The sequence below is a fragment of the Aotus nancymaae genome, unplaced genomic scaffold (assembly GCF_030222135.1).
Source record: "Aotus nancymaae isolate 86718 unplaced genomic scaffold, 86718_ANA_hifiasm-v0.15.2.pri h1tg000041l, whole genome shotgun sequence".
Lineage (NCBI taxonomy): Eukaryota > Metazoa > Chordata > Mammalia > Primates > Aotidae > Aotus > Aotus nancymaae.
The window spans coordinates 87,246-209,141 of record NW_026988455.1 but is presented as its reverse complement, the minus strand read 5'-3'; the positions used below and the strand labels follow the sequence as shown (position 1 = coordinate 209,141).

The 121,896-nt window shown below is 37.6% G+C and overlaps 2 protein-coding genes and 1 non-coding gene across 5 annotated transcripts; 1 reads left to right on the top strand and 2 right to left on the bottom strand.

The window, feature by feature from the left end:
• Positions 1–3,137: 3,137 nt before the first annotated feature.
• On the top strand, positions 3,138–37,466 carry MNS1 (meiosis specific nuclear structural 1). Its single transcript, XM_012443145.2, has 10 exons — positions 3,138–3,301; positions 4,006–4,227; positions 13,575–13,702; positions 20,971–21,073; positions 23,422–23,651; positions 24,231–24,447; positions 24,548–24,655; positions 30,717–30,974; positions 33,580–33,705; positions 35,788–37,466. Exons 1-10 carry the CDS (start codon positions 3,299–3,301, stop codon positions 35,878–35,880), a joined length of 1,488 nt encoding a protein of 495 aa, XP_012298568.2. The 5' UTR covers positions 3,138–3,298; the 3' UTR covers positions 35,881–37,466.
• On the bottom strand, positions 13,775–13,914 carry LOC135268748 (U4 spliceosomal RNA). Its single transcript, XR_010337103.1, has one exon. It is a non-coding gene; the product is annotated as a U4 spliceosomal RNA (small nuclear RNA).
• Positions 20,212–96,516, bottom strand: TEX9 (testis expressed 9). Of its 3 annotated transcripts, none has more exons than XM_012443146.2 (13): positions 96,457–96,516; positions 96,264–96,355; positions 88,307–88,370; positions 79,157–79,236; positions 74,776–74,824; positions 73,899–73,981; positions 71,853–72,028; positions 68,999–69,081; positions 68,431–68,604; positions 55,434–55,568; positions 37,359–37,493; positions 36,606–36,717; positions 20,212–22,273 (listed from the first exon to the last, which is right to left on the bottom strand). In XM_012443146.2, the coding sequence occupies exons 1-12, from the start codon at positions 96,481–96,483 to the stop codon at positions 36,631–36,633; spliced, it is 1,185 nt and encodes a 394-aa protein (XP_012298569.1). In that variant the 5' UTR covers positions 96,484–96,516; the 3' UTR covers positions 20,212–22,273; positions 36,606–36,630. The 3 variants fall into 3 exon arrangements, with proteins under 3 accessions (XP_012298569.1, XP_012298570.1, XP_012298571.1); XM_012443147.2 differs by having other exon boundaries at positions 36,622–36,717; XM_012443148.2 differs by lacking the exons at positions 20,212–22,273; positions 36,606–36,717 and adding an exon at positions 43,047–43,126 and having other exon boundaries at positions 37,405–37,493.
• Positions 96,517–121,896: the final 25,380 nt, after the last annotated feature.

Here is a 121,896-nt window from a genome sequence, read left to right as displayed (position 1 = left end):
CCATTTTTTAAATAATTTTTACTGTATGGTTACACGTTACAGTGCACATCTATTAACATGCTTTATTTCAGATCAGTAACTGTTATGTTCACCCTGTTATGTAGTAACTATTGGGGAACATTAATCAGTATAATTCATTTATTATAAGGAAAAGCTCCTTCCCCTCAGTACTCTAGACCTTTTAGCCTAGACCTGTAGATAAAAAGCTATTTTCAACAGGGAAATCGACCAGAAGACTTGCTTTTAATGTTGGGAAGGCATAAATCCTCCCTTAACAATGAAGTATCATCAATGATAGTAATAATTTACCACCGGAAATCATACTTAAATGTAATAATTGTTTTTTTAATAATGGCATGCAATGGGATGTTATTTAGTGATAAAAATAAATGAGCTATCAGTCACAAAAGGATTTTCAGGAACCTTTAAATGAGCATTGCTAAGGGAAAGATGCAGTTCTGAAAAGGCTACATACTGTATGACTCCAATGATATGACATTCTGGAAAAGGCTAATCTTTAGAAACAGTAGAAAGATTAGTGGTTTCCAGGGGTTTGGGAGGAGGGAGTTAGGGAGAAATAAATAGGTAGAACACAGGGAATTCTTAGGCAATGAAACTTTTTTGTATGATACTGTAATGATAGACACATGTCATTATGTCTCAAACTCCTGGCCTCAAGCAATCTTCTTGCCTCAGTCCCCTAAATAACTAGAATTACAGGTACAAGCCACCACTCCTGGCCAGATACATGACATGATGTATTTCTCAAAACCCAGCCAGGCGTGGTGGCTTATGCCTGTAATCTCAGCACTTTGGGATGCCAAGGTGGGAGGATCACTTGAGGTCAGGAGTTCAAGACCAGCCTAGCCAACATGGTGAAACTCTGTCTCTACTAAAAATGCAAAAATCAGCCTGTAGTCTCAGCTACTTGGGAGGCTGAGGCAGGAGAATAGCTTGAACCTCAGAGGTGGAGGTTGCAGTGAGCCAAGATTTTGCCACTGCACTCTAGCCTGGGTGACAGAACCAGACTCCATCTCAGAAAACAAAACAAAACAAATCCTTAGACCTATACAAAACAAAGAGTGAACCCTAATGTAGACTACAAATTTTAATTAATAATATTAATATTGGTTCATCAGCTGTAACAAATGTACTACACTAATGTGCAAGCTAAAAATGGGGGAAATTGTATGGATGTGGTGGGGAAGAGAGGGAAAACAGAGAGAATTCTCTGTATTCTGTCAATTTTTCTGTAATCCTAACGCTTTGCTTCGAAAAAAGTATAAAGTCTATTAAAAATGTGATAATTGTTAGGCTAATTTTTTAAAAGGTTAAAATCAGCTCATTGTTATAGTTGATTACATTTATCTTGGATTTAGGTCAATATTCTGGCCAAAATCCTTTTTTCAGACAGATCAACTATTAAATTACATGAACCCTTCTACAATACCCAAGGGTATACTGGAAATGACGAATTACAACTGAAGTTCCTTTCAGAACCAAAAGTTCTCAATTAGAGAAGCAAACAAGGAAAAACATACATGTTTGCTGAAATACTTTGCTATGTCACTATTTCACTATTAGGAATTAACAAATTCAAACCCACACTCTGTTCAATGTGTTATACCCTGTTTAACCCTGAACCCATACCTGTCTCCTATCCCTTCTATAGAGGGCCCAACCCTTTGGAGAGATGAATATGCCAAGAAGAGAAATCTATAGCAGGCTGCCTGCTTTGCTCTATCCCCAATCAGTTAACACAGAACACCAAGAGAGCGGGTTTATGCCGTCTCTCTTTTCCTCTCAGACAGTGATGGCCATGAGTAGAATAGTGGAGACAACATAGATATGCAACCATGTGATAAATGACTGAAGGACAGAGAGAAGCAACTTTAATTATATGATGGAGTCAGGATAAGTCACTGATTTTTAGTTTGCTCTGTTTTTTTTTTTTTTTTTTTTTCTGGTTGCAAGGATGGGGTGACGACTTCCAAGCTTTTATGTATCAGCACTGAAACTGGAAGTCCTATTTGTTATTAATCTTTAAGCTGACATATTGCTACAGAAGACGGAATTCAAATCAGAATAACACAACTTTATGCCACTAATTACCTTTCAAAAAAATTTTAGTGTTGGCCGGGCGTGGTGGCTCATGTCTGTAATCCCAGCACTTTGGGAGATTGAGGCGGGCGGATCACCTGAGGTCAGGAGTTCGAGAGCAGGCTGACCAACATGGCGAACCCTGTCTCTAGTAAAAATACAAAAATTAGCCAGGCATGGTGGCGTGTGCCTGTCATCCTAGCTACTGGGAAGACTGAGGCAGAGAATTGCTTGAAATGGGGAGGCAGATGTTGCAGTGAGCCGAGATCCACCACTGCTCTGGGTGACAGAGTGAGACTGTCTCAAAAAAAAATACTCATAATAATATTTTCGACAAGATTTCTCTGAATGTATCATTTCTAAAATTAGTACATCGGACTAATTTCTCTGATACATTCTCATTCTTAAACTCTTCCATTTAAAATGGACATTCCTGTCTAACCTGCCTATGAAATGAACCAGCCCACCATCCCGCCATCATGTAACGTGCTCTCTGTTGGTACCTAGACCACATAGCAGAGTAAGATTCATGTAGCTCTCACACATTTTAGTCCCCCAAATTTACCACCAGGTTCTGGAAGGGCTGGGAGGGGCAGAAGTGAAGGCTCCTGGAAAGTCATGCTACCCTCAGTGTCTCACAACCCAGCAAAGGGGACTGCGATCTGGACTCCCACTGCTGAGGTTGAAACCAGTCATCGTCCCTAGCACAGACCTGGCTGAACAGGCACTTAGCGTGCAGGATGCTCCATGCGTGGAAACTAACTTCGGCTCCATGTATTAGACAGTAGTTTATTTCTCTGTGCATAGTTTCCACAGACCTCAACTTGGCTCCCAAACCCACTCAAACCAGAGTTTAGCCGCTGGAGGGAAATCTAGCCTGTAGCCGAATATAAAGGGCTTGGGTCAAGCCACCATCTGAACTTTCTGCCTTTCTAATTTAGACCTATAGAAGTAGCCATCCTGTCGGGTCCCAAGAAGCTCAATGCCGATTGGATCTTACCGCATCCAATGCGAGGCCGCGCTCTCCCGGGGTTAGCTTTGGTCGCGCGGAAGGCGCGCTGCTCCGCCGTTGCCAGGACGCCGCGTAAACACCAGGCGCCCGCAGCGCGTTGCGTTCCTTGGCGCGGCTAGTTGCTGCCTTTGCGGCGGGAGGTGGTGGCCGCGGGAGCCCGAGAGGGGATATTTTTCGTCAGCCAAGATGGTGAGCCAGTTGGGGGACTTGAAACTACTTGTTTATTTGTTGATTTAATTACAGTTAGAGCTCGTCTGCTTCTGAAAAAAGGATTTGAACCTAATCTGATCATTAAGTGGGGAACTTGTCTTTGTTTTCGGAGGCCTCAGGTGCTATTAGATAAGGGATGCTCGCGGTGGGGTTTCCAGCCTTTTTGGCATTTTCCCCATAGCGTATTAAATACAGCTTTACATCTACCCAGTAGAACCTCTGAAGAAATAAGTAGAAATAAAAGCGTAGGAGAAAGCGAATGGATAAATAGCAGCGAGTTGACCTATTACATTTATATTAGGAAAACCTGACCAGCTTCTGAACAGCACTTTATGGCCCTGTGGTGGTAGTGATGGTGGTGGGTGGAATGAAGACAGGAGAAATTTCCTGGTGGTAGTAAAGGTCTGGGTCTGTAGGATGCGATTAATCCTAGTACAGCTATTTATTAGCTGCAGAACTAAGGTGAAGTTACTTTTCATGTTTCATCTATAAAATAGATAATAATAACACTACCTATTTGATATATCAGCATATTCGCCTACCACGTTTTTTATTCGATATACTCCTTTGAATTTAGGAAGGAAGCCAGACTCTTTGTATCCTTTAAGATTTATATCAATACATTTTTATAAATTATATTTTGGAATATCAAAATCTGCATCTTATTTTTTCTTCTCTCTCAGGCTTCCAAAAGGAGAAATTTGAGCTGTAGTGAAAGGCATCAGAAATTAGTAGATGAAAACTACTGCAAAAACTTGCATGTCCAAGCGCTGAAAAACATGAACAGTCAAATTAGGAATCAAATAGTACAGAATGAAAATGATAACCGTGTTGAGCGCAAGCAGTTTCTCAGATTATTACAAAATGAACAGTTTGAGTTGGATATGGAAGAAGCCATTCAAAAGGTAAGTTTTACTATTTTTTTTTCTTCATTTTGCACCTTGGAAATAATGAAAGTGAGCTGCTAATGCTGGAAATGAGCAGATAAACAGCAGCAGCAGGTAGGGGACGCCTGATTGTGCCTCAGCTCAGTGTAATGGTTAAGAGCTGGGTTTCTGGAGCCGGCCTGACTTTGAATTCTACGTACCTTAGCTACGGACTCTTGAGTAAGTTGCTTTTACTTTTTATTTTTTATGCTTTTTCTATAAAATTGGGAAAAATTATAGTATCTCCTACTTAGAATTGTTTTAATAATGAATTAATACATGCAAGGCCCTTGGAATAGTGCCTGGTACAGAATAAGCACTCAGATTTTTTTTAACATAAATAAGAAATCCGTAATTACTAACTTCCAGTTTTGTTCATGTAAGTACAATTGTGTTGCCTTTCATAAATTTCTAAAGACAAAATTTAAGAATGCCTTAAAAAATTTATCAAAACTAACATGCACATTATTAAGTGGTAGAAAATCAACACTTATGTATTAGGTATTTCTCAATATTTTAAGGGATTGACGTGGTAGAAAAGGGAACTAATAAGAATTGAGATGTATGATAGAAATGAATTCTCATAAATACAAAAAAGGTAGTCTGATATGTCAGTAGTTTTTGAGTAACTGCTGTACGTTAAACATTTTGGAGGATTTCGTGGAGAATGACAAAAGCAAATTTAAAAAATGGTATCCATCCCTCTGTGTTCCAAATTCAGAAGCTTAGATATATATATTTTTTTTAACCATGAGAAGGCAGATCTTAGGGATTGTATATTTTTCCTATACTTCTTATTATTTTTTAAGTTGAAAGAAAATCCTAGGTACCATACCAACTGTCTCCCACATACTTAAGTGTACATCTAACAAAATATGGATGGTTTCTTACATGGAGCACCGTAATACTATTATCTCACCCATTCCATAAACACATTTCTGTGATTGTGTCAAAAATCTGCTTTTACAGTTGGTTTATTTTAACCAAGATCCAAGCAAGGTTCATACAGTATATTTGGTGGTTATGTCTAAGTCCCTCTTAATTGAAAACAGTCCCTCCTTCACCATTTTTTTTGACTTCATGTTTTTAGCTTGTTAAACTAAGCCAGTAGTTTTATCAGGCAGCCCACATTCTGAATATATGTGTTTGCTTGGTCATGTTCCTTTAATTTATTTCCCTGTCTTTTATATTTCCTCTAAATAGAACCTGGCCATAAAGACACAATTAGATTGAGGTCCAACTTTTTTTAGCAAGACTAGTCCATAGATGATGCTGTCCTTGTCATTGTGTCACATCAGGGAACACATGAGGTCTGGTTGTTTCACTTTTAGTGATGCCAGTATTGATCAATGGGTTTAGGGAGACAGTCTGGTTTCTCCATTGTAAAGGTTCCCATCAAACTGTCATCTGTGGTTTCACAAGAAAATTTTTTCTTTTATTAGTAGTTAACGAAAACTGATTTTCTAATTCTTTTATTCCTTTCAGATTTAATTACCTAAAATTCCTCTGTAAAGAACTTTACCTCAGGCCTGTGTAATGTGTCACCCCTATAATTCTAGCACTTTGGGAGGCCAAGATGGAAGGATCGCTTGAGCCCAGGAGTTCAAGGCTGCAGTGAAGCTATGATCTTGCCACTGCACTCCAGCCTGGAGAACAGAGACCCTGTTCCCCTGCCCTCACCCCCACCCCCCCCCCAAAAAAAGAGAAAATAAAAGAACTTATATTATTGACTAGGGTTATTTATTCTTACTGAAAAAGGAGACAGTTAATTTTCAGGGTAAAGAGTTGCTGCCCTATTTTCTTCCATTGGTGTCTACATATGTTGTGGTTTTTACAATTTTGTTTTCTTTAGTTTTTGACTTTTTCTCTTTAAAAATACCTTAATGGACTCATAGATGTTACATACTTCGATTAATTGCATTTATTATTTTTGATGCTCAAATGATCTCATCCTTGGCCAATGGATGCCCTTTTATATTGCCTCTGTGTCTTTTTTTTTTTTTTTTTTTTTCTTTTTGGAGACAGTCTTCATCTGTCTTCCAGGCTGGAGTGCCACGGCACCATCTTGGCTCATTGCAGCCTCCGCCTCCCAGGTTCAAGAGATTCTCCTCCCTCAGCCTCCCAAGTAGCTGGGATTACAAGCCTGCATCAGCACGCCAGGCTAATTTTTGTATTTTTAGTAGAAATGGGTTTCACCATGTTGGCCAGGCTGGTCTGGAACTCCTGACTTCAAGTGATCTGTCTGCCTCGGCCTCCCAAAGTGCTGGGATTACATGCGTGAGCCACTGCGCCTAGCCCTCTGTTCCATTCTGATAAGATTTCCTTGATCTTTGATACCTCCCTTGCTTTCTGTCAAACAGAATCTTTTAGGCTTGTGATAATTTTTTTTTTTTTGAAAGAAAGAAAAAGAGGGAGAGAGAACAGGAGTCTTGCTCTATTGCCCAGGCTGGAATGCAATCTAAAAATAGGTGTTAAAAACCTCTTTTTTGCTGATAATTGTGCTTAACAGCGGAGACAGGAAGGAATAAGAGAAGAAAATAACAAACAAACAGCCAACCAATATTTCATTTTAGTCTGTGAAATGCTATGCAAATGCTTTACTTCAATTATGTGGTGACTTTCAAAATAGGTGTAATGTGATACTAAGAAAAATGTATGTTCTGTGGACCTGGGGTGAAGAATTCTATAAATATTCACTGAGTTTGCTTGTTCCAGGTCTGAGTTCAAATCATAGATGTCCCTGTTAATTTTCTATCTTGTTGTTCCGTCGAATATTAACAATGTGGTGTCAAAGTCTCCTGCTATTATTGTGTGGGAGTCTAAGTCTCTTTATCAGTCATTAAAAACTTGTCTTATGTATCTGGGTGCTCCTTTATTGGGTGCATATATATTTATGATCACTGACTCCTGTTGTTGCATTGATCCTTTTACCATTATGTAATGTCCTTCGTTTCTTTTAGTCTTTGTTACTGTTAAAAGTCTATTTTGTCAGAGATGAAAGTTACAACTCCTGTTTTTTTTTCTTTTTTCCTCTCCATTTGATTGGTAAGTCTTCCACCAACCCTTTGTTTTGAGTCTTTGTGTGTCCTTGCTTATGAGATGCATCTAGATACAGCATACTGATGGGTTTTGACTTTTTATTCATTTTGCCTGTCTGTGTCTTTGATTGGGGCATTTAATACATTTAAATTTAGGATTAATCTTGATATTTGTGAGTTTAATATTGTCGTTTAATGCTAGCTGGCTATTTTGCCCATTAGTTGATGTAGATTCTTCATTATGGAGATACTCTTTACCTTTTGGTAAGTTTTTGGGATGACTGATACTGGTTGTTCCTTTCTGTTTGTAGAGCTTCTTTCAGAAGCTCTTGTAAAGCAAGCCTGGTGGTGATGAAATCTCTGAGTGCTTGCTTGTTTGTGAAAAATTTTATTTTTCCTTCATTTATGAAGCTTAGTTTGGCTGGATATGAGATTCTGGATTGAAAATTCTTTTCTTTGAGGATATTGAATATTGACCCCCACTCTCTTCTAGTTTGTAGGGTTTCTGCTGAGAGATCTGCTGTGAGTCTGATAGGCTTCCCCTTATGGGTAACCTGACCTTTCTCTCTAGCTGTCCTTGGAATTTTCTCCTTTATTTCAACCCTGGTGAATCTAACGATTATGTGTCTTGGGGTTGCTCTACTTAAGGAGTATCTTTGTGGTGTTCTCTGTATTACCTGGAGTTGAGTATTGTCCTGCCCTACTAGGTTAGGAAAGTTTTCCTGAATAATATCCTGAAGAATATTTTCCAGCTTGGATTCATTCTCTTCATGACATTCAGGTATACCTATCAAACGTAAATTAGGTCTTTTCACATAGTCCCATATTTCTTGGAGACTTTGCTCCTTCCTTTTACTCTTTCTTCTCTAATTTTGTCTTCTCGTTTCATTTCATTTCATTAAGTTGGTCTTCGACCTCTGATATCCTTTCTTCTGCTTGATCAATTCGACTGTTAAAACCTGTGCATATTTCATGGAGTTCTCATATTGTATTCTTCAGTTCCATTAATTCACTTATATTCCTCTCTAAATTGTTATTCTCCTTAGGATTTCGTCAAACCTTTTTTCAAAGTTCTTAGTTTCTTTACATTGGGCTAGGACATGTTCCTTTAACTCGCAGAAGTTTCTTATTATCCACTTTCTGAAGCCTAATTCCGTTATTGGAATGCACTCACTCTCCATCAGGCCTTGATCCCTTGTTGATGAGGAACTGTGATCCCCAGTAGAGGGAGAGGCATTCTGATTTTGGGTATTCTCAGCCTTTTTACACTGGCTTCTTCCCATCGTGAATTTATCCACCTGTCATCTTTGTAATTACCGACTTTCTAATTAGGTCTCTGAGTGGACGTCCAACTTGTTGATTCCCAGCGCCAGAATCTGAGCAACCCACTGCGCCGGCTACAACAGCGGCGTTAAGATTGATGGTGCTTTTCTACCCAGGAATCTCTGGTCTGGCTTCCTTCTTGAGTCCCTTTTTCAGTCATCTGAATAGGCTACTCTGCCTTCCCGGAGCTCCAAATGTCGACCAAAAGGGGACCCAGTCCCGTTTACTCTGCACCAAGAACCGCTGTGTCAGGGCGCCGGCTAAACCACCACGCCAGCCACAAGAGTCGCTCTGGCGACCCGTGGGGCTCCGCTGGGAATCTCCTGGTCCGTGAGCAACAAATATTCGTCTGAAAGTGTGGCATCCTCTCGTTCTCTGCACTTTCACTGGGAGCTACAATCCTGAGCTGCTAGTAATTGGCCATCTTGGATCTCTCTCTCCGGCTTGTGATAATTTTATGTGTCAACTTGATTGGACCTTGGGGTGCCTAGGTACTTGATAAAACGTCATCCTGGTTGTTTCTGTGAGTTGTTTTGGATGAGATTAGCATTTAAATTGGTATGCTGAGTATAAAGCACATTGGATGAGGTAGGTGAGCCTCATCCAATCAGTTAAAGTCCTGAATAGAACAAAAAGATTGACCTTCCTTTGAATTAGGGAGAATTCTTCATGCCTGATTGCCTTTAAACTGGGACATCTGCCTTTTTTTTTTTTCTTGTCATTGAATTCAAACTGAAACATTGGCTCTGGATCTTAAGCCTGCTCGTTCTCAGCCCTTAGGACTCAAACTAGAACAAAACCATTAGTTCTTCAGCTTGCGAGCTCACCTTGCAGATCTTAGAACTCACCTGCCTCCATAATCACTTACTCCAGAGAACCCTGAGAAGTACAAAGCTCATCTCGTATATTTCTTGTCCTACACCTGGAATCAGCCATTGCTCCAGGAAGCCCTGTTATCATTTAGTGGAAAAAATATTTCAAGGTAACTTGGGTGTTACCTTGTATACTCATAAGTGTACTCATAATTCTTGGGTTATCATTTTTTCTGGGGCTTTTCAGTGAAGAAATCTTGGAAATCTGCATATTTTTAATTTTTATTTTGATATAAGTTTAGATTGACAGAGTTGCAAAAATAGTGTTAGATTGATAGGAGAGTTGCAAAAATAGTGTAGAAAATTCTCATATACCTTTTACCTGACTGCTTCTTAACATCTTAAATAGATGAAAATCATAGAAAAGTTATCAAAATGGAGAAGTTAAGTACTGTTAACTGTGAGATTTATTCAGATTTCATTGTTTTTTTCCGCTAATATCTTTTGTTGCTACTTGAGGATCATAAATTGCATTTAGTTGTCATGTCTCATTAGTCTTGTGATATTAAATAATTCAAACTTAGAGCTGTTGGAACTTTATTTTTAGCCTTGAGAGGAGTGTGGTTATGTGTCCTGAGTCACATAGCATACTGCTACAGCTTCTGCTTTTCCAATTACTGATTAAATCTTCCTTATTCTTGTTCTGTAAATGATTAGGAAAGACACCAGAGATAAACCCCTCAAGATCATTACTCCTTCTTATGGAATGTTCCTTGGAATGCAGCAGGCTATAACCAATTAAATTGCTATAATAGATACACTGACCTTATATGGAAAATGTTGCAATCCTGTTAAGCTTCTCTGTCTCTGCCTATATAAGTGAAACCTTAACTTTCCCACGTTGGAACAATGACCCATTATTTTGGAGTTTGTGTTTCCTGAGTGGCTATCCTCAAGCTTTGCACTTGAATAAACTATAACCATTTTTTTAATCTAGTTGTTTCTCCTCCAGTCTTTGTCTCCTCTAGTTTGTAAGAGTTCTTCACTTTTTCATGTGTTTTATGGCCTTGACAATTTTGAAGAGTACACTTTAGTTGCTGTAGTAGTTTTCTGTTGCTAAGTAACAAATTACCACCAACTTAGTGGCTTAAAACTACACCTATTTATTATCTCAGTTTCTGCAAGTCAGAAATCTAGGTGTGGTGTAGCTGGGTTCTAAATATATTCCCAAGAGATAATTGAAGGCATATATCTATAAACTTATACATGAGTATAGCAGCATTATTCATGACCCCCCAAAAATAGAAACAACCCAGATGCCAATCAATCAGTTGATAAATGGATAAACAAAATGTATTACATCATTACAGTGGAATATTACATGGCCATAAAAAGGAATAAATTGCTGATAACATGCTACAACATGGATAAACCTTGAAAACATTATGCTAAGTGAAAGAAACCACAACCAAGGCCACATGTTGTGTGATTTCATTTATATGAAATATGCAGAATAAACAAATCCATAGAGACAAAAAATAGATTTGTGGGTGCCAGGGGTTGGGGGAAAAGGTGAGAGGAGCAGTGAGTGACTGCTGACAGGTTATAGGTTTATTTTGGGGTGATGTAAACATTCTGGAGCATTGACATTTTATGCCACACATAATTGTACACACAGATGTGCTCTATATAGTGTGTACACGCAATCACCTATATATATATCTATGGCATATAAAAAACATAGTATTTATAACATGGTAGCTTTATAGCTGCCATAGCACAACTGTTTATAATATATAGCAGCATTATGCATAAATGCCAAAATTTAGAAGCAACCAAGATGTCCTTCAATAGGTAATGGATAAACTGATACATCCAGACAATGCAATATTATTCAGTGCCAAAATGAAATGAGGTATCAAGCCATGAAAAGATGTGGAGGAACTTTAAATGCATCTTATTAAGTGAAAGAAGCCAGTCCAAAAAGGCTCCATTATGTATAATTCCAACTATATGACATTCTGGGAAAGGCAAAACTATGGGAACAGTAAAAAGATCAGTTGTTTTGGGAATTTTAAAGGAGGAAGGGTTTAACAGAGTGCAGAGGATTTTTAGGGTAGTGAGACGATTGTGTACAATACTATTGTAGTTACACATGATTATGCATTGCCAAAACCCATAGAATGTACACCACCAAGAATGAACCTTAATGTAAACTATGGACTTAGGGTGATAATGATGCACAGGTTTAAGTAATGTAAATACAGGTTGAGTGTAACAAATGTACCAGTCTAATGGAGGAGGTTGATAATAGGGAAGGCTGAGCATGTGTGGGGACAGGGAGTATATGAGAACTCTGTGTACTTTCAGCTCGATTTTGTTGTGAACCCAAAACTTCAAAGTCTGTTTTTATTAGGGTTCTGGAGCTAAATAGTGGTGACAGTAACACAAGATTGTGAATATACAAAATCACTGAATCGTGAAAGGTGAATTTTATGCTATATAAATTACATATTAATTATTAAAAAAAAATGTTCCAAGAATGTTACATAAATGGCATCAAACTGTGTGTAATCTTTTGGAATTAGCTATTTTCACTTAGCATAATTCCTGGAGATTCATTCAAGTTTTGCTTGCCTTCTTTTTTATTGCTTCTTTTTATTGCTGAATGGTATTCCATAGTATGGATGTACCACAGTTTATTTGACCATTCACATGATGATGTCTGGAGCATTTTCAGTATTGGCTATTATGAATAAATACGCTGTAAACATCTGTATACAGGTTTTAAAATAAACAGTTTTCATTTCACTGGGATAAATGCTTAAAACGTAAAATTGTTGAGTTGCGTGATAATTACATGGAGGCTTTTTTTAAGAGACAGGGTCTTGCTCTGTTGCCCAGCCTGAGTGCAGTGGCATGATCATGGCTCACTGTAGCCTCTAACTCCTGGTTTCAGGTGGTTCTCCCACCTCAACTTCCTGAGTATCTGGGACTACAAATTTGTGCCACCACACCTAGCTAATTTTCTGTAAAGACAGTGTCCGTGTTGCCTAGGCTGGTCTCAAACTCCTGGCCCTAAGAATCCTCCCACCTCAGCCTCCCAAAGTGTTGGGATTACAGGTGTAAGCCACCATGCTCAGTTGCATGTTAGTTTTCTATCAAACTGATTTTCAGAATGCCTGTACCATTTTACATTCTCACACAGCAATATATGAGTAGTAGTTTCTTGCCAGCATCTGTGTTGCCACTGTTTTTAATTTTAGCGATTTCAATAGGTACATAGTAATATCTCATTGTAATTTTAATTTGCATTTCCTGATGGCTGGTTATGTTGAACATCTTTTCATGTGTCTTTATTAGATACTGAATTTAATCAAGGCTCTAGATCTTTCTGCTATTTTACAGGAAATATAAAAGAGAAATAAGTGATATATCCTGGGGAAGCAATCAGTCAAATGGAAAATGTGGAACATTCTACAGGATGTATATCCTAATTTCTATAACAAATCAGTGGCTTCGGGGAAAAATGTGTGTAGTGAGGTGATTGTTACAGAATACAAAAGAGACTTAAGAAAAATAATAATTAGATGAGACATGTGGATCTTGTTTGGATTTTGATTTGAGCAAACTAGAAAAAAAGTATCTTGAGACAACTGGGGAGGCTTGAATATGGATATGGTAGTAGGCATTAAGACAGGAATTATTGTTAATTAGACATGTTAATGACATGATTGTTATATTAATAAGAATTTAGAAGTTCTGATCAGGTAGATATTCATACTGAATTATTTACGTGGTGAGTGACATGATGTCTAAGATTGTTTTAAAACAACCTAGCAGAAAAAGAATAAGGGAAAAAGAGTGAAATGGAAGGTAGAGAAAAATAATTAGCAGCATCTTGACATTTTTTGAAAACGTGGGTGATGAGTTCCTAAGAGTGTATTTTAATATTCTTACCAGTGGCAATATTTGAAATTTTCCATGATAAAATGTTTTGAAAAAGTATTTATTGAAACAATAGTTTGCATTTTAAAAGAAAACATAGTCAATTGTTGCCCTTAGGCCATTCAGTTTTCTGTTATAAAATCAACATTGATGAAAAAAAATCTGATTCTAGAGGACAAATAATGAAGTTCTATTTTTTGTTCAGGCAGAAGAAAACAAGAGTTTGAAAGAACTCCAGCTTAAACAAGAAGAAAAATTGGCTGTGGAACTGGCAAAGCTAAAACATGAAAGTCTAAAGGATGAAAAGATGAGGCAACAAGTAAGAGAAAACAGGTATCTTGGTTTTTCTAAATTTCATTTATTTCGTCTTTAAATTTAAACTCTTTATTTATTTTTTAAATTCAGTCTCCGTAGAGATTGTCAAAAGTTGCCAATGCCGACTATATTGCAAGTCTTCATGGCAGGGTATTGGGAAAAGTTTTCAATTAGCAATAATTGCGCCTTGGATAAACCTCATTGGCTATGATACTGCCACGCGCAAAGCTATCTTTAAACTCTTATGTAATTCTTAGCACCTGAAAGTGAATTTTCTTTGTTTGCATCATTTCACTTAGTTAATATTTTGCCTGGAAATACTTACTGCTTTAAGGCCTATTTATTTGAGAAAAGAATTTTTATTTATGGAAGTGTTAATATTTACAGTGAAAAATAAGTATCAGTCCCCTTGTTCTTTCCTTTACACATAAATTTTAAAGTGACCTCTTATAAAAAATGAATTTCTAGTCTTAAGAGAAAACTTAGGTAATGATTAGTTTAATTTTATACCTCTACATAAATTTTCTATAGTATTTCTGGAATGACTGTTGAGCCTGTGTTTCAGTACCTCTAGTTACTGCAGTAGGAACTTTTTAAAAATTGTACTTTAGGTTCTGGGGTACATGTGCAGATCATGCAGGATTGTTGCATAGGTACATACATGGCAAAGTGGTTTGCTGCCTCCGCCCCCATCACCTATATCTGGAATTTCTCCCCATGTTATCCCTCCCCACCTCCCTACCCCCCACTGTCCCTCCCTTAGCCCCCCCACACAACAGACCCCAGTGTGTGATGCTCCCCTCCCTGTGTCTATGTGTTCTCATTGTTCAGCACCCACCTATGAGTGAGAACATGCAGTGTTTGATTTTCTGTTCCTGTGTCAGTTTGCTGAGAATGATGGTTTCCAGATTCATCCATGTCCCTACAAAGGACACAAACGTCATTTTTTTAATGGCTGCAATAGTATACCATGGTGTATATGTGCCACATTTTCCTTGTCTGGTCTATCATTGATGGGCATTTGGGTTGGTTCCAGGTCTTTGCTGTTGTAAACAGTGCCACAATAAACATACGTGTCCATGTGTCTTTGTAATAGAATGATTTGTAATCCTTTGGGTATATACCCAGTAATGGGATTGCTGGGTCAAATGGAATTTCTATTTCTAGATCCTTGAGGAATTGCCACACTATCTTCCACAATGGTTGAACGATTTTACACTCCCACTGACAGTGTGAAAGTGTTCCTGTTTCTCCACATCCTTTCCAGCATCTGTTGTCTCCAGATTTTTTGATGATTGCCATTCTAACTGGTGTGAGATGGTATATCTCAGTGTGGTTTTGATTTGCGTTTCTTTAATGACCAGTGATGATGAGCATTTTTTCGTATGTTTGTTGCCCTCATATATGTCTTCTTTTGAAAAGTGTCCGTTCATATCCTTCACTTTTGAATGGGTTTGTTTGTTTTTTTCTTGTAAATCTGTTTTGGTTTTTTGTAGATTCTGGATATTAGCCCTTTGTCAGATGGGTAGATTGCAAAAATTTTTTCCCATTCTGTTGATTGCCATTTTACTCTTATGATTGTTTCTTTTGCTGTAAGCTCTGGAGTTTAATTAGATCCCATTTGTCTATTTTGGCTTTTGTTGCCAGTGCTTTTGGTATTTTAGTCATGAAGTCTTTGCCTATGCCTATGTCCTGAATGTTTTTGCCCAGGTTTTCTTCAGGGTTTTTATGATGTTAGGTCTTATGTTTAAGTCTTTAATCCATCTGGAGTCAATTTTAGTGTAAGGTGTCAGGAAGGGGTCCAGTTTCTGCTTTCTGCATATGGCTAGCCAGTTTTCCTAGCACCATTTATTAAACAGGGAATCCTTTCCCCATTGCTTGTTTTTGTCAAGTTTGTCAAAGATCAGATGGTTGTAGATGTGTGGTGTTGCCTCCGAGATCTCTGTTCTGTTCCATTGGTCTATATCTCTGTTTTGGTACCAGTACCATGCTGTTTTGATTACTGTAGTCTTATAGTGTAGTTTGAAGTCAGGTAGCACGATGCCTCCCGCTTTGTTCTTTTTGCTTAGGATTGTCTTGGCTATGTGGGCTGTTTTTTGGTTCCATATGAAGTTTAAGGTGGATTTTTCCACTTCTGTAAAGAGGGTCATTGGTAGCTTGATTAATGTTAAATAATCTTTTGCCCAATATTGTTTTAAAATTAATTTCTCTGTAACTTCATGGATCTATCTTGTTTAGGATGTCCTTCCATACATATGAACCCACTAAATGTTTTCTTCTGCAAGTAAACTATCCCTTGTTCCTTCAGTTGTTTCTTATATAACGTGGCTTAAAGTTTATTCACTATCCTTGTTTTTTTTCTGATGACAGTTTAAATTATTAATGTTCCTTAATTTCCCCCATACTTCTGTATAATACTCCAGCAAAGACTGTCAGGTTATCCAGATGATAGGACAGTTTCTTGATCCTGCCTAAGGTTGAATTTTGGGGAACAGCCTTGTCACAGTGTTAATCAAAACTCAGGGACAAGTAAATGTCCATCATATACTTATGTAGTAGAATATATTGGAAATTTACTTTGGTAGTTGTTGCATTTTATCTTAATTGAGCATGACATCTATAGAATACTATAGTAACCATGGATGAGGGATTTTGAACCTTGTTAAATTATATTAATATGTTTGGCAAATGTTTTCCATGTTTATTTTTCTGGCTCCACAACTCTAATCGGACTCTCTAAGATTACTGATTCTTAGAAAAGAAATTTAGAATTACTGCTAAAATCTGCATATTTTTCTAGTCTCAAACTCTCTTTTTGGATCCTAATTCTTCAGTAATTTTTAGCTGTCACTCATAGCTTTTAGCATCTGAAGATGAAATATTTCTTATCTCTAATTCACTGAAAACAAGAATTAAATAGAAGAGTTTTCACTTTTAGCAATTGCAGTTTAGATTTTTCAGATAAGTGTTCCTCCTGAGAAAAGAAAGTCTGGGAAAAGCAAAAAATTAAGATCTGTGAAAGGCAGAAATCCAGAACGTGAGCCTGGTATTTGTATCGGCATTTCCTCTAGAGGTTTCTACTGATTCCCAAAAATGGCTGAGAGTTGAGTGAAGCAGAGCTTGGCCAATAAGCACATGGCATTATGTTCAACAGCGTTCTACAAGCTGTACACTTAAGATCTGTACACTTTAGTGCATGTTTTACTTCAGTAATAAACAATTAGATTTTATTGGACACAGATGAAGGGATAATCTGAACAGGTTCTAGAAAATATTCAGAATAAAACATAGAGAGACAGAAGGATAGAAAAATACAGATGAGAATTTAAAAGAGATATGGGCAGTGGTAGAAAATTCTAGCAAATGTAGTAATATAATTTTAGTCCTGGTAGTAGAGGTGAAAGAGGGTAATATAGAAGCATTATTTGAGGAGATGCTGCTCAGGAATGTTTAGAAAATTGTAAGTAATGAAAACTGTATCTTCACTCATCCTAGTAAGACTTTTAAATCCAAAAGTAATAGAAAATCATAAAAAAATAAAAACATCCAGAACCAAGAAGACTATTACCTCCAAAGAGGCAGCAGTAACAAGTATGACTGAATCTTGAATAGAAACAGTAGAAATTAGAAGATAGCAGATTTACATAGGTACAAAATAAAAAGTAGAATAAGACCTAGTATTTGACAGTACAACAGGGTGACTATAGTTGATAATAATTTCATTGGACATTTAAAAATAACTAAAATAGTATAATTGGATTATTTGTAATACAAAGGATAAATGCTTGAGGGGACGGATACTCCATTTTCCCTGATGTGATTATTATGCATTGCATGCCTATATAAAAACATCTCATGCACCCCATAATTATATACAGATATATACTGTGTACCCACAAAAATTAAAAGGAAAAAAGTGCTTGAGTATATACAACAAATTTACAACTCACCCAGAATTTTGTACTTCGTAGAATTTTTTTTCAAACTAAAAGTCATTCAGTTGAGTACTATTTCACATAGAGTATGCTTCATCTCAGCAGTGTCAGAATTGCTAAGAATTTTTTTGTTTTGTGCACAAGCCATACTAAATTTTGACTGCCATGCAGAAATGGACCATATTTCAAATTGGTATATTCATGTGCAAATTGGCAGGTCTAAATTCAGGGAACTGTTTGCTCTGGTGCTTAAAATGTATCCTGATTAATTAAAAATCACCTATATTAAGATTAAGCTTTTTTTACTGTAAAAGAAATTATTTTTTTAAAACGCATAGTGTATTTTAAAAATCTTTGAAGTTTATTTTGAAAATATTTGTTTGATTTCAGAAATCATAAGACTCTTGTTAATTGATTTTTAAGCACATGGTTTTGTAATAATCCAAGAAAGTACTTAAAAGATACTTTACCTTTGCTGCTGTTTTTAACTGGAGTTGGGAAACTTACTGTTTATTTTTAGGAATCCTATTTTAAAGTATGGCACTCAACAATTAATTAGTTATATAATTAATTGCCCAACTAATTAAATGCATTTATTACATAGTTAATACATACTTTTATGAATGTAAAAACAAGTACCTCATATATCATTTATATATAAGTTCAGCTAAACCATTTCAAAGAAAAGGCAGAGACAGTTTTTCCTTATTAATACTGTTACCATTACCTTACTAATACCACCACAGTTATGTTCTGAACTGATAAGCTGTTAATTCACAAAATAAAATAGATGAATTAAAAGTGCACAAAATAACATTTTCTGAGAAGCAAAAACAGAAGATTGATCACTAGTAATATTGCATTAAAGGGAATTCTAGCAGTTCTTCATTAGGTATTAACAGAAGAAAAAAATGAATCCAAGTTTAATTTCAGAATTGCAAGAGGTAGATGTGTAGTAAATTTAGGTGAAATTTGAATGCATAAAACATTTATTACGTCTTTTGGGATTTAAAATATGTAGAGAGTTGAAAGTATGACAAAAATGAGACAGGAAGTAAGTGAAGTTAAAGTCCAGAATCTTTCCTTGTCAAATAATAATGATAAATTTATTGAACTGGAAACAAACATGCTATAATAGCTATAATAAAAATTTTGAATAGAAAATATAACTAATAGAGAATAAAGCATGATAATAGGATTAATGACTCTAAAAAAGTCATGCAAAAAAGAGTTAACATAGTAGGCATGAGGCTGCTATCTTAGAAAGTCCTTCTTGTAAGTTTGGTCCTTGGCTGGTGTCTGGAAACTAAGTTTTTGAGAAGGCCAAGGCGGGTGGATAACCAGAGGTCAGGAGTTTGAGACCATCCTAGCCAACAGGGTGTAACTCTGTCTGTATTCAAAATACAAAAAATTAACTGGACGTGGTGGCACACACCTGTAGTCCCAGCTGCTTGGGAGGCTGAGGCAGTAGAAACACGTGCACCTGGGTGGTAGAGGTTGCAGTGAGCCAAGATCATGCTACTGCACTCCAGCCTGAGTGACAGAGCGAGACTCCGTCTCCAAAAAATAAAATAATCTCTAAGTAAGTAATAATTAATAAAGCATTCTACCAAAAAGGCATATGCATTCATATGTTCATTGCTGTGCTATTCTTAATAGCAAAGACATGGAATCAACTCAGGTGCCCATCAGTGGGAGATTGGATAAAGAAAATATGGTACATATATACCATGGAATACTCTACAGCCATAAAAAGAATGAAATTATATCTTTTGCAGAAACATGGATGGAGCAGGAGGGTGTTATCCTAAACAAATTAACGCAGTAAACAGAAAACTAAATACTGCATATTCTCACTTATAGGTAGGAGCTAAACATTGAGCACACATAGACATACATGGGAACAACAGACACTGTGGACTATGAGAGGGTAGAGAAGTGGGTTAAAAAACAACCTATTTGGTTCTGTGCTCACTACCTGGTGACTCCAAACATCAGTATTACACAATATTCCCATGTAACAAGTCTGCACAGTTACCTCCAGTATCTCTAATAGTTGAAATAAATAATGAAATTAAAATAAAAACCACTTTAGAAGAAGCTGAACATGGTTCTACTGTATGATCTGATCATTCCACTCCAAGTATTTATCCAAAAGCATATGACCACAAACAGCTGGTACTCAAATTTCTATAGCAGATTTATTTGCAGTGTCCACATTTGAAACAACTCAAATGTCCGTCAACATGTGAATAGATAAGCAATCTGAGTGGCTATCTATAATCTAAAATAATATCCTGCAATAAAAAGGAGTAAGCAATTAATATATGCAATAAATGGATGTATTTCAAAATATTCTGAGTGGAAGAAGCCGGAGAAAAACAGTACCTGCTATATGTTTCCATTTATATGAATTCTAGGAAATTCATACTGCCTAAAGTGACAAAAAATTAGTTTGCCTCAGGATAAGTGCATACATAAAGGGGTGGAAGAGAGGTACCACAGGTTTATAAGGAAATGATTGGGATGTGTTCATGATCTGGGGTGATAGTTTCATAGGTGCATACATATGTCAAAACTTACCAAACTGTATCCTTTAAACATGTTAAGTTTATTGAATATTGTACATCAGTAAAACTGAAAACTAAAAAATAGTAAATTCAGTGATATTGGATATAAAGTTAGTATGTAAACATTACTTGTATTTCTGTAAATGATCAACAATTAGAAAATGAGATTTTAAACATAGTCTTTACAAGAACATAAAACATACCTAATGAAAAGCATAAAACTACTTTACCAAAATAAAACACAGATATAAACATTATTGATAGACTTTTTAAAAACCTAAATAATTAGAAGGATATACTATGTTTATTGAAGACTCAGGTAAAGTTATTAATATACTCCAAATTGATTTATGAATTCAGTACAACATAGCCAGTTTTGTTTATCTTGAAGTCTGACAAGCTGATTCTAAAATATATATGGAAATGAGAGTACCAAGAATGGCTAAGACAGTGTTTAAAAGATGACCAAAATTGGAGACTTATCCAGAATATGAAGGTATTATAATTTACAGTAGTTGAGATAGTATGGTATTGACACAGGATGAGCAAATAGATGAATGTAATAGAACAGAGCAGCAGTCCTTTTCAACCAGAAAATGTAAGCCCTCATGCCCTAAAGGCATTCATTAAATGTGATGAATTATCTTTCCTATGAATATCAAATAATACCCCCTGTATACTCTGTGTGAAAACTAAAAATACAGTCACTCAGTTTTCTGTGAGGTTTTAATTCTCTTGCAGTCCTAAAATTTAAATTTTTTTTTTTTTTTTTTTTAAACAGCATTGAGCTCAGAGAATTGGAGAAGAAATTAAAAGCAGCTTATATGAATAAAGAAAGGGCATCTCAGCTTGCTGAAAAGGATGCCATTAAATATGAACAAATGGTAATAATGTTTCTGGCCATTATGTTTTTAGCTTCATTAAAAAATACAAATCAGACTTGTTTCTTTAAAAATTGTCATATTCTACAAATAATTTACACTGCTAGATTTCTTAAATGTTTGTAAATTTTCGGCTCCTTAAGATACAGGAAATCCTGGGTGATTTCATTTTTATTATTAGAGGCTTTAAGAAGCACAGGTTGCTGCTTAGAATGACCAGCTATATTCAGTAACTCCCAGCATTCTTTATGGTCTCTAACTGATTATTCATTGACAAACTAGTACAGTACAAATTGTTAAATGTTACTGAATTTTTAATTTTTTAAATGTTTTTAAGAGTAAATGACTTGTTAATTTTATGTAGGAAGCCTTCTTGTTTTCTGATAATTTTATGTAGGAAACTCTCCTGTTTTATAAAAGCCATTTCTTTTTCTCATGTTTCTCTCTGCTTTTATCCCCCTTGGTAACTCCTGATATGCTACCAAGTTGAGGATTAGAGTTACTCTTGGGCCAGGGAGTCTCGGGCATAGTTACTAGGAGTATTATGCTGTATAAATATAAAATAGGGTTTATCGAATTAACAGTTAATTAAAAGCCAGGTGCATATCATCCCTTGAGCTCTCATTATCACATAGAAGGGTCAGACAATTATATATGAATGTATATATACACACATCTATTGTTTATGTCAACATAAACATATGTACACATACTTACACACACACACTTAGAGGGGTGATACCAAAATGCTTAACCAGGGCAGTGCAATATGGGTATCAATTAAGAATAGTTGCCATAAATGACATATATATATGTGTGTGTTGTGTGTGTACATTTGTGTTAATATAGAAAATGTCTAGCGGGTACACAGCATGTTGTTAACAGGAATACCTTTAGGTGTGGCAGGTGATGAGAGAAGGTGCAGAGACTTCATTTTCTAAGCCATATAGTTCTGTTCTTTGAAAAATAAAGTGGAAAAATCAATGTCCTATTTGTCCAGTGGTTTGCAGTTTTAATGATCCTCGCAGTTCAGATTATTCAAGGTAGTTGTAGACGTTTTAATCTGACTCCTAAGAGAATTGCTGCTACTTTCTAAAAAAAATTGATCCACAAAATGAAAGCCGAATACTCCTAGGACTGGACTAGGTGTCAGGATATGTAAGTACTGGTTTTGGCTTTTTCTCTGAGCCTTAGTTTTCTTATCTGTAAAATGAGAACATTGTTTTTTATTGGTGTGTGGTAATCTACACATAAATGTTATTGTCATCTCATCTCATTTTTTAATAAAGAATTTAGTACAGCATTTACAAAGAAGATAATCAGAAAAATTTTTTGTCAAGTCATATTATCATAGTATATGTTAAAGGCTTCAGTGACGTCAGGAATGACATTTAGTATTCATATTTTAATCTGTTTACTCCTTATGTTTGATACTGTTGACCATTCCATCATTTGGGATGTGATCATAAAGGTAAAGGATAGTTTAAAAAAGTGCCTCAATATATTTCATTTAAAACTTATTTTATTAAATCTTTTGAAAAATACTCAAAAGAATTAAGGGGTTTAACCCATCCAAGAAGGAAGATTGTCTCCTGACAACGGGAATGGTCTTGAGTGAATTAAAAGCTGCAGAAAATAGGCACACTAGCATCTGTGATTCTTTTACGTTAAATGGCCTTTAATAAATCAGAAAGGGGAAACTTCAAGGCCAATGGCAGGAGAGAAAGTTTAAGGTAGGAGAAACTTGAGTTGCTCAAAGCCACTTAGTAGCAGACCTGTAAGAAAAAGTTAGTACCATCTTTAAATAGCAGCTGATAAACAGTGAAGCTAAAAATGGTGAAAATTGTCTAGATGAATTTATAAATAAAATGATGAGTAATGACTGCTTTAGCAGTTTTTAATAAAGTACTTATAATTTTACTCACTGTTTTTTGAATGTGGCGTTATTTATTTATTTATTTTTTTTAAAGATGGGGTTTCACCATGTTGGTCAGGCTGGTCTTGAACTCCCGACCTCAGGTGATCCGCCCACCTTGGCCTCCAAAGTGTTTGGATTACAGGCGTGAGCCACCACGCCCGGCCTGTGGTGTTATTAATAATCCTTATCAGGTATTGTCCTGAGAGAGCTACTTGAAAGGATAGGAAAGCCTCCTTAGGGTTTGACTCATTATTCACACTCTTCAGGTAATAATAACTTACTTTTGCTTTTTAACCTAGACAGATGAAAACATTTATGTATCTGACTTTATAATATTCAATAACATTGGTGTAAAATATACCAATTTTTACACCAAATCTGACTACTGTGTTCAGATTTGAAAATGGAAAGATGAATTTTGTTTTAATAACAGAAACGTGATGCCAAAATAGCCAGAACCATGATGGAAGAACATGAGAGAATAATAAAGGAAGAGAATGCTGCAGAAGACAAACGAAACAAAGTGAAAGCACAATACTATCTTGACTTAGAGAAACAACTTGAAGAACAAGAAGAAAAAAAGCAGGAAGCTTACGAGCAGTTGCTGAAAGAGAAACTCATGATCGATGAAATTGTTAGGAAGATCTATGAAGAAGATCAATTGTAAGTTTATCGTAACTTTCTCACATACCTAAATGTTGACTTTAGATTTAGCATCGGTTTGTTGCGAGGAGCTAAAGCACCTAGAACAGTGCCTAATACATAGGAAGTTCTCAATAAATATTAGCTATGATCACATAAATTGGAACCAACTCCTTGTCATCTGTTAGCATAATTAATAAATGAATTATCTGATGATTAATAAATGCTTAAGTCACTGAATGACCTAAACCTCTGTTTTTCTTACATATGCTTATATCATTTGTCAGAGGACATGTATTCTGATGAATTTTTTTGCGGACAACTTAAGTGTAGAGTGCTGCAAGGCTAATGTTAACAGATTGTAGCCTTTATGAAATAAGATGCATAAAAGTTCATTAATAGGTTAGAGGAGATGCATCATAGTATTTTACCCAAAGAAAAATTCATGTATTTAGCACATAGTAGGCGTTCAAAATGTTTGTTGCATGCACGAATGAAAAAACTGTAGCATTTTTCTGTACGTTATTAACAAAATGAAATTACTTTTTTATAGTTTATTGTTTATGTTACTACAAATCTGTGCTTGTTACTGCTTTTTAGGGAAAAACAACGTAAGTTAGAAAAAACAAATGCACTGCGAAGGTATATGGAAGAGTTTCAGAAAGAGCAGGCTCTCTGGAGAAAAAAGAAACGTGAGGAGATGGAAGAAGAAAACAGAAAAATCATAGAATTTGCTAACATGCAGCAGCAAAGAGAAGAAGATCGAATGGCAAAAGTTCAAGAAAATGAGGAGAAAAGGCTACAGCTTCAGAATGCGGTATTAAAATAACCACTTCTTTAACACTAGTAAAATTCTGAAATATTAGTTATAGAATTTGGGTCCTATGAACATCTATGTTTTTTTAAAAATTTAATAGTTGACACAGAAATTGGAAGAAATGCTGCGGCAACGTGAAGATCTGCAACAAGTGCAACAAGAATTATACCAGGAAGAACAAGCTGAAATATGTAAGAGGAAGCTAAAAGTAAGTTTCAGAAATGGAAAGAATGATTAACATAAAGAAGAATATAATTTTGAGATGAAACAGAAGAGAGACAGTACATTTAAATCCAACAATACTGGTAATTACACTATATGTAAATGGTATACTACAGTTAAAAGAGAAATTTTCAAGCTGGCTGAAAAGATAAACTCAGGCATCAATTTGTAAACTGTATCATAAAAAGCATGATGCACCTATGTTGTCTGTAATCACAATTTAAGTATGAAGACATATAGTTTAAAAGCAAAAGGATGGTGAAAGGATACATAACATGCAGACACTATCCAAAAGCAAGTGGGAGTATGCTATGTTAATATGGGACAAAGTCAACTTCAGGACAAGCAATTCATGATGATAATACAGTAAATTCATCTAGAAGATGTAATAGTACTCGGGTGTGTGAACCTAAATAATAAAGCTTCACAATACATGAAGCAAAACTGACAAAAACTGAAAGGAGATAGGCAAATCCACAATCAGAGTTCAAGGTTTTTTTTTTTTTTTCTTTCCAACTTTTACTTTAGGTTCAGGTGGTACATGTGCTGGTTTGTTACAGGGGTAAATTAGTGTGTCATGGGGGTTCAGTGTACACATTATTTTGTCACCCAGGTAATCAGCATAGTACTCGATAGGTAGTTTATTGATCCTCCCCTTTCCCCCATCTCCACCCTCACGTAGGCCCCAGTGTCTGTTTTCCTTCTTTGTGTCTATGTGTACTCAATATTTAGCTCTTATAGGTGAAGACATGTGGTATTTGGTTTTCCATCCCTGCATTAATTAGCATAGGCTAATGGCCTCCAGCTCCATTCATGTCAATGCAAAGGGTGTGATTTTGTTTTTTTTTATGACTGTGTGGTGTTCCGTGGTGTATATGTACCACATTTTCTTTATCCAGTCCACCATGGGTGGGCATCTAGGTGGATTCCGTATCTTTGCTATTGTGAATAGTGCTGCTATAAACATACACATGCATGTGTCTTTATGGTAGAATAGTTTATATTCCTTTGGGTATATACCCAGCAATGGGATTGCTGGGTCAAATGGTAATGCTGTTTTCATTCTTTGAGGAATCACCACACTGTGTTCTACAATGGTTGAACTGGTTTATACTCCCACCAACAGTATATAAGCATTCCTTTTTCTCCACAACCTTGCCAGCATCCATTATTTTTTGACGTTTTAATAGTAGCCATTCTGACTGATGTGAGACAGTATTATCTCATTGTGGTTTTGATTTGCATTTCTCTAATGAATAGTGCTTTTGAGCATTTTTTCATATGCTTGTTGACTACATATATGTTGTCTTTGAGAGCTGTCAATGTATGTCCTTAGCCTATTTTTAATAGGGTTATTTTTTGCTTGTTAATTTGTTTACATTCCTTAGAGATTCTGGATATTAGACCTTTGTCAGATGCATGGTTTGCAAATACTTTTTCCCATTCTGTAGGCTATCTGTTTAGTCTGTTGATAATTGTGTTTGCTGTGAAGAAACTCATTAATTAGGTCTCACTTAGTCTGTTGATAATTGAGTTTGCTATGAAAAACTCTTTAGTTTAATTAGGTCCCACTTGTCAATTTTTGTTTTTGTTACAATTGCTTTTGGAGTCTTCATCATGAAATCTTTGCCAGATCCTATGTCCAGAATGGTATTTCAGTGCACAGTTCTTATTAATCTATAGATCAAGTAGTCAGCACCACAAGATATAGTGTTGAAAGCAGTATCCTGACCTGGCATTTAGAGAATACTCCACCCAACAACAGCAGAATACAAATTCCATTCAAACATGGAACATTCACCAAAATAGATAATCTTATAGTACATAAATGAAGTCTCAGTAAGTTTTCAACGTTTTAATTAATACCAGATATGTTTTCTGACTACAGTAGAATTAAATTAAAAATCAGTAATGAAAATTTACTTGCAGAATCCTTAAATATATTATAATTAAACAATATATTTCTAAATAAGCAATGAGAAAAGGGGAACGAATTATAATAGGAACTAGAAAAATACTTCAAACTAAATGATTTAAAAAATAGCATACCAAAATGTGATGTGCAGTTAATGCAGTGCTTAGAGGAAATTTTGTATCTTTAAATGCATATATTAGAAAAAAGAATGCTTAAAAATTAATGACCCTATGTCTGCCCAAATACTTACAGAAATGTTTATGCAGCATTATTCATAATAGTCAAGAAGTGGAACTAACCCAAAAGTAGAAATAACCCAAATGTCTGATGAGTGGATTAAAAAAATATCCATGTAATAGAATGTTATTCAGCTATGAAAAGAATGATAGACTGATCATGCTAAAACATGGATGAACCTATAATTATATATTAATTAAAAAGTAAGTGCCTCAAGAATGTTATATAAATGATATCAAACAATATGTAACTTTTTGGAGTTGGCTTTTTTTATTCAGCATAATTTCCTGGAAATTCATCCAAGTTGTTGCTTGTATTGATAATTTGTTCCTTTTTATTGCCGAGTAACATTCCATCGGTATGTATGTACCAATTTATTTTACCATTCGCCCAGTAAAGGTCACTTGGAATGTTTCCAATATTTGGCTCTGATGAGTAAATCTGCTGTAAGCATTCAGGTATAGGTTTTTGTGTAAACATCAATTTTCATTTCTCTGCAATAAATGCTCAAGAGCACATTAGCTTAGTTTTGTGTAAATTACATGTTAGCTGTGTAACAGACTGCCAAAGAGATTTCTAGAACAGCTGTAGCATTTAATATTCCCATCAGAAATATACATATGAGTTATGCATTCTTTCTGCATTCTCACCAGCATTTGGTGTTGCCACCATTTTTAAATTTTTTTCTCCTCTGTCCTCAGAAACTCAAGTTTTTTTTAAAAAATATATCCATGTAGTGATATCTTGTAGTTTTATTTTGCATTTTCCATTTTTATTTTGCATTTTCCTGATGACTAATGATTCTGAACATCTTTTCATATGTTTATTTGCCATCCTCTTCAGTGTAAGATCCTTTTTGATGAAATAGTTCTTCATTCTTTTGCTTTGATTCTCTAATTGGGTTGTTTGTTCATTCATTGTTGGGTTTTGAGAGTTCTTCATATATTCTAGATAACTAGTCCTTTGTCAGGTGGGTGATTTGCAAATATTTTCTCCTAGTCTGTAACTTTGTCTCATACCTTTAACATGATTTTAGAGCATGGTTTTTCTTAGAGTAAGTGATTTCCATTTCTATGAAGTTCAGTTTATCAATTTTTCCTTTTATAGATAATGCTTTGGTGTCAACTCTAGAAACTCTTTGCCTAGTTCCTTAAGAATTTCTCCTTTTTTTCTGTAAGTTTTTTTTCTTGCTTTTCCATTTTACATTTCAGTTTGTGATCTGTTTTGAGTTAATTTTTGGTACAAACGATGAGACTGAAGTCAAATACAGATTTTGCCATTGGATGTCCAGTTGTTCCACACCATCAGTTGAAATGGTTGTTTCTCCAACATTGAATTGCTTTTGTACCCTTCTTAAAATACAGTTGGGGCTATTTGTGTGAGTCTATTCCTGGGGCCTCTGTTTTTTTTCTGTTGGTGTATGTATCCATCCTTCCACCAATACTACACAGTTTTGAATACTTCAGCTACAGAGTAAGTCTTAAATTTTTTTTTTTTTTTTAGCTATTCTAGTTCTTTTGCCTTTCTGTATGAATTTTAGAATACTTGTGCCTCTATAAATAATTTTGCTGGGAATTTTATAGGAACTGCATTAAATTTGAGTATCAGTTTATGGAGAATTGATAAATGCATTAGATTAAGTTCATGAATACAATTTGGCTGTCCCTTTATTTAGATCTTTGAGTTTTTTCATCAGGATTCTATAGTTTTCAGCATATGGATCCTGTATGTGTTTTGTTACATCTAAGTATTTCATTTCTTGAGCGATTGTAAATTGTAAATGGAATATTGTTTAATTTTGGTGTCCACATACTCATTGCTAATGAATTGATATTTTTATGTTTACCTTGAATCTCAAAACCTTGCTGAAATCACTTGTTAGCTGTAGAAATTTTTTTCTTTACATAGGTATGTCTTCTGCCCATAGGTAGAGGCTGTTTCTTACTTTCTGATCTGTATACACTTTTTATTTCCTTTTCTTGCTTTAAGTGCTAGCTAAAATTTCCAGCACCACTGGCTAGCGCTATGTTGAATAAGAGTGATGAGAGTAGTCATCACCTTTCCTTCTTGATGATCTTAGGGGGAAGCATTCAGGTTTTCATCATTATCTATAATGTTAATTATAGATTTTTTTTTTGTAGGTGTTCTTCATTAAGTCAAGGAAGTCTTCTTCTTTACCTGTTTCTCTGAGGGCTTCTTACCATGAAGGAGTGTTAAATTTTGTTAAATGCTTTTTTCTATTGATATGATTATGTCCTTTTTCTTTTTAACCTAGTATATTACATTGATTTTCTTTTAGTATTGAACCAGCCTTGCATCCCTATAATAAACTCTACTTGGTCATGGTTTATAATTCTTTTAATGTGTGATCTATTTTCTAATACTGTGTTAAGGATTTGTGCATCCATGTATGTGAGGAATATTGGTCTATAATTTTTTTTATATTGGTAGTGGGGTAATTCTGTCTTCATGAAATGAATGGGGAAATGTTTCCTCCTCTTCAGTTTTCTGGAAGAGATTATGTAGAATTGGTGTTAATTCTTTAAACGTTTGATGGAATTTTCCAGGGAAATCATCCTAACTTGGAGTTTTATTTTCAGGGAATTTTAAGTTATTAATTCACTCTCCTTAATAGTGATAGGATTATTCAAATTACCTTATTTCATATTTGGTGAGTTTTGGTAGCTTTTGTTTCTCAAGGGAGTGCTCCATTTCATCTAACTTGCCAAATTTATATATGTATAAATATTTGTAGTACTCCTCTGTTAATCTTTTTGATGTCTCTAGGGTCTGTAGTGATGTCCTGTGTTTTAGTCCCGATATTGGTAGTTTGTTTATTCATTCATTTTGTTTCTTGGTCAGCCTTGTTAAAGGTCTGTCCATTTCACTGATTTTTTTTTTTTTTTAAAGAGCTAGACTTTTGTTTCACTGATAATTGTCTATTTTCTATTTTTAATTCCAGTGATTTCTACATTTTTTTGGATTTTCTTCCTTCTGTTTATTTTGGGTTTACTTTGCAGTTCTTTTTATAGGTTTTGAAGTGGAAGCTTAGATTATTGATTTCAGACTTTCCCCACATACATGCACTTAGTGCTATATATGCATTTTCCTAAATGTATGCATTTAGTGCTTTAAATGTCTCTCAGTACTGCTTTAGCAGCATCTTACAAATTTTGCTCTCTCATTTTTATTAACTACAATGTATTCATTTTCCTTGGCATTCCCTCTTTGGCACATGAATATTTAGAGGTGAGTGACCATTGTAAAATTACCTTTTTTGGTATGTATGAAATTTTTCATTATAAAATGTTCAGAAAATAAAGCTTACATAAAGGAAAGGACTTAACTGGTCCAAGTAAATTTGAATTTCCCTAAAGAAGTACTGATTGTCATTGGTAGATAATTGTTTTTTAAATTTTAGAGAATTTTGGAGAATGAAGGGACTATTAGAAGACTAGAGACAGGTAAAATGCAGGTTTGATTTTGAGGAGGAAGTTGGAAACTGAAAAATATTTCTCTGTGGTTTGGACAGCTGTTTTAAGCAAGACTCTAGAATGACTGATATTTACTATAGACCGCAGATTAATAAACCTAGGTGTCCAAAAAATTTTTTTAATCAGCTCTTTTCAAAGCAGTTTTGGGTTAATTCAGAGAAACAAGATGGTGAACATGAATTAAAATTTGTTCATGAGTAACAGAAAATCCAAAGGTAAAAATGTTCTTTATCCAGCTACTTTTAAAGGGATGGGGGAAGTGTGTTATCGTGAAAAACCTTTACAGTTTGCATTATTTCATATTATAATACTAAATTTAACCAAACTCTATCACTCTTTCTTTATAAATCTGGTGTAAGGAAGTGGTTCCTAAATTAACTTTTAGCTGTATTGTTGTTTAGGAAGAAGCAGAAGAGAAACTGAGAAAGCAAAAAGAGATGAAGCAAGATTTTGAAGAACAAATAGCCTTGAAGGAATTAGTGCTACAGGCTGCAAAAGAGGAAGAAGAGAACTTTAGAAAAACCATGCTAGCTAAATTTGCTGAAGATGATCGAATAGAATTAATGAATGCTCAGAAACAAAGAATGAAGCAGCTGGAACACAGGAGGGCTGTGGAAAAACTTATTGAAGAGCGTCGCAAACAATTCCTCGCAGACAAAGTAAGAAAAAGTTGTGGGGTTTTTTGGGTCATTATCATTAAACAGCAGTTAGCTCATCTATCATCCACTCAACATTTACTGAGAAGCTTTATATGCCAGACAATGTTAGATACATGTTTACTAGTATACTATATAAATTTTCTGAGCATTTATGCTTCTAGAAAATATTTATTGATGTTTTTTATGTGCCAAACACTGGTTAGTACTGAGAACATAAAAGGTAAATAAAACTTAAGTCCATGCCATCTATGAATTTATGGTCTTGGTTAAGAAAAATATATAAAAAGTAATTATAAATATGTCATATACATGTGATAATAATAGCTGTGGTCGCTTTGGTACGGCAGAGAGAGAAAAACAGATCGTGAACAACCTGCATGCTATTTTAAGAAGGTGGGCATTTCCAAGGGAAGCCATCCAAGATTGGAAAGCTATATATTAAGATCTGCACTTTGAAAGACAATTCAAGTGACAGCAATTGAAGGTAGATATGAGAGGAGTAAGCTTGGAGATAGGGAGACCAGTAAGTAAGTTATTATAATAATCCCAGTGATAAGTAGTGAAATCCATGCAAATGGAGAAGGAATCCACCTGAGAGATGTTAAGGATATGGAATTGATGGGGCTTGGTGACCAGTGAGATCTAGAAAGGTGAGAGAGGACTTAAGGATACCACTAATATAATTTATTTTTTATTATTTTAAGTTCTGGGATACATGTACAGAACATGAACGTTTATTACACACGTGCCATGATGGTTTGCTGCACCTATCATCTAGGTTTTAAGCACTCCATGCATTAGGTATTTGTCCTAATGCTCTCCCTCCCCTTACCGCCCACCTGCCTTCCGACAGGCCCCAGTGTGTGATGTTCCCTCCCTATGTCCATGCCTCACTTCCATCTTTAATGAGTGACTGGGTGATGTCCTAAGGAAAGAGTATCTAGGAAGATGAATAGAATCTGAGGAGGAAAATAATTCCATTTTGTCCACCCAAAATGATTTGAGTGGCCCAGGGGAAGATTTCTAGTTGGAAATGTAGATTTAAGCATTGGAGAAGGAACTAAGTTTGTGGCTTTGGACACAGTGATTTATTTATGTCTTATCTGTGAAACTAAATGCTTACATTTTCTCACTAGATTTTTGTGGTTTAAGAACCAAATGGATAATATGTAGGTGTTCTGAAAATCAGAAATAGGAGGGGAAGAATTTAAATACTTTTAAAGGAAGAATAGTGAGACTTATATGACTTATTTTAAAACTATACAAAGTAGGAATCAAAATAATGCAAATGTTTCAAATATATTTCAAATTGGAGCTCATCTTTTCTCAGAGGCTAAGTAGGGTCAGGCCTGGTTAGTACTTGGATGGGAGAAAGCTCCTGGAAAAGTTAGCAAAACAACTAACTAGAAATCAGACTAACAACTAAATGGAAATCAGATAAAGCCACCTAATGCATAGATACTTATACAAATAATTCATGTCTTAATTTTTAAAGACTTAATAAATGTTCCTAATATAATACTGTGGGCTTAGTTTTGTCAGTAAGATTGTGCAACACTTTTGTTCTTTATGATGAAAGTCATTAATTAACACCATTATACAATCCTATAAGATCTAACCACGTTTTTTTTGCATTTCAGAGATATTCCTAAATAGGTATCTATAATTCTGTGTACCTCTACAAAAATTATGTGGTTAGTCACAAATCTGAAACGTCCCAGGAGATAGTTTCCTACCACCAAAGCTATTCAGAATTTGTCCTAAATGGATAAGTTGATGTCATAACTACCCAAACAATTTACTATAAATTGCTCTTTTTAGGATAGACATTGAATGTGGCCTACCAGATCCTAAGAAGGGAAATCCTGTATTATGCCCAAATTAGACTCTACCATTGAACAAAAATCTATCAAGTTTGCTTTCCCCTGTAACATTACAGAACCTTCCTGTATCTCCCCTTTATAAGGAATGGATGAATTAAGATAGAATGAGGTTTGAATGCAAGTACAGTTTCAAATTAACAGTGGCTTAGTAGATAGTTCACTGTTCTGTCACATAGCTCAAGTCATTTCTTCCATATGGCCCAGAATTTTGATGTAATTATTTAAGAGTAGTCAAGAGCTCTTTCCTAAGAAATACTAATGGAACTCTCATGCTTCATATCATCTGTTAAAAAGATATATACCTATATATGAAAATATTTATCCTTCAGATAACTCTGATCTTCTTTATTCACTATTTTTTATGTGTTTGTTTTACACTGTAAACTCTTCAGCATCTGGCATATGGTAAGTATTCAGCACATATTTACTGTATTAGGCAGTCACTCCATTGAATATTTTTTCCCTTGGTAATGAAGATACTTGCCTGAAAGTGTTTGTTTGCCTCCTTGTAATTTTAAAGGAATAATGATAGTAAAAGATATATAGATAGGTATACAGACATAAAATATATATTTTAAAATATATATTATGTAGAATCTTTTTAACTTAGTGTCATAATTACTTCATCAGTTTTATCAAATTCATTGCATGAGTAGTTTATTTGAAAACTTCATAAGAGATTAATGTAGTTTGTGATAACAAAATTTGATTTGCATTTCCAGCAACGTGAACTGGAAGAGTGGCAGTTGCAGCAAAGGCGGCAAGGATTTATTAATGCAATTATTGAAGAAGAAAGACTAAAACTTCTCAAAGAGCATGCTACAAACTTACTAGGCTATCTCCCTAAAGTAAGTGAGATTTATCTCAAGTTGTAACCTTCATGACCTCTAATAGTGAAAAAAAACATGGTATTTGGATTTCAGAGGGCCTAGGTTTTGCTCACTTCTTGCTCTGTTATGAAGCAGCAGTGGTATCCTGGCCAGGAACTGACCCTCTCTGGGCCCATTTCACTCTCTAAAATGAGCGAGTTGGTCTTGGCACATTATTAGAGGTATGAGCTTTTTAAATTGAATTTGTACTTTATTAGTTATTTTATCACCCAGGCTGGCATACAGTGGCATGATCTCAGCTCACTGCAACCTCTGCCTCCTGGGTTCAGGTGATTCTCCTGCTTAAGCCTCCCGAGTAGCTGGGATCACAGGCGTTTGCCACCAAACACATCTAATTTTTGTATTTTTAGTAGAGACAGGGTTTCACCATGTTGGCCAGGTTGGTCTCGAGCTCCTGACCTCAGGTGATCTGCCTTCCGTGGTCTCCCGAAGTGCTGGGATTACAGGTGTGAGCCACCATGCTTGGCCTGAATTTTTATTTTAGAGGTTCTTTTCTTTTCTTTTAGTGTAGGAAATCTAAAGCCTAGAACAACTGTAATATTTATATGCCAAAGATTAGAATATATTTGAAAACATTGTAATTGGTAACACCAGTAACAGGCATGTGCTTGAACCGAGTTTGAGACAGATCTGCTTTATAGTAGGAAGTTATTACTAGTTAAACTTGATTTTTAAATTCTAGAAGATAGTGAATTTTAATGTACACCTGAGACACTTCGTGACTGCAAATAAAATAACTGGCTGGGCACAGTGACTCATGCCTATAATCCCAGCACTTTGGGAGGCTGAGGCAGGAGGATCACTTGAGCCCAGGAGTTGAAGACCATCACAGGCAACATAGGGAGATTGCATTGCTACAAAAAAAATAGAAAGTTAGCTGGATGTGGTAATGCACGCCTGTATTCCCAGCTACGCTGGAGGCTGAGGTGGGAGGATTGCTTTATCTGGAGAGCTAAAGCTGCAGTGACCCATGATCTTGCCACTGCACTCCAGCCTGGACAACAGAGTGAGACCCTGTCTCAAAAAAATAAGTTTGATAGGCTACATAAACATCTAGACTCATATAGGATCACCATCTTTCAGCTATAGAAATGCCATTTCATATTTTACTCAGTAATATCAAGTGCATATTTTATATTCAGTCTGGTGCTAAGGAAGGAAAAAGATAAATATATAGGTAATTATTGCCTGGCCACAGGACTTGATAGTCTAATTGGTTAGACAGGATTAAGGAATACAAAATGATGTGTTAATGATAAAATCCATATGTAATTACTAAATTTCATAAATTATAAATTCTAGGAATGTCTTTGGGATTTGATATTTCTGTAGGTGAAATAATTGTGGAGGCAGGAGGAGGGATTAATAAACCTGATATCCAAAAATGGCCATTGTCCTTTAGGTCCTAATGGCCCCAAATGACCTCAGTTATCCTTAAAATTCTTTAGATTGCAAGATAAGTAAATATTTAATTTTGTTTTAAAGAGGCTTTTGTTGTATACTGTAGGAGAAAAGAAAAATAAATATAAGTGAAGAATTCCAAAGGGTTTGCTTAAATGGCTTAACTCTAAACCTTGCTTCTTTTCTGCAAGATTGATTGTTTAGCCATAGAACTGAGGCATAAAGAACTGATCTCATGTATAAGTCTATCGAAGCTCACTCTTATATTATAGAGCTGTTTTAGGCCAAGAATAGGTTACAGTATAGATTAAGTTCCTTCCTATCTAGGTAATCCAAGCAGAAGTACTTAGGCAAGCCAAGCGCAGTAGAGCTTGTAGAAGAGCTCAGATTCCTATGACAGTCTCCTACAGGAGAGCTGATAAATCAGAAAATTGGGCCAGTCTAAGAATATTCAATATATATGTCAAGTCAATTTTTGGAAAGGATTGATTTTTTATTTAAAAGTTTCATTAATCTGTTGAATAGATTTCATTACCTTGGAGATAACTAACTTTACTAACATCATGTCTTTGTCAGTCTTAAAAGCATTTAGTGAAATATTCTGGTACAAAAGTAACGCACAAAATATTTTTCTTGTAGGGAGTATTTAAAAAAGAGGATGATATTGATATGCTTGGTGAAGAGTTTAGGAAAGCGTATCAGCAAAGAAGTGAAATTTGTGAAGAGAAATGATATTCATCAAAATTGGGTAAATTCTGTATGTTACTTAGTTTTTTTCTATGTTATCATCACTAGATGTCAGCATAACTTTTGTTTTATAGTTCGGTGGCAGTAGGAATCCATTGTCTATTTGGATTTTGTAAATCATCACTGAATTTCATAACTTGTAAATAATTATCAGATAAAAATCAAAGTGTTGTTATTTTTGTATTGATAATTTGAAATTACAGCACTCCACAGAGGATTGTTTGCATCCCCATCCTTATTTACCTTTTTACTAATATAGAATTCTACTGCACAGTGAACTGCCTTCTGTGTTTTGGAACTGTACTTGATTGATTTGGCCAGGGAAATAAATGTTTGGAATTTTGTTATAAAGCATCTTTTTCTTTCTACTGTAAGGGAAGAGAATTGTAAATGAAAAGAATGAAGAATTTTATTATCTAACTGTCACATCATTAAGTAAGAACTTACTTAGAAAACAAACTCAAAAAGAACATAAAAGGTCATAAGATAGTGAATCAGAAGTTAAATTTTTGTTGCTTTGTTTTAAAAAAATTTTCTAATAACTGCATATCAGAATAATGCATCAGTTTTGTATCTCTCAAATCTAAACAGGGAATTCTTTCTTTGAAATTATTTCAATTTCATAATCCCAGAACTTCATTTCTTATGAAGAATAAAAATAATTCAAACCATTACAGTAAGTAAGTATAAAACGGTTATCCATCACATACTGTCATAGAGACTCACTGAAGTAGATCACTTATTTATTTCCCCATTCCATTCAAGTGCTTTCATAAATTCCTCCTCAGTGAAAGACAGCATCTTGGCAGCTTCAAAATGCATCTGTTAAAAAAAAAAAAATCAGTATTGTCTGATTTAGTATTAAAAGAGTAGGCCACCAAACAACAGGAAATTTGTAAAAATGTGTGGGTAATATATTGTCAGCATGTAATTTCTGTTGTAGGAACATACATACACTCTTAATTCCAATAAGCATTATACCTGAAATGGTAATTACATTAAGAACCAACCTATAAAAGACTTTGCTCCCAACAGTAGTATTGAACCAACTTACCTGTAGGGTAATTCAGTGATATTGTAATACCTGACCTTTGCAAAGAAGGAAAGTGTCAGAACTATGAACTTTTAGAGAAAGCAGCAATAGTGGTTTGGAAGCAGTTAGCCCCCTAAGATAATAGTCATTCTTTAGTTTGGTACCTTCTGTAGTAGAGAAGTACCTATACTGTATTTTCCAGTCCCATTTTCTACAATAATTTACTTACGTGAAAATATCCACTAGCTTAGATGACACATTATACATATAAAAGCTAACATACATAGTGAGATTTATATATATAATGCATTTTTGTATGAAGTTTGGTGCCTAAAGATGTCAAAAATTAAACATACCTAAAGTGAAAAATGCTAAATTTTTTAGTAAGAAAGGTACAAATAGTATGATTTAACTTTAATGACAGACTCACCTTCTGCCTTTTTAAAACATCAATTAATTTTAACTGTTTCTTGAACCCTATGATTAATTCTCCTTTTTGTTTTTCTAGCTTCTTGTTTTCTGATTTTAAAACTTCAATTTTTTTGTGGTCTTCATTTGTTATGTCCTACAAAAAGAAAAAAAAGTGCCATATATTCTTTTTTAATATATAGCCTTTCAATGGAAAGAATTATAGACTATCATCACAACAGTAATAAAAAGTACTTTTTAAAATTGAAATATAAATTTTTTTGTAGATAAAATTGCTTTCCATTACCAACCTACTGGAATTTAATAGCTTTTAGTCATGCTCAGGTCTTTCACATTTTAAAAGAATGTTTTAAAAATAATTCTAATTCCAGTAACGGCAAAGTGGCTTGTATTGAACCAACATTAACTCTGGAATTATGAATTTTAAAAAATATATTTAAAAGCATAGATGAGTAATCATTAATGAGTAGAAACTGGAAGTGATATATGATTCTCGAAAGAACAGAAATACTGGTTGAGATCCACAGTCAAGTAGCTTCTCCTGAAAGCACTTTCTAGTTCGTGGGTTCACAGAGCTAGAACACAGGCAAAAAGTAGTAGTCTCACTGGAGTGAGGAGTCGGAGAGCAGGGCTGGCAGGGTGGTGCAAGTTTTTAAGTAGGAAATTCTAGAACAAGAAAGCCCTCAAAATATGTATACGTATTTCCCTCAAATGCTTGGCAGAAATCTAAATATCATTTACAGAGTGAGACTCGTAGGCACCTGTGAAAGGAAATGGTTGTAGTCTTTAGCTAAGCAGAGAATTTACCCTCTTTCTATGACAAGAGGGGAGACCCAGTTTGTAATCTTGGTAAAAATGGATTGGATAAGCTCTGTGGCAATTTGGACAATGCAGAAAAAGGATCAGTGAATATTATTTAGGTCAGCAGAAATCATTAAGTATAGGAAGATCTACACTTGAAATGTTAAAGGAAGTCTTTCATACAAAAGGAAATCTGAATCTCTGTTCACACATAAAAAGATGGAAAAGGAGAAAAACCAGCAAGAGTAATGTGATATCTATTTATCAGTGTGTGTGTATTTTTTTCTAAAAAAAATAAAAAATAAAAAAATCTTTAAAAGATAACTGAGAGTGATGTCGGCAAGATCGTGGATTAGGAAGCTCCAGGCCTTTGCTCCCCCATTAAAAGAAGACTGAATATACGCTACATAGACCAAAGTAGCTTTGGGAGAGCTCTAGAAAACCAATCAATCAGCAGCAGCAACCAAGAGAATGCCTAAGAAAAAGCCATACTCAAAATCGTAGGAAATGTCATGGTGTTTTGGCTCACCCCTTCCCCACATCCTCCTTGGCACAGCACAGTCAGGAAGCCACCCAGCCACCCAATTCCCAGTTCCTCCCTTGGAATGGAAGGAAAAGAGTAGACGTGCTTGCACCATTCAGACTTTTCTGGAGCCTCCCTGAGGGACTGGTATCTGTCTTGCTTAACTCAGCACTGATGGGAACAGCTGCATCATTTGGATATCCAGTTGGAAGCAGCGGAAACAGGTGCTGGGTACCACTGCATGTGAGAGGTGCAGTGAGTCCAGAGAACTGCAGGAACCTGGTGGCAAGAACTTATGGGCAACGGAATACAATATAGCATCTAAAACTGTGATAAGAAGGAGTGACACTTTTAGGATATTTAAAAGAAGCCATGTGTATGGAAAACTGGAATTAAAACACAAAGGCCCATGAAAGACACAGCGGCGGAAAAGGTTTGAGAGGACCTCAAGACTTTATGCCATGCTGATGAGTGAAGGTCTTTTCTTGCATGCAGCCAGTCTGCAACACTGGGAGAAGTGGCTGTTTGTTCAAACACCCATTTTTCTACATAAGATCACAAGGCATTCAAAGAAACAGGGAAACATGGACCATATTAAAGGAACAAAATTAATACCCAGAGATGTATCCAAAAGAAACAAAGGCTTCTCATTTATTTGACAAGGACTTTAAAACAACTGCTATAAATTTGCTCCATGAGCTGAAGGAGAATATTGACAACTAACTGAAGTCAGGAAACCTATATATGAATAAAATGATACTATCAACAAAAATTACAAAAAAGAACCAAACAAATTCTAAAATTACAAAAAAGAACCAAACAAATTCTAAAGGTGAAAAATACAGTAACTGAATTGAAAAATACACTTGAAGGGTTCAACAGCAGAGTTGAACAGGTATAAGAAAGAATGAGTGAACTTTGAGACAGGTCATTTGAAATGAGCAGGTAAGAGGAGCCAAAAGTAAAAGAATGAAGAAAAATGAACAGCAGCTAAGGGACACCATCAAGTGGGTCAATATGTATAACAGTGTAATCTTAGAAGAGAGAAAAAACAGGTACAAAGAACTTATAGCTGAAAAATTTCCAAATTTAAGGAAAGAAATACATACACAAATACAAACAGCTCCATGAACTCCAAGTAGGATAAACCCAAAAAGACCCACAGCAAGACACATTTTAATTAGTCAAGCATCAAAGAAAAAAGCTTGATAATCAACAAGACAAAATGACTCATCCCATGCAAGGGAGCATCTGTAAGATTATAAGCATATTTTTCAGCAGAAACTTTGCAGGCTAGAAGTCAGTAGGATGATATATTTAAAGTGCTGAAAGAAAAAAATCGTATCAGGAAGAATACTCTATCCAGCAAAGTGTCCTTCAAAAATGAAGAAGAAATTAAGACATCTTTAGATAAAAGCTGAGGAAATTCATTACCACCATATCTTCCTTACAAAATCCTAAAGAGAATCCTGCAAAAGTTGAAACAAAAGGATACCAGACAGTAACTCAAGCTATATGCAAATATGAAATTCTCCAGTAAACATAAATATTTGGAAAAATAATTGGACAAATATAAAGGCCTGTATTTTAGTTTTCATTGACAACTCACTTTTCATTCTTTTATAGAATTAACAGACAAAAGCATAAACAGTGTTGTTAAATCTTTGTTAATGGGTATATAACAAAGATATAATTTGTGACATCAGTACCACAAGGTAGGGAGGGGCCAAAAAAAAGGAGTGGTCTTTATATATGACTGAAGTTACATCATTACATAAAATCAACTAAACACTAAGAAAGGCAATAAGGGAGGAAATGAGAGGCTAAAAACCCTCCAGACATCCAGAAAACAATGAATACATAGCAATAGGCCTTCCAATAACTTTAAATGGACAAAGCTCCCCAACCAAAATACACTGAATGGAAGAATGGATTTTAAAAAACCGGAATCCAACTATGTGCACTCTGCAAGCAACTAACTTTAGATCTAGAGATATGCACAGGTTACAGGTAAAAGGATGGAAAAAGATAATCTGAAATTTTGCAACCAAAAGAAAACAGGAATGACTATAGTAATATCTGACAAAATAGACTTTAAGTCAAAACTCTTAAAACATACCAAGAAGGACATTATATATGAACATATGGGCCAAACAAAAGGGCCAGTTTAGTAAGAAGATTGATACAATTATATATGTACCAAACATTAAAGTGCCTAAATATATGAAGCAAGCATTGACAGACTTGGAGAAATAGACCACTCTACAATAAAAGTAGACTTCAATGCCTCACTTTCAATAATCGGTAAAACCACCAGATAGAAGACCAGTAAAGACATAAGAGACTTGATCAACATTACAGACCAGTTAGATTTAACAGACATAAAGAATACTCCTCTAATGCAAAGGTATCACAAGGATATAATGGACTCTGGGGACTTGTGAAGGAAGGGTGGGAGGGAGGTGAGCAATAAAAGACTACATACTGGGTTCACCAAAATCTCAGAAATCACCACTAAAGAACTTATTCATGAAACCACCACCACCTGTTTCCCAAAAACAATTGAAATAATAATAAAGGAAAAATAGAATCATATACCAAAATTTACATATATGTAAAGACAGGAAGTAGATTAGTGGTTGCCTAGGGTTAGGGGTAGAATGTGGTGCAGGGTGCTGAGGGAGAATAGAGTGGCTGTGAATGGGTACAGAGGTTCTTTTGGGGGTGATAAAATTGCAAAATTGTGTGTGACGGTTGTACAACTTTGTGACTACTAAAAATAACTGATTTGTGTATTTTAGGTGAGTTGTATGGTATATGAATTATAGTTCAATAAAGATGTTATTTTTAGAATAAAAAAGAATACAGTTTTCTCAAGTGCACATAGAACATTCCCCACATTTTAAAAGACTGAAAGCATACAAAGTATATTTTCCAATCACAGTTGATTCAAACTGGAAATCAACAGCAGAAGGAAAACTGCAAAACCCACAAATTTGTGGGGATTGAACAGCACATTCAAACTACCAAGGGGTCAAAGAAGAAATCACAAAGGAAACTGGAAAATATATCATAAGACAAATGAAAACAAAGCTACAATATACCAAAAACTTACAGAACAAGAGTATAAGCAGTGCTAAGAGGGAAATCTGTAGTTGTCAATGCTTACATTAGAAAAGAAGATCTCAAATCAACCTGACTTTACACATCAAGGAACTACCAAAAAACCCCACAAAACGAAAAACAAAAACTGAAAATGGATTACCTACGGTCCTTTATTTCTCTCTAGGAGATACTAATATCTGTATACCTTTGTTCAGAGCAGTACAACTCATACTAGCCAAAAGGTGGAAGCAACTCAAGTGTCCACTGATGGATGAATAAACAAAATGTGGTAAATAAACACAAAGGATTATTATTCAGCATTAGAAAGGAATGAAATTCTGACACATGCTACAACTTTGATCAACCTTGAGAACATTAAGTGAAATAAGCCAGTTAAAGAAAGACAAATATGGTATAATTCTACTCTTACGTCTTACCTAGAGCAGTCAAATTTATAGAGACAGAAAGTACAATGGTGGTTGCCAGGGTCTACAGGTAGGGGGAAATGGGGAGTGACTTAATTGATAGAGTTACAGTTTTTGCACGATGAAAAGAGTTCATGGATAGGTTGTATAACAATGTGAATGTTTGTTACACTACTGAACTATATGCTTAAAATGTTTAAGAAGGTAAATTTTATGTGTAGTTTACCACAATAAAAAAATTTTAAATTAACAATGTACTGTAGAGTTTGTAGATAAAACATATGACAATAGTAGAAAGGGTGGGAGAGGGTAATGCAAGTATACTGCTAAAATGTTCTTACATTATTCATAAAATACTATATTACTTGAAGGGACAGAGTGATAAACATATATATAAAACATGCTGAAATGCACACAAAGAATTACAGATAATGAGCTAATAAAGGAGATAAAATGGAATCTTTAAAAAGGCAATTCAAAATGAACAGGAAAGAAAGAAACATATGGGCCAAATAAAAACAACAGCTAATAATAGACTTAATTCCAACCATATTAATAATTATTTAAAATGTAATGGTGTAAATACCTCAATTAAAAAGTTAAGAGACCATCAGATTGGATTTTTTTAAAAAGCAAAACTCAACTAGATGCTGCTTACTAGAAGATGCTGAGGAGTTACAAGTAAAGAATGGAAAAAGGTAAAACAATGCTAACACTAACTAAAATAAAGCTTGAGCCACATGAATATCAAACGAAGTAATACAATTTGAGTATCCCTAATCCAAAAGTCTGAAATCCAAAATGCTCTAAAGTCTAAAACTTTTTGAGTGCTGACCTGATGCTCAAAGATGAAATGTTCATTGGCGCATTTCTAAAGCACTTCTGGTCCCAAGCATTTCTGATAAGAGCATCAACCTGTATCAGAATGCAAGAACCAAAATAAATATAAATAAATAAACATAGCTTTAATAATAATAGGTCAATTCATTCAAGAGGATATAACAATCTTCTTAGGCATGGGGCATTAATATAACTAATAACTGAGTTTCAAAGTATATACTACAAAAATTGGCAAGACTGAAAGCGAAAAATGACAAACTCACAGTTCTATTCAGAGTTTAGTACCCCTATCTTAACACTGATAGAACAAGGACACAGGAAACACATAAAGATACAGAAGTCCTGAGCAACACTATTAAGCAATTTGACGTAACTGACATTTATAGAATACTCCACCTAACAAATACAGAATGCACATTCCTATCAAAGGCACATGAAATATTTACCAATTTAAACCATATTCTAAGCCAAAAAAGAGCATCCATAAATTTAGAATGATTTAAATAAAACCAAATGCATTCTCTGTCCATGATGGAATTAAAAATCAGTAAGAGTGGTATCTGGGAAAATCCCAAAATATTTGAAAAATGAAATGACAAACTTCTAAAGTTTGTCACTGCTTAAAGAAGAAATAAAGAAAATTAGAAAGCATTCTGAAGAGAATGAAAATAGAGAAACATTTAGTGTTTAAATTCTTATATTAGAAAAGAAGAAAGGGTACAAATCAACCATCTCCACTTCCATTTTAAGAAATTAACAAATAGAAAACAAATAGAACCCCAAAGTAAGGAGAGGGTAAAAATTAAGAGAAGACCAGAAATCAATAAAAGAAAAATAAAAAAAATTAGTAGAGGAAAATTAATAAAACCAGAATTAGTAAGCCAGCCTCTAGTAAGACCGATCAGAAAAAGTAAAAAAGACATAAATTACCAATACAAGAATGAGAGGGAGGAATGACCCAAAGGAATGTGGGAGGAATATTCAAAGGACAATAAGGAAATAGTGTAAAAAACTGTATGCCAGTAAATTTTACAACATAAATGGACAGATTCTTTGACAGATGCAACCCAAAACACAATGGAATTTAGCTTCTATAAAGAATACTTCTGTATTTATTAAAGAAATTGAATTTGAAGTATAAAATCTTTCCACAAGGAAACCTCAGGCCCAGATGGCTTTACCTATGGAATCTACTAGACATTCAAAGAAAAAATAATGCCAACCCTACAAAAAGTTCTCTGATAGTGGAGCTTCTCCAATAGAATGATTTGGAAACTCATTTAATAAAGGTACTATTACACTGAAACCAAAACAAACTCAAACCAAAAAACGTAAATATTAAAATAATTTATAAGAAAACTAAAACAAGAAGCCTACAGACTAAACAGACTAAAATTATGTTTCCATGTGTACATATATTCACAAAAAAGGAACCAATACTATATCAAAGAGATAATGAAACACCATCACCAAGTAGGGTATATCCCAGGAATATAAGGTTGTTTTAACATTTGAAAAACAAACCAATGTAATTTGTCATATTTACAGACTTAAAAATATATATATGTAATTTCAATAGATACAGAAAAAAGCATTTGACAAAATTCTACATTCATTCCTGATAAGATCTCTCAGGAAACTGCAGTCAGTTTTTCTAAAACTTGTGAACTAAAAATGATTTATTTTGAAGGGGTTGAATTAATTTTTTAAAAAACCAGTGACTACACAAGGGACCATAGGTAGCCCACAAAGCCAAAGCATTTTCTGGTTGGTCCTTTACAGAAAAAGTCTGTAGAAAATCCTAAGTCTTCTAAAATAAGTGAGTTTGGCAAAGTTCATGATACAGACTCAATATGCAAAAATAAATAATATTTCTCCATTATAGCAATGAACAATGGGAAACTGGAATTTAAAGAAAATTTATAATATCAAAGAAAAAGTAAATACTAAGAGATGTTAGGAAAAAATATGCAAGACCAGTATTCTGAAAACTATAAAAAAAAAAAACTGCTTAGAGAAGCTGAAGAAGGCTTAAATAAACACATATTCTCTATTCAAGATTTAAAAGACACTATTAAGATGTCAATTTTCCCAAAATCAATCTATAGATTCACTGCAATGCCAGTCATACCTCCAGGAGGATTTTTTTTTTTAAATAGAAACAGCTAATGTGATTCTTAAACTTACATGGAAATGCAAAAGAATAGAACAGCCAGTTGTATTATAATAAATGCTCACTGGATCTTAAAAAAAAGGGCATTTATTGGCTTGGTTACTTGTTCAAAGCACCATGTACTTTCCAGAGCATTTATTGCAGTTGCACCTTAGCTTTGATAGATTATCTAAATTAGATATTTACCTAGGTTTTGCTTCATGGATTATCTAAACATTCAACTTCATTATAAGCTGCACAGCTACAAGGACCACATCTATTTTTAAAATTATTTTTATATCTTTAGCCTTTACCAGAGATCTGGGAGGTACTTAGCAGGCCCTCATAAATATTTCTAAATGAATTATTAAAGAATTAGAAATTACCTATTCCTAAATGAAGTAACATGAACGCTGGTGTCATATTTTAAATGGATTTCAAGCAACCATCTAACCAAACGCCATGTTTTTAGGTAGAATTTCAGTCAAACTATACTTTCATCATTCCTTCCTTCAGTGTGTTTCAGAGGCAATTACTATGTGCCAGGCACTTAGGACATGATGGTGAATGAGACAGAGTCCCTGCACTCCTACAGCATCTGGTTTAAGTTGACTGATGTTTAATTTCAAAAGCTACTCTTATTTTAAAGTGTAATTACTTATTTTCTAACCTCTGTGGAGAATAATTTTATCATTTTTTAAGGTAGATCTTTAACTTTCTGATGATTATGAGGTAATCTTGTTCTATATTTGGAAACCTTGCTATTTCCCTGTCTTATTTTCTTAAATTTATAGACTTGAATAATTTTACTTGCCTATTAACTATTATATGTCGATTCAGAATGAGAAATACAAAGACTTAAAATGGAAAAAATACAACTGCTTACAAAATAAAATTTATCTACAATTAGACACTCCCAGGAAAAAGTTACTGCATATCCCAAAAATGTTTCTCAAAGATAAAGCTTAGAAACAGGCAAAATAGGCCAGGTGCAGTGGCTCATGCCTGTAATCCCAGCACTTTGGGAGGTGGGCAAATCACAAGGTCAGGAGTTCGAGACCAGCCTGGCCAACATGGTGAAATCCCATCTCTACTAAAAATACAAAAAATTTGCTGGCTGTACTGGCGGGCTCCTGTAATCCCAGTAACTTGGAAGGCTGAGGCAGGAGCATCACTTGAACCCAGGAGGCGGAGGTTGTAGTGAGCTTAGATGGTACCACTGCACTCCAGCCCAGGCGACAAAGTGTGACTCTGTCTCAAAAAAAAAAAACAAAAAACAAAAAATGAAACAGAAAAGAAATAGGCAAAATAATTGAAAAATCAAAAGTTTGAGACACATAGTTTTTCAAATATGTAAAATAAGTTACATTTAAGAATTCTGACATCAGGAGGGTTGCAGTGGCTCATGCCTGTAATCCCAGCACTTTGGGAGGCCAGCCTGGCCAACATGGTGGAACCCCACCTCTACTAAAAATACAAAAATTAGCTGGACTTGGTGGCAGACGCCCGTAGTCCCAAGTACTTGGGAGGCTGAGGCAAGAGAATTGCTTGAACCTAGGAGATGGAGGTTGCAGTGAGCAGAGATCACACCACTGCACTCCGCCTTGGGGAAAAGAGCAAGACTGACACACACACACACACACACACACACACACACACTTATGACATCAAAAGTCTACTTTATACTAAATAGTGGTCTGGGCATAGTTGCTCACACCTGTAATCCCGGCACTTTGTAAGGCCAAGGCAGAAGCTTACTTGAGCTCAGGTGTTCAAAACCAGCCTGAACAACAAAGTGAGACCCACCCCTATTCTGTAAAAAATAAATTTAAAAATAAAATTTTAAATATGATGAACAGTAATGCAATATATACACAAAATGTTATCCCACTGTGTTTAAATCAGTCACCCATAGTGAAGAGATGGAGTCAGAAGTGTGTATCTTGAACACCTCTAGGTTGTTTTATAGTATTGATGGTTCTATTCTGAATTGTTCACATACCAAGTCCTCATTACTTGAATTGTCAAAATGGGGGACTAATCAAGGAAACAACTTGACCCATGGAGAAGGAAGAAAAGACAGGACAACAGCCCACTCAGGAGCAACACAGAGCCAGGGGATCCTCCCCTGCCCAGGGAAGCAGTGAGTGATTATGTGACCCCGGGGAAACCATGCTTCTCCCAGGGATCTTTGTAAACTCGAGTCAGGAGATTTCTTTGTGAACCTACCCCACCAGATCCTTCAGTCTGACAGACAGAGCTGAAGTCTTGGCAGAGTAGCCACTCAGGCATGTGTGGAGACGCACCGGTAGTGGCATCACACCTCCCTAAGAAGGAGCTCCAGGGGTGGAGAGGGAGCTCCTTCTTAAAGGAGGGATGTGCTGGGCTGCCATCTTTGCTGTTGGACAACTTAGCTGTTCCAGCCATCTGGCTTTGGAGAGTCTGAGCCAACCAGGGGCGGAAGGGATCTCCTAGTACAGCAGAGCCCCTCTACCAAAACGTGGCCAGACTGCTTTAAGCAGGTCCGTGATCCCACTCCTCCTCACCAGGCAGGACTTACCAACTGGAACCTCTAACCACCCCGACCAAGTTCTCCGGCCAACAGATCTGAATTCCTGCTGGGGCAGTACTCTCGGAGAGAGGCAGGCCACCATCTTTGCTATTTGGGCAACTTAGCCGATCCAACTTTTGGGCTTCAGAGTGGCTGAGGTGACCAGGGACTGAGGTATAGTACAGCACAGCACAGCACAGCACAGCACAGCTACTGTACCAAAATATAGCCAGACTGCTTTTTTCAGCAGGTCCCCAATCCCATTACTCTTTACCTCCCAACCAGGGTCTCCAGCTACCTCCTATAGGTGCTTTAGGGCTGGCAACAGGCCCATACCTCCCTGGGATGAAGCTCCCAGAAGGAGTGACAGGCCATAATCTTTGCTGTTTTGCAGTCTTCACTGGTGATACCTCCAAGTTCTGGAAAATCCTAGGTCACTAGGAACTGGAGCAGGCCCCCAGCATACCACAGCAGCCCTACAGAAAAGTGGCTAGACTGTTATGTGTGTGCCTGTTCCCATACGGCCTCACCAGGAAGGTCCTCCAGGCCTAGGCATCTAGCCAGCCGCCACAAGAGCTATCAAGCCAGTGGCAACTTGGCAACTCCCTGGACAGAACCTCCAGGGGCAAATGAATGCCTCTCTGCCACTGCCTCTCCAGTGGAACTGCCCTGCCACCCTCAGACTGCTGAAGGAACAAAGATCCCAAGTGACTTATCCACACCTCCAACAAGCCACAGTATACTCAAGGAGAGGAGACCAGTCTCTCTCCCATGGGTCTGACAACCGCCTAACCCCCACTGCTCATCACCAGACAGGGACCTCCTGGCTTGGGACTACAGCACAGACCCTCCATCCTGGGCTGATGGCATTGAGCAATTGCGAACCTGCATCTCTCTGGGGTGGAGCTGCCAGGAGACAAGCAAACAATCTTTGTTTATAACCACTACTAAGATTCTTTCCTCTGCTCCCTTCAAGTTGGGGAAGGAAGATAAACACTGAGCTCCAGAGCTGCAGTGGGCAGCCCAGAAATGCCACATTGATCTACAGCCAGCACTCAAGGGGAGAGGAACCCACACTTTCAGAGCATTGACAAGGAACATGGCTGTAACTGTGAGGAAACATATGGGAGCCACACAACCAAGCAAGAGTCTATCAACTGACCAGTGAACCTAAGTGCCACCTATAGGATCATATTCCCCAAAGCTTCAACACCAAAAATACCTGAAACACCCTCTTGTGAAACCAGAGACAAGAAGTCAGCTTCAAATAAACACCCTGGATAAAACATTGGCCCAGTGAAAGCATCCAGAAAAGAAATGTATTGACTGTACTCAATCTACATTGCAGTTAAAGGAACACCCACACATAGACATGAGAAAGAACCAATGCAGGAACTGCAGGAACTCAAATGGCCAGAGTGTCATATGCCCTCCAAACAACCACAGCAGTTCTCCAGCAAGAGTTCTTAACCAGGCTGAACTGGCTGGAATGACAGAAATAAAATTCAGAATATGTAAAGGAAAAAAGATCATTGAGATTCAGGAGGATGCAAAACTCAATCCAAGGAAAGTAACAATCACAAAGTGATACAGGAGCTTAAGGATGAAATAGTCAGTATAAAAATGAACCTAACAGGTCTGACAGAGCTGAATAATACAATTCAAGAATTTCCCAATGCAATCACAAGTATTAACATCAGAATAAACCAAGCTGAGGAAAGAATTTCAGAACTTAAAGACTGTTTCTCTGAAGTCAGACAAAAAGAAAAAAGAATACAAATGAATGAACAAAGCCTCCAAGAAGTATGGGATTATGTGAAGAGGCCAAATCTATGAATCACTGGCATCACTGAAAGGGAGTAGAGAAAGCAAACAACTTGAAAAACATATTTCAGGATATTGTCCATGAAAACGTACCCAACCTTGCTAGAGAGGCCAACAGTCAAATTCAAGAAATACAGAGAATTGCTGCAAGATTCTATACAAGAAGATCATCCCCAAGACACATAATTGTCAGATTTTCCAAAGTTGAAAGAAAAAATGTTAAAAATAGCTAGGGAGAAAGGGCCTGTCCGTCCTCCTACAAAGGGAATCCCATCAGGCTAACAGCAGACTTCTCAGTGGAAACCTAACAAGTCAGAAGAGAATCAGGGCCTATATTCAGTATTCCTAAAGAAAAAAAAAAAAAGTCCTCAAGAATTTCATATCGAGCCAAACCAAATGTCCTAAGTGAAGGAGAAATAAGATCCTCTTCAGATAAGCGAATATTGAGGGAACTCATTCCCACCAGACCTGCCTTACAGAAGCTCTTGAAGGAAGTACTAAATATAGAAAGGAAAGACTGCTATGGCTAATACAAAAACACACTTAACCACACAGGCCAATGTCACTGTAAAGCAATCACACAAACAAGCCAACATAATAACCAGCTAACAGCACAACAGCAGGATCAAATCCACACATAGCAACACTAACCTTGAATGTAAGTAAACAGGCTAAATGCCCCACTTAAAAGGCATGGAGTGACAAGCTGGATAAAAAAAGCAACACCCAAATGGTATGCTGTCTTCAAGAGACCTAACTGTTATGTAATGACTCTCATAGGCTCAAAATAAAGGGATGGAGGAAAAAGAATCTACCATTCAAATGGAAAACAGAAAAAAGCAGGGGTTGGAATTCTAATTTCAGACAAAAAGTTTCAAACCAACAAAGATCATAAAAGACAAAGAATGGCATTACATAATGGTAAAGTGTTCAATTCAGTAAGAATACCTAATTAGTCTAAATATACATGCGCATGACACAGGAGCACTCAGATTCATGAAGCAAGTTCTTAGAGACCTACAAAGAGACACAGACTCCCACACAATAATAGTGGGAGACTTCAACACTCCATAGTATTAGATCTTCAAGGCAGAAAATTAACAAAGATATTTGGAACCTAAACTCAATGCTGAAATAAATGGATATGATAGACCATTACAGGACTCTCCACCCAAAACAACAGAATATAAATTCTTCTTAGTGCCTTATGGCACATACTCTAAAATTGAACACATAATTGGACATAAAACAATCCTCAAAAATGTAAAAGAACTGAAATCATAACAAACACAGTCTTGGACCACAGCACAATAAATGAGAGTCAAGACTATGAAAATCACTTAAAATCATGCAATTACATGGAAATTAAACAACATGCTCTTGAATGGCCTTGGGGTAAATAATGAAATTAAGGCAGACATCAAAAAGTTATTTGAAAATAATAAAGATACAGCATAACAGAATCTCTGGAACACAGCAAAGGCAGAGTTAAGAGGGAATTTCATAGCACTAAATGCCCACATCAAAAAGTTAGAAAGATCTCAAATCAAACCTAACTTCACAATTGTGAGACTGGGAAGCAAGAAGAAATCAACCCCAAAGCTAGCAGATGAGAAGTAACAAAAATCAGATCTGAACTGAAGAAATCAGGACATGAAAAACTATTCAAAAGATCAGTGAATCCAGGAGTTGGTTTTTTGAAAACAATTAATAGGCCACTAGCTAGACTAGTGAAGAAGAGTGAAGATCCAAATAAACAAAATTAGAAATGACAAAGGGAATATTACTACTGACCCGACAGAAATAAAAACAACTGTCAGAAACTACTGTGAACACCTCTCTGCACACAAACTAGAAAACCTAGAAGAGATAGATAAATTTCTAGACACATACATCCTCCCAGGACTGAACCAGAAAGAAGTTGAATCCCTGCACAGACCAATAATAATAAGCTCCAAAACTGCATCAGTAATAAATAGCCTACCAACCAAAAAAAAGCCTTGAACCCAATGGATTCACAGCCAAATTCTACCAGATGTACAAAGAGGAGCTGGTACCATTTTTACAGCGACTACTCCAAAAAACTGAATAGGTGGGACCCCTCTGCAACTCATTCTATGAGGCCAGCATCATCTTGATACCAAAACTTGGCAGAGAGACAACCAAAAAAGAAAACTTCAGGTCAATATCTGTGATGAACATTGATGCAAAAATCCTCAACAAAATAGCTGTAAACCAAATCCAGGAGCACATCAAAAAGCTTATCTACCGTGATCAAATAGACTTCATTGTCCAGATGCAGGATTGGTTCAACAGACACATATCAATAAATGCAATTTATCACATAAACGGAACTAAAGACAAAAACCAAATGATTATCTCAGTAGATGCAGAACAGGCATTCAGTAAAATTCAATACCCATCATATTAAAAACTCTAAATAACGTAGATATTGAAGGAACAGACCTCAAAATAATAAGAGCCATCTATGACAAACCCACAACCAACATTATACTGAATGGGCAAAAGCTGGAAGCATTCCCTTTGAAAACTGTCACATGACAAGGATGCCCCCTCTCAACACTTCTATTTAACATAGTGTTGAAAGTCCTAGCCAGAGCAATCAAATGAGAAAGAAATAAAGGGCATCCAAATAGGAAGTCAAACTATCTCTGTTTGCAGACATAATTCTACATCTAGAAGACACCACAGTCTCATCCCAAAAGCTCCTTTGGCAGATAAACAACTTCAGCAAGGTTGCAGGATAAAAAATCAATGTATGAAAATTACTAGCATTCCTATACACCAACAACAGCCAAATCGAGAGCCAAAGCAGAAAAGCAATCCCATTCCCACTTGCCACACAAGAATACCTGGGAATACAGCTAACCAGGGAGGTGCAAGATCTCTACAAGGAGAATTACAAAACACTGCTCAAAGAAATCAGAGAAAACACAAATTGGAAAAACATGCCATGCTCATGGATAGGAAGATTTATTAAAATGGCTATACTGCCCAAAACGATTTACAGATTCAGTGCTATTCGTATCAAACTACCAATGACATTCTTCACTGAACTGGAAAAAAACTATTTAAAAATTTACATGGAACCACAAAAGAGCCTGAATAGCCAAGGCAGTCCTAAGCAAAAAGAACAAAGCTGGAGGCACATTGCCTGACTTCAAACTATACTACAAGTCTGCAATAACAAAAACAGCGTGGTACTGGTACAAAAACAGGCACACAGACCAATGGAACAGAATAGAGAGCCCATAAATAAGGCCCTACAACCATCTGATCTTCAACAAACCTGACAAAAACAAGCAATGGGGAAAAGGCTCCCTATTCAATAAATGGTGCTGGGATAACTGGCTAGACCTATGCAGAAGATTCAAGCTGGACTCCTTCCTTCTACCATATAAAAAAACCAACTCAAGATGAATTAAAGACTTAAGTGTAAACCCCAAAACTATAAAACCCCTGGAAGACAACCTAGACAATACCATTCTGGACATAGGAATGGGCAGAGATTTCATGACAAAGACACAAAAAGCAACTGCAACAAAAACGAAAACTGTCAAGTGGAATCTACGTAAGCTCAAGAGCTTCTGCCCAGAAAAATAAACGACTGGCAGAGTAAACAGACAACCTACAGAATGGGAGAAAATTTTTGCAAACTGCATCTCATAATCTAATATCCAGCTTCTATATGGAACATACACAAATTTACAAGAGAAAAACAACCCCATTAACAGGTGGGCAAAGGACATGAACAGACACTTCTCAAAACAGGTGATACATGTGGCCAACAAGTATGAAAAAAAAGCTCAGTATCAATGATGATTAGAAAAATACAATTCAAAACCACAATGAAATGCCACCTCACAGCAGTCAGAATGGCTATTACTAAGAAGTTAAAAAAATAACAGATGCTTGTGAGGTTGTAGAGAAAAGGGAACGCTTATAGACTGTAGGTGGGAGTGTAAATTGTTCAACCATTGTGCAAAGCAGTGTGGCAATTCCTCAAAGAAGTAAAAGCAGAACTACCATTCGACCCAGCAATCTCATTCCTGGGAATATACCCAGAGGAATGTAAATCATTCTACTATAAAGACATGTGCACACGAATGTTCACTCCAGCACTAGTCACAACAGCAAAGACATGGATGGAATCATCTAAATGCCCCATCAATGACAGATTGGATAAAGAAAATTTGGTACACATACATCATGAAATACTATGTAGCCATAAAAAAGAACAAGATCATGTCTTTTGTGGGAACATGGATGGAGCTGGAGGCTGTTATCCTTAGCAAATGAATATAGGAACAGAAAACCGAATACCGCTTCTTTACACACGTAAGTGGGAGCTAAATGATAAGAACTTATGGAACACAAAGGAGAAGACAACAGACAATGGGGTCTACTTGAAGTGGACAAGGCAGAAAGAGGGAGAGGAGCAGAAGAGATAACTACTGGGTACTGGGCCTAATACCCAGGTGATGAAATGTATGTACAACCAACCCACATGACATGTGTTTACCTATGTAACCTTCACATGTACCCCAAAACCCCCCAAAACACAACAAAACAAAATGGCTGGCTAGAATATGGAGAGTCATCTGTTTCATGGAAACCATTTTTCTTTCTACTTTCTTAATGTGTGAACTAATACAATATAGAGATCAAATCTACAACAGTTAGGAAATCCTGATACCTAGGTGGCTATTCTTTGGTTTTCTTCAAAATCCCTTTAAAATGCACCAAATTGGGAGTAATACTCTAATAACATGCTAATTACTAGTAAGTCTTTAAAGATAACTTCCTAACTTATTCATTTAATAACTTCTATTAATAAATCCCAGTTATGCCATCATTGATGGCCCTTGAGTATGAAAATGACCTGACCATGTAACAAACTATCTCACAGATGACATCTTAAAACTATGTAGTCACTATGCCACATATTTGCCTCTCAAACATGTTAGAGGACTTACCAAAGTCAGTTTCAGTCTATTCCTATTGTTACTAACTTAATCCAAAATGTATTATCTGTGTATATAATGAAGGTGGTTCCTAATTTCATTATGCAAGTCATTGTTAAATTATTAAATATTGTCCTAATTACTAAACAGAGTCCAATGGAATATTACTTATTATCCTTTCAACTCAAGATAGAACCAAAAAGTAACAAGTATTTATAGAATGTACAAAGGGCTCTCATGCACATAGGCATTTGAGCCTTCATTTATTCAACAGTATTTAAGGCACAGAATGCTAATCTATGCCAAGCATTGGCTAGACACTGGAGTTACAGTGACCCTTACAATAATTTATGGAACTTGTTAAAACTGCAAATTCTCAAACCTCATTCCAGATCTACTGAATCAGATTTCTGGGGATGGGACCCAGCAATCTGTTTTAACAAGCCCTCCCAGAGATTCTGACACATGCTCAAGTTTGAGAACCACTGCCCTGTAAAATACAGCCTTACTTTATATATTAGAAAACTGAGATTCAGAGAAGAATAAAACACTTGAGATACAAAAGATACTTTTTTTAACCACTTTTTCTAAGAGCTTAGAAAAGTATCTGACATATAATATGGGCACCTGATAAAACTGGTTGAAGAAATGAATCTTCAAGGGTTGTGCCATCACCCATTTATGGCAATAGACAAGCATATCATGCTAACATGTTAGAAATCTGCATACTACAAATGAATGTATTTCTTCTGAAAAGAGCAATGTTCAGCATTACATCAAGAATTATAATTTAACTATTATTTTGACAGGTTCCTAAAAGAACTAGTTACCAAAAGGGATCACTACAAAAGCTATTCAATTTTTTCATACCTTGTTATTTTGCCTTAATTTATTTAACTCCAGTTTATACTTTTCTGCTTCTTCTAGAGCTCTATTCAAGCGAACCTCTGTGGCACTTTGACTACTTGCAGCCTGTTTTTGCAATCTTCTTTTATCTTCTAATTCCTGTATAGTAAAAAGATATAGAACATTTATAAATACATCATAGGTTCCCCCTTTATCATTATGCAGTATTTTCCACATCCATATTCCTTGCTTTCTCTCATATTTTACACACACACACACACACACACACACACACACACACAGCTAGAGGCTGAACACTAAGTGTTAGACGTCTCAAGGAATTCTCGCCCCAAACTGGTATTAGAGAAATATATCCTAAAAAATGTAGTTGTGACCTGGGTTTTCAAATTACATTTTGTTTGGAATTTTGTCTGTTTATTGACTCAAGACACAGTATACCTGTCCTCTATTTTATAAACAACTCTTTATAACTGTATTTCTTCTTTTGGGAACCTCCCAAAAAGACCACTGTTAAGACAAGCCCTCCACTGTTTTTCTGTATACCTGACAAGGTCTATCATTTAAGAATATATTCATCAAAGACACAACATTCTATATAGCCCTACAGGAAAATCCCAATTCTGAGCAGAAACAACAGATCTTATAGATTATTTTCCACATCCTGGGATGAGTTTAGTCTTATATTTCTGCAAACATTCTAGGATATTCTGTTGCAAAGAGTCAAGAGGCCAACACCTGAAGAAACATGAACGTAGAGGATAAACTCCGAACTCCACCATAATGTTTACCCTGTTAACTAGCCTCATCTCCTGCCAAAGATGTTACTTTCGGTAATATCAGCAGTACTTGGATCTCTCCTAGACAGCCATGGTGCTTCCTGTCTCAGTCTCTGCTCATGCTTTTCCTCCTAGCTCTGGTCTCTGCCCACTCATTTTTACCTGGCTAGCACCTACTTACTCAGCTGGGTTTGTACTCTAGGGCATTAGCTCCCCAGGTCATATTTCCATTCTAATCCTCACTATCCACCCAGATTCTATTAAGTACCCTCTTCAGAACTTCTATAGCACCTTCAGACACATTTATCATCATATCTGCTATGTGGTATTCAAACTATTTCTTAACTTTATTTCCCCCATTGTAGTGTAAGCTCCTTGAAGAAAAGACCTGTCTTAATTTCTGCGTATCAAAAGCACTTCAGTGGCATATGAAAGACATTAACAACATGTTAAGTAAACTGAACTTATTTTGTAATACTAAACCCACTCTTCTTTGTATCTCCTACAATGTAAGGCCTAGTCTAGAGCCTTACTCAATAAATTGAGCAGACACTCAAAAAACATGGTAGAATAAAAATGATGCAGTTAAAATATAGTTGTCTATATACTTTCGTAATTTTTTTCCTGGCTATCTCACTACATTTTATTTAAAAACTGATCTCCCTGGCTCTGAGTAATTAAAGGGAAAAACAAAACAAAACACATGCTGCTCTTTATGTAGGTTTCTAAACAAATCAAACTGTGTATGGATACCATCTGCTATCACAGCCTTCTTCACAGTTCTGTGGGTGGTAGCTACAGGTAGAGCTAGCTTGATTTATCTTACTGTTCACACAGAAAACGCAAAGATTCTCATTTGCTACAAAGTCCACATTTCTTGCTGCCTCATTCCAGCCTTCCCTCTTAAGAATAAAGAAATGAATTTTTGCCCTTCTCTTGCCTGCTGGTGACTTTGTAACCTACTAGAAAAATGAAAAACGTAACCTACTAGAAAAGTGAAAAATATCCTGTACCACATGATGTCCCCTATCCCTGAATCAATACTGCCCCCTTCTTGGGAGGAGTGGGGGAATAAATGACAGCCAGAATAGAAAGGAGGAAATAAAGTTTTTCTATATGAGTAAATCTACTAAAAAAAATTCTACTGTTACAGAAATGTAAGCAGTTACATGTTGCTAGACAAAAATTTCATGAAAAAATCTGAAGTCTTGAGTTGTACATTCGTTTTTTAAAAACTAAAAAAATAAAATTTAACATTAAAATTTAAATACTGTGAGCTACAAGAAAAAATAATTTATCACTCTCTCATGATTATTAAAACATTCATAAAAGGCACTGTGAGAGAGCAAGAAAAGAGGGGCATTTGTCAGCCACAGCAGAAGACAAAATATAGTAAATGCTCCGAGAATAACATAAAGCACCACAGGTAAGAAATAAAAAGATGAGGATAAATAATCAAGGTTTCATAAACAAGTAGCTAAGACATAAAATAATGGACTTGGAGTCAGAAAACCTGCCAGCTGTGGCAGACACATCTCCATGTCTGAAATTGGGAGTGATGTTATCTATACCTAACAGGTTTCATTTATTTGACACATTTATCAAGCACTTACTACATGCCAGATACTATTCTACATCATGGGCACACAAATTAACCAAAGTTCCTCCTCTCATGACGTTTGTATTCTAGAAGAAGAGACAGAAGAAGAACACATATATATACATACACATATGTAATATCTAGTAATGATAAGGGCTGTCAAGAAAAAGCAGGGAAAAGGGACAGAACAATGAGGGAAGGGTATTAACTATTTAACAGAAAGTGGTCAGGGAAGTCTTCCAAATGAAGTGAGGTAATGATTCAAGTAAAAATCCTGGGGAGGCCAGGCACAGTGGCTCACGCCTGTAGTCCTAGCACTTTGGAAAGCCAATGCTGAAGGATGAACCCAGGAGTTCAAGACCAGCCTAAGCAACATAGGGAGACCTTGTCTCTACAAAAAAAATTAAAAATTAGCTGGGCATGGTGACATATGTATGTGGTCCTAGCTACTTGGAAGGTTGAAGCAGAAGGATTGCTTTAGCCTGGGAGGTCAAGACTGTAGTAAGCCATGATTGCACCACTGTACTCCAGCCTGGGCAACAGAGTGAGACCCTCTCTCTAAAAAAATAAAATAATCAAAGCTCTTGGGGAAAGAATTCCCAGACAATAGGAACGATGAAGACAAAGATCCTGTAGTAAGAATCCACTTAACATATTGAAATATCACCTAAAAGGTCAGTGTGGTTTCAGTTGAGTGACATAGGCATGGTGTTAAGTCTTGAGATAAGAGAAGTGGGCAAGACAAGCCTAGGTGAACCTTGTAAGCTTTACTTATAAATTTGGATTTTATTGTGAGTGACACAGGACCCTTTGGAGAATTTCAGTGTGTATGCATATGTGTGTGTGATGATCTGACTTAAATTATATAAGGATTACTCTGGCTACTGTGGTATTACCAGTCTAGGAGATTATTAGAATAAATAGAAGATAGTGGCTAGGACTTGGGTAGAAGTAATGAGTGTTTTGAGAAGTGGTTTATCCTATGTATTTTGAAGACAGAATTGATGGGACTTGTTGATGAGCTGGATCTGGATACTGGAAAAGAGGTAGATCAAGATGACTCCTCAATATTAGACTGAACAAATGCCTTTTACTAAGAGAGAGAAAAAGGGAAGCAGGTTTGCTGAGGGCAGGGAAGCAAGAGTTTCCTTTAGGATATGTGAAGTTTAACAAACAGTTGAGATATCAAGTGGGCAGAAATGAAGAGGAAAGAGCAAGACACAGAAATGTGAGGTTGATCAACATACAGATGGTCTATAAAGCCATGGAACTGAATAAGAATATCTAAGGTTTAGATATAAACAGAGAAGAGACTTGGGCATTCCATCATGTAAGGCCAGGAAAGTCATGATTGTGGTGCTCCAGAAGCCGAATGAATAGTGTTTCAAAGGAGTAATCAACTATGTCAAATATTGCTGTCTTGGGTATTATTAACATTTGCAAATTTCTGTAGCCAGCTTGAATTTCTCCTCAGAAAACAGGATTTTCTTTTCCACTGCATTGTCAGGCTACAAATTTTCCAAACTTTTGTGCTCAATTTCCCTTTTAAAACTGAATGCCTTTAACAGCACCAAGTCACCTCTTGAGTGCTTTGATGCTTAGAAATTTCTTCTACCAGATACCGTAAATCATCTCTCTCAAGTTCAAAGTTCCATCTCTAGAGCAGGGGCAAAATGTCACCAGTCTCTTTGCTAAAACATAACAAGAGTCACCTTTGCTCTAGTTTCCCACAAGTTCCTCATCTCCATCTGAGAGCACCTTAGCCTGGATGTCACTGTCCATATCATTATCAGCATATTGGTCAAAGACATTCAACAAGTCCCTAGAGAGTTCCAAACTTTCCCTCATTTTCCTGTATTCTTCAGAGCTCTCCAAACTTTGCCAGCCTCTGCCTCTTACCCAGTTCCAAGGTCACTTCAACATTTTTGGGTATCTTTTCAGCAGCACCCCACTCTACTGGTACCAATTCCCTGTATTAGTTCATTTTCACACTGCTGATAAACACATACCCAAGACTGGGCAATTTACAAAAGAAAAAGGTTTAATGGACTCACAGCTCCACATGGCTGGGGAGGCCTCACAAACATGTTGGAAGGTGAAAGGCACGTCTCACGTGGCAGCAGAAAAGCGAAGAGAGAGCTTGGCAGAGAAACGCCCTTTTTTAAAACCATCATATCTCCTGAGACTTACTACACAAGAACAGCACAGGAAAGACCTGCCCCCATGATTCAATTACCTCCCACCAGCTTCCTCCCCCAGCAAGTGGGACTTGAAGATGAAATCTGGGTGGGACATAGCCAAACCACATCAAATGTTTTATGTTCACTGAAAAAAACAGATTCAAAAGGCTATATCCTATGTGATTCTACTTCTGAGACATTTGAGAAAAGGCCAAAATGTCAGAACCAAAAACGGATCAGTGGTTGCCTGGGGCTGGGATTAGGGAAGGCCTTGACTAAATTCACAGAGAATTTTGGGGGGCTGATGGAACTGTTTTATGTCTTAATTATAGTGATATTTATACTACTGCATGCACGTGTCAAAACTCATAGAATTGTACACTAAGAAGTGTGAATTTACTGCATATAAATTATATCTAAGTCAATCTGATACTAAAATTTATTACAAGATAATGCTAATTATACAAGACCAAAATGTTTAAAAAGCAGGGTTTTAAAATACGACCATACGATGATCTCTGCAAGACAGCTGGTTAGGAGCAGCTCAGGATTGCAGCTCCCAGTGAAAGCGCAGAGGGTGAGTGGACGCCGCATTTCCAGACGGATTTCGATTGCCCACAGACTAGGAGATTCCCAGGCGGAGGAGCCCCACGGGTCGCCAGGGCGGCTGTTTTGGCCAGTGTGGCTGTTTTGCCTGCGCCCCGGCGCAGCGGTTCCCAGTGCAGAGTAAACGGGATTGTGTCCCCACTTAGCCAGCAAGGGGAGCTGAAAAAGGGAGCCAGGCCAGGAGATTCCCGAGCAAAAAAGCACCACGAATCTCAGAGCTGCGGTTTCAGCCAGTGCAGTGGGTCGCCGCACGGGAAATCACATAGATCCCGGCGCCTATTCAACAGGCGACCAGGACACCTGGGAAAGAGCCAACCATTCAACTAAAAAACAAAAGGCTCTGAGGCAGAGAGCCAGGTGATCAGGCCCGGCTGGTCCCACCCCACAAAAACAAAAACAAAAACAAAAAAACAGCAATTGGAAACACTCTGGGTTGAGAGTTTCACAGGAAGCACAGCTAAACCCGGGATGATCCAGCTCTGTGCGGGAGGGGCGTCCACCATTCCTGAGGCAGCCTGCCGTTGCTGAGGCAACCTGCCATTACAGAGAGAGTCCGTCATTACAGAGGAGGGCCAACATCGCAGAAGCAGTTCTAACTACACCCATATAAACAGGACTGCAGGGAAGTTCACACGGCAGCTGGGCGGAGCACACAGCAGTTCAGCAAAGCCTCTGCAGGCTGAGAGTGACTAAGCTACCTCCTTGCTGGGCAGGGCAGCCCTGAAGAAAAAAAAAAAAAAAAAGGCTGCAGCACAGCGGAAACTCATAAAGCCCTAACTCCCTGGGACAGAACACCTGGGGAAAAAAAGGGGGTTTATGAGTTCTGCTGCTGCAGACTTAAACTTACCTGCCCAGCAGCTCTGAATGAACAACGGGGCTCACAGCTCAGCACTTGAGCTACTATAAAGGACAGACTTTTTCCTCAAGCAACTGCCTGACCCCCGTATATCCAAAGAGTCACCTCATAAAGGAGAGTTCAGACTGACATTTGGCAGGTATCCTTCCGGGACAAAGCAGAAGAAGAAACTGGTAGCAACCTTTACTGTTTGGCAGCTGCTGCAAGTGATCCCCAGGCAAGCAGGGCCTGGAGTGGACCTCAGCAGTCCTACAGCAGAGAGGCCAGACAGTTTAAAGGAAAACTAAGAAACAGAAATAACTTCATCATCAACAAACAGGATGTCCACTCAGAGACCCAATCAGAAAGTCAACAACTACGAAACTGACAGGTGGATAAATCCACAAAGATGGGAAGAAACCAGCACAGAAAGGATGAAAAGACCCGAAACCAGAACACCTCTCCTCCTCCAAGGGATCACAACTCCTCACCAGCAAGGGAACAAGACTGGATGGAGAATGAGTGTGATGAAACGACAGAATCAGCCTTCAGAAAGTGGGTAATAAGAAACTTCCATGAGCTAAGAACATGTTCTAACCCAATGCAAAGAAACTAAGAACCTTGAAAAAAGATTTGACGAAATGCTAATAAGAATGGACAACTTAGAGAGGAATATGAGTGAATTGATGGAGCTGAAAAACACAACACGAGAACTTCGCGAAGCATGCACAAGTTTCAACAGCCGAATTGACCAAGCAGAAGAAAGGATATCAGAGGTCGAAGATCAACTCAATGAAATAAAATGAGAAGGTAAGATTAGAGAAAACAGGGTAAAAAGGAATGAACAAAGTCTCCAAGAAATATGGGACTATGTGAAAAGACCTAATCTACGTTTGATAAGTGTACCTGAATGTGACGAAGAGAATGCATCCAAGCTGGAAAATACTCTTCAGGATATTATCCAGGAAAACTTCCCCAACCTAGCAAGGCAGGCCAATATTCAAGTCCAGGAAATACAGAGAACACCACAAAGATATTCCTCAAGAAGAGCAACCCCAAGATACATAATCGTCAGATTCACCAGGGTTGAAATGAAGGAGAAAATGATAAGGGCAGCCAGAGAGAAAGGTCGGGTTACCCACAAAGGGAAGCCCATCAGACTCACAGCAGATCTCTCAGCAGAAACCCTATAAGCCAGAAGAGAGTGGGGGCTGATATTTAACATCCTTAAAGAAAAGAACTTTCAACCCAGAATTTCATATCCAGCCAAACTAAGCTTCATAAGTGAAGGAAAAATAAAATCCTTTGTGAACAAGCAAGTACTCAGAGATTTAATCACCACCAGACCTGCTTTACAAGAGCTCCTGAAACAGGCACTACACATAGAAAAGAACAACCAGTACCAGCCACTCCAAAAACATACCAAATGGTAAAGAGCATCAACACAATAAAGAATCTGCATCAACCAATGGGCAAAACAGCCAGCTAGCATCAAAATGGCAGGATCCAATTCACACATAACAATATTAACCCTAAACGTAAATGGACTAAATGCCCCAATCAAAAGGCACAGACTGGCAAATTGGATAAAAAGCCAAAACCCATCAGTGTGCTGTATCCAGGAAACCCATCTCATGTGCAAGGATACACAAAGGCTCAAAATAAAGGGATGGAGGAAGATTTACCAAGCAAATGGAGAGCAAAAAAAAAAGCAGGAGTGGCAATTCTCATCTCTGATAAAATAGACTTTAAAGCAACAAAGATCAAAAGAGACAAAAAAGGACATTACATAATGGTAAAAGGATCAATGCAACAAGAAGAGCTAACGGTCCTAAATATATATGCACCTAATACAGGAGCACCCAGATACATAAGGCAAGTTCTTAATGACTTACAAAGAGACTTAGACTCCCACACAATAATAGTCGGAGACTTTAACACCCCATTGACAATATTAGACAGATCAACGAGACAGAAAATTAACAAGGATATCCAGGACTTGAACCCAGACCTGGACCAAGCAAACCTAATAGACATTTACAGAACTCTCCACCCCAAATCCACAGAATATACATTCTTCTCAGCACCACATCACACCTACTCTAAGATTGATCACATAATTGGAAGTAAATCACTCCTCAGCAAATGCAAAAGAACGGAAACCAAAACAAACAGTCTCTCAGACCACAGTGCAATCAAGTTAGAACTCAGAATTCAGAAACCAACCCAGAACTGCACAGCTTCATGGAAACCGAACAACTTTCTCTTGAATGTTGACTGGATAAACAATGAAATGAAGGCATAAATAAAGATGTTCTTCGAAACCAACGAGAACGAAGACACCACATACCAGAATCTCTGGGACACATTTAAAGCAGTCTCTAGAGGAAAATATATAGCAATAAGTGCCCACATGAGAAGAAAGGAGAGCTCTAAAATTGACACCCTATCGTCAAAATTGAAAGAGCTAGAGGAGCAAGATCAAAAAAAACTCAAAAGCTAGCAGAAGATAAGACATAACTAAGATCAGAGTAGAACTGAAGGAGATAGAGACACGAAAAACCCTTCAAAAAATCAATAAATCCAGGAGCTGGTTTTTTGAAAAGATCAACAAAATAGACAGACCACTAGCCAGATTAATAAAAAAGAAAAGAGAGAATAACCAAACAGATGCAATAAAAAATGATAAAGGGGATATCACCACAGATTCCACAGAAATTCAAACCATCATCAGAGATTATTACAAACAACTCTATGCACATAAACTAAAAAACCTGGAAGAAATGGATAAATTCCTGGACAGTTGCCTCCTCCCAAGCCTAAACTAGGAAGACGTCAAAACCGTGAATAGACCAATAACAAGGTCTGAAGTGGAGGCAGCAATTAAGAGCCTACCACCCAAAAAAAGCCCAGGTCCAGATGGGTTCACAGCCGAATTCTACCAGACATAAAAAGAAACAAAGAGGAGCTGGTACCATTCCTTCTGAAACTATTCCAAATAATCCAAGAAGAGGAGGGAATCCTTCCCAAATCATTTTATGAGACCAACATCATCTTGATACCAAAACCCGGCAGAGACTCAACAAGAAAAGAAAACTACAGGCCAATATCCATGATGAACATAGATGCAAAAATCTTCAATAAAATACTGGCAAGCCGATTGCAACAGCACATCAAAAAGCTTATCCACCATGATCAAGTAGGATTCATCCCGGGGATGCAAGGCTGGTTCAATATACGCAAGTCTATAAATGTAATTCACCACATAAACAGAACCAAAGACAAAAACCACATGATTATCTCAATTGATGCAGAGAAGGCCTTCGACAAAATTCAGCAGCCCTTTATCCTAAAAACTCTCAATAAACGCTAGGTATCGACGGAACGTATCTCAAAATAATAAAAGCTATTTATGACAAACCGACAGCCAATATCATACTGAATGGGCAAAAACTGGAAGCATTCCCTTTGAAATCTGGCACTAGACAAGGATGCCCTCTCTCACCACTCCTATTCAATATAGTACTGGAAGTTCTAGCCAGAGCAATCAGGCAAGAAAAAGAAAGAAAGGGTATTCGATTAGGAAAGGAGGAATTCAAATTGTCTCTATTTGCAGATGACATGATTGTATATCTAGAAGACCCCATCATCTCAGCCCAAAAGCTCCTGAAACTGATAAGCACCTTCAGCAAAGTCTCAGGATACAAAATCAACGTGCAAAAATCACAAGCATTCCTATACACCAATAACAGACTTAAAGAGAGCCAAATCAAGAACGAACTGCCATTCACAATTGCTACAAAGAGAATAAAATACCTAGGAATACAACTAACAAGGAACGTAAAGGATCTCTTCAAGGAGAACTACAAATCACTGCTCAACGAAATAAGAGAGGACACAAACAGATGGAGGAACAGTCCATGTTCATGGTTAGGAAGAATTAATATCGTGAAAATGGCCATACTGCCCAAAGTAATTTACAGATTCAACGCTATCCCCATCAAGCTACCAATGACCTTCTTCACAGAACTGGAAAAAACCACCTTAAACTTCATATGGAACCAAAAGAGAGCCCGCATAGCCAAGTCAATTCTAGGCAAAAAGAACAAAGCGGGAGGCATCACACTACCGGACATCAAATTATACTACAAGGCTACAGTAATCAAAACAGCATGGTACTGGTACCAAAACAGAGATATAGACCAATGGAACAGAACGGAGGCCTCCGAGGCAACACAACATATCTACAACCATCCGATCTTTGACAAACCTGACAAAAACAAGCAATGGGGAAAGGATTCCCTGTTCAATAAGTGGTGTTGGGAAAACTGGCTAGCCATATGCAGAAAGCAGAAACCGGACCCCTTCCTGACACCTTACACTAAAATTAACTTCAGATGGATTAAAGACTTAAACATAAGACCTAACACCATAAAAACCCTAGAAGAAAACCTAGGCAAAACCATTCAGGACACAGGCGTAGGCAAACACTTCATGACCAAAACACCAAAAGCATTGGCAACAAAAGCCAAAATAGACAAATGGGACCTAATCAAACTCCACAGCTTCTGCATGGCAAAAGAAACAGTCAATAGAGTGAATCGGCAACCAACAGAATGGGAAAAAATTTTTGCAGCTTACCCATCTGACAAAAGGCTGATATCCAGAATTTACAATGAACTAAAACAGATTTACAAGAAAAAAACAAACAAGCCCATTCAAAAATGGGCGAAGGATATGAACAGATACTTTACAAAAGAAGACATACATGAGGCCAACAAGCATATGAAAAAATGCTCATCATCACTGGTCATTAGAGAAATGCAAATCAAAACTACATTGAGATACCATCTCATGCCAGTTAGAATGGCGATCATTAAAAAATCTGGAGACAACAGATGCTGGAGAGGATGTGGAGAAATAGGAACACTTTTACACTGTTGGCGGGAGTGTAAATTAGTTCAACCATTGTGGAAGACAGTGTGGCGATTCCTCAAGGACCTAGAAATAGAAATTCCATTTGACCCAGCAATCCCATTACTGGGTATATAACCAAAGGATTATAAATCATTCTACTATAAGGACACATGCACACGAATGTTCATTGCAGCACGGTTTACAATAGCAAAGACCTGGAACCAACCCAAATGCTCATTGAGGATAGACTGGATAGAGAAAATGTGGCACATATACACCATGGAATATTATGCAGCCATCAAAAACGAAGAGTTCGCGTCCTTTGTAGGGACATGGATGAACCTGGAAACCATCATTCTCAGCAAACTGACACAAGAACACAAAATTAAACACCGCATGCTCTCACTCATAGACGGGTGTTGAAGAATGAGAACACATGGACACAGGGAGGGGAGCACTACACACTGGGGTCTGTTGGGGGGAAATAGGTGAGGGACAGCAGGGGGTGGGGAGGTGGGGATAGCATGGGGAGAAATGCCACATATAGGTGAAGGGGAGGAAGGCAGCAAATCGCACTGCCACGTATGCACCTATGCAATAATCTTGCATGTTCTTCACATGCACCCCAAAACCTAAAATGCAATAAAAAATAAAAATAAAAAATAAAATAAAATATGACCATACGAAAGAGAAATGTAGTGAGGTACTAATGAAGGAGGTACATTTTCTTACTAAATCTCAGGATGTGCTAAATTACATAGTTCTTATTGTCACTACATTTTACAAAGTAATCTCAAACAGTGTATTTTTATTATCACAATGGCATACTAATATAAAATTTTTAAAGCTAGGATAGTTTATTTAAAATACATTCTCCCCTTAGATATGACACCAAAAGCAAAGGGAAACAAATAAATATTAGATAAACTGGACTTCATCAAAACTTAAAACTTTTGTGCCTCAAAGAGTACAATAAAGAAAGTGAAAGACAACCCACTGTCTTTCAGTATCCGATTTGCAAATCATGTATCTGATAAGGGACTTGTATCTAAATACACAAAGAACTTAAAAGTTCTCCTTATTCAGTAATTTTTAAAAATTTAATTTAAAAAATAGGTAAAGATCTTAACAGAAATTTATCCAAAGAAGATATACAAATGCCAATAGGCACATGAAAAGATGTTCAATATCATTAGTTACTAGGGAAATGCAAATCAGAACCACAATGAGGTAACCCCTTTACACCTGCTGTATGGCTATAATCAAAAATATAATCTAGCAGATGTTGGTGAGGATGTGGAAAAATTAGGACCTTCATGCACTACTGGTAGGCATGTAAAATGGTATGGACTGTTTGGAAAACAGTCGGCAATTCCTCAAAAGGTCAACATAGGATTTCCACATGACACAGCAATTCCATTCCTTGCTATATAACCAAGAGAAATGAAAACATATGTCCACACAAAAACTTATACATGAATATTCAAAGTAGAGTTTAAAATAGCCAAACAGTAGAAACAACCCAAATAACCCAAAGCTACCAATTGATAAACAGATAAATTAAATGTATTATATCCATATAACAGAATATTACTTGTCACTGAAAAGTAATAAAGTACGGATAGGTGCTGCAAAGTGGATGAACCCTAAAAATATCTTAAAAGTCAGTTACAAAAGACCACATATTATATGATTCCATGTATAGGAAATTTCCAGAACAAACAAATTTATTGAGATGTAAAATAGATTAGTGGTTGCCTAGGGCTGTAAGGGATTGAGGGGAGCAGGGTTAGGGTGTGGTGGCTAAAGGGTATGAAGTGTCTTTTAGGGATTATGAAAATTGGTTGTGGTGAGAGTTGCACAGTTCTATGAAAACACCAAAAGCCACTGAATTGTATACTTTAAAAGGGTGACTTACATACAAATCAATAAAGTTGTTGAAAAATATTCTCTGTAAGGGGAAACAGTTTTCAATAAATACTAATAAAATAACTGAACTGTCAAAATGGCATCTATACAAATGTGTAATCTTAATAATTTTATTGTATCTTTGGAATTAAGTTAGGAAAAATACCAACATAATTACCCTTTCTACTGAAGACAACTGTTGCTGTAATCCATCACACTTTTTGTTTGCTTCTTCGAAAAGAGTCATATATTTTTCAACTTGAGACTGTTGCATATGAATTGTTCGCTGCTGTTTCATAAAATCTTCTTCAAAATTTTTTACTTGTAACTTTAAATTCTGAATTTCATCCTCCTGTAGTTATGAAATTATAGATTACGCGAAAAAATATAAGACGGTATCAAAACAAAGCAGAAAACAAAAAGAAGCTTCCTATGTTCTTTGATATTTATACACATTTCATGAAAAACAAATCACAGTCTGTCTTTAAAAACAGGAGTCAAATGTTTTATTTGTATTTAATAGCTTACACTACCACTTATAAGAGAATTCTAATTGTGACAAGAATTTAAGATATTTCAGCTCTGTGAAAATTCATCTCAGAATAAAGTTCAGTACTTATATACAATTTTTGAATTCAAAATTTAACTATGATTATATCTAAATAAAGCTATTCAAAAAATGTAACTGAAATTGCCCTATAATGTCTTTAAATATTAGAGCCTTTTAAGAGGTTTTTAAAACTTACCTTCTTATTGCATTCATATGCAACATTATCCAGTTCTTCCTGCATAACATGGAGTTTGGCCTTTAGAAATCTGAGCTGTGCTTCTGTGAATTTAAATAATTATATTTACTGAGTTTTGCTGAATCTAAGATGACCTCAATTGTAGGACAGACCATTACTTTATAAAAAAGAAAATACTCAAGATGGGGAGTCTAATAGGAGATTATCTGTTAGGGGGCACTGTAGGCATAAACAGTCCTAACGTAAAGGTCAATGAGGAATAAATCCACTCAACAGAAAGAAACAATTCACTTAAGTTTGCAGATTGAATTCACGCTCACCAGGGTAATCCAAACTACATATGAGAATTTAAAGTGGTCTCAGGTCTAATGTCCCTGAGTGTTTGACAGACACAGACATAAATCTTCTCTAACAAAACTCAGCCTCAATCCAGCCATTGTGATTACAAAATGTCATTGACTATAACATAGATCCCAATTTCTGAGAAGTTAAAATGTAGTATATGTGTTTGTGAAGCAAAGAAATACACTAATACCTTACTGTCTAAGCTTTCTCCCACAAACTTTCAAGATCTATCTTTGGCACTTCACTGCCAGCAAAAGTTCATTACTCAATAATATCAGCAGTAAATCTTTGAAGTTTATAGGCCCATAAAGTAAATAAAGTAAAAACTGAACTTAGAATGCACTCGTAAGTCATTCAAGTGTCTACTATCATAGTGGAGACTATATGGCATAGTAGGGATATTATAAAACAACCCTTAACGTCATAGAACTTATCTTGAGGAAACACCTGGAACTGCTCTGACAAGTCATTAGGACAAATTCCACTAAGACATACACATGTGATATGTGAAACATAAAACATCTCCATACACACTTAGAGCTTTTTTTAAGTGCCCTCAGTGTTACCATGGAGCTGATGAATTATGGTTGTCTCTAACCCTACCTAGGTCTCTGTGGCCTTAACTCCTTCCAGTCTCTCATGTAACTCCAGGTGAGTAGGGAATAGAGGGAAATGATGAATTAAAAAATGTAAACTTGGCAGTAGTTGGCCTCTGAGGGAAAGAAGGAAGAAAAAACAGGAAAGCATGACTTTTCCCATTTATTTTTCTTCCTAACTTTAACCTTAGTAACTCTACCTCAACTCTAACTCAAGAAGCTTGAGTGCTCCCATGTCTGGAGGCCCACAGCACTAACCTCTGCTCCCCACTTGACCCTAGCTTTAATCTTACAAAGTAATCTGTGCTCCCAAACTACTTTATCTTTTTCTCCCACATATAACCAAACGATTCCAAGCAATCATCTGAAATAAGAGAAAATTTTCCCAAAAGGGAAGACACCTAGGCCAAAGATATGAAAAAGAAAACAGAGGGGGACAAAGTTCTAACAGGGCCATGGGACCTGTCACCATGTTCCTTTACCAAGGAACGATCAAAGTCTTTCTCAAAAGCATCAAAAGAGACCTGAAGGCAACTTACTGCTCCACTTACCATCCCTTACCATAACTACCCCAGAAGCTTGATTAGGTCAGTAAATACAGTAAGTGCAGAAGTAAATTGCTCCCTTATGACTAGTATGTAGCACAATAATTATTACGTATATAAATTGTTATGATTTTTCACAGAATCAGAGAATTTTAAAGATAAACTGACATGGTCTAGATCTGTGTTCCTAACCCAGTCACATGATGAATTGTAATCCTCAGTGTTGGAGGTGAGGCCTGGTGGGAGGTGAATGGATTATGGAGGTGGTTTCTCATGAATGGTTTAGTATCATCCCTTTTGGTACTGTCCTCATGACCTGAGTTCTCCTGAAATCTGGTTGTTTAAAAGCATGTCTCAGCTCCTCAAGAGGCTGAGGCAGGAGAATCCCTTGAACCTGAGAGGCAGAGGTTGCAGTGAGCCAAGACTGCACCACTACTCACACCAGGTGAGATCCCTCACTCCTTGTTCGGCTGCCGCCATGACTGGAAGCTTCCTGAGGCCTTCCCAGAAGCAGAAACTGCCATGCTTCCTGTACAGCGTGCAATACTGTGAGCCAATTAAATCTTTTCTTTATAAATTTCAGTCTCAGGTATTTATAGCAGTGTAGGAACAAACTAATACATAAACTTTATGATCATCTAATACAAACTGCTAAATTTTCAAATGAATAAATTGCTATTACAGAGGGGCTAAGTGGCTTGCCTGTAGTCATGGTTAATTGCATTGTAGTTCTGCAGTAACTAGTCCATATATACTCAAGTTACTTTGTTTCAAGAGCATAGGAGGCTACTCATAAATTCAGTAAAGTTTTTAGTTGATCTAAATTTAGTACTATTATTCTAGTTATATGCAAAGGATGAGTTAATAAGAAAAATTATATTCATTAGAAAACTCCTTTGACTATTTTATCTGATGGAATGTCAATTCATTTGTCCTTTTGCATGTGTTGATTTAACTACATAAAATAGAGTAACAGTAAATGAAAAGAATTCAGAAAAACTTTAATATTTTAACCATAAGCAATGGGTACTTTAACTTAAGTTGAAATGTATTCAATCAAACTGGCATAATATAGTCTTTTTCATTTTTACTTTTTATAGTGGAAAATATGAAACATAAACAGAAGTAGGCGAGTTCAATGATCCCCACTTACCCCACTGCCTATCTTTAATAATAACCGACTGATGGCCAATTTTATTTCATCTATAATCCCATTCATTCCTCCCTCCACCACATCCTACTAGATTATTCTGAAACAAACCAAGATATCACAATACATTTTTCAAATTTAAGAAATAGTTCCCCAGTATTTCTTTTTCTAAGTAACTGTGCTATAAAGATAAAAATAAAAACCAAAAGAAAATCTACCTGCTCCAATGTCGTTACTAGCACCAGAAAACGTATCACCTATACATTCAGGTAAGCCTTCTTCCTCCAGGTGCCCTTCAATTTTGATAAATGTTTCTGCAAGGGAAAAGTCTGAAAAATCCTCCGGAATGGCAACATCATTGGCAGTCTGTACATCAGAGTATTTCAATTTAACACTAAAAAATAAAAATTAAATATGTATGTACATACATACATATGAACAAAATAGGAAGGTAGAAAAGATACATGCCTTTTACCCAAATAAGCAGATGAAAATTATTATAAATTTAAATTTATGGTGAAATCTGTAATTAATATTTTTAAGGATTATATTATGAGACTACTATTACACATTTTAAATTTATGATGATGTCTACATATGATACTTTCAAGGACTATATTATAAGAGAATTAGCAGATTTTTGGTCTTTATGAATCACATGACCACAGAGCTAGAAAAGGCTTTATGAGGCCAGACGGTCTGGACTTTGCCTCCAAAGAAGAGAATATTAAAACTAAGAGTACTGCACTTGGCCTACTAGGTCAAATCCAGCCTGTAGCTTTTAAATTTACATGCCTCTGGAGAAAAACTGTACAAACTGATATCACCCTGCCCATAATTCTGCAAACAGCAAAGAAAAATACCTCTTGAGAAAGAATTACAGAGTGAAGAGCTATTAGCTCAATCAAAGAACATTTTATCCACCCAAAGAAACACATTCTTATTGCGATCAATATTAAACAAAAGTTGGGTTTGATTTTTTTAATGAAATGGAGAAGAAAAACAAAATAAAATTCATTTCTAAAGGCACTAAAAATGGGCTAGGCCTAATTTATTGACACAAAAACAGATTTATGGTTCTGAAAGCCGAATTCACTCTTAAAACATAAGCAAAGGCTTCAGAATTCTTTTCATTTCAATTTTTTGTGGGTACACAGAAGTTGTACATACTTATGGGGTCCAAGAGATGCTTTGATACAGGAATGCAATGTGAAATGAGCACATCATGGAGAAGGGGGTATCCATCTCCTTAAGCATTTATTGTTTGAGTTACAAACAATCTAATTACACTCTTTATTTTAAAAAAGCAATTAAGTTATTATTGGCTACAGTCACCCTATTGTTCTATCAAATAGGTCTTGGGCTTCAGAATTCTATTTGAAAAACCATATTTTTTTTAAAAAAGAAAATGTGACATATGAAAAGATAGCCCTTTCCAGTTATATATACTTGTATGTAGCGTGTATATTCTTTTTTGAAATCTATTGTATATTTTCTGTTCCTCATCACTTCACTTTACTTTTTCCCTCCCTTTTATTAAAAAAAAAAACCCAAAAAGTTGTTTAAACAAAAGACACAAAAATGAACAAAGAATTTTTCCAGAATTATAATGCAATAATCAGTCTAAGCAATGGACATATAAATTTAAAAACTTACTGAGAATAAGAAGAAGGTTGGTACAACCCAATGCCCCACCTTTGCTAGAAAGCCACCTTTCCCTGAGAGCATCTTGGGTCCCATTTTATGCTTATAATACTAAGAACGGTCTTGAATTCTTTCTCACCAAAAACAACAAAATGTAAATTATAATTATACTATAGTCCTATTAAGAGCATGCCAAATCATTCTGTAGCTCAAAAGATAAAATAATGTGTGCACTTTGTCAAATACTCAAAAACTAGACTAATTAGCCTATTTGGGAGAACTAGGCAGAGACAAAAAAACAACCAACCACCCCCCCCACCAAAAAAACCCCTCAGTTGCAGTCACAGTTCTAAGAAAATAACTCACTAGAAATAACATATATAAACATTTTAAATTTAGCAAGTTGGCTTAATAGAACAATATAAAATATCTAATTGCTACAAAACATTTCTGAGTAGAAAATGTTCTAAGTTACTGAATGTGGATAAGATATAAGTGGTGAAACTTTATGTTTAGGGTATGAAAAGATCTGGAGAAAAAGAAAGAGATTAATAATTAAGAATGATGGTATTGTGAATTACAAAACTAAAAGAAGAAATACTTTGAAAACTATACTCTACCTTGAATTTGTTTTCCTTCCTTTATTTGCAGAGGGTAATTTGTTTCGAACCTTGTTTACAGGATCAATGTTTTTGGTCTTTGGCTACATGAAAGGAATTGAAAGTCTTTTATTAATTAGAGTCTAATCATTTGCCAAAGAAAGCAATTCAGTAACTCATAGAATTGCTATTTTGCTACACAGAAAAACTGCTATTTTCACGGAATTACTAAAAATGTGTTTTCAGGAATATCATAACTATATAGCTGGAAAAGACCTAGATAACACCAGAACCAAGAAATTCAAGGATAAGGAAAATGAGTCCTAAAGATTCAAAGGAATTCAGCTAGCCAGTGGAATGTCATTAATAAATCTGGACATTCTGATTCAGATTTTAATTTTCCTCATGAACCAGTTATTCCCCAGGCAGGCCTTCGTGCCCTTCAGGTATACATTTCCCTTGGCTTAGGTCTCCATGGGTGGGAAACATAGATCCCAGTATGCTCTACGCCTGGAAGAGTGATCTCTACACTGTAAATATTTAAATAAACAAACATATTTTTCAAATCACCTTCTTTGTATATGAGTATCATTCTTTTCAGTTCTTCTCTCTACTAGATTTAAGCTTCAGAGAAAAAAATAAAAAGCCTCAGTTTACAAAGTCATTTCACATGGAATTTTTTCCACTGTACCTCCAAATTATTCAGTGAAATTATGAGACAACAAAGGATTCCATTTATTTTATGAGTGATATTTCATAAATGTGTCCCTCTGAGTATCAAGGTTGATATTCTATTTCTGTTTAGTCATACCCTTTCTCTGCTTTGTCTAAAAAAGGCTAAAAAATAACCTAAGTTCTACAAAATGTAATTGAACTCACAGAAAGTTTGATTTCATACCTTAGTTTCTGAATGAAGATGAACTATCCCTTCAGATGGTAACAGACCTCTACAGATCAAAAATAAATATTATACACTGGTAACAGATGACACTGAGCCGAGACAATGAAATTCAACAATTATATTTGAAAGGGAAAACAGTGAACAATCAAGTAGACTTTGCTATAATTCTAGTTATCCACATGCTAATTTATTTTGAATGAGTACTGTAAACAAGAAAAATGCTTTGGTTATATAATTCGCCTTTGAGAAGATACAATATAATGCCAATATTCTTGCAGGAAAATGTAGCAAAAATTTTAATGAATGGAAATTATAAAGAGTGATTATTGGCTATCCACCGCAGTTACTCATTTTACAAACAATTCACCACAGGGCTTTTTATTGTGAGCCCACTCAATGTTACTGTTCTTCTAATGCACTTAAACATTTTGTCAGTGCCTGTTTTCCTCATTATACTGTGAACTCTACAAGGGTGGAAATCATGTCTGCCTTGTACAGTATTTTATGCCTAGTCCATTTAAAAGCTTATATGCCAGGTACTACTGGCCTAAGTATTTGCTGAGTGGCATGAATAACAACTCCCAAAATGCAATCCGTTTTTATACACAAGGTTTTCAAAATATATTTGTAGTTTAAAACAAAGAGTATTTATGGAGGTCTGCAAACTATGGCTCACAGGCTGAATCCACCCACTCATTCATTTATATATTATCTATGGCTCTCTTCACACTATAGTCTTAAAGTTAAGGAGGTACAACAGAAACTATATAGCCCACAAATCTAAAAATATTTGCTATCTGCCCCTTTACAGAAAAAGTTTGCCTAACCCTGATCTATAGTCTTGGGCACTGTATTAGTATCTCTGAAAACATACCATGTTAGCATCTATTATTGCTATGAAGAAACTCCACCATATCTGCTGAGAACTCCTAACCATTGTAGAGGACATACAACTAAAATTATTTTCCATCAGATACCTCCCACTGAGATAGCCATGCATAAGTTTTTTCACTATTAAATACAAAGATATACTTAGATAAATACAACTTCTTAACTATTAGAAATATCTCTGGGAAGAAAAAAAGGCTTTCAAAATATGTTAAAAATTACAGAAACTAAAGAATCATTCTCACAAAGGACATAAAAATGTTTCCAAATATTATACAAATTTTAAGTGTCCTCTTTAATCTTCCTCATTTGAAATTAATGTTTGTTATTTCCTTAGTACATTTTCTGTACCTTTCATTCCATTCCCGAACACACATGCATACGTATCAGCCAAAGGACATTTAAGGGTTATATGTGGCCATCAGATTTTGCAGTGATATTACTTTGCTAGTGTATTTCTGTCAAAAATGAGCTATAATATGGTCTTCTTACTGTTGTTTAACTCCATGCAACGTTTGTTTGTAATGTGATGGAAATGACTTTATAATATATTCTTCCTAACTGTAATTATTTAGGTAGAATGTCATTGTTCCAACCTGAAATGAATGGTTTCTTTATAGAATTATCTCCCATATTCAGCAATTCCCAACTGATCACCAAATGCCATGTTTTACATGGTAAAAGCCATCTGTTCAAATGGTAACAATAAGACAAAAAACTATCTGATGTAGGTAAACAGAGCATCTTCATCACAAGAACATCATCTACTGTTAGTATCATTTCAGTTCTTTAGTTTACTGGATAAATGCCGTGTCTAATCTTACGTATAATCCAAATTTTGGAATTCTGATAATTTAAATATCTTTTTTCATAGAATATCAGAGTATTACATATAATAAGGATAAGTGGTTTCATGTTATATGTACACATAAATATGTATATCAAAATATAAAAATATTTAATTGATGTACTTTAAAAATAGTCAAAAGCAATACACATTAACTTCTTGGAAGATCAGGTCTGTTTACTCACCAGTGTAATACGAGTAACTAGACCTGACACTAACAGTGTTCAAAAATTTTTTCCTTCAGGTTTGAGATATAATTGATATCTCATACAATATACTCTTTTCAAGTATACAGTTCAATACGTTTTAGCAAATGCATATGGTCACATAACCACAACCACCACCAAGACAGAGCATTTCCATCATCTCGAAAAGTTACCTTGTGCTCTTTGTTAGTCCCCTAACCCCTACCCAAGCCCCAGACAACCACTTTGATTTCTGTCCCTAAAGTACTACCATTTCCAGAGCCTCAAATAAGTGGAAACATAGATTATGTAGATTTTTTAGCCTGGCTTCTTTCACTTAGCAACTATGTTATTATTCTATTAGTAGTTCATTGCTTTTTACTGCCAAGTAGTATTCTATGACATGGATACACCATAATTTGTTTAACCAGCCAACATTTGAAAAATACTTGAATTATTTCCAAGTTTTGGTAATTGTTAATAAAACTGCTCTAAAAATTTACATGCAGGTTTTTTTGTGAACATATGTCTACATTTCTCTAGGGTAAATATCTAGGAAGATAAATACTGGGTCACATTCAATAATTATTTTTGAATAAATGAATAATGTCCCAATATTTCACATGAGCCAAATATACTCCCATGTCAGTAGTAAACTTCTCTTTTGTTTCTAAACCCTGTAGGGCTGTGCAGCTTTTACAGCCTGCTTCTTAATCTCGGAATACTGGGAGGTGGGGGACCCATAGTTATTTTAATATTTTTAAAGCCACAAATTATTTTAGTCCATTCTTAAAGTTTCTTTGCCGATAAAACTTCCCCCAAACTAGTTAGTTTCTTCCCTAATTTCAGTCAGTTCTACATGCCATTACGTTACCTACAATTCTTTCCAAGACTATTTATTTATTTCTTCAGCTGACCTCTCTTTCTCAATTTAAAAATGGATTACTTGTACACTGTCAAGCTTCTAAGGAGAGACTATAACTTTAGTCAGGTCTTTGTCCTGGGCCGTTTTATCCAAATAAAAAGTTTTACTATGTGCCATTTAATCTGATCCTTTCCCTGAGGAGCCTTAATCCATTGAAAAATTTTATCAGTAGTCATGAAGTCCACATGTTTAGTCTGATATTTGCCTCAAGGCTGAATTTTGATAGGTTTCTGTTCCTGAAACATTTTCTCAATTTTACATTGTAATTCTTGAGGTCTAAAACCAGCTTACTTCACAACTCCACAATTACAACAAGGGCAATCAAGAGTGTGCTACTGTCATGACAGCTATATAGATCAATGGAACACTTATCAAAGTCCAAAAATAAAAACCGTATGTCTGTGGTCAACTGATTTTTGACAAGAGTGCTAAGAACATTCAATGGGGAAAGAATAATCTCCTCAACAAATAATGCTGAACAAATGGCTATCCGTGTGCAAAAGAATGGAGGTTGACTCTTATATCACAAACAAAAATTAACTAAAAATGGATCAAATAATCTGAATGTAAGAGTTAAAACCATAAAGCTCTTCAAATAAATCATGGTTGTAAATCTTTGTGCCTCTGAATTAGGTAATCAGGTATTCCCTTTTATTTCTGCTTGCAAATCAACCAATTCTTTCCCAAATTTGTCTCTTTAAGAGTACATACTGCTAATATTCTGTGTTCCATCCTCTTTCCCCAGAGAACAAGTTTATTAGACCACTGCTGTACCTCCCAAATTACCACAAATGTCAGTTTTACTACATTCATTGCCGCTATGTAACATTAATCCTCTATCTTTTCACCCTCCAATATCAGTTTCCTTGCTGGCTCTTCCCTTGCTAAGGTAATGCCATACTTCTGAGTTTTTGTTACACAGCATTCCAATCCCAATACCAATTTCAACATTAGCAAAGACAAGCAGGATAGTAACCTGAAAATTCCAGTGGCTTCACCGATTCAATGTAGCAGCAGAGAGGGAGAAAAGTTGTTTTTTCAACATGTTCCACACATGGTCACCCAGAGACCAGGCTAGGAGAATTTACCAATTGGAATTCTACTTATCTGCAAGGCATGGAAAGTCAGCTGGACATTCACTCACCAATTCTTGTCTATTTTGGCTTGGAAGAGATTAACTAAATTTCGGTTCATAGCCTACTGACAACTGTAAGAGACTGGGAACATTTGGTGATCATGATTGCCTCTGCTACAATATGATTTCATAGTTTTAATGACATAGGTTCTATACTTTTCCTGTTTCCTCTCTAAAGTTTTTGAAGACAAGAATATACATTTCAAAGTAATATTTTGAAAATTACATGAGATAAAGTAGGTAAAGGGCTTGCACTGTATCTGACTGGTATAAGCCCCCTATAATACATTATTCTTCAAATGATAGATTTTCAATGTTACATGCAAAAAGATCTTACATAGTAAAAGATCCATACACATCATTAAAAAAAATGGTGCTTGAGAATTTAAGTTACTTACCTCAAACTATAATCATCTTTGTCATCACATGATTTCATTTGTGTTGAAAGAGGCCTAGATAGTACTTCTTGCCGATCTCTCTTAAATGAGTAAAGATAGGTCATATATCATATAGAAAAAAAAACAAGCCACTAAGATGTATTCAAGTGCCTCTCTGAACATTCATCATTTCAGAACTGTCCAAGGTTTCCATAATGCTGTAGTATGAAGATAAAGTCTATAATACTATTTGTACCTTTCATTTGTTCTGGGTTAAAAAATTCCATCCTAAGGGGAAAATGTAAGAATATCAAGGCCTTTACATAATATTTCTAACTCCGGCTTCCCCATCTCTTTAGAGTCTTCCGTCTTATACAGGACACAATGGAAATTAGGAGGCACAAGAAATGAAAAAAATAAATTCACTTAATGGGCAGAAAAACTTATATCGGGAAAAACTTCAATACTGAGAAGACTGTGAAAATGCTAAAAATGAAGTATCAGTAGTAAAAGCTTTTGGCAAAGATACATCAAGAAATGAAAGTGAGGCAAGATGGTGAAATAGAAGCCTACGCTGTTCATGCCCTCTGCAGGAACACCAGATTTTAACAACTACCTGAACACAAAAACACCATCACAAGAACTGAAAATCAGGTGAGCAATCACAGTACCTGGATTTAACTTCGTATCATTGAAAGAGACATTGAAGAAGGTTGGACAGATAGTCTTAAATCGCTGACACCACCCCTCTCTGACTCCCTCCTGCAGTGCCTGTGCAGCCTAAAGACTCTGTGCACGTTGGGGAGGGAGAGCGCAGTGACTGGGGGACTATACATTGAACTCAGTGTTGTCCTGTCAGAGTGGAGAGCAAAGTCATGTGGGGCTAACACAGTACCTATGCATGGAGGAAGCATTTGGACCAGCTGTAGCCAGAGGAAAAACTGCCCATCCTATGGGTCAGAACCTGAGTTTCTCAGCAAGTCTCACCACCACAGGGCAAAGTGCTCTGGGGTCCTAGATAAACTTGAAGGGCAGTCAAGGACACAGGGATTCCAATTTCTAGGCAACTCCTAGTGCTGGGCTCAGCTCAGAGCCAGAGGACTAGGGTGGGACCTAGAGAGACACCAACTGTAACCTAGGGAGACATCAACTGGGGCACTAAAGGATTGCTTACACCATGCCTTCCCCAACACCAGCCAGTGCAGTTTGCAGCAAGAAAAGTACCTTCTTCCTTCTGTTTAAGGAGAGGAGAGCAGAGAATAAAGAGGATGTTGTCTTGGATCTTAGATACCACTTCAGCCATGGAAGGCAGCCAATACAGTGCCAGGTAGAGTCACGAGGCCACCATTACAAGCCCTAGCTCCTGAATGACATATCTAAACACACCCTGGGCCAAGAGGGAACCTGCTGCCTTGAAGGGAAGGACCCAGTTCTGACAGCATTCATCACCTGCGTACCAAACAGACCATGGGCCAAAAATAACAGCAGCAATGCCAAGGTATTAATAGTATTCCATGGGCCTTGGGCTCTGAGTCATACTGACTTCAGGGGCGACCCAGCACATTCTCAGTTCAGTGACTACTCTTTCTGCTTGTGAAAGCAGTCGGAAAAGTAAAGGGGCCTCTGTTATTGCATCTTACGTATTAGCACAGTCACAGCAGGGCAGAGCACCAACTGGGCTCTTGTGGTCCTATGGCCCCTGTTTCCAGGAGTTGACTCTTAGACAGCATTTCCAGACTTGTCCAGGGACAGAAGGGAGCCCACTGCCCTGAAGGGTGAGTTCCAGGCCTGGCAGCATTCATCACAACCTGACTGAAAAGCGCTTGGGCTTTAAAGTAAACACTAGCAGTAGCCTGGCAAAACCCTGCTATGGACTAATGGTGGTTGTGACGACAAGGAGAGGCTCCTCTGCCTGTGGAAAGGGAAGGGAAGAGCAGGAAAGACTTTATGTTGTAGTCTGAGTGCCAGCTTAGCCTCAAAACACTAGAACACCACATATATTTCTAAGATTTTTAACTTTAATCTCTGACTCCTAGACAGCATCTGTGGACCCACCCAGGGCTTGGAAGAAGGACACAAACCTGGCTGGCCTCATCACCTGCTGATTGTAGAGTGCAAGGGTCTCAAGTGAACATAGGTGGGAGCCAGATAGTGTTTACAACGGGTTGTGGGCAAGATCTAGAGCTGTTCTGGCTTCAAGCATGACCCAGCACAATCCCAGTGATGCTGTGCAGGGACTGCTTGCATTGCCATACCCCCAGTTTCAGGCAGCTCAGCACAAAGAGAAAGAGATTCCGTTTGTTTGGGAGAAAGTAAAGGAAGCGAACAAGAATCTCTGCCTGGTCACCCAGAGAATTCTTCTGGATCTTATCCAAGACCACCAAGCCATCTATGAGTCTACCAGAACCCTAGTGATATTGGGTAGGGGGCCTAAGTCCCTTCAAATAAATGGAAAGTCTTCTCAAGAAAGATGGGCACAAATAAGATGAGAATGTGAAGACTACAATACTTAACTCTTCAATGCCTAGACACTGACAAACATCTACAAGCATCATGATTATCCAGGAAAACATGACTTCTTCAAATAACAGAGAAGAAATTCAAATTTCTATCAGATAAATTTAACAAAGACATTGAAATAATTGTAAAGGATTGAGCAGAAATTCTGGAGTTAAAAATGCAACTGACATACTGAAGACTGCATCAGCATCTCCTAACAGCAGAACTGATCAAGCAGAAGAATTAGTAGTCTTGAAGACATGCTATTTGAAAATACAGTCAGAGGAGACAAAGAAAAAAGAATGAAGCATGCCTATAAGATCTAGAAAACAGGCTCAAAAGGGCAAATGTAAGTGTTATTGACCTTAAAGAAGAGGCAGACAGACAGAGGTAGAAAGTTTATTTGAAGGGATATCAGAGAACTTCCCAAACCTAGACAAAGATATCAGTGTTCAAATACAAGAAGATAATAGAACACCAAGCAGATTTAACCCAAAAAAGATGACCTCAAGGCCTTTAATAACCAAACTTGCAAAGGTCAAGGATAAAGAAATGATCCTAAAAACAGCAAGAGATAACACAAAAAGAAGCTGCAATACATCTAGCAGCAGACTTCTCAGTGGAAACCTTATAGACCAGGAGACAGTGGCATGATGTTTTTAAAGTGCTGAAGGAAAAAAAAATCATTTACCTTAGAATAGTCTATCCAGCAAAAATAGCCTTTATTATTATTATTTTTAAAAAATCTAACCTTGATAAATAAAACCAAATGTTTATTTACACCAAAGAATTCCAACACTGGATCTTTCACATATGAAGGACAAAGTATTATATATATACACACACAGCAAGGGGTGGCAGGGCTGTAACAAGAGAGTTAATAATCTTTAAACATGAAAGAGAATAACAGAACTTTCCAGAAAAACAAAAGCTGAGGCATTCCATCAACCCTAGACCTGTCCTACAAGAAGTGCTAAAGGTAATTCTTTAACAGAAAAGAATGTTAATGAGTAAGAATAAATCATCTGAAGGTACAAAACTCACTGGTAATAAAAAACACATAGAAAAATACAGAATATTATAACACCGTAACTGTGTATAAACTACTCTCAAGTAGTAAGACTAAATGATGAACCAACTAAAAATAATAATTACAACAACTTTTTAAGACATAGTACAATAAGATAAACAGGAAAAATAAGTTAAAAACTAGGGAGATAAAAGTGTAGAGTTTTTATTACTTTTCTTTTTGCATGTTTGTTTATGTAATCAGTGTCAACTTGTCATCAGCTTAGATCAATGGCTTACAAGATAGTATTTGCAAGCCTCACAGTAACCTTAAGTCAAAAAACATACAATGACCACACAAAAAATAAAAATCAGGAAATTAAATTATACCACAAGAAAAAATCACTTTCAATAAAAAGACAGGAAGGAATACTACAAGACAACCAGAAAACAAATAATGAAATGGCAGGATTAAGTCCCTTATTAGTAATAACACTGAATGTAAGTGGACTAAACTCTTCAATCAAAAGATAGACTGACTGAATGGATGATCAAACAAGAACCCATGATCTGCTGCTTACAAGAAACACACTTCACCTATAAAGATACACATAGACTGAAAATAAAAGGGTAGAAAAAGATATTCTACACCAATGGAAACAAACGAAAAGGCAGGAGAACCTATACTTAAACAACAAAAACTGTAATAAGACACAAAGAAGGTCATTATATAATGCTAACAGGGTTCACCCAATGATAGGATATAATTACTGTAAATATATATGGACACAACACTGGAGCACCCAGATACATAAAGCAAATACTATTTGAGCTAAAGGGAGAGCTAGACTACAATACAGTAATAGCTGGAAACCTCAGCACCCACTTTTAGCACGGAACAGCTCTCTCAGAAACTCAACAACCATCAGACTTAATCTGCACTACAGAACAAATGGATCCAACAGACATTGCAGAACATTTCATCCAAAGACTATAGAAGACACATTATTCTCTTCAGCATATATATCCTTCTCAAGAACAGGCCGTGTATTTTACGTAACAAAACAAGTTGTAAAATATTTTAAAAACTGAAACAATATCAAGCTTCTTCTCTGACCACATGAAATAAAACTAGAATAAGAACAACTTTGGAAACTATACAAAGACATAGAAATTAGGCAATACGCTCCTAAATGACCAATGGGTAAATGAAGAAATTAAGAAGGAAATTTAGAAATTTCTCAAAACAAATGATAATGGAAACACAACATACCAAGATCTATGAGATAGACTGAAAACAGTACTAAGAGGGAAATATGTAGCTGTTATAAGTGCCTATAACAAAAAAGAATAAAAATTTCAAATAAATGAATTAGCAATGCATCTTTTTTTTTCTTTCTTTTTTTCCTCCAGAGATTCACTCTGTTGTCCAGGCTGTAGTGTAGTGGCACAATCATGGCTTACTACAGCTGGACCTCCCTGGGCTCAACAATCCTTCCTCCTTAGCCCCCCAAGTAGTTGGGACTACAGGCATGCACCACCACATCTGACTAATTTGTATTTTTTGTAGAGATGGAGTTTCACCATGTTGCCCAGGTTGGTCTCAAACTTCTGGGCTCAAGTAATCCACTCGCCTTGGCCTCCCAAATGGCTGGGATTACAGGCATCAGCCATCACATCGAGCCAGCAATGTATCTTAAAGAATCACAAAAGCAAGAGCAAACCAAATCCAAAATTAGCAGGAGAAAACATGAAGATCAGAGTGAAAATAAATGAATTTGAAATGAAGAAAAGATCAATGAAACAAAAAGTTTTTTTAAAAAAGATAAGCAAAATTAGCAGAGTAACAAAGAAGGGAGATAACCCAAATAAATACAATTAGGGATTAAAAATGAGGCATTACAACTGACACTGCAGAAATTCAAAGGCTCGTTAGTGGCTATTATGAGCAATTATATGCCAATAAATTGGAAAATCTAGAGGAAACCAATAAATTCCTAGACACACACATACAACCTACCAAGATTGAACCATGAAGAAATCCAAAACCTAAACAGAACAATAACAAGTAACAAGACTGAAGCCACAATAAAACATTTTTCCCAGTAAAGAAAAGCCCAGGACCTGATGAATGCACTGCTGAATTCTATCCAACATTTAGAGAACTAATACTGATCTTACCCAAACTATTTCAAAAATTACACGAGGAGGGAGTACTTCCAAACTCATTTTATGAGGCTAGTATTACCCTGATACAAAACCAGACAAAGACACATCAAAAAGGAAAACTAAAGGCCAATATCTCTAATGAATGTTGATGTAAAAATCCTCAAAAAATACTAGCAAACTGAATTCCGTAACACATTAAAAAATATCATTTGCCCTGACCACATGGGATTTACCCTAGGGATGCAAGGCTGGTTCAACATACACAAATCAATCAATGTGATACATCATATCAACAGAATGAAGGACAAAAACCATATGATCATTTCAACTGATCCTGGAAAAGCATTAGATAAAATTCAACATCACTTCATGGTAAACACACTTTAAAAACTAGGTATGAAAGGAACAGACCTCAATATAATACTAGCCATATATGACAGACCCACAGCTAGTGTCATACCAAATGGAAAAAACTGAATGCCTTTCCTTTAAGAACTGGCCCACTTTCACCACTGTTATTCAACATAGTACTGAAAGTCCTAACTAGAGCAATCAGACAAGATAAAGAAATAAAGGGCATTCAAATCAGAAGGAAGAACTCAAATTATCCTTGTTTGCAGATGGTATGCTCTTATATTAGGAAAAAACTAAAGACTCCATCAAAAATTATTAGAAGTGATAAACTCAGTAAAGTTGCAGAATACAAGATCAACATACAAAAATCAGTAGCGTTTTTATATGCCAATAGTCAACAATCGGAAACAAAATAAAAAAGTAAGGGCCACAAATAAAATTAAATACCTAGGAGTTAACATAACCAAAGCAGTAAAAGATCTCTACAACAAAAACCATAAAACATTAATGCAAGAAACTGAAGAGGACACAAAAAAAATGAAAAGATATTTCATGTTTATGGATTAGAAAAATCAGTATTGTTAAAATGTCCATACTACCCAAAGCAATCTACAGACTCAATGCAACCCCTTTCAAAATACCAACTGCATTTTCACATAAATAGAAAAACAATCCTAAAATTTATATGAAACCGCAAAAGTCCCAGAACAGCCAAAGCTATGTTAAGCAAAAGGAGCAAACCTGGAGAAATCATATTAACTGACTTCAAATTCTACTATCAAGCTATAGTAACCAAAACATCACAGAAGTGGCACAAAAACAGACACACAGACCAATAGAACATAATAGAGAAAAATCTAGAAACAAATCCATACACCTACAGTGAACTCATTTTTGACAAGGTTGCCAAGAACACACACTGGATAAAGGACAGTCTCTTCAATAAATGGTGCTGGGAAAACTGAATATCCACATGCAGAAGAGCAAGACTAGACCCCTTCCTCTTCCCATATACAAATATTAAATCAAAATGGATTAAAGACCTAAACCTAAGAACTTAAAACTATGAAATTACTAGAAGAAAACGTTGGGGAAACAGGACATTGGAGTAGACAATGATTTCTTGAATAATATGCCACAGGCACAGGTAACCAAAGCAAAAATGGACAAATGGGATCACATGAAGTTAAAAACGTTCTGCAGTGAAGGAAACAATCAATAAAGTGAAAAGACAATCCATAGAATGGGAGAAAATATTTGCAAACTACTCATCAACAAGGGATTACAAGGCAGAAAATATACAGAGCTCAAACAACCCTATAGGAAAAAAATCTAATAACCCAATTCAAAAATGAGCAAAAGATATGAATAGACATTTCTCAAAAAAAAAAAAAAAATGGCAAACAGGCATTAAAAAACGGGTTCAACATCACTGATCATCAGAGAAATGCAAATCAAAACTACAGTATCATCTCACCTCTGATAACAGGGCTTATATCCAAAAGACAGGCATTAACAAATGCTGGTGAGGATGTGGGAAAAGGGAACCCTGGTACACTGTTGGTGGGAAGGTAAATTAGTACAAACACAAAGGAAACAGTTTGGAGGTTCCTCAAAAAATTAAAGTTATCATATGATCTGGCAATCCTACTGCTGGGTATATGACCCTAAGAAGGGAAATCAGTATATCCAAGAGATACGTGCACTTCTATGTTTGTCGCAGCACTATTCACAACAGCCAAGATCTGGAAGCAACCAAAGTGTCCACGAACAAATGAACAGATAAATAAAATGTGGTACATATATACAATGGAGTACTGTTCACCCATAAAAGATAACGAGTTCCTGTCACTTGCAACAACATGGATGTAACTGGAGGTAAGATAAGTGAGTGAGATAAGCCAGGCACAGAAAGACAAACGTCACATATTCTCACTTATTGGAGGGACCTGAAAATCAAAACAACTTAACATATGGAGATAGAGAGTTAAGCATGGTTACCAGAGGTTGGGAAGGATAGTAGGGGATGCAAGAGAAGGAGATAAGGATGTTTAATGGGTACAAAAACAATAGTTAGAAAGAATGAATAGTATCTAGTATTTGATAGCACACAGGTTTATTATAGTCAAAATAATTGAACATTTTAAAATACTAAAAGAGTAAAATTGGATTGTAACACAAAGGATAAATACTTGAGGGATGGACACCCCATTTTCCATGATGTGATTATTACACATGCATGCCTGTATCAAAATATCTCATTTACCTCATAAATATACACACTTACTATGTGACTACAAACATTAAAATTTTAAAAAGAGACAGTAAACAAAAATTAAATATGAGAAACGTTATATTGTTCACTTCTGTAGGGGTGGGAATCCACTCCCCAACCCCTTTCCTAGCTTGTTTCAGTTTTCTACTATGTTTTTTATTTGCAGGGGGAAATTCTTTTTAGGGGGCTCTCTAAGCACAAAATCTAATAAATCTGTCATTCTACTATAATGTGGGGTCCTTTTGTACAAGTATTTTCCTGCTCTTCAGACGTTGGCAAAAACTAAAAGATGAAATAAAAATATTTTTAGTAAAACATTTAATTATAAATCTAACTAGCAAATCTGTAGCCATTATCAAAATACGTTACTTTAAATGTTATGTATGATACATTTCTCATTCTTTAACTAACAAATAATCATTGATTTGTATAAGGCATTAAGATAAAATATTGCCTAGGTTTTCTTCCCTGGTTCCATGAACTCCATTTTGGGGGATAGGGAGGGCAGAAGTTAAGAATAAAATTAGGTAAGAACTGGTAAAAAGCTTGAAAGTAGACTCTTTACCCCCTAAGGAGAGTTACTCTATCCTATCAATTAATAATGATAATTTACAATGAGAATTTAGATGACTGGTGCATCTAAATGGAAAATACTTTTTCAGTGCCTTTCAGAAAATGTGTGCTTACTAAAAACTTACACATACACACATACCTATACCTATGCATATATATTCATGTTCAGTTTATAATAATTCATTGAACTGAACACTCATGCTTTGGCTAATTTTTTGTATATCATATATCAAATTAAAAAGTTAAAACACGAGCACTTATATGGAATTATTAATAACTGTACATTTACTTACTATTATTTCCTTAGCTTGTCGAAACACGTCAGCTGTTTTTGCCTGCAATTCTGCATTTAAACGCCTAAAAGCAGAAAATAATAACTGGAATATACTGACGATCCTAACAAAAATAAAAATTAAACTTTAGCAATTACACGTTATCAAGTGACCTAATCAACAAATTTCAATATATACATATAGCATTCTTACTCTAAAATGAATACAGCTGTTAAGAACTTATCTTTAACTCATGATTCCTTGTGGTAGGAACTCAAACACTAAGTATTAGCCTTTCTGTGGCCCTCTATTAACTTCAAGTAAACTAACTTACCTGACTAATACATTTAGGAAGAATCAACTGGTCAAGTTCAACTCTGTTCCACTCACTACCTTCTTGGGATTAGCATACCTGCAGAGAATACATATTCTAACCTTGCTTCTCCAGAGACAGGGCCTGTTCTAATTCTGGGCAGGGTGTTGGGGAGACCTGCTCTGGTCTGGGGTGCTGCTGGAACTGGGGAGCTAAATGTGAGGTTTAGTGAGCAGACCCAAGGTGGCTCACATTTCAGCTACACACTTTAATATCAAGCTTCCTCAGAAATAAAGGTGACTATATTGATCTCTACCTATCACTCTTTTAATTATGCTTTTTTTATTCTACTTGGAAACTAGCAAGAATAGGAATACTATTTACTTGATCCTACATTAAGGCTGCAAGAATGACAATATTATTGAAATAAATTGTTTTTAAAGGAAAAACTGCCCATAATTCTACCACCACCATCCAGCCATTTTTATTTTTAATATTCCCTTCCAATTTTCATCTATAGCATATACACAATTTTATACTGTTTTCCCACAGCAATATAAAAGAAATACCTATCTTGATATAATCTTTATAAGTATGTTAAATAGCTATACAATAATTCAATAAATTGAAATTAACATAATGTACTGAACTCTGTCGCTATTGTTAAGTCCCTTTTCACTTTTAAAGGTTAACACCACAATAAACACATTCAAAAGCATATAACATTTTCTACTGTTCAAACGTCACATTTCTAGACTAGGATCTTTTGACGTTATGTGAAGGAGATATGTTAAGGATTTTAAAATTAGATATCTTGTTTTTCTTAGACATGTAATTCAGAAGTAACACAAAACACAATTTCCATCCCCGGGGAAAAAAGGGGGAGATCAGTACCATATCCTTTAATAGCACGAAGCTTTAAGAAATATTTCTATATCTTAGGGTTACTTGGTCAAAAGAAATATGCCTATGAAAGACTTAAAGGTGTCTTTAAAGTGCCATTACCTGATTTTTCACATTTCCCTAACAAGAATTACAAGGGCTTAAATGGAAGTTTCCAATTAATATAAGGGACCCAGATGACTGAGACGACTATTCTACTCTAAATCCACGGAAATGTCTGATAAAATGTAATGGAGGAAACATTGCTAAGCTCAAACTCAGGCAAGGGAAATGCCCTAGCACTAAGAATAAAGCAGCAAAGTGAGAGCAATAAACAGGAACAGAAGCCAAAATAGCTTAAAAGCTAGAAGCTGAAGCATGTGAGACAAGGGATAAACCTGTGAAGCACAGACTACAAAAACTCTACCCACAACCTTAGGTGAGCAGAAATGAAATCAGAGCCATGGGCAGAAAAGATTCTCTTGTGAGTAATTAAACAAAAGGGAAGTCCAAATTCATCTTATCCAGATGATACAGGGACACCATGCCAAAATTTTAAAATAGAAAAAGCTGGTGTGGAATCAATGAAAACTCTGAACTAGTAAAGGTAAACTGAAAACCACCCTATAGGGACATTTACTCATCTACAATATATAAACTTTCTCAGAAAGCAAACTGCCAAAGATGACTTCAAAAAGGTAACAAATTGTGTAAAGAAATAAGCCACGGAAAGAGAGAATCAGCCGATGTGAGGAAACAGAAAATCTGTATTATAGGAATAAGATACTATTAACAATTTTTAAAGATTTTAAATTACCATTTGGAAAAAATACACACAAATGAAAAACATTAGGCAAGACTCAGATTTTATCACAAAAGAATGTTGAATTTGAAAAACATCCAAATACAAATTACATAAATGAAAATCACAGTCACTGAAATTAAGAAATCCGATAAAAAGGAATGTGTGAATTAGAAGACAGATAGAAAGAAATCACCTACAAGGAGATACAGAAAACAAAGGGATAAAAACACAAAACACAGGTTAACATTCATGGAAGACAGATGTTATGTACCTACTATAACGGAAGTTATAGAAAGAAATCCCAGAGAGGGCTGAGTGTGGTGACTCACACCTGTAATCCCAGCACTTTGGGAGGTGGGGAGGAAGGATCACTTGAGGCCAGGAGAGCAGCCAACATGGAGAAACCCCAACTCTACTAAAAATACAAAAATTAAGGCTGGATATTGTGGCTCATGCCTGTAATCCCACCACTTTGGGAGGATGAGGCAGGCAGATCACCTGAGGTTAGGGGTTCAAGACCATCCTGGCCAACATGGTGAAACTCTGTTTCCACTAAAAATACAAAAAATTAGCCAGGCATGGTGGCAGGCACCTATAATCCCAGCTACTTGGGGGGCTGAAGCAGGAGAGTCACTTGAACCCAGGAGGCAGAGGTTGCAGTGATCCAAGATCACGCCACTGCACTCCAGCTTGGGCAACAAAGTGAAACTCTCTCTTAAAAAAAAATAAAAAATTAGCCAGCTGTGGTGTTGTTCACTGGTAGTCCCAGCTACTCAGGAGGCTAAGCCATGAGAATCGCTTGAACCTGGGAGGTAGAGGTTGCAGTGAGCCAAGATCCTGCCACTGCACTCCAGCCTGGGCAACAGAGCAAGATTCTGTCTCTAAAAGAAAAGACAAGACAAGACATCCCAAGAGGAGAGAATGTCAATATTTAGAGAGCTAATGCTGAGAATCTCCCAAACTGAAGACATGGATCTCATGAAGAATAAAGAAAACAAATCTACATGTGTATACATCATAGTAAAAGTACAGAATTTTAAAGATAAAGAGAGTACTCCCTAAACTACCAAATTATTATTTCAAAAGAACAGAAAAAATAGTCTACCAGCATAATTATCTAAAAAGCTGACAGCAGATGCCTCATTAACGTTTCTAACATTCTAACATATCTACCCTTATATTTCCAACATACAATATAAGGATATCTTTAATGGGCTGAGAAGGAAAAACTGGCTAACTAGAATTACATTCAGATAAACTGTCATTGAAGATTAAGTGGAAAGTAACAATTTCCTAATAGACTGAAGAGTTTAAGACTTAGTTTTTCACAGAAAGAAGTGATGAAGCGTCTACACTTCAGGAAGGAGGAAAACTGAATCTGGAAAAAAGGAATCATGAAGATACCGAAAAACAAGCTAAATCTAAATTAGTACAGACTATCAAAATAACACTGATGATTAACTGGGTGTGGGTGTATTCAAAACAGCAAAGTAAAATATTATCTAACTTAACAGACGGAGGAAACCAAGTTAAAGCAGTCTAACATCTTTCCAAACCAGTAACAATAAAGACATAATGAAAATCCATTCAATCCAGCAGCACACAGACAAGAAGCAAAGGCAAGACATAATAAATACAAAACACAAAAAATAAGGTGGCTAAGACAGCTTCAAGTTATGTAATAATGTAAACAACTTAAATACACTTAATTAACAGGCGGAAATTATCAGACTGGTTATAAAAAGAATGCTCTTATTAATAAATGACGTACAAAGTTTGAAAATAAACAATGAAGAAAGCTATAACAGACACCGCATAAGAATGAAAGCAATCAACAAGATTTAGTCAAATAAGATACTCCCAAACAAAAAAGGCCACAATTATAAGGAATTTTTTTCTATAATTATAACTGATGATTTTTAATACACTTCTAACAGAAACCAATAAAGCCAGAACAAACAAACTAACAAAAACTTGAGTTGAGGAAACCGATATCATGCATAAAAAATATAACTGGCTTAATCTAACAGATTAGCAACAAATAAAAAATATACTTTCTATCAAAGAACACACAGAACTTCTACAAAAAGTGAACATGCACTTGGTCACAAATAAGTCTCAATACATTTAAAAAACTTAGTATCTTAACAATTCTCTAATCATAATGCAATTTAAAATAAACTAGGCCGGGCATGGTGGCTCATGCCTATAATCTAAATCAGAATAATAATAATTTGGGAGGCCGAGGCAGACAGATCGTTTGAGTCCAGGAGTTAAAGACCAGCCTGGGCAACATGACGAAACACCCTCTCTACAAAAAAATATAATACAAAAATTAGCCGTGTGTGCTAGCACATGCCTGTAGTCCCAGCTACTCAGCAGCCTGGGAGGTGACGGTTGCAGTGGGCTGAGATCACACCATTGTACTCCAGTCTGTGCAACAGATTAAGATCTTGCCTCAAAAAAAAAAAAAAAAGTTAGCCTGGCATGGTGGCATGTGCCTGTAGTCCCAGCTCCTTGGAAGACTGAGGTGGGAAAACCTCTTGAGCCCAGGAGTTCAAAGCTGCAGTGAGCCATAATTGCACCACTGCACTCCAGCCTGGGCAACAGAGCAGGACCCTGTCACATACATACTTAGAAAAGTAAAAAGTAGACAACAGTAAACAACTCTATGTGCTTGCAAACTAAAAAACACCCTTCTAAATATCACTATGAAAATCATGTAATATTTAGAACTTAATAACCATAAGAGAAATATACATCAAAAGAAGTCTTGCAATGTAGTTAAGCTACAGATGGAGAGAAATTTAAAGACTTAAATATATTTATTAAAAAATAAGAAAACAATAAATGAGGTCAAGAAACTAAAAAAAAAAAAAAAAAATTAATTCACCCCAGTTAGAAGAGATCATCTGTCTTTCTTTATTTCTATAAAGATTAATGAAATTTTACAATAGCACAGATTACCAAGAAAACCAAAGCTGGTTCTCTGAAAAGACCAGTAAGACAGATAAGTCTCCCAGGAAACTTGATAGAAAGAGACAAAAATAAACAATATTGGAAAGCTACCAAAAGGAGGGGTGTACATGGTTATAGATACAGTCAAGATTTCAAACATACAACCACAGAGTCAGTTTATGCTAATATATTTTAAAACACACACGCACACTTTTCTAGAAGCAAAACTTATTCTAGAAATAGAACATCTAAATAGATAAGTAATCACTAAAGAAGCTAAATTCATAGACAAAAAGAGTCTCCTTGACAAAAGAACACTACACTGACACAGTTTCACAATTTTAATCAAAGGGTAAAAAAATCTGTAATTATAAAAAGCTTCCAAGAAAAGAAACAAAAGAAGAAAACTACTCAGTTTATTTCATCTAGCCAGAATAATATTGATATCAAAAACAGAAAGGACAAGAACTAGAAAAAAAGTGTAACACCCATTTCACTTTTGTTCATAGATGCAAAAATCTACATAAAAAATTATACCAATCAAATCTAGCAGTCTTTAAAGGAAAACAAGAAAGCTGCCTCTGCAGTTCAGTATGTTAAAGCATTAAAGGAGGGAAAAAAAAATACCACCACCTGAATTAATTGGGGAAAAAAGAAGTTTGATACATTTAACACTCATGCAAATTAGGAATTAAGGGGAAGAATTTTAAACATTAAAAAAGAATCTACCAAAACCCTAGAGCAAACCTCAAATGCAGTAATTATTAAAAGTGGGCTTCTCAAAATCAAAAACAAGGTAAGGAAGCTCACCATCACTTTTTCTATTCTGTATCACATGGGAAGTCCTAAACAGAGAAAAAGAGAGAATGCAGGAGAATTATCAAGGGAGAAAATGATCATAATTTGCATATAACTGTCTTCATCAAAAATCCAAGGGACTTCATCGAATGAATAAGAGAGTCCAGCAGGACTGAAGATCCGTGTGTGTATGTAAATATAGACGTAGCACCAACATCTAAAAATCCTACATTTATAACCAATTAGAAAATATAATAAAGTCCACTTATTATATAGCAACAAAACCTATTCAGCACCTTGAAGCAAATTATATATGCAAGAATTTTATGTAGTAAAACAAAACACTATTAAAGGTTAAAAAAAAAACCCTGTAAATGGAGAAGTATCGTATTTGTGGAAGATTCAATATCATAAATAAGCCCGTTATCTGCAAATTAATCTGTAAATCCAATGTAACTGGGATTTATGAGGGGGCTTGCCCTACCAGTTATCATGTAATCTTACTGTTTAGCTATTATAATACAGGAATGAAGCTTGAAAAACCTATCCACTTGAGTGATTAGCATCTTCCTTAATCTATCCTCTCAAATAGTGATTATTTCCTCCAACAGGAGCAGAATTGCAAAAGGTTTTAGGTTCAGGGCCCTGGGAAGTAGCGTTCTAATGATTAATGCCAAGACAACAGGTGACAAAATAGATACCATACTGTTATAATCTCATATTCTTGGTTATAGAGATGGCCAGACATTTTACTCTTCTACCTGACACAGAAGTACTCTAGAAGATTCAGGTAGTATTGAGAGTTACTCCGTTCATATGCTTCACATGTGCACAACTCAGTACAGACAACAGAACAAGTAACACCTGGCCACCAAGTAATACTGTTTAGGATCTCGCTTTAGAAAACAACTCATGCTAGAATAATAGTCCCTGTATATTTCTTATTTTAAGCAGGACGATATCCCTAGCAATGCACCAGAGCCAGGTGCAAAATACACTCTCAAATAACTATATAGACAACAGATTAAGTTGCTTAAGTACACTTGAGAACTGGGATAATAAGCCCATTTGATCAGAGAGAAGAAGAAATGATTATCTTCCTACTTGCTGTGGTAAACTGGCGTATACCTCATCTAAAGAGAGTACTCTTCAGTTTTAATTTCAAATATACATCATATGTAGCTCATACAGTAACTCTAGTTTAACCCTCTGATACAAACTCCCAACTATTTACAAATTTTAAACTAGTTATTTTATATTAAAAAGAAAGGGAGTTGTTAAAAGACACGTTTTTATAAGGGTATGCTCAATGGCAAATAAAACAGATATGGTCTCTGCCCTTGGAACTTACAGTCCAGTGGATAAGACAGACAAAAAGGAAATTAACAAATGAATTTATTGTAACGAATTATGCTAACTAGAAAGAAAAATCAGTAGGACGATGAAAAAGACCAACAAGGGAGCCTACTTAGCATGGTCAAGGAAGGCCACTCGCAATACAGGTTGAAAGCGTGTGTGAATTGTCTTTTTCCTGAGACAGACAAAAAACCTGCGTTTTCAAACTAAAAGGCCAGTTAAGCTGGAGAGTTTTAGGGGGGAAATAGGAGCGGGAATAAGATCAAGTAAAAAGGGGGGCAGGAGGAGCTTTTAAAGTGCAAGAGGAAACCACTGTAGTGTTTTAAGTAAAGGAATCGCATGATCAAATTAAAAGATTACATTGGCTGCTGTGTGAATACTTAGGGATGATAAGTGGAATGGGCCAAGAATGAAAGCTTGTCAAGATACTTGTAATTACACTGAGATCAGATAAGGAGAATCTGAACGAGAACGGTAATTCTGATTGCACTAGGAAGCACGCTTCAATTTAGAAACCAATGTCAAGGAAATTTACATAAGGTAAACTCTTATGAACTTGTTACTAAGCGAAATAACCTAAACTAGGAACTGAACTATTCGTGGCAATTCCTGCTACTCAAATAACTTCCAAAAGCTTATGGCTGTTTACTTGGGCTATATTTTCGCCCACTTCAAATATCTTCTAAGACGCACGCGAACTACTCAGGTGAAAGAGAAAGGAAAAACGGCGAGTGAACGAGATGAGGAGAAGGGAATGCTGCAGAGTGAATGGTCCTGAAGATTCAGCCAGTCTTCAGAAAAAGTACTTGTAAGCAGCCTCATTTAGATGAAACAAAGAAGGAAAGCTCAACCGCCGAATTTCTTACTTATATTCTTCCTCCAAAGCGAGGAGGTCCGGTCCAGGTGTAGAGGGTTGCTGAACGGGTGTCAGGAGCGGAGTCCCTGGAACGCTGCTTCTCTGTAAAAGAGGGAGAGAGTTTCAGACCCGAAGATAAAGGAGGTTAGCCGTCCTAGTCGCCGGAGCCCAGACACTCCCCAGGAGCCTGGAGTTGAACCGACCGAGAGACGCACACTTCGCCCCGCCATCTTTGGCAACTGCGACGCGGTTACCGAGGCAACGACGCACCTTCCCGCGAGAGTTTCCGCATCCCGCGAGAGTTTCCGCATCCCGCGAGAGTTTCCGCATCCCGGGCAACCTCCCGGCCCCGCGCCGAGGCCTTTCCAGTCCCAGGTTCTGTGCGGAAAGCGGTGGGAGGCTCTGGCTGTCGGTCCGACCCTTGCTCGCACCGCTCAGTACTGCCGCAGGAACTAAGGGCAAATTCGACATGCAGCCAGTGCAAATTATCAGGTTGGCGAGGGAGGGGAGGGTTGTAAGAGTTTTAACCAAAAAGGCAGGTCCATTGCCGCTACTCCACAGAAAGCAAGCTGGTGGGGAAGTCCCTCCCAGTTTTGCTTTTCAAACCCTTAGTGGCTAATCTGACCTTCACTCCATTTGCTTAAGGTGAACTCTTCAGTGGAATTCTGAACTTTTGATTTCTAACTTTCGTTTACAGCATGCACGGCTAAGATCTCAGGCTCTCAAGTTAGTCAACCTAAAGTCTTAGACTGGCACTGCCACTTAGTAGTTACTTATGTGGCCTTGGGCAAAACACTCTGTATCTTGGCCACTTCATCTGTCAAAAGGGAATGAGAATAGTGCGCACTTCACAGTTACTGTGAGAAGCAAATGAATTCATGCTTAGGATCATGCTTGAAACATGTAATACGTAAGCAGTTAATAATTCCAATTGTTTTGGAATAAAATGGACGTCCAGAAATAAACCTTAATGTGTGTATGGTCAACTGATCTTTAGCAAGGGTGCAACACCATTCAATGGGAAAAGAATCATCTTCAACAAATGGAGAGACAACTGGATACCCTAGTGCAAAACAATGCAGTTAGATCCTTACCTCACATCATATACAAAAATTAAAATGGATCAAAGACCTAAACGTAGAGCTAAAACTCTAAAGCTCTTCAAAGACACTGTTGGTTCAAATCTTTATGACCTTGAATTACAATTCTAAGAATCTTTGATGGATTCTTAGCTATGACAACTGAAAGCATTACCAAAAAAAAAAAAAAAAAAAAAAGGAAAAGAAAAGCAAAATAAACGACATTATCAAAAAATACCATAAATAAAGTAAGAAGACAAACTACAGGAAGAGGGGAAATTCTTGCAAATTATATATCTGATAAATAACTTGTGTCTAGACTATATAAAGAACTATTAAAATTCAAAAACGGGTGGATGAAGTGGTTGATGCCTGTAATCTCAGCACTTTGGAGGCTAAGGCAGGAGGATCACTTGAGCCCAGAAGTTCCAGACCAGCCAAGGTAACAGAGCAAGACCCCATCTCTACAAAAAAGAAAAGAAAAGAAAAAAAAAAGTAAGGATAGATAAATAAAATCAGCTGGGTCCAATGGTGCATGCCTGTAGTCCCAACTACTCAGGAGACTGAGATGGGAGGATCGCTTGAGCCTGGGAGATCATGGCTGCAGAAAGCCATGGTCACACCACTGCACACAAGCCTGGGTGACAGAGTGAGACCTTGTCTCAAAAAAATAAATAAATAAAATAGACAACCCATGTTAAAAATGGGCAAAGAATCTTGAATAGGGAGTTCTCCAAAGAACACATACAAATAGCCAAAAAGAACATGAAAAGATGCTCAATATTGTTAGTTTTCAAGGAAATGAAAATTAAAACCAAAATTAAATGCCACTTGACACCCACTAAAATGGCTGTCCAAAAGGATGGACAGCCAGGTGCAGTGGCACACTTGTAATCCCAGCACTTTGGGAGGCCAAGGTAGGTGGATCACCTGAGGTCAGGAGTTTTAAACCAGCCTGGCCAACATGGTGAAACCCAGTCTCTTCTAAAAATACAAAAAATTAGCCGGGCATGATGGCACATGCCTGTAATCCCAGCTACTCAGAAGCCTGAGGCAGGAGAATCACTTGAACCCAGAAGGCAGAGGTTGCAGTGAGCAGAGATCACACCACTGCACTCCAGCCTGGGCAACAGAGGGAGACTGCATCTCAAATAAATAAATAAATAAATAAATAAATAAATAAATAAATAAATAAATAAAAGATGGCCAATAGAAGGATATAGAGAAACTTGAACCCTCATAAACTGTTAGTAGGAATGTGAAAATTGTGCAGCCACTGTGAAAAATGGTCAAGCCATTCTTCAATAGTTTATACACAGAGTTACCACATAATCCAGCAACCACTACTAAGTATACACCCAAGCAAAATGAAAACGTAATGCACACGAAAAGTATATATACAAATGTTTATAGCAGGATTATTCATAATAGCCAAAATACAAAACAAACCCATAATGGTTATAAACTGATTAGCGGTTGAATAAAAACTGGTATATTCATACAATGGAATATTATTCAGAAACAAAAAAGAATGAAGCATATATATAGAGCAATATAGATGAACCTTGAATCTATTACGCTAAGTGAAAGAAGCCATTCACAAAAGACCAACTATTATCTAATGTCATTCACAAAAGATCACATACTATAGGATTCTATTTCAATATAACTGCATATTATGGGAAATGTCCAGAAAAGGCAAATCTAGAGAGACAGAAATAGATTAGTAGTTCCCTAAGCTTGGCAAATAATGGAGGATTGGCTAAGGAGTTACAGGGTTTGGGGGATGCTAGTGAAAAAAATTTAAAATTGATTGTGTTGATGGTGTACAACTCTGAAAATACACTGAAAGCCAATGAATAGTACACTTTATATGGGTAAATATAGATACGTGAAATAAATCACTCAAGCTGTTAAAACATCTTATAAATAACAAATTGTGTATAACATCAATGGATAAAGAAAGGAAGATTATGCCAGCACTAATCAAAAGGAAGCCGGAGTAGCTATATTAATTTCAAACAAAGATGACATCAGAACAAGGAAATTATCAGGGACAAAGACCAGTATTAATGATAGCGTCAATTCTCCAAGGGGACAGAACAATCCTGGTGTATATGCTCCTAACAGTGTCAAAATGCATAAGGCCAAAACTGATTGGATTTGCAAAGAGAAATAGACAAATCCATTATTATATTTTGAGACTTCAACACTACTCCTTCAGTAATTCATAGATTAAGTGGGCAGAAAATCAGCAAGAGTTGCTCTAGACAGCACCATCAATCAACTTGATGTAATTGACATTTATAGCACACTTACTTCAATAACAGCAGAATACACACTTTTTTCAAGGTCTCATGGAATGTTCACCAAGCTAGAACACATTCTGGGCCATAACACACATTAATAAATTTGAAAGAATAGAAACTATATAGTTTAGGGTAGCTGTAACAAAGTACCACCAATTGAGTGGATTAAAACAACAGAAATGTATTTTCCTGTGGATCTGGAGGCTAGAAGTCCAAAACCGCAGTATCAGAAGGACTATGTTTTGCTTGAAACATGCAGGGGAGAATCTTTCTTTGCCTCTTCTAGCTTCTGATGGTGGCTGTCACTCCTTGACATTCCTTGGCTTGCAGCTGCATCACCACAACTTCTCTCTGCCTCTATAATCATGTAGCATTTTCTCTGTATGTTTTTGTGTTTGCATGGCATTCCTGCTTTTCATAAAGACTCCAGTAATATTGGATTTTGGCCACCCTCATGACCCCATTGTAACTTGATTACATCTGTAAAGATCATATTCACAGGTACTGGGGGTTCAGACTTCAATATATGGTAGGGAGGGGGAGGTGGCACACTTCAACCTATAACAGAAATTAAGCAAACTGTGGTCCCAGACCACAGTAAAATGAAACTGAAAATCAGTAACAAAACAGCTGGGAAACCATAAAATATCTGCAAATTAAACCCACACTTCTAAATAATACATGGATCAGCTAAATATCTAGATTGCAGCTCCCAGTGAAAGCACAGAGTGTGAGTGGACGCCACATTTCCAGATGGATTTTTATTGCCCACGGACCAGGAGATTCCCAGGCAGAGGAGCCCCACGGGTCGCCAGCACAGCTGTTTTGGCCAGTGCAGCTGTTTTGCTGGTGCCCCAGCACAGCGGTTCCTGGTGCAGAGTAAATGGGACTGGGCCCCCCCCCCCCCCGTTAGCCAGCAAGGGGAGCTCCGGGAAGCTCCAGGAAGCTCTGGAAAGGCAGAGTCACTCACTCATCTGATTGAAAAAAAGGGGACTGAAACAGGGAGCTAGGCCAGGAGATTCTGGGACAAAAATGCGCCACGAATCTCAGTGCCACTGTTTCAGCCGGTGCAGTGGGTAGCCACACGGGAAATCACACAGATCCCGGCGCCTTTTCAACAGGTGACTATAACACCTGGGAAGGAGCCGACCATTCAACCAAAAAAAAAAAAAAAAAAAGGTTCTGAGGCAGGGAGCCACATGATCAGGCTTGGCTGGTCCCACCCCTACAAAAAAAAACAACACAAAAACCCAGCAATTGGAAACATTCTGGGTTGAGAGTTTCACAGCAAGCACAGCTGAACCCAGAATGATCCAGCTCTGTGGGGCAGGGGCTTCTGCCATTACCGAGGCACTCCACCACTACAGAGGCAATACGCCATTTCAGAGAGAGTCCGTCATTACAGAGGCGGGCCACCATTGCTGAGGCAGTTCTAACTACACCCATATAAACAGGACTGCAGGGAAGTTCACATGGCAGCTGGGTGGAGCCCACAGCAGCTCAGCGACGCTTCTGCAGGCAGACAGTGACTAAGCTGCCTCCTTGCTGGGCAGGGCAGCCCTGAAAAAAAAAAAAAAAGGCAGCAGCACAGCAGAAACTCAAAAATAAAGCCCTAACTCCCCGGGACAGAACACCTGGGGGAAAAAAAGGGGGTTATGAGTTCTGCTGCAGCAGACTTGAATGTACCTGCCCAGCAGCTCTGAATGAACAACGGGGCTCACAGCTCAGCACTTGAGCTACTATAAAGGACAGACTGTCTCCTCAAGCACCTCCCTGACCCCCATATATCCAAAGAGTCACCTCATAAAGGAGAGCTCAGACCAACAATTGCTGGGTATCCTTCTGGGACAAAGCAGAAGAAGAAACTGGTAGCAACCCTTACTGTTCTGCAGCTGCTGCAAGTGATCCCCAGGCAAGCAGGGCCTGGAGTGGACCTCAGCAGTCCTACAGCAGAGAGCCCTGACTGTTAGAAGGAAAACTAAGAAACAGAAATAACTTCATCATCAACAAACAGGACGTCCACTCAGAGACCCAATAAGAAAGTCAGCAACTACAAAGACAACAGGTGGATAAATCCACAAAGATGGGAAGAAACCAGCGCAAAAAGGATGACAACACCTGAAACCAGAACACCTCTCCTCCTACAAGGGATCACAACTCTTCACCAGCAAGGAAACAAGACTGGATGGAGAATGAGTGTGATGAAATGAGAGAATCAGGCTTCAGAAGGTGGGTAATAAACTTCTGAGAGCTAAAAGAACATGTTCTAACCCAATGCAAAGAAACTAAGAACCTTGAAAAAAGATTTGATGAAATGCTAATAAGAATGGACAACTTAGAGAGGAATATAAGTGAATTGATGGAGCTGAAAAACACAACACGAGAACTTCATGAAGCATGCAAAAGTTTCAACAGCCGAATTGACCAAGCAGAAGAAAGGATATCAGAGGTTGAAAATCAACTCAATGAAATAAAACAAGAAGGCAAGATTAGAGAAAACAGGGTAAAAAGAATGAACAAAGTCAACAAGAAATATGGGACTATGTGAAAAGACCTAATCTACGTTTGATAAGTGTACCTGAATGTGACGAAGAGAATGAATCCAAGCTGGAAAATACTCTTCAGGATATTATCCAGGAAAACTTCCCCAACCTAGCAAGGCAGGCCAATATTCAAGTCCAGGAAATACAGAGAACACCACAAAGATATTCCTCAAGAAGAGCAACCCCAAGGCACATAATCATCAGATTCACCAGGGTTGAAATGAAGGAGAAAATGATAAGGGCAGCCAGAGAGAAAGGTCGGGTTACCCACAAAGGGAAGCCCATCAGACTCACAGCAGATCTCTCAGCAGAAACCCTATAAGCCAGAAGAGAGTGGGGGCTGATATTCAACATCCTTAAAGAAAATAACTTTCAACCTAGAATTTCATATCCAGCGAAACTAAGCTTCATAAGTGAAGGAAAAATAAAATCCTTTGCGAACAAGCAAGTACTCAGAGATTTCATCACCACCAGGCCTGCTTTACAAGAGATCCTGAAAGAGGCACTACACATAGAAAAGAACAACCAGTACTAGTCACTCCAAAAACATACTAAATGGTAAAGAGCATCAACATAATGAAGAATCTGCATCAACTAATGGGGAAAACAGCCGGCTAGCATGAAAATGGCAGTATCAATTTCACACATAACAATATTAACCCTAAACGTAAATGAACTAAATGCCCCAATCAAAAGACACAGACTGGCAAATTGGATAAAAAGCCAAAACCCATCGGTGTGCTGTATCCAGGAAACCCATCTCACATGCAAGGATACACAAAGGCTCAAAATAAAGGGATGGAGGAAGATTTACCAAGCAAATGGAGAGCAAACAAAGCAGGAGTTGCAATTCTCATCTCTGATAAAATAGACTTTAAAGCAACACAGATCAAAAGAGACAAAGAAGGACATTACATAATGGTAAATGGATCAATGCAACAGGAAGACCTAATGATTCTAAATATGTATGCACCCAATACAGGAGCATCCATAAAGCAAGTTCTTAATGACCTACAAAGAGACTTAGACTCCCACACAATAATAGTGGGAGATTTTAACACCCCATTGTCAATATTAGACAGATCAAAGAAACAAAAAACTTAACAAGGATATCCAGGACTTGAACTCCTAACTTTAGGTGATCCTTAGGTTGGGTTTGAGACAGACATGGCTGGTGGGACATGGCAGGGCTCAGGGTATGGCATCCCTCATTCAGACCACATGTGAGACTGCCCTGGTCACCCAGACATCACTGGAGGAGTCCCCAAGAGAAGTGGGGAGAACTGTGGGAGCAGTGAGAACAGAGCTAGGGAGATCCAGCCCCTCCAAGCTGGCCTCTGCCTTCTCCTCCTCTCCTCCCTCCAAGCTGGCCTCTGCCTTCTCCTCCTCTCCTCCCTCCAAGCTGGCCTCTGCCTTCTCCTCCTCTCCTCCCTCCAAGCTGGCCTCTGCCTTCTCCTCCTCTCCTCCCTCCAAGCTGGCCTCTGACTTCTCCTCCTCTCCTCCCTCCAAGCTGGCCTCTGCCTTCTCCTCCTCTCCTTCCTCTGAGCTGATCTCTGCCTTCTCCTCTCCTCCCTCCAAGCTGCCCTCTGCCTTCTCCTCCTCTCCTCCCTCCAAGCTGGCCTCTGCCTTCTCCTCCTCTTCTCCCTCCAAGCTGATCTCTGCCTTCTCCTCCTCTCCATCCTCTAAGCTGATCTCTGCCTTCTGCTCCTCTCCTTCCTCTTCTCTTGCAAATGTGGGGAAATCACTGCCTCAGACCATGTTAGAGGCCATAAGGGGCCAAAAGAGACCATATTGTTTTTTGGGGGGATGTTGCCCAAGCCTGGTCCCCTGTCATGACTCCTGCCAATGGGCCGCTGGAACAGGAACAGCCTCCTGCTCCACCCACTTCCTGACCTTATTCATTTGTTCACTCTCAGTACCCACTTTCCAGGTGCCTGCCATGGGTGGGGCATGTTCTGGCATTATCCTGGAATGCCTCAATGAATGAGATAAACAAAGTCAGGAAATTAAATCTGAATTCTGTGGTGCATTAGAAGCCAGTTCATCTTTCAATGTTTTACCCATTCCTTTGTCCCACCATGGGAGGGATGCATGTCAGATCATGCCACTCAGAATCTGCCCTGTCTCCCATTTCACTCAGAGTAAAACTCAAAGTCCTGAAAATGACATGTAAGAATGAGGAGAAGGCAGAGGCCAGCTTGGAGGGAAGAGATCCTCCATTCATGAGGGTGTAACAAGGACTAGCTTCACCCTTCTGTCTTAAACAACTCGAAAATTGGAAAAAATATACAAAACCATGATTATCAGACATCAGACAACAGCAGCACAGGACAAAGATCCCTGAAAATGGAAAAGCATGAAGGTGAGCCCAGCATGGCCACAGCCAGCTGCCTGGGAAGTTTCCAGTTTGCAGCACAGGGAGAGGGAGCCCAAGAAAGCACAGTAGTCCCTCTGAGATGAGGAAGTGGACATGAAAGTCTGGGGGAGCCAAAGTGGCTGGAGTTAAATGTGTTTTTAAAAATAGAAAAATGATGTGAACGCACTATTAGCAAACATCTGCAGAGGAGCATTCTCAGCTTAGCAGCAGCAGAAGCTATGGCAGAGGAGGCAGGCCTGGGGACATTCAGATGGGGGACTGCGAGGGCCCGAAATTCCTGAGTTCACAATCAGGTACTGAGACACTCCTAGAATAGCCACTGTGTCGGGGATTGCAACCAGGAATCCTGCTCTGAACCCAGGGCCTGGCTGTGGGCCCCAGTCCCGGTGGACGAGTGCCTGGACAGTGGAGCCTGCTTTGGGTTCCCATAGAGGGGGCAGGCGGGGCTCTGGGCTGGGGCCAGACAGCTCTGACCTGCCTGTTGGACACAGGAAGGTGGAGATACCCTTCATGTCTGCTTGGGGTCCTGGGACACTGGGGGGCCCTGGGAACCCTGGAAAGCTGTGGTGGAACCTTCCATTACTCGTGCCCCTGAAATCTCTGCAGAAACACTGGCCGTAGTATCATCTCCATCCTGCCGAATAGAAGCCAAGGCTCAGAGAAGCAGGTGGATGGTCTGTCCATCTTTTCACTTGCCCGTTCACACAGCAGGCCTGCAGGCACTGTTGGCGACACCGGCCATGGTCCCTCTCGCCGTCACACAGGTGCAGGCTATGCAGGCAGGGCCCTCACTCTGGTTTATGCTTCTGCCATCCCGGCCTCCTCTCCTCCGACCTGGTGCCCACTCCAACCGTCCCAGGCTGCTCCTGGGGGCAGGACCCTCCTTCCTCAGCACAGGGGACCCTGGAGGGTGTACAGGGAGGCTCCCCTGAGAGGTGAGGAGGCTGATTACCGGTGGGGGGGTAGGGGTCACTGGTGGGGCTGAGCTGACCTGGTGTTTGGGGAAACGGCTGACGATATCCTACCCGCTGGGGTGCGGCTGTGTGGCCTTTTAGAACACTGCCCGTCCATGGTTGGGGCACTGTGCAGACCCACAGGCACCCACCACTAGTTCTGGCCTCACGACTGTGGGCTGGTCGTGTCCCCAGCACTGGCCCTCCCCCCACCCCGGCCGGCCTGACGTCACCCCTGAGGTCACAAGGGTTCCAGCATCCAGCGACCGTTCTAGGGGCTGTCTGTGTTCTGGGTCGTGGCCAGCAGATGGCGCTGTGGGCCCAGGCAGGACTCGCGCAGCGGGAGGGCAGCGGCCCCCACAGGGGGGCCTGTGAGCGGCACACGTGTCACCCGCTCATGTGCCCGCGGTGATAGGACCCGCCCTCCCCGCTGCACCCTCCCTCCAGCTGGGGACCCACAGAAGGGGCGTCGTGGGTAGGGGTGCGTGGCATCCCACCACCCACTGGAGGCAGGGAGTGCAGGAGGGGCCACGTGGGTCCCACCGCCAAGCCTTTGCATAGGCCGTTCCCCCTCCTGCTGTTCGCCTGCAGTGAGGAAGGGGCCAGACTCAAGGGCGGGACAGCCCCCTGGCCTCCTCCCAGGCTCCTTCTCTCTGCCCCCGAACGACTCCCTGGGGTTCCCAGGCTGCAGCCGGGTTTGAGGCTGTGGGCAGTGCCTTCCTTCTGGAATGCACCCTGCCCCCAACTTTCCTAAAGAAACTCGTTTGTACACGTTCCCATTTGTCCTTGGAGACCCCCTGCCCAGGCCACCTTCCATGCTGGGATGTGTCTTCCCAGGCTTCATTCCCTTCTCTGTCTCATGTCCCCACCCCCACCAGCACTTGATCCCACTTTGGGGGAACTGAAACCTGCATGAGCTCTTTGTGGCCGGGGCCAGGTCTGACCTGCTTCACAGGGTCTTCTGGAGTTGCTGAAGATGAGACTGCTGAGCTGGGCTCTGAGGGTCTCAGGAATGCTTGTGGGAGCCCTGTGGTCTGGAGGGACAGGCCAGCCTGAGGCTGGATCAAGGCCTCAGCTGCCCTGAGAGCACTCACAGGCTGCAGCTGTGGACACCAGACTGACCTGAGGTGAGTCAGGAGGAAGAGTGCTAGTGGGGACAGGCTGGCGGTCTCTGGCTGCCAGGTTCTCATTGTCCCTGAGCAGGGCAGGCGAGCAGATGTGACTGGAGATTGATCTCGGAGGGTGGGTGGGTGCAATGGGAAGGGTTAAAGATGGGAGGCTGGCCCAGAGGGTGCCCCTGCAGGGACCAGGCAAGAGGCAGGGTGCTGGGTGAGGGTTGCAGGGGTGCCCATGGAGAGGCCAGTGCACAAGAGGCCACCGAGCCCACAGGTCCCCACTCAGCCTCTCCCGCAGCCCCAGCCTGCTCCTGAGAGGAGGCCCTTTAAATGCAAGGTTCTGTCCTCCCCTGGGAGGCCCCTCCCCATTTCTTGGGCAGCCAAGTAAACAGAAGTTTGCCCCCAGGCTGCTGGCATGGCTTCCCCCTGTCCTGGAGCCCTCAGCCCGGCAGGCGTGACCCCTCCTTCTGTAGCTACTCCAGGTGAGACACTTGGTGAGGGAGAGGAGTAGAGGGGAAGGGAGACAGGGGCACCTGGGGTACTGAAAATGTGGGAGCAGGAAGCAGCCCTCTCACCCGTCTTCCAGAAGATGCTCTGCCAAGGTCATGAAGGAGAGTGGCAGTGGGGCCAGGCCACGATGGGGGCATCAAAGCCTCCCCCTAAAGGTCCTTCTCCTCCCTACTTTCCTCGATGCTCTGATGCTCTGAAGTTAACAGGGAAGGGGTTGGCTCTCTTCCTGAAGCCTTTGAATCTAAGGAGTTGCCGGTGTGCAGGGTCTTTCTTAGTTTTTAGGGTCTCTTCCAGATCATTCTCTTGCCCTTGCCTCTTCTAAAACCCAGCTCTGGAACTCAGAGGCAGCAGTCCGGGTAACCAGCCATCCATTCATTCACCCAGTCACCCACCCATCCATCTGTTCACCCACCCATCCATCCATGCAACCACCCACCCATTCATCCACCCATCCATCTGTTCACCCACCCACCCAGTCACCCACCCATCCATCTGTTTACCCATCCACTCACCCATCCACCCACCCATTCATCCACCCATCCACTCACCCATCCACCTATCCCTCCACCCCCTATCCCTCAACCCACCCATTCACCCACCCACCCACCCATTAACCCATTCATCCACCCATTCACACATCCATCCACCCAATCACCCATTTACCCACCCATCCATCCACCTGTCCACCCACCCGCCCATTCACCCATTCACCGATTCATCCACCCACCCACACATTCATCCACCCACTCACCCATCCATCCTTTCACTCACCCATTCACCCACTTACCCATCTACCCACCCATCCACCCACCCACCCATTCACTCATCCAACCACCCATTCTCCCACCCACCCACACATCCACCTATCCACACATCCATCCACCCACGCATCCACCCATTTCCCCGTCCACCCATCTACTCACTCACCCACCCATCCATCCACCCACCCATCCATCCACCCACCCATCCATCCACCCATCCACCCACCCTCCCACATATCCATTCACCCATCCACCCACCCACCCATCTATTCACCTATCCATCCATCCATCCACCTACCCATCCACCTACTCATCCACCCATCCACCCATACATCCACCCACCCCTCCACAACTCATCTGCCCACCCATGCATGTATCTTGCCCACAATCACTGCCCTCAGTCCTGAAGACCCTGGCCCCTGCCCTTCCCTCCCCAGCTCTCCTGTCATCACATTGGTGATTTCTCTCAGCCCCCTGGACTCCTCCAAGGATTTTGTTCTCCCACCCAGCCGCCCAGTCCCCCAAACTGTACCCAAACTGTAGTCCCCCTGTCCCCAATCTGTAGTCCCCCTGTCCCCACTGCACTCTAGGGATTCTTGCCCCAGTTCCTGCCCTCTAGGGCCAGCTCCAGCACTCCTTTAGTGAGAGAGAAGCCCACACATCTTCCACCTGTCCGGCCTCCTCACTTTTTAGGGTCCCTTCCATCCACCACTGCTCACAGCTCTGCTGTGGCCAGCACTCTCTCCACTCTCTTGCTGGCCCCTCTCCTGTTTTCCTGTACTAGTCTGGTAGCTCCAACTCCCTGCTACCCTTGCCTGTGCCCTTGCAGTGGGCTGCAGCTGAGTGAGCTCCACCTTGCTAATGCCTGCACTTGACTGGACCTGCAGCAGCAAGGAGGATGGCTCTGCTGCCCACCCTGGTCTGTCCAGCCTCTCCTTGCCTAGCAACCACCTCACATCTTCTCTCCCTCTAAGCCCCCATCATCTCTCTCCTCACATTGTGCTGCTGGCCTTGTGCCCTCTTTCCCTGAGAAGCTGAAGCCATTGAAATAGGACTCTGCAGGTGCCCACCCATCTGCCCTTGTGCTCCTGAGCACTGTCTACCCCAGCCTGCTCCTGTGAATGCCCCGACCCTCCTCCCAGCCAAAGCCAGCATTCAGCTTCTCCCATTCCCTCTCTCCCACTCACGCTGTCACTCCAGCAACTCTTCACCCTCTCTCTCCTGCATCATGACACCGCTCTTTCCCAGATCCTTCCCACTGGCATGAAAGCATGCTGTGATTTATCCTGTCCCTTGATCCCACTTCCCTTCCAGCTCCTGCCCTGCTTCTCTGCTCCTCATTCAGAGTCAAACCTCAGGAAGGTTGTTTGTCTTTGCTGCCTCCACGTTCTCCCCTCCCATTTGCTCTTGAACTCGCTCTCACCAGCCTTTAATTTCCATGCTTCACTAAAGCAGCTCTGGCAAAGGTCACCAATGACCTCTTTGCTGGGGAGTCCGAGGTTACTTGCAGGGCCTCATTCGATGTGCTGTATTGGCAGCACGTGGCTTGGGTCACTGCCCCCACACTTGGCTTCCGGAGCCCCCACTTTCATCACTGACCATTCCTTCTTGGTGCCCTAACTGGCTCCTCATCTCCTTGACCTTGTCAGGAGGGAGGACCCTAGGCTCTGTGCTTGGGCATCTTCCCTTTCTAACTGCCCCCCCTCAGTAATTCATCCAGTTTTGTGGCTTTAAACATCATCTCCCAGTGTCTATCTCCAGCCTCAACCCCTCCCCAACTCCAGACTCACACAGCCACCTTGCCACTGCACCTCCCCCTTAGCCCCTTCCCTTGCCCATCCAGAGGTCCACCTGCCCAAGATTAAACCCTTGACTCCCCCATCCCAGCCTGCCCCTCTCCCAGCCATCCCTGCCTCAGTTAACAGCACCTCCTTGCTTCCTGCTGCTCAGGCCCAAACCCTCTTCCCCATGCTCCCGCCCTACATCCCTCATCAAATCCTGCCCGTTCTATCTCCAAGTCATATTCAGAATCTGAGCATTTCTCACCCCTGCTCTGGCCCAAGCTACCAGCTTCTCTCCCACAATGACTGTCCTGTTGACCTCATGGTTCCCTTGCCCCCTTCCATCTGTCTGCAAGACAGTAACCAGACCCACCTGGTGAAATGCAGATCATAGAAGGTCACTCTTTCCATGCCCTGGGGCCATGATGGGTAGTGGAACAGTGGCCTTCTCCTCCCTTTGGGGTTCCATGGACAATCCCCATTCCTCCAAAGCTTTTCTTTATTGCCTTAACTATGGCAATACCCCACAGCCTCTCCTCTGACTGCCTGCCCTGCCAGCTGTTTTTTGAAGAAGAGTACTTTTAGAAGGAGAATATGTTTTATAAAAGAGTAATTTGAGTGTGATTATATTCAAAATAAAAGAGTACTTTGAGAGGGAGTATATTTTTTATAAAAGAGTACTTTGAGTGTGATTATTTTCAAAATAAAAGAGTACTTTGAGATTGAGTATATTTCAAAATTAAGGAGTACTTTGTGTCGGAGTATCTTTTTTTTAAAACAGGATGTTGAAAAGAAGTATATTTTTTACAAAAGAGTAATTTGAGTGGGATTATATTCAAAATGAAAGAGTACTTTGAAAGGGAGTATGCTTTTTATAAAAGAGTAGTTTGAGTGTGATTATATTCAAAATAAAAGAGTACTTAGAGAAGGAGTACGTTTTTTATAAAACAGTACTTTGAGTGTGATTATATCCAAAATAAAAGAGTATTTTGAGAGGGAGTATGTTTTTTATAAAAGAGTATTTTGAGTGTGATTATATACAAAATAAAAGAGTACTTTGAGAGGGAGTATATTTTTTATAAAAGTGTACTCTGAGTGTGATTATATTCAGAATAAAAGAGTAGTTTGAGAGGTAGTACACTTTTTATAAAAGAGAACGTTGAAAGGGAGTATATTTTTTATAAAAGAGTATTTTGAGTGTGATTATATTAAAAAAAAGAGTGCTTTGAGAGGGAGTATATTTTTTGTAAAAGAGTACCTTGAGTGTGATAATACGCAAAATAAAAGAGTACTTTAAGAGGGAGTATATTTTTTTATAAAAGAGTACCTTGAGTGTGATTATATTCAAAATAAAAGAGTACTTTGAGAGGGAGTATATTTTCCATAAAAGTGTACTTTGAGTTTGATTATATTCAAAATAAAAAAGTACTTTGAGTGGGAAAATATTTTTTATAAAAGAGTACATTGAGTGAGATTATATTCAAAATAAAATAGTACATTGAGAGGGAGTATATTTTTTATAAAAGAGTACTTTGTGTGTGATTATATTCATAATAAAAGAGTACTTTGAGGGGGAGTATATTTTTTATAAAAGAGTACTTTTAGTGTGATTATATTCAAAATAAAAGAGTACTTTGAGAGGGACTATGTTTTTTATAAAAGAGTACTTTGAGGGTGATTATATTCTAAATAAAAGAGTACTTTGAATGTTATTATATTCCACATAAAACCACAGTTTGGGAGGGAGTATATTTTTTATAAAAGGGTACATTCAGTGGGAGTATATTTTTTATAAATGAGAACATTGAGTGTTAGTATAATTTTTATAAAAGAGTACATTGTGTGTAAGTATATTATAGAGAAAAGAGTACTTGGTGAGGGAGTATATTTTTTATAAAAGAGTATTTTGAGTTTGAGTATATTCTAAATAAAATAATACATTGAGAAGGAGTATATTTTTTATAAAAGAGTATTTTTAGTGGGAGTATATTTTATAGAATTGTGTACATTGAGTGGGAGTAAACTTTTTATAAAAGAGTACTTTGAGTGTGAGTATATTCTAAATATGAGAGTACTTTGGGAGTACATTTTTTATAAAAGAGTTCTTGAAGTGTGAGTATAATTTAAATCAAAGAGTATTTTTAGAGGGAGTATATTTTTTATAAAAGAGTATCTTAAGTGGTATTATATTTGTTATAAAATAGTACTGTGAATGGGAGCATATTTTTTATAAATCTATATTTTGAGTGTGAGTATATTATAAATAAAAGAGCAGTATTAAAGGGATTATATTTTCTATAAGGGAGTATTTTGAGTGGGAGTATAATTTTTTTAAAAGAATACTTTGAATGTGAGTATATTCTAAATAAAAGAGTACATTGAGAGGGAGTATATTTTTTATAAAAGTGTACTTTGAGTGGGAGTATATTGTAAATAAGAGTATTTTTAGAGGGAGTATATTTTATAAAACAGTAATTTGAGTGGGAGTATATTTTTTATAAAATGTAATTTGAGTGGAAGTATGTTTTTTATAAAAGAGTATTTTGTGTGTGATTATATTCTAAAGAAAAGAGTACATTTAGAGGGAGTATATTTTTTATAAAAGACTACTTTCAGTGGGATTATATTTTTTATATATGAGTATTTTGAGTGTGAGTACATTCTAAATAAAAGAGTACTTTGAGAGGGAGTGTATTTTTTACAAAAGGGTACTTTGAATGTGAGTATATTTTTTATAAAAGAGTACATTGAGAGAGAGTATATTTTTTATAAATGAGTACTTTGAGTGTGAGTATATTCTAAATGAAAGAGTATTTTGAGGGGAGTATATTTTTTACAAAGCAGTACTTTGAGTGTAAGTATATTCTAAATAAAAGACTACTTTGACAGGGAGTATATTTTTTATAAAAGAGTACTTTGAGTGGGAGTATATTTTTTATAAAAGAGTACTTTGAGTGTGATTATCTTCAAAATAAAATAGTACATTGAGAGGGAGTATATTTTTTATAAAAGTACTTTGAGCGTGCCTATATTCAAAATAAAGGAGTACTTTGAGAGGAATTATATTTTTTATAAAAGAGTACTTTTATTGAGAGTATATTTTTTATAAAAGAGTACGTTGAGTGTGAATACATTCTAAATAAAGAGTACTTTAAGAGGGAGTCTATTTTTTATACAAGAACATATTGAGTGTCACTATATTCTAAATAAAAGAGTAGTTTGACAGGGAGTATATTTTTTATAAAACAGTAACTTTAGTAGGAGTGTATTTTTTATAAAAGAGGACTTTGAGAGGGAGTATATTTTTTATGAAAGAGTACTTTGAGTGAGAGTATATTTTTTAAAAAAGAGTATTTGTGTGTGAGTATATTCTAAATAAAAGAGTACTTTGAGAGGGAGTATATTTTTTATAAAAGAGGACTTTTTGGGTGAGTATATTCTAAATAAAAGAGTACTTTGAGAGGGAGTATATTTTTTATAAAAGAGTACTTTGAGTGTGAGTATATTTTTTATAATAGAGTACTTTGAGTGTGAGTATATTCTAAATAAAAGAGTACTTTGAGAGGGAGTATATTTTTCATAAAAGATACCTTTTAGAGGCATATATTTTTTATAAAATATTACTTTGAGCAGTTATATATTTTGTATAAATCAGTACTTTGAGTGTTAGTATAGTCTAAATAAAGGAGTACTTTCTCAGGGAATATATTTTCATAAAAGAGTATTTTGATAGTGAGTATATTTTAAATAAAATTTTAATTTGAGAGTAAGTATGTTTATTAATAAAGAGTACATTGAAAGTGAGTATATTCTACGCAAAAGAATACTTTCAGAGTGAGTGTATTCTAAATAAAAGGGTACTTTGAGAGTGAGTACATTTTTTGTAAATGAGTACTTTGCAAGTGAGTATATTCTAAATAAAAGAGTACTTTGAGAGTGAGTATATTCTAAATAAAAGAGTACTTTGTTGGATATTTAGCTGTGGGGCTGAGCTGATGCATCCGGTCAAGTCTGAGAGCTGTTGAGCTGGAGATTTGGAAGGAGGCAGTGCAGGTGTGGAAGATTGTGGGTCATGGAGCTGGAGTCTGTAGAGGAACAGGTGCTGCAGTTTATGTTTAATGGTTGTGAGCTTGAGACAAGGGAGGAGCAGGTGTTGCAGTTTAAGCTTGATGGTCGTGGAGCTGGAGATTGGGGAGGAGCCGTTGGTACCACCTTGTAAGTCTGAGGCTCACGGAGCTCCTGGCCCCAGGGAGGACCCAGTCCTACAGTTGAAATTTGAGCGTCATGGAGCTGGAGACCTGGTGAGTAGCTGGTGCTGCTGTTCTAATTTGAGGGTCAGAGAGACCTGGGGAGGGGCCTGTGATGCCTGAAAAATCTGAGAGTCATTGAGTTGGAGATCCTGGGAGGAGATGGTGCTGCTTTTATAACTTGAGGATTTTGGGGCTGGAGACCCAGGGAGCAGCTTAGGCTGCTGTTCTAATTCCAGGATCAGAGAGACCTGTGGAGGGGCTTGTGATACCTGCCCAGTCTGAGAGACATTGAGCTGGAGATGCAGGTAGGAGCTGGTGCTGCTGTTACAGCTTGAGGTTTGTGAAGCTGGAGACCCAGGGAGGAGCTGGGGCTGCTGTTCTAATTACAGGGTTAGAGAGACATGGGGAGGGGCTCGTAATGCCTTTCAAGCCTGAGGGTCATTGCGAGGGAGATCTATGGAGGAGCTGCTGCTGCTGTTACAGCTTGAGGATTGTGGAGCTGGAGACCCAGGGAGGAGCTGGTGCTGCTGTTCTAACTTGAGGGTCAAAGAGACATGGGGAGGGGCTTGTGATGCCTGCCAAGTCTGAGAATCATTGAGTTGGAGATCCAGGTAGGAGCTGATACTGCTTTATCGCTTGAGGATTCTGGAGCTGGAGAACCAGGGAAGAGCTTGTGCTGCTGTTCTAACTTGAGGGTCAATGATACCTGGGGATGGGCTTGTGATGCCTGCCAAGTCTGAGAGTCATTGAGCTGGAGATCAAGGGAGGAGCTGATGCTGATTTTATAGCTTGGGGATTGTGGAGCTGGAGACAGAGGGAGGAGCTGGTGCTGCTGTTCTAACTTGAGGGTCAGAGAGACATGGGGAGGGTCTTGTGATGCCTGCCAAATCTGAAAGTCATTGTGCTGGAGATCCACGGAGGAGCTGCTGCTGCTGTTATAGCTTGAGGATTGTGGAGCTGGAGACCCAGTGAGGAGCTGGTTCTGCTGTTCTAATTCCACGGTGAGAGAGACTTGGGGGGGGACTCGTGATGCCTTTCAAATCTGAGAGTCATTGCGCTGGAGATCCATGGAGGAGCTGGTGCTGCTGTTCTAATTCCATGGTGAGAGAGACTTGGGGGGGGACTCGTGATGCCTTTTAAGTCTGAGAGTCATTGCACTGGAGATCCAGGGAGGAGCTGGTGCTGTGGTTATGGCTTGAGGATTGTGGAGCTGGAGACCCAGGAAGGAGCTGGTCGTGCTGTTGAAATTTGAAGGTAAGAGAATCCAGGGGAGGGGCTTGTGATGCCTACCATGTCTGAGAGTCACTGAGCTGGAGATCCAGGGAGGAGCTGGTGCTGCTGTTGTAGCTTGAGGATTATGGAGCTGGAGACCCTGGGAGGAGCTGGTGCTGTTGTTCTAATTCCAGGGTCAGAGGGACATGTGTAGGGGCTCATGATGCCTTTCAAGTCTGAGAGTCATTGAGCTGGAGATCCAGGGAGGCGCTTGTGCTGCTGTTGTATCTTTAGGATTCTGGAGCTGTAGACCAAGGGTGGAGCTGGTGCTGCTGTTTTAATTTGAGGGTCAGGGAGACTTGGGGAGGGGCTTCAATGCCTGCCAAGTCTGAGAGTCATTGAATTGGAGATCCAGGGAGGAGCTGGTGCTGCTGTTCTAGCTTGAGGATTGTGGAGCTGGAGACACAGGAAGGAGCTTTTGCTGCTGTTCTAACTCGAGGGTAAGATAGACATTGGGAGGGGCTCGTGATGCCTTTCAAGTCTGAGAATCATTATGCTGGAGATCCAGGGAGGAGCTGGTGCTGCCGTTACAGGGTGAGGATTGTGGAGCTGGAGACCCAGGGAGGAGCTGGTGCTACTGTTCTAATTTGAGGGTCAGAAGGACCTGGGATGCACTTTTGCTGCCTGCCAAGTCTGAGAGTCATTGAGCTGGAGTTCCAGGGAGGATCTGGTGCTGCTGTTACACATTGAGGTTTGTGGAGGTGGAGACCCAGGGAGGAGCTGGTGCTGCTGTTCTAACTCCAGGGTCAGAGAGACATGGGGAGGGGCTTGTGATGCCTTTCAAGTCTGAGAGTCATTGCTCTGGAGTGCCCCAGAGGAGTTGCTGCTGCTGACATAGCTTGAGGATTGTGGAGCTGGAGACCTAGGGAGAATCTGGTGCTGCTGTTCTAACTCCAGGGTCAGAGAGATATGGGGAGTGGCTCGTGATGCCTTTCAAGTCTGAGAGTCATTGAGCTGGAGATCCAGGGAAGAGCTGGTGCTGCAGTTTTATCTTGAGGATTGTGGAGCTGGAGACCCAGGGAGGAGCTGGTGCTGCTGTTCTAATTCCAGGGTAAGAGAGACCTGGGGAGGGGCTTGTGATACCTGCCAAATCTGAGAGTCATTGAGCTGGAGGTCCAGGGAGAAGCTGGTGCTGCTGTGGTAGCTTGAGGATTGTGGAGCTGTAGAACCATGGAGGAGCTTGTGCTCCTGTTCTAATTCCAGGGACAGAGAGACATGGGAAGTGGCTCATGATGCCTTTCAAGTCTGAGAGTCATTGAGCTGGAGATCCAGGTTGGAGGTGGTGCTGCTGTTATAGCTTGAGGATTGTGGGGCTGGAGACACAGGGAGGAGCTGGTGCTGCTGTTCTAATTCCAGGGTGAAAGAGACACGGGGAGGGGCTCGTGATGGCTTTCAACTCTGAGAGTCATTGTGCTGGAGATATAGGGAGGAACTGGTGCGGCTCATATAGCTTGAGAATTCTGGAGCTGGAGACCCAGCGAGGACCTGGTGCTGCTGTTCTAATTCGAGGGTCAGAGAGACATGGGGAGGGGCTTCTGGTGCCTTTCAAGTCTGAGAATCATTGCTCTGGATATTTACAGGTGAGCTTCTGCTGCTGTTATAGCTTGAAGATTGTGGAGCTGGATACACAGGGAGGAGCTGCTGCTGTTCTAACTTGAGAGTCAGAGACCTGGGGAGGGTCTTGTGATGCCTGTCAATTCCAAGAGTCATTGAGCTGGAGATCCAGGTTGGAGCTGGTGCTGCTGTTACAGCTTGAGGACTGTGGAGCTGGAGACTCAAGGAGGAGCTGGTGCTGCTGTTTTAATTCCAGGGTAAGAGAGACATGGGGAGGAGCTCTTGATGCTTTTCATGTTTGAGAGTCTTTGCACTGGAGACCCAGGAAGGAGCTGGTGCTGCTGTTATAGGTTGAGGATTGTGGAGCAGGAGACCAGAGAAGAGCTGACACTGCTGTTATAATTTGAAAGTCAGAGAGAACTGGGTGGGGGCTTGTGATGCCTGCCAATTCAGAGAGTCATTGACCTGGAGATCCAGGTAGGAGCTGGTGCTGCTCTTATAGCTTGAGGATTGTGGAGCTGGAGACAGAGGGAGGAGCTGGTGTTGCTGTTCTTATTCCAGGGTCAGACAGACATGTGGAGGGGCTCGAGATGCCTTTCAAGTCAGAGAGCCATTGAAGTGGAGATTTATGGTAGAGCTGCTGCTGCTGTTATAGCTTGATGATTCTGGACCTGGAGACCCAGGGAAGAGCTGGTGATGCTGTTCTAATTCCAGGGTCAGCGAGACATGGGGGACGGCTCGTGATGCCTTTCAAGTCTGAGAGTCATTGCGCTGGAGATGTAGGGAGGAGAGGGTGCTGCTCTTGTAGCTTGAGGATGGTAGAACTGGAGACCCAGGGAGGAGTTGGTGCTGTTCTAATTCGAGGGTCAGAGATACATGAGAAAGAGCTCATGATGCCTTTCAAGTCTGAGAGACATTGATCTGGATATCCAGGGAGGAGCTAGTGCTGCTGTTATGGCTTGAGGATTGTGGAGCTGGAGACCCAAGGAGGAGCTGGTGCTGCTGTTGGAATTTCAGGGTCAGAGAATATTTTTAAAGTGAGTATATTTTCTTTAAAATAGTATTTTGAGACTGAGTATATTTTTTATAAAAGAGTAATGTGAAAGTGAGTATATTCTAAATAAAAGAGTATTTTGAGAGGGAGAATATTTTTATACAAGAGTACTTTGAGAATGAGTATACTTTTAATAAAAGAGTACATTGAGAGTGAGTGTATTTTTTATAAAAGTATTTTGAGAGTGTCTTCCGAATAAAAGAGTACATTGTGAGAGAGCATATTTTTTATAAAATAATATGTTGAGAGTGAGTACATTTTTAATGAGTGTACGTTGAGAGTTAGTATATCCTAAATAAAAGAGTTCCTTGAGAGTGAGTATATTTTTTATACAACAGTACATTGAGAGTGAGTACATTCAAAACAGAAGAGTTTTTTGAGAGTGAGTATGTTTCTTATACAAGTTAAATTTAGAGTTAGTATATTTTGTATATAAGACTATTTTGAGAGTGAGAATATTCTAAATAAAAATATATATTGAGCAGGAGTATATTTTTTATAAAAGAGTACTTTGAGTGTGACTATATTCTAAATAAAAGTGTACTATGAGAGGAAGTATATTATTTATAAAAGAGTATTTTGAGAAGGAGTATATTTTTTATAAAACAGTAGTTTGAGTGTGAGCATATTCTAAATAAAAGAGTAATTTGAGATGGAATAGATTTTATATAAAAGAGTACTTGAGTGTGAGTATATTCAAAAAAAAAAAGAGTAATATGAGAGGGAGTATATTTTTTAAACAAAGGTACATTGGGTGTGAGTATATTATAAGTAAAAGAGTATATTTTGAGGGAGTATATTTTTTATAAAAGAGTACTTTGAGTGTGAGTTTACTCTAAATAGAAGTGTACATTGAGATTGAGTATATATTTATAAAAGAGTACATTGGGAGTAAGTACATTTTTTATAAAAGAGCACTATGAGAGGGAGAATATATTTTATAAAATAGTACTTTGAGTGTGAGTGTATTGTAAATAAAATATTACTATGAGAGGGACTATATTTTTTATACAACAGTAATTTGAGTGTTTGTATATTCTAAAAAAAAGAATATTTTGAGAGGAAGTATATTTTATATAAAAGAGTACCAGGAGAGGGAGTATATTTTCAAAAAAAGAGTATTTTGAGAGGGAGAATATTTTTTATAAAAGACTGATTTGAGAGGCGGTATTTTATTTTATAAAAGAGTAATTTTACAGGGAGTATAATTTTTATAAAAGGGCACTATGAGTGTGAGCATTTTCTAAATAAAAGAGCAATTTGAGAGGGAGTATATTTTTTATACAAAGGTAATTTGGGGGTGAGTAAATTATAAATAAAAGAATATTTTTAGAGGGAGTACATTTTTTATAAAAAAGTACTTTGAGAGGAAGTATATTTTTTATAAAAGTATTTGAAGGCGGAGTATATATTTTATAAAAGTACTTTGAGAGTGAATGTATATTTTATAAAAGTGTACAATGAGAGGGAGCATATATTTTATAAAAGAGTATTTTGAGTGGGAGTACATTTTTTTGAAATAGTACATTGAGAGGGAGTATTTTTTATAATAAAGTATTTTGAGAGGGAGTATATTTTTATAAAAGAACAATTTGAGAGGGAGCATGTTTTTAATAAAAGAGTACTTTGAGAGGGAGGATGTTTTTTATAAAAGAGTACTTTGAAAGGGAGTATATTATTTATATAGAGTATATTGGGAGGGAGTATATTTTTTATAAAAATATAGTTTGAGTGTGAGTATATTCTAAATAGAGTACTTTTAGAGGGATTATATTTAGTATAAAATTGTATTTTGAGTTTTGAGTATATTCTAAATAAAAGAGTAATTTGAGAGTGAGTATATTTTTTATAAAAGAGGACTTTGAGAGGGAGTATATTTTTTATAAAAAACTACATTGAGAGGGACTATGTTTTTTATAAAAGAGAATTTTGAGAGGGAGTATATTGTTTATAAAAGAGTATTCTGATAGGGAGTATATTTTTTATAAAAGAGTATATTGAATGTGAGTGTATTCTAAATAAAAGAATATTTTGAGAGGGAGTATATTTTTTACAAAAGTGTATTTTGAGAGGGAGTATATTTTTTACAAAAGTGTATTTTGAGAGGGAGTATATTTTTTACAAATGAGTATTTGAGAGAGAGTATATTTTTTATAAAAGAGTACATTGAGAGGGAGGATATGTTTTATAAAAGAGTACTGTGAGAGGGAGTATACATTCCTAAAAGAGTATTTTGAGAGTGAGTATATTTTTTATAAAAGAGTATTTTGAATGTGATTATATTCTAATTAAAAGAGTACTTTAAGAGGGAGTATATTTTTTATAAAAGAGTATTTTGAGTGTGAGTATATTCTAAATAAAAGAGTATTTTGAGAGGGAGTATATTTTTTATAACAGAGTAATTTGAGAGGGAGTATATTTATTATAAAGGAGTATTTTGAGTGTGAGATTATTCTAGATAAAAGAGTAACTTGAGAGGGAATATATATTTCATAAAAGAGTACTTTGAGAGGGAGTATATTTTTCATAAAATAGTACTTTGAGTGTGAGTAGATTTTAAAGAAATAATTATTTTGAGAGGGAGAATATTTTCTTTAAAAGAGTATATTGAGAGGGATTATATTTTTTACAAAAGAGTATTTTGAGAGGGAGAAGATTTTTTATATAAGAGTATATGGACTGTGAATATATTCTAAAAAAAAAGAGTACATTGAGAGGGATAATATATTATATAAAAGAGTATAATGAGAGGGAGTATATTTTTATGTATGAGTAGTTTGAGTGTGAGTATATTCTAAATAAAATATTACTTTGAGAGGGAGTATATATTTTATAAATGTGTACTTTGAGTGTGAGTAAAATCTAAATAAAACAGTACTTATAGAGGGAATATATTATTTATAAAATAGTATTTTTAGTGTGAGTAGATTCTAAAGAAAAGAATATTTTGAGAGGAAGTGAATTTTTTATAAAAGAGTACTTTGAGTATGACTATATTCTAAATAAAAGAGTACAATGAGAAGGAGTATATTTTTTATAAAAGAGCATTTTGAGAGAGAATATATTTTTTATAAACGAGTATTTGAGTGTATTTTCTTAATAAAAGAGTACTTTCATAGGGAGTATATTTTTGATCAAAGAATAATTTGAGTGAGTATATTATGAATAAAAGAGTACTTTGAGTGTGAGTAGATTCTAAAGAAAAGAGTATTTTAAGAGGAAGTATATTTTTTATAAAAGAGTAATTTGAGTGTGATTATATTCAAAATACAAGAGTACTTTGAGAGGGAGTATATTTTTTTATAAAAGAGTATTTTGAGTGTGATTATATTCAAAATAAAAGAGTATTTTGAGAGGGAGTATAATTTTTATAAAAGAGTAATTTGAGTGTGATTATATTCAAAACAAAAGAGGACTTTGAGAGGGAGTACATTTTTTATAAAATAAGAATTTGAGTGTGATTATATTCATAATAGAGTACTTTGAGAGGGAGTATAATTTTTGTAAAAGAGTACTTTAAGTGCAATTATATTCAAAATAAATAAGTACTTTGAGAGGGAGTATATTTGTTATGAGAGAGTAGTTTGAGTGTGATTATATTCAAATAAAAGTACTTTGAGAGGGAGTATATTTTTTATAAAAGAGTAATTTGAATGTGATTATATTCAAAATAAAAGAGTACTTTGAGTGGGAGTATATTTTTTATAAAAGAGGACGTTGAAAGGGATTATATTTTTTATAAAATAGTAGTTTGAGTGTGATAATAGTCAGAATACAAGAGTACTTTGAGAAGGAGTATATTTTTCATGAAAGATTACTTTGAGTGTGATTATATTCAATATAATACAGTACTTTCAGTGGCAGTATATTTCTATAATAGAGGACGTTAAAAGCGAGTATATTTGTTGTAAAATACTATTTTGACTGTGATTACATTCAAGATAAACAGTACTTTGAGAGGGAGTATATTTTTTATAAAAGAGGAATTTGGGTGTGATTATTTTGAAAATAACAGTGTATTTTGAGAGGGAGTGCATTTTTCATAAAGAGTATTTTGAGTGATTATATTCAAAATAAAAGAGTAC

Excerpts from the sequence above, each read along its gene's own strand:
- MNS1 (XM_012443145.2), top strand. Across the intron at positions 24,656-30,716 it reads TATGTAAGAGGAAGCTAAAA|GAAGAAGCAGAAGAGAAACT; the intron begins GTAAGTTTCAGA and ends ATTGTTGTTTAG. Across the intron at positions 33,706-35,787 it reads TACTAGGCTATCTCCCTAAA|GGAGTATTTAAAAAAGAGGA; the intron begins GTAAGTGAGATT and ends TTTTTCTTGTAG.
- TEX9 (XM_012443146.2), bottom strand. The coding sequence starts at position 96,483 with ATGGCGGGGCGAAGTGTGCGTCTCTCG. Across the intron at positions 96,356-96,456 it reads GGCGAAGTGTGCGTCTCTCG|AGAAGCAGCGTTCCAGGGAC; the intron begins GTCGGTTCAACT and ends CCTCTTTTACAG. Across the intron at positions 79,237-88,306 it reads GACAAGCTAAGGAAATAATA|AGAGATCGGCAAGAAGTACT; the intron begins GTAAGTAAATGT and ends TACTCATTTAAG.